Genomic DNA, 144179 nt, shown 5'->3' with positions numbered 1-144179 from the left:
TCCTGATTTAACTTAACTACATTCTATTATCCTCGTTCTGCTTCCGTTGATGTCCATCTCATATCCTTTCAAGACACAGTCCTCTCCGTTCAGTTGCTCTTCCAAGTATTTTGCTGTCTCTGGCAGAATTACAATTTCTTCAGCAAGCCTCAAAGTATTTAATTCTTCTCCCTGGACCTTAATTCCTACTTAAAAGATCTTTTGTTTCCTTTATTGCTTGCTCAATATACAGATTGAATAACCTCGGGGATAGCCTACAACCCTGTCTCACTCCCTTTCCAATCATTGATTCCCTTTCATGTCCCCCTACTCGTATAACTGCCACCTTGTGTCTGTACCTTCAGAATTTGAAAGAGAGTATTCCACTGAGCATTGTCAAAAGCTTTCTCTAAATCTACAAATGCTTGAAACGTAGGTTTGCCTTTCCTTAATCTACCTTCTAAGATAAGACGCAGGGTCAGTATTGCCTCACGTGTTCCAACATTTCTACGGAATCCAAACTGATCTTCCCCGAGGTCGGCTTCTACCAGTTTTTCATTCTTCTGTAAAGGATTACTGTCACAATTCTGCAACCGTGACTTATGAAACTGATGGTGTGGTAATTTTCAAACCTGTCAGCACCTTCTTTGTTTGGAACTGGAATTTTTATGTTCTTCTTGGAGTCTGAGGGTATTTCGCCTATCTCAGACATCTTGCTCACCAGATGGAAGACTTTTGTCATGGCTGAATCTCCCAAGGCTATAAGTAGCTCTAACGGAATGTTGTCTACTCACGGGGCATTATTTCAACTTAAGTCTTTCAGTGCTTAGACAAATTCTTCACGCAGTATCATATTTCACTTCTTATCTTCATCTAAGTCCTCTTCCATTACCATATCCTCTGACGTACTTCTCCGTTGTGTAGACACTCTATATACTCCTTCCATCTTCCTGCTTTCAATTCTTTGCTTAGGACTGGTTTTCCATCTGAGCTCTTGATATTCAAGCACGTGGTTCTATTTTCTCAAAAGGTCTCTTTAATTTTCATATGGGCAGCGTCAGTATTACTCCTTTTGAAATATCTACATCCTTATATTTGTTATCCAGCCATTTCTGCTTAGCCATTTAGCACTTCCTGTCGATCACATCTTTTAGAAGTTCTATCCCCTTTCGCCTGATTCAGTTATTCCATTTTTATATTTTCTCTTTTTATCGACTAAATGGAATATCTCTTTGCGTCACCCAGGAATTTCTACCAGCCCTCGTCTCTCGTCTGTTTACCTCCTTGATCCTATGCTGACTTCACTGTTTAATCTCTCAAAGCTACCCATTCTTCTTTTACTGTATTCCTTTCTCTTGTTTCTGTCAATCATTCCCTGACGCTCCCTCTTAAACTCTCTACTACTTCTGATTCAGATTATCCAGGCCACATCTCCTTAAATTCCTGTTTTTTTTTTTAGTTTCTTCAGTTTTAATCTGCAGTTCACAACCAATAAGTAGTGGTCAGTCCACATGGGCGAATGGAAATGTCTTACAATTTAAATCCTGGTTCCGAAATCTATCTTACCATTATAAGGGGTGTAATTTTTAAGTTTACAAACCAGAATAACTCGTAAAATAAACTTCACACGAAAAAAATATGTAGAATCCAAAGTTGATTATTTTCGAAGGGGACACCTGCTGGTGCTAAAATAATCCCGCCACCCAGCCCCGTGTGGTTGGGGTGGGAGGGAACCTTAATGTTGCAGGTGGGAACCCCCATTTTTTATTTAAGAATCAGATTATACATACAAAACTACGTAAATTTTAAACAATTGTTTTGATTCTTGGTAGTTGTCCCTGTAATTCAAGAAAATCAATGTTCTCATATTTGCGTGGAAAGTGGTTACGATTAAATAAAAAATACTTATTTACTTCTTAAATTTTGATTCTCTAAAACTAAAACTCTCCCTCTCTCCCCATAGGGTGGGGTTTGAGAGAGAGAGGAATTAGAGTTTTACAAATATTTACCCACGAAACAAACCAAATTTATTTTAAACTGTGGGTAAAAATTTGTAAAACTCTAATTCCTCCCTCTCAAACCCCACACTATGGAGACAGAAGGAGAGTTTTAGTTTTAGCAAATCAAAATTTACGAATTAAATAAGTACTTTTTATTTATCCATAACCATTTTCCAAGCAAAAATGCGATCATGGATTTTCTTAAATGACAGCTCCAACTACCAAGAATGAAAAAAAAGGTGTTTAAGACAAAATGTACGTAGTTGTGTTCGTAGAATCTGATTCTGCAATAACAATGGGGGTTCCCATTTGAAATTTTGGAGTTGCCTCCCGTCCCACCCCCATGGTTGCGGGCTACTTTTAACACCAGCAGATGTCCCCCTCGAAAATAATTAACTTTACATTCTACACATTTTTTCGTGTGAAACTTATTTTTCGAGTTATTCTGATTTTTCAACTTAAAATTTACATCCAGTATAATCAATCGGAAATCTTCCGGTGTCTCCAGGTCTCTTCGCTCACACAACCTTCCTTCATGATTCGTAAATCAAGTATTAGCCATGATAAAATTGTGCTCTCAGCAAATTTCTACCACGTGGTTTCGTCTTTTATCCCTTTCCCCCCAGTCCGTATTCACTTCCTACTTTTCCTTTTCATACTGTTGAATTTCAGTCCCCGATGACTATCGAATTTTAATCTCCCTTAACTGTGTAAATATTTTCTTTCATCTCATCATACATTTTCTCAATCTCCTCCTCAACTGCGGAGCTAGTTGGCATTTAAACTTGTACTGCAGTTGTGGGCGTGGGCTTCGTGTTTATCTTGGCTACATTAATGTGGTCACTATGCTGTTCTTAGTAGCTTATCCTCATTTCAAATTTTTGATGCATTATTAATCTTCCTCCTGCATTACCGCTATTTGATTTTGTATGTGTAACTTATTTTATGTGGGTACTATCTGCAAAATGCTTGAGAATAAAACTAGTAGAAAAGAAGTAATTCATTTAAACATCACAATGCTGCAGTTTTTCATGAGTGTCAGTGGATATACGTCATATATTCTGAACGATGTTAGATAAGTAGTTGTTACCTTCACAGCGATTGTTGCTTGACAACAAAGGATACAGTGGTCTAGACACACACACACACACACACACACACACACACACACACACACACACATACACTTACAGTCCTTTTTATAGTAGTATCGGAGAGACACATTGTTGCTGAGGTATTTATTCGTAGCCCTGCGTCCATGCCAAAGCTACACAGAGTCTCGGCTTTTGCCTAATGTTTGTAAAGTCATATCTCCTAAACTATGTGTCACAAAACAATATAATTCTCTAGGTACATTCTGTAACATGTGTAGATACTGTCTGTAAAACGTGTTGCGATTGGAATTAGTAGCAACGAAGTAATAAACTTAATCGTTATGCACGAAGTGGCAGCTTTTCATGCATCTCATTGCTTAAGTCGTCATATCGCTTGAACATGTGTCGTACAATAATATAATCTGCTACTTTTATTCGATATTGTATGTGCACGCTGTCTGTAAAGTGTGTCACGAATAATGTTATGTTAGTATTACGGAAGAAATAAATTGTAAAGTCTTGCCTCATGCGGTTATTTTAAAGCAATAGTTATACCTGATAAACATTTTTCGTTTAATCATTTTGTAGGGGGTGTCAACGAGAAAAAATTTCGTGTATTTTTCAAATTATGTACAAAGCTTGGTGCATGTCGGTAAGTGTTCCTGTTTCAGATACTGGATAAATAAAGTCTGCGAATTCTCACAACGCTGGCAGCACTTCTTTTTCATCCCCCCCCCCACTCCCACACCCCTTTGATAGTTAGGAGATTCTTAAATCCACAGTAATTGTTTCCTGTCAATAAGTTATATGTGTACCACGTTTGGTTGAAATCGGTCCAGTAGTTTAAGAGGAGATGTGCTACATACAAATACCCCCCCACCACACACACACATATATTTTTGTTGCAGTACGTATGGATCTATAAATTTCCTCAATTTAAAACAACCAGCAAATCTTCTCACTCTCTGGCCATCGACATTAAGGCTTTCGAAGACTTCCATTAACAGATAAATGTGAATGGGAGACTGTCCTTTTGAAACGGCATGGCCGATTTCCATCCTCAGTCTGTGCATATGCTTCGTCTCTAATGACCTCGTCATTGACGGTACATTAAACTCTAATCTTATTTCGCTTAGTAGTGACCGTTAACGTGGAAAAACTATAGCAGTTATGTGATAGGAGAGAAGCGAGAAGAAGTGCTGCGAGGAGGATAGTATTAAAGTGCCTCTTACTCGCTGGGCCTGAAACCGAACTAGGGAACAAAGTAAACAGACCGGCCAGAGCAGAGCGCTGGTTAGACTGGGGGCGGGGACGGCTGCCCGGTGGGCCATGCGCGCAGAGACCGGCCGCCGCCGCCCTCTGGGGTATACAAAGCGTGGGCGGCGGACGCCTGTTGCCGTGATTACAGCCCGCAGCGCCTGCCGCCCCCAACCGCCGCCCAGCCCCCGCCGCCCCCGACTGCCCCCGGCGTCCGCGGGGACTCGGCTGGGCCCAGCCCAGCCCAGCCCAGGCGGGGTAACTCTGTTACCCTGCACAAAGCTCTCGCCTGGCGCCCTTGCCAGCAATGAAGCGGAAAATTGCCTATTAAGGGAAAGCACTAATTTCAGTCCGCGTAGTTTCCAAGTGTAATAGGCTTGCTCCTCGACGCGCCGCTGTTTTGACGCATTTCGCCGAGTGCGTGCGTAACGAAATCTCTGACGCGTTGTGCCGCACTGTATTTCGTTTTGCTAGCAATCACCGCGGCCATTTTCGGCTTTTAAAGTGGTTGTGTGACGCGGGAGCCTTGTCGCCTCCCTGCCGCCTTGCTCGGATCCTCCCCTAAAGGCTACTCTTATCGTGTCGCTTGTTCATTACGCAGAAGTTTTTATTGGGGTATTACTGGCCACAGCTTTTATTACACTGCGCTCTGCAGAGGTAATATGGAGATTATCACTCGACCTCAGAAAAAGGCAGAGCCTCTGTGTTACCTTGGTTGTGATTACCTCTTCAAGCAGCAGCAATGAAGCATTTTAATTTTGAGGCTCTCAGGACATGTACCCAAAATGATGCTTCAATAAAACGTGTATCGGTCCATCTTTTCAGTTGTACAGTCTGAAGAGTAATCGCTAATTGACAATTGCTAATTCATGCTGAATGCTGGAAAATAAAACCAATTTATAAGTTTCCAGTGATAAGTGACGAAGAAGGAGCTTCAGTTGTTTCACTGCGCCCTTTGTACGTCACATTGGTCGCTTTCCGATCAGTAGCACTCGACATGGATTGAGAATTCATCACGGTTTAGATTAAAACTATATATATCCTGGGCTTTGACCTAGCTGAGCTAATAAGGTACACTTCACGGTCTTGTTCGTATAATCCGTAAGTCATTGTGGTCCTACTATACCTAAGTCCACTCTGTGATACTCAAATTATGGTATCTGTATAGGGATTTTTCAAGGAAAAGTGTCAGCCTTCCTTCGATTCCATATACTTCAATTAGCTGTAATACACTACTAGTTTATTACTCCAACCACACAATGTCTTTGCTAATATATCACAGTCATACGGTGTCTATGGACCACTTCTCACAACCCTATCAATCTCTCCCACGTTGTTGAAAATGGTGAAATAATTGTAAAAACAATTCTTAAAGTCATACCACGTTACGTCAATGATTGTAACTATGAAACCTGCCGATTTTCCTATTTCTTTCATGAATATAGGCATGTATGAGCGGACAGAAGGGCGATTTCACTTCTTTTACAAAACATCAAGTCGTACTCACCGTTGCCGTTAGTATTGTTTACAGCACTACGAAAACTGCTTGCAGCTTGTGCCTTTAGGTACAATTTTGTTCTTTTTATCGTATCTAACTTCGCAGGCTTTATAAGTTCTATAAGCATTCTTTGTTTATTTTCTTTCATCTGCTGACGCCCTGCAGATATTCACTAGCCTTTCGAAACCGGTTACAGCATTCTGAAAGGCTCGTGTGAGTGTCTCGTAAACAAATATAACGAATAAAGGAACGTGGTTGAACACCGGTCGTCATTTCAGTAACTAACTATAGTTACAATCCAGAGTGCCAGTTTATATATCTCTCATCTTGAAAAATGCAATATTTTATGATATTATCTTAATACGAACTAAACCTTAACACTCACTTCTACACACAACTAAAGCAAAGTCTCCTTCGGCGAGTTCGATAAAGTCAGTAACGGTGGTTGTCAGTAACATCCTAGAGAGTTATCCTCCGTACTTTTTTCTACGAGAGAAGCACTGAAGTATAAAAAACAAATCCGAGTAAAATGCCACCCACTGGCAGAACTCGTCGGGTCTCAGAGTTTATCAGTATTTTCATAATCGTCCGTAAAGCGATAGAGGCTTCCAGCATGTGACCTAGTACTGGAAACAATCAGTATCCCGACTTCAACGATAAACATGACCCACGTATTCATTTTATATCAATACTTCATTATTCGTATCAGCTAAGTTGGTCTGCTGGACTCATGGTACTCTATCTGGGATAAGGTACCGTTAGATCAACATGTTTTGGAGCAGGCTTACATAATCACAACTTGAAATTACCAAGTATTTCCTCAAAGTTTACACTATTTCCCATCAGTGGCTACATAATTCTTATTTCATCCCTTTTATATAGTCTTACTTTCAAAATAGACATTTCCCGGAATTTCTATCAATCACAACTTTATAATTTATTTTACTGAATTATTTACTTTTCTATATGGTATAATGTGCAAAAGAAACACAGTCCATCATTTATTAAGTAATTTTGATTTTTTCGATCTGTTTCATTAATCAAGTATCGAAATGGTACCTTTGAGACAGACACAGCTGGTTTCCTTACCGATTTACTTAAATTGCTCTTATTGTGATGGTACAAACCCTACGTAGTGTGGCTGTGACGTGTGTGTGAAAGACCAAGAGTAGCTGTACCGTGCTGCTGCAATTATGAATCAAACAGCGCAGGTAGGTAACGTGGGGAGACTGACTGACAGCAGTTAGAAGGTACGGCTACGCCATGTATCTCCCAAGGACGTGACTGGGACGAGAAAATAGGCATATAACAGTCAAGTGATGCCAGAGGTAATAACGTCTCCATCTAGTTGAACGCTCGTAGTCAATTTCCATAGTTCGAGTGTAATAATGTCTTAATAAACTGTCACAATAAATTGAAACAATTAGCAAGACTACGGTCTGAAGGAGAATTACAATCCCAAAGTAATAAGATAAATGATGTTTCTCGCAAAACTGTAAGGTTTACCCAAATCCTTCGCTCTGGTGCCGTTGTACCTAATTCCCGTGGGTGAATGCGTCTACTGGTTGGTTAGTTGATTCTGGGGAGGGGACCAAATAGCAAGGCCATCGGTCTTATAAGAATAGGCAAGGATGGTGAAGGAAGTCGGCGATGCCCTTTCAAAGGGAACCACCTTGGCATAGGCTTGAAGCGATTTAGGGAAATCATGGAAAACTTAAATCAGGATGGCCGGACGCGGATTTGAACCGTCGTCCTCCCGAACGCGAGTCCAGTGTTCTAACCAACGCGCCACTTCCATCGGTGAATGTGTCTGTTGAGAGATGGTACAGTGTTACCTCCAGTTGTAAAAGTGGATTTAATGGCATCGAATCAATTTCTTCACTTGTAGGGAGTTGTTTCGGGTTTCCGATTCCATCACGCAGAAGGGGAGCGTGTTTCACAGTCTTATCGTAAGGTGAACGATGTGTACAGTGAGCAGTATCTTGCACTGTGCACAGTAATCCGGCGTCGTCTCCATTACGACGCCGGATGTGTGGCCAAGGCCCTCGAGCTCCTTCGAAATTTCGATGAAAGGTCCTGAAATGTCTTCCTTACAGCCCCCCATATCACTATTTGTGACTCGCATATCATCGGCTACTTAAACACGTATCTGAAAGGTCACAAGTTCACCTGCGACAAAGACGTGAAGGGCATGGTGGAAAACTTAATATTCATCAACCCAGGAGTTTCTACACTGAAATCATCCACTAGTTTTCTCGCAATAGGATTGATGTATGAACGTCTGTGGCAATTATGTTTAGTTCTACTGTTCCACAATAAACTGTTCCTTTCCAAGAGTTCAGGAGATAGTGAACGCCCACTTCCGGGTTCGAACTCAGACACTGCTTAAATTCTGAATAATAATCATAAGAAATGGCAGCTGAAGATTTCCATCATCAGTAGTCATCTCATTCTACTAACGGCCTTCTCAAGGAGGGCGAAGGATCGGACAGACTTTCAGGGCATGGTCTTGCCATTGGGGTATTAAACTGCCCCTAAAGGCGTAAGAATCAGCTGTGATCAACGGCATGAAGATGCAGAAGTCTACGGAAACTACTGCATTAAAGGAGGAAGGCTAACTGAGGTCTACAATAAATCTCAGCCAGTAATAGCGAATACTCCGTTCATGAATCACAAAAGGAGGTGCTACACCAAGAAAAGACCAGTAAATACGGGGAGAATTAAGTTAGATTACATCACTGCCAGGCAGATATTCCGAAATCAGATACTGGATTCTAAGCCATACCCGAAGTAGATAGAGACTCAGTCCCCAGTGTTGTAGTGCTGCAGATTAGGCTGAGGTTCAAAGGACTAGTCAGGAAGAATCAATGCGCAAAGAAGTGCTGTACGGAAGTACTAAGGAATGAAGAGATACACTTGGTGTTCACTAAGGCTACAGAGACGGCGTTAATTAATACCTCATTAGGCAGTTCGGTTGACGAGGAATGGACATCTGTAAAAAGTGCAATCACTGATTTTGGAAAGAAAAACATAGGTACAAAGAAGATTACTGCGAAGAAATCATGGATAACAAAAAACGACTTCGATTTGATCAACGAAAGAAGGAAGTACAAAAGTGTTCAGAGATATTCATGAATTCAGAAATACAAATAAGTTAGGCCAAAAATAAATGGAAAGTGCATGGCAGCTAAGTCCGAATGGCTGCATGAAAAATGTGAAGAAATTGAAAAAGAAATGATTGTTGGATGGATAGACTCAGCATATAGAAAAGTCAGAACAATCTTTGGTGAAATTGAAAGCATGGGTGGTAAGATTAGGGGACTAAAGGGAAAGCCATTGGTATATGCAGAGGAGAGAGCGGGTAAGTGGAAAGAGTGCATTGAAGGCCTTTATAAGAGTAGACTTCTCTGTTGGCGTGGTAGAAGAGGAAATAGAGGTCGCTTCGGAAGAGCTAAGGGATCAAGTATTAGAATCAAAATTCAGAACAACTTTCTAAGAATTAATATCTCCCAAGCCAGTAGGAAGGATAACATTTCATCAGAATTTCTAGATTAATTGGGGATAGTAGCAAAAAAAAAAAAAAAAAAAAAAAGACTTGTCAGTTGGTGTGTAGAACGTATGAACCTGGCTACATACCACCTGACTTACGGAGAAACGTCATACAAAAATTCTGAAGATTGCAAGAGCCGACAAGTGAGAGAATTAATTCACAATCAGTTTAACAGTTCATGAATCCAAGTTGCTGTCAATGATAGTACACAGAAGAATGGAAAAGGAAACTGAGAATGTGTTAGGTGACGATCTGTTAGACCTTGATAAACTAAGCAGGACTAAAGAAAAATCAAGGCACGTTGCTAGATTTATCGATCCGCAAAAAGCGTTCGACGATGTAAAATGGTGCAAGATGTTCGAAATCGTGAGGAAAATAAGGGTAAGCTTTAGGGAAAAACGGATACAACATGTACAAGTACAAAGAGGGGACGGTAAGATTGGAATACCAAGAACGAAGTGCTCGGATTAAAATGGGTGCAAGATCGCGAATAGTCTTTCGCCCTATGTTCAATTCGTACAACGAAGAAACACTAACGGAAATGAAGGAAAGGCTGAAGAATGGAAATAAAGTTCAAGGTGAAAGAAGCCCAGTGATTAAATTCACTTATATAGCTACCCTGAGTGAAAACAAAGAAGAACTGCATGATATGTTGAACGGAATGAACAATCTAATGAGTACAGAATATGGATTGAGAGGAAATCGATGAAAGGCGGGTATAATGAGAAGTAGTAGAAACGAGATCTGTGGGACACTTAACACCACGGTTGGTGACCATAAAGTAGATGAAGTTAAGGAATTCTTCTACCTGCGCAGCAACAACCCATTAAGGATGGTGCACGGATGACATAAAAGGCAGACTAGCGGTGGCAACAAGGATACCCCTGGCCAAGATAAGTCTGTGAGTCTCAGTTTAAGGAAGAAATATCTGAGAATGCATGTTTGGTGAACAGCATATGTGTGGGTACATGGACCTACACATATGACAACTGAATCATTTGAGGTGTTGTGCCATACACAGGGAATAATTTCCATGGTACTACAGGGAGCTGTAGAGGGTAAAACCTGCAGAGGAAAACAGAGACTCTTATACATCCAGAGAGTAACAGGAAATTGTGATGGGGCGCGTCAAACCAGTTATAAGAATGACGATTAGAAAGCAAAAAAACAGCTGAATATAGTTTACCTTGTTTAATGACACCCTCTGTTACCTGAAACAAGACAAGCAGTATCTTCAAGCACTGTGCTGGGTATATGAGCTGAAGACGTTGGTCGTACCGAAACACAGCTCTAAGAAACGAATTGAAACCCTATCTGAACAAGCGAGATATCTATCCCACAACTGTTTCTTCTTGTGTCCGACGATTGTCCGAAGACTCATGTGATTTAGTTTTCCATATTAGCATGTCCTGAACCAAGTTCTTGATTTTGCAAAACTAGTACAAACGCTATCTACTTTATCCTGCTTATTGTTTTCAAAACTCGGCCTCTACAGTTTTCAAACCAAACGTTTCCTTTTATTACCAAATGGACAATTTCTTCATATCTCAAGATGTGTGTTATTAATTGATCGCCTTTCTTAGTCAATTCGTTCAATTACTTTTTCTCCTCCGTTCGATTCGGTGCCTCATTTGTTATTATGCCTATCCATTAAATCTTCAGCATTTCTTTGTAGTGCCACGTTTTAAAAGTTTCCATTATCTTCTTGTCTGCACTGTTTATCATCCAAATTTCGGATCAATAAAGGCTACACTCAATGATCTTCAGGAAACACTGAAACTGATATTATATGTTAATAAGTTTCTCGATTTTGGAAATTATTTTCTTGCTTTATATGTCCTCTCTACTATGGTCATCAGTTGTTTTGTTGCCCGTATACAAAAACTCAATTATTGCATTATGATTCTGAACTCCTCAACTGATTCTCTGAGTGTCGCCTGATTTAATTCGACAACGCTTAATTACTGTTGTGTACATAGTTCCACGTAGTCAGCGCGTACACAACTTTCCCACTAGAGCGCACACCACTAAGCACAACAGAGCAGGCGCAGCGCTCGTCCATCTGTGCACTACGAGATGGCGCTGCCATAGAGAAGGACCAAATTCTGCTTCCGCCGATCCGCGTATTAATATGTAACGCAGCCAACGAGATTGCTGCTAACGTAGAACCTTTTCTCCTTGCGGATCACACTCGCGCTGTGATACATGAACGCGCGAGGTATTATAACAAGTGTACAGACCTCCGATGACCAGTCTGCATTTGTCTCCACCAGTCTGTACGAGTTTTACATTTGTCTCTGCCAGTCTATAGTCAAGTTTCAGTCTGTGCCTAATAAGTTTACCATACTCCTGTACATAGCCATGAAGATAAATGTATAGACACTTTTGTCAAGTATCAGAGATATATGTGAGAATAAGATTAACGTACCAGTACCAAAGGAACTTCAGATTGTCAATTGTAAATAGCATCCAGAACCAAGTTAAGTAATTTTTATGCATGTTATTATTTTAATAAACGTGTATGAAAATTAATCAAGTTCTGTTTAAAGTTGGTCACTGTCAATCTGCTACTCTAAGCGTGCCAGTGGCACTTCTATCTTCTGACCTAACGGCAGAAGATACACACGCTACGATCAGACTACGAGACATATTGCTGACACTCGCCTACTTCATTAGAGCGACAGGTCAAATAATCTGATGGTGTGTGTACTGAAGGTCTTACAGTACACACACCACAATTACCCTTGTTTGGCTTTTATGACGATCATTTTATACGTTATTTTCAAGAAACTTTCCATTCCATTCAAGACTTCTCTCATGTCCTTCGCCTATCTGACCAAATTACAAAATGGTTCAAATTGCTCTGAGCACTATGGGACTTCACTGCTGATGTCATCAGTCCCTAGAACTCAGAACTACTTAAACCTAACTAACCTAAGGACATCACACACATCCATGCCCTAGGGAGAAAATTACATTGTCTTTGGCAAACACTAAAGGTTTTAAGGGAATGTTAATACCCTTTCCAAATTTTTCCTTTGCTTTATCGCAGTTTGCACAGAGTACAGATTGAGAAACATTGGGGACAAGCTACAGTCATGTCTGACTCCCTCCTTAGCTACAGCTTTCCTTTGAGTTCATTCGAAAATTATAGTTGCAGCCTGGTTTCTGTACTAATTGTACATGACCATTCGCTTCTCATATTGTGTACCTGGTAGCTTTAAAAAATTAAACAGTGTAATCCAGTGACTATTTTCAAAAGCCTTTCCTGTATCCAGAATTTCTGTAAACGTAGGTTGCCTTTTCTCAATCTATCTTCTAAGATAAGTTGGTTGTAGGGTCAGCACAGTTACACATACCTCTGCATTTGTCCAGAACCTAAACTAATGTTCCTTGATTTCTTCTTATACCACATTTCCGATTGTTCTCTAAATAATTTGTCCCAGTATTTTGCCACAGTTACTTAATAAACTGATGGTTCGGTACTATTCACACCTCACAAGACCTACGTACTTTCGAATTGAATTATTACTTCCTTTCTGAAATCTGCACCTACTTCGCCTGTCCCACATATCTTGCACACCATGTGGAATAATTTATCTTTATCGTTCTTCTACTTTTCATCTTTCCCTCCTTTGTTTATTACTGGTCTACTCTTGATAGTATACACTAATTTAACCCTTCTTCGAAGATCTGTTTAATTTTCCTGTAGGCGGCCACTATCTTCACTGTAGATACGTGTGCTGCTACCGCCTTATATTTGGTCCCATCCATTTCTGCTATAGATCTCATTTTTATGTAGCTGTGTTCGTATTTGCCTGCTACATTTTCTGCACGTTTATATTTTACCCTTCCGTCGTTTAAATTCATTATCTCCCGTGTTACACACGAATTTCTACTACGCGTTGGTTTCGTACTTGCGTCATCATTTGCCGCCCTCCCTGTTCCAATTATCAAAATTTTCAGTTCATATTATGCCTTATTTCTTTCCCCAGTTTTTATCCAAAGTTGCCCGTTGGTCAAATCATTATCAGTTCCTTTAATTCATCCAGGTCCCATCGCCTTCATTTTCTATGTGTTTGCCATTTCGTCGGTTTAATCTGCGATTCATAGCCAATCTATTACTGTCAAAGTCCACACATCCGCTGGAAATGTCTTACAGTACAGACCCTGAAACCGAACTCACATCATACCATAATAAATTCAGTCTGAAACGTTGGAGTGTCCCCAAGTCTCTTCCATATATACAAACGTGTTTCACGGTATTTAAACCAAGTGTTGTAATGATACTGCAAAGGCTAGTGTAGGATACTGGACTTGTGGAAGAATAAGAACTGTAGTCGGACGAAAATTGAGTAACTGGAGTATAATTCGTCATGAACAGGAATGTTGGATAGTGAGAGTCTTACTTTGAAAAGCATTGCAAAAGGATTAACAGCACAAAAATCGAGAACAATTTAACTTCTGCAAACATTTTTCAGGTAAACACGTCAGCAGCAGAATATGGGACAGACGAAGTACTTGATGATATCGAACGCGTAATTCAGCATGTAAAGAGTGAAGAAAATGCGATAATCCTCTGTGATCGGAGCGTTGTATTGGTAATGGAATAGAAGACAGACTTACATAACAACACGTACAAAAGTATTTAATTTATATTACTGTGTTCATCATGTGAACGACTATTTTATTAAAATGATGTGGAGCGAGCCAATTTACAAGATATGAATACGTAATTAGCGTTAACATATATGAACACATCAGTTTTCATTACTACACATGCAGCTATACTTGAAAGTAAGTTCTTGTCAGGCAATCAGTTTTTAACTAGAAACATGTCGATGAAATAGAAGCAGTTGAGCAGAAGAATTGATTTTAAGTTAGAATTAAAACTTGGTTCGCTACTTGTAAGAAATTTTATGTTTTACGCTAAATGGTTAAAATTTTTGTTGCTTTATATTGGACTCCTTTCGGAAGCACTGACAACTGTAACAAATGACGAGGATCGTTGCTTCATATAGTGTTGTAGGTACAGACTTCACTATTCTTTTCAAATTGTGACGGATTGTTAACGACGAATTGGGTTTAGAGAATATATGTATTGAGACACGGGATATAAAGTTTCTAAATAGTTCAGGTGATTGCCACATAATATTCTTACTGCTTCCATTACTGCAAACAGTACTTTCGATGTGATGAGTTACCCCACAATATTATTCTATATGAATTTATTGAGTGAAACTATGCAAAATATTTCAGAAGAGCAATTTCTTTAATCAAAATATCCACGGATGTGCTGCCGGTCTATAGTGTCCAACGGGCACAATATTTCGGCGATTATACATGTCGCCATCATCAGGTGAACTGACGGACTGAGCTCCTGTGAACGTGCCGGCACGGAGATCCGTACGCTATGGCTGCTCAGAGGGAACTGGGTTCGGTCGCGGCGGCGGCCGATTTAAATACCGTCCGCCCGCGGCGCGCTCCCTCTGCCGTCCGCGCCACGGTCGCGCGATGGAACAGATTGCGACGGCGTCTGAGATGACGTCGGTGTGATGGCTCTGTCCGCCGTGGTCGTCACAACTATACGTTTGCTCGATTTACTCTTGATTAACCCAATCGCTGGTTCCCAAGCCTTGCTAAGATTATAGCCACAGTCACGGTTTATGAGGTCGTCATTGGTGCGAATTTCTATGGCCTCTCTAACAACGCTGTCCCAGTATCTCGACGTCTGTACCAGAATCCTCGTGCGGTCATACTCCATAGCGTGGTTTTCCGACAAACAATGTTCAGCGACCGCCGACTTGCTCGGATACATCAGTCGAGTGTGCCTCTGGTGTTCACGGCATCGATCCTCGGCGGTACGCATCGTCTGACCAATATACGACTTGCCACATTGACACGGTATCAGGTACACGCCGGCCTTCCTCAAACCGAGGTCATCTTTGGCGATCCCCACCAGTGCACGGGTTTTATTCGGAGGATAAAACACAGTTCCGACCCGGAGTTTCTTCAGAATGCGGGCGATTTTCGCCGAGAGTGCGCGTGTGTATGGAATAAATGCAGTGCCCACCTCCTCCCTCGTGACTTCATCCATCTCAACAGTTTGTGCTGCAGTGGTTGGGAGGAGAGCACGTTGAATCTGCCACTCTGAGTACCCATTTTTTCGAAATACAGTTCTCAGATGTTCCAATTCCTGGGGTAGACTCTCTGCGTCAGAGATAGTGCGCGCCCTATGTACTAGAGTTTTAAGTACCCCATTCCTCTGTGAAGGGTGGTGGCAGCTGTCTGCGTGCAAATACAGATCAGGGTGTGTTGTCTTCCGATACACCCCATGACCTAGGGTGCCGTCAGCCCTTCTCTTGACCCAGACGTCAAGGAAAGGTAATTTACCCTCCTTTTCAGTCTCCATAGTGAATTTGATGTTGGGGTGTATGGAGTTTAGATGTGTAAGGAGGTCAAGGAGTTTATCCATACCATGTGACCAGATGACGAACGTGTCGTCAACGTAACGGTAAAAGCAAGTAGGTTTCCATACGGATGACGACAGGGCTTCCTCCTCGAAGTTCTCCATGTACAAATTCACTACCACCGGTGAGAGTGGGCTACCCATGGCGACTCCCTCCGTTTGTTCGTAGTATTCTCCATTAAAAAGAAAGTACGTGGAAGTCAAGACATACCTAAAAAGTTCAGTGGTCTTCTCTTCAAACTTCTGACTAATCAATTCTATTGACTCTCGCAGGGGTACCCTCGTAGACAAGGAAACGACGTCAGAACTCACTATGATATCTGACTCATCCAACCTGAAGCTATCAAGGCGTTTAACAAAATCCACGGAATTACGGATGTGATGAGGGCATTTGCCCACATAAGGACATAATATTCCCGTCAGGTATTTGGCCAACAAACATGTAGGTGCCCTGATGTTGCTGACAATGGGGCCTAATCGTACCTCCCCTATGTTAACCTTCGGGAGTCCATATACTCTAGGCGGTACCGGACCATGGGGTAACAATTTCTTAGCGTCACCCTCCGGTAAATCTGCGTCCTTCAGAAGCGCCCTCGTCTTATTCTCCACCTTCTTTGTAAGGTCAACGCTGATCTTCTGGTAGGAATCGTCATTTAGCAGGCTCTGCATCTTATCAGTGTAGTCCTTATGGGAGACAACAACTGTAGCATTGACTGTTCAGCCGGTAAGGCAACAATTTCAGAGCGCTCCCTCAGATCACGAATGGCCGCCCTCTCTTTACTGCTGATATTTGACTTCATCGGCTTGGATTTCGTCAACGCACGACAGGTTTCACGACGTACTTCCTCGTCTGATTCTGGCGGTAGTCGAGCTGCAACCTGTTCAACAGCAATAACAATTTCTGCGACCGTAGTGAACTTGGGGGTGGGAGCGAAGTTGAGACCTTTCTGCAAAACCGAGACCGCATCATCACTCAACACCATGCCACTAAAATTGATGACAGTCTTGCACGGAATCTGCAGAGATGGTTTGTCAAGGAGACGTGAGAACATAGCTGCTTGCTTTTTCCGTTACGTGGAAGACACGATCGTCATCTGGCCACATGCTATGGATAAACTCCTTGACTTCCTTGCACATCTAAACTCCATACACCCCAACATCAAATTCACTATGGAGACTGAAACGGAGGGTAAATTACCTTACCTTGACGTCTGGGTCAAGAGAAGGGCTGACGGCACCCTAGGTCATGGGGTGTATCGGAAGACAACGCACACTGATCTGTATTAGCACGCAGACAGCTGCCACCACTCTTCACAGAGGAATGGGTACTTAAAACTCTACTACATAGGGCGCGCACTATCTCTGACGCAGAGAGTCTACCCCAGGAATTGGAACATCTGAGAACTGTATTTCGAAAAAATGGGTACTCAGAGTGGCAGATTCAACGTGCTCTCCGCCCAACCACTGCAGCACAAACGTGAGATGGATGAAGTCACGAGGGAGGAGGTAGGCACTGCATTTATTCCATACACACGCGCACTCTCGGGGAAAATCGCCCGCATTCTGAAGAAACTCCGGGTCGGAACTGTGTTTTGTCCTCCGGATAAAACCCGTGCACTGGTGGGGAGCGCCAAAGATGACCTCGGTTTGAGGAAGGCCGGCGTGTACCAGATTCCGTGTCAATGTGGCAAGTCGTATATTGGTCAGACGATGCGTACCGCCGAGGATCGATGCCGTGAACACCAGAGGCACACTCGACTGATGTATCCGAGCAAGTCGGCGGTCACTGAACATTGTTTGTCGGAAAACCACGCTATGGAGTATGACCGCAAGAGGATTCTGGTACAGACGTTGAGATACTGGGACAGTGTTGTTAGAGAGCCATCGAAATTCGCACCAATGACGACCTCATAAACCGTGACTGTGGCTATAATCTTAGCAAGGCTTGGGAATCAGCGATTGGGTTAATCAAGAGTAAATCGAGCAAACGCACGAGGATTCTGGTACAGACGTGGAGATACTGGGACAGCGTTGTTAGAGACGCCATAGAAATTCGCACCAATGACGACCTCATAAACCGTGACTGTGGCTATAATCTTAACAAGGCTTGGGAACCAGCGATTGGGTTAATCAAGAGTAAATCGAGCAAACGTATAGTTGTGACGACCACGGCGGACAGAGCCATCACACCGACGTCATCTCAGACGCCGTCGAAATCTGTTCCACAGCGCGACCGTGGCGCGGACGTCGGAGGGAGCGCGCCGCGGGCGGAGAGTAATTAAATCGTCCGCCGCCGCGACCAAACCCAGTTCCCTCAGAGCAGCCATAGCGTACGGATCTCCGTGCCGGCACGTCCACAGGAGCTCAGTCCGTCAGTTCACCTGATGATGGCGACATGTATGATCGCCGAAATATTGTGCCCGTTGGACACTATAGACCGGCAGCACACCCGTGGATATTTTGATTATCAAATACGCCGGGAGAAACTCAAGAATCACATCAATTTCTTTGTTTCCAAAATTATGAATTATATGAAGAGCAACGGTAGTTGAAGTTTTTTGAGGATCTCAGATCGACTTTCCTTGAAACGTCCCCTTTTGAACAATGACTGTGCTTAAACTGACACACAGTATTTTTAGCGCAACGCAACCTGACTTTCAAAAATCCCTACAAAAGAATGGCCCTGACTAACATTAACCTATACCTTTCACAAATCACTTACCTCACGAAAAATCTTCGTTACTCGAACTACTGCAATATAGCGAGTGCCACTACTGCCAGCTAAATAAAGGATTCAAACTACGGAAGGCACTAACTACTGATAGGCATAGTTAGCAAATGAAAGATTTCAATAGAGAACAAACCATGTATTTACCTTAATAGTCATAATATATATAGCAGTTCATGTCATCCAGTCTTACAAATTTCAAAACTCCGCCATCTCTCTCGCCACTTCCACCACTGCTGGCGGCTCACCTCCAACTGCGCAACGCTACGCGCTGTTGACAGCCAAGTGCCCAACGCTACAATGGCGAGTATTACAACAATGCAAAGCAGCCACAGACTGCACACACCACAGCCAGTGATTTCCATACAGGGTGCTACGTGGCGTTACCAATAAGAAAACATAAAGAGCCTACTTACATAGCCCCCATGCTCCCCACAAAAAATTTTACAAATTGTTTTGGGCAGTGGCCAATACAGATTTGAAAAAAAATTTTCATAATTACAATAACAAAGATATCAAATGCACACACATATTGATACCATGTTGGTCAAAAGCTAAAATTTTCTCACAGTCCATAAAGACAGTCCTGATCATTCATCACAGTAAAATTGCAATGTTTTTTTTTCTCAAAGTCTGAGCAGTAAAAGAGATGGCACACGGAAGTAGTGGATTTCCATGCAGTATTTAAGAAGTAGCGTTGTCCTTCCTACGGAAAGACAGTGCTGACTCTTGACATGCAGACAGGTAATGGGCCACAACAGAGCAAACCCACCGCAGAGTCAGTCGAAATTTTTAAGATTCTTGGTAGGTAGGTCATCAAAGAGCAGATAGTCTTGGTAGAGAGTATGGTATTGGTGGGCCACCAGAGGTGCAGACCCACTGCAGTCCTTGTAGAAATAATGGTATTGGTGGGCCATCAAAGATGCAGACCTTGTAGAGACGGCCAGCAGCCATCTGTTGCAACTGTGCAGTTGCACAATCATCATCAAATAGTCTTGCGGACAATATAGCATGTCCATAAACCACCACTTGTGTGCTCACAAAGTTTTTTTCTAATTGTCCTTAGAACCAGCAATGCTGTTATCCAGTCCCTTGCTGAATTATCAACATACGTGCAAACACTAACAGTCCCTACTTCTCACATATTGCGCGTGTACTATGACCAACAAAAACGTGTGCAGTGAAATGGTACTTACAAGTTAATAATATGATGAACTGGTGTCAATTACAACTTTATAACATAAGAATACAATTACAAAGGTACAAAATACATCATTAAAGAACAAATAGATAACATTTGTAGTAATATGGGCTTTACAAAAGAATAGAAATAACATATACATCAGTGGTACAGGAATTGTGACAGAAGTAAATACATAAAAGATCAGAATAACTTTTGAAACATCAACTTCACACAAGAGCAATAAAACAAAACAGAATAAATAATGTCTAAACATCTTTACAAAGTAAATACCATATTATTAGAAAAATTCTACAACATAACTCCTATTAGCTAAACACATAAAGACAGGAAAAACACAAATATACAAGAGTACACAAACACATAGGGGGATAACAAAATGGAAAGGACAGGGTTCGTTTTCAGTGTAACATTTGGTACTGCAGTCCAACCCAAAACTTCATTCCATAGATCCTTCGTCTTATTTCAACATTCGTTTTCACCAAAACATCCTATCCAAGCATGCTTTCTGTATTTATATGTTCACATATTTCTTACCTCATTATTTATTTTCCATTATCTTGCATCATTTATTTTCCAGAAAATCCTACCTAAACTAGTTGTCTCTAAACACTACTTTTTTGTTCATATTCTCTTTCAAAATACTTTTTTGGCCAAACCATATTCTTATAGCTTCTCAATGCATTTCTTCCAATTCATCATAGTTAGTTTCTTATATAGTCTACCCCCTCTTAAGCTAACTTAAATCTACTAAGCTCAGATGCATATACTAAGGGACAGGGCAATGCAGCAACACAAAACAATTAACACAAACAGCAATGACAAAAAAATGGAAATTGGCAAAGCAAGCTACAGTAAATCTAAATTACCAAGCAATGCAACATTACAACTAATATGAGCCAAAGTGCAGCAACAAGAAAAATAAATCAGTTGTAAAACTGGCTTAACAGAGTAATACAAAGTGAAATTCAGTAGCACTATGCCTGGCAAACATCAGCAGCAAATGCAATAACTAATATCTAAACATGACAAAGCTCAAGCAGACAAAATAGTACACTAAAGACAACAATGCAGATAAGGGAGATGTCTATTCACATCTTAATGTGTATATAATTAAAGTGGTGCACCACAAAAACTAATTCTACAAAAAATTACCAAATACTTGAAAAGAAATTTATAATGCAGTTACTGTTATTAGTACCTTCTTATTGTTCTTTCCTTTCCAAGTGCTCCTTTTTCGAAGAACGTGGATCATAAAAATTTAATAGATCTGTTGACAGAATGTTTTCACATTAGCAAATGCATTTAATTTTATTTTATAAAACCAATGCTGCAACACAGCTGGAAAACAGATATCAAATAAAATAAACCACTATGTACAAAGCATAAAAATATCATTCAATAGTCATGTGGCATTTCATAAGTTAGTAGAAATTCTCTCAATTCTCGTAGAAAGGCGTTTGTCATAATCAGGTGTGCAGATATAAGTATCTTTCCAAGTAATGAGCGTGTCGTATTTGCGATGCTTTCTACAAAGGAATGTCAATAGCGAGGATTATGGCCTCTTTTTTTTCTCCACCTGTGCCTCTGAAAGGTACTCACTAATGACTTCTTTCCAGGCGACTGTCGCCTATCTGGCTGCCCACGACGCATTACGTGAAGGTCACTTAACTTTCTTACCGAAATATTTACGACACCAGTTTGCACAACAGTGACAGTCTCACATAAAAAATTTCACAGGTCAAGAATTTGCGTTGCAAATGTGTAGAAACGAAATCCTATGAATATAAAAGTGTCCAAAAAATTTTCAGTGGCATTGTGATACATTCACACATGTACACACATTTCATAATTCTAAAGTACGATTCTTGGTTTCCAACATCCTTTTCCACAAATCAGAGTCCCTAACCACTACTCATTATTCCTCACCTCATTATAAATATACATACTCGTCGACACTTGTTCAATATTTCATCATGAGAAATACGTAGCATAATCAAATTCCTCATATATGGTAGCATCATCTTATTGATCATAAACATACCTCAGCAGCATAATACACATCGTCGTCATAATAATAACATCATAACACCTCAGTCAAATCCTGAAAATGTTGTAGCTTTCTGCAATAATTTCAAAACCTAAAGAAAATTCTCTGCTCATTTCAATAGTGTCATCTACCTCAAACATACTATAAAAATCTTGATCCCATATCAAATATATCATTCAAAGCTCTCATAGTATCACAGTGGTTCCAAAAAAATATGAACAGTTCACAAAGCACAGACAAAATACAATTTGATAAGTGTGAAGTTACCCAACTGTGTAATTGCGTAAACATCTGTCACTGTTGTGGTATAATAAATGTTTGTCTCTCTCAGTTAAATGATCAGATAGCTGTGTTATTTATGTGTTAGAGAAATATGGTAACGATGTGTAAAGTTGTATAAGCAAATACCATATTAGCTAGGGCTCATTGTGCTTGCCACACACATGGTACAAAATGTAAGCGTGTACCCCCCTGAGGATTAATGTAATTATACCCTCAGGTGTTACAGATTACAGCAATGGAATGAAATGTATCACGGAATACTTTCTTTGTAATTCAAAAATCTTTAAAAGTACATGTCTTAAGTACAAAATTAATCACTCAAATGCGTGTCCTGTAGCGCTAAACTGTGCTCTTGTTGTAAGATAATCTCTATGGAATTGTTGTAGTTATCGTCCTCCGAAAGCTAAGTTCTGCAGAAGTCAATGTACTTACGTCATCATAAACAAAAGTGAAATTCTTTTCGTATAGATGTCGTAGTTATTACGTACCTTACCGTGATCAAGAAAGTATTATAATGTAACGTATTGTTGTGCTACGGAAAAGGCTGTCTCATTGTAGCTATACCACAAAAGTTACTACTAAAACATGTTTTACTATTTAGAATAATACAGAAAAACTGTGCAGATATAAAACAGAAACACTGAAGAAGCAACATTGTAAATTGTCACTCATTAGTAGCGTCATGATAAAATCGTGTAGCTGTCAAATAAACTAACCACTATATCATCTGATATCTCTCAGAAAGTACTTTAAATCCAGAATGTATTTTCAAGTAAACCAAAATGTTGCATTAAAATCTCATTAGCAGTACTGGTAAATGTTCTAAGAACGTGAGCCTTATAGACGTTACATAATCGTGCAACTAACAAGCAAGAATGTACACACACAATAACACTGTGTCAGCTGTTCACAATAACAATGCATTCGTAATTTCTGTTTAAAAATGTTCCCTAGGTTCTAGGGTGGATAGTTAACTTCAAAACATTGTTGCATGTTAACAATTTCTCAGTGTGACAAATTGTACTAGTAGTGTGAAGTGAAAAGTTTTATGGCAAAGACTAAGTTAAAAAGCAGATTATCTATCAATAAAAGGTTTTATATGTGAAATGTGGTGCAATCCTTTACCCTTTCTAGTGCGCAGATTTCAGCTTCAAAGTAATTATCATTTTGTATACGTCGGTAAGGAATGCTAAAATTTTTCTCAAGGTTAGCGTCTATGTAATTTTTCCCTGACCCAGCCGGCGCACGCGGCTGCCTGCGGTGTGAGTCATTGTCTGTTTCTTTGTTGGCGCGTGTCGTTATTGGGGTTTGGAGACCTAACTTCTACAAATTCACCTTGTCGAGAGGGCCCTGCTCTGTTTGAATCCCGCCAGTTCTGATGCAATTCAGGTCTGTCGTTACGATCATATCGTCTGTCGTCATGTCGGTAGATTCCATAGTTACTTTCTTGTCGGTCACGTGGTGGGGAACTTCTCCCTGAATCGTAACTGCGCGCTGGTCCGTTGCGTCTAAAGTTATTCTGTCTCCCTTGATAATATTTATTTTGGTTCCCATATTGTTTGTGTCTCTGATTGTCTCTGTCATATTCATCACTAAGGAAGTGCGATCTTTCTCTGTAACTATTATTCTGCCAACGGTTGTCATAAGGGTGGTGTCTGTTTTGGTCACGATTTGTGTTATGAGAATAGCGTTGTCGTGTCAAGTTATTATTTCTTTCATCGCGGAATTGCGACGGATGTGACCTGTAATTGTTGTGTTCCTGTTTTCGCGCTCCGCGATTGTCAGTGTCAATTTCTAACTCTTGTAAGAGTCCCTGAAAAGCTTCAATGTCGTCTTTGCAACATCCTGCCAAAATAATGTGTCGTAAATGTTCAGGTAATTTGATTAAGCAAATGCGAATGAGTTCTGAGGGGCTGTATGGGTTTGACAGGTACTGATTCTTGTGCAACATGTCTTCAAAATATTTCACAAGACTGGAAAATTCAGATTGTTCAAAGTGTTTAATCATCATGATGCTACGTTTTACTCGGTCTTGTGTATCTTGAGACCAATATGCTGAGAGGAAGGCATGGTAAAATTCTCCTTCACTATGGCAATCGTGAATGACTGATCGCATTCTTACAGCTGGTTCATTCTCTAAGTAGCCACACATAAATTCTAATCTGTGCTCTAATGACCAGTTGGGACTAAAAAAATTAGAGAATTGATGGAGCCACACTTGTGGATGAATGTCGTTGCCAGAATTATTAAATGTTTTGAACTTACGTGTAGTAATGAACAGCTTATAGTCAATATCATTGTGTCGGCGAGTCGCACATCGCTCATTGTTACTTCGTTTCGGCGGTTCCATCTCAAAATTCAATGCGCTTTGCCAATTTCTTTCGTAATGTCCAAAGTTTCCTGTGTTATTATTTTGTGGTTGATCGGTATTTCTATGTCCCTTTTCCCGTACTGGAGCGCGAGTGTCCTCTGAAATATGTAATTCTTGTATTACTTGTGAAAAATGATCTTGCACTTCCCGGATTTCTCTTTTTTGTTGTGTATTGATTTTATTTTGATTTTGTTTGAATTTTCTAATTTGTTCATACTCTTCAGTGTCAGTGAAGGCTACAGGTCTTGTGTCATTCAGATCATCATCTACCTTTGTAGATAAGTTAGTGAACTGATCTGAAAGTTCGGCTACTTTATCCGATAGTGAAATTATTTCCTCTGTGTGTTTTTCTGAACCAAGTTTGAGAGTGTCCATTTGTGTTGAAATCGTATCTACTGTGTCCTTTAAGTTTTCCTGAGTTTTTGCAAGTTGCGTAACCATATCGGTAGATGCAACTGAGTCAATTTTAGCTTGCAAGGTCTCATGATTTTCATGAACAATAATTTGCAGTTCTTGTATGGCTGCTTCGTGATTCTGTAAAGAATTTTCATGCCGCGAAAAAATAGGTTGAATATGCTCACAAATTTGTGCTTTTACGTCATTACAGGCTTTTTGACATTTCGATTCAATGTTATGTAACTCAATAGTTAAATCTTCATGTGTTTGTTCAAGAGTTTGTTCCAGTGAGTCTAACTTTCGAAGCTGTTGCTATGTTTGTCTCTGATTTTGTTCCATCGTGTCTAACTGTTGCTGTGTTTGTCTCTGATTTTGTTTTATTTGCTGCATTAATAGCAATAATAATGTATTAGTGTCTGGAACCTGTTCCTCTATGCTTTTCGGCAGTGCATTTGCACCGGCAACATTTACATTTTGACGAGCAGAAAATGTGTCTTGACTTATTTGAGAAAACGGTGAGGACCCAAAACCTGTGTCTACAGTATTTGCAATATTGTGTTCTGTCATTTCGGATTCCTGAGGCGAGCTGTTGCCGACCGATCGATCGATAATGCTTCCCTGTTCACTACTTGTTTCACTGTCTACACCATTATTTGCCGCCCGCTCCATTTTCCTATGCACTATTACCCAATTACTACTTTGAATGTCTGTTACTTCATTACACAGTGGTGCTGATAAGCTACGCTCGTCGTCACTATTATTTCTCAGTTTACTTTGGAGCCTAGTGCTACGTTTTTCACACGCCATTATTGCCATAATATTTCACACTATAACACGGAAAAACACAATTTGAAGAGCAAAAACAAGAGAACACATTAACATAGCACTGAAAATAATATCTAGTTAATTGCAGCTGTGAAATACTTGGTGCAAATCTACATGCATGCCACAACTGTTTTACTGTACAACAATGAAAGACTGCAACTACAAAGGAGATTCTCTCTACAATTACGCGCTAGCAATAAACAAAAGCTACACGAATTACACAAACTACAAGGAAAAATCAGAAGATTCCAGTGAGGTATCCTCGGCTAAGGGTCGACATAAGAAACGTCCCCTTTTGAACAATTATACGTGACTGTGCTTAAACTGACACACAGTATTTTTAGCGCAACGCAAACTGACTTTCAAAAATCCCTACAAAAGAATGGCCCTAACTAACATTATCCTATACCTTTCACAAATCACTTACCTCACGGAAAATCTTCGTTACTCGAACTACTGCAATACAGCGAGCGCCACTACTGCCAGCTAAATAAAAGATTCAAACTACGGAAGGCACTCACTACTGATAGGCATAGTTAGCAAATGAAAGATTTTAATAGAGAACAAACAATGTATTTACCTTAATAGTCATAATATATATAGCAGTTCATGACATCCAGTCTTACAAATTTCAAAACTCCGCCATCTCTCTCCCCACATCCACCACTGCTGGCGGCTCACATCCAACTGCGCAACGCTACGCGCTGTTAACAGCCAACTGCCCAACGCTACAATGGCGAGTATTACAACATTGCAAAGCAGCCACAGACTGCACACAGCACAGCCAGTGATTTCCATACAGAGTGCTACGTGGCGTTACCAATAAGAAAATATAAACAGCCCACTTACATCCTTCCACGCATATCCAAAAACATGGAGCATTCTACCACATTCACTAACTTCGGTTCATGTGCTACATGAGTTGTCCGTATGCTTCTGCTTGTTGTACAGAATATACTGTGATTTTTTTCAACATTAAACGACACTCTATTTTCAAAGACCCACTTAATGTTTCTTTGAATATCATCATTAACAGTTTCTTGTGTGACTTTCTCTCTAATGACACATACGCACTAGTATCGCTGCCAAACATATCCTCTCTGCTGTCTCAGTCGTTCAGTTACATAGCGAATAGGAGTGAACAGAAAATTGAGTCCACTGGGACTTCTTTCTCATTTCTCCCAAGTCACGAAAATATTTTATCCTTCTAACGTTCAGTTAGTTATTCACCATAACGTTTTGCATTCTGTTTGTTAATTGAGATTCAAATCAGCTTTGTGTAAAACCGTCAATTCCATAAGACTTTATTATTTTAACAAATACTGAATCCGTCCTTTTTTATGGAATCTTATTTAAACCAATACGTGTGTCGAGGTTTCATCCATCTTCGTTTAGCATAATACGAATTTAAATCTTCAGCAAGTACATCGTTAAAGCGTTGATACCAAATTGGATGCTGCAGCTTCCTCTCTACCCTGTGTGTTCTTATTCCGATTTTCGCGTTTACAGATGTAGCATAAACACCTTCCACTTCTGTCTTGCTATTCAGCCGGCAACAAGGCGAATACTGCTCAGTTTTTGTCCATAACACAAGTGCAAAATTGTTTGTGTCATATCTATGAAAGCCGGCCGCAGTGGCCGTGCGGTTAAAGGCGCTGCTGTCTGGAACCGCAAGACTGCTACGGTCGCAGGTTCGAATCCTGCCTCGGGCATGGATGTTTGTGATGTCCTTAGGTTAGTTAGGTTTAACTAGTTCTAAGTTCTAGGGGACTAATGACCTCAGCAGTTGAGTCCCATAGTGCTCAGAGCCATTTGAACCATTTGAACCATATCTATGAAAGCGAAAATCGGACTAACAACACGTAGAGTATAAAGGCAGCTGCAATATCCAATTTTCTGACGGTGTATTAACGATGTACTTACTGAAAATTCAAATATGTAACTGAAAGTGGATGTAGGCCTAAAACGCCTGTTGGATTAAATAAAACTACATAAATGATTGTCTGGTTGATGTACTTCTTAAGCTGAAGAACCAGTATACGGTAGAAATTATTACAAAAAACTTTAGTTTTAGTAATAGTGCCAAATGAGCTACAGAGTCGAACGCCTCGGAGAGATCACGGAAGTATTATACAGAATGTTCTATTATTTAAGGTGGTAATGTTTGAAGAGTTACTGTATTACTTTTGCGAATAGTTCTGAAAAAGGTGTCAGTAAACATACTGAACGATAACTAATTACGCGTTTCTTGCCACCTTTCTTGTGAACAGTGAGCCGCGCACTGCTCGCGTTTATCCCATTTATTGTTTGTCATCTTCTATTACGGTACTGCCGCCTCGTTTTCTTATTCCATTTACTGGCGTCACTAACTACTTGCCTTACTTGCCCGTGAGCGGCAGCAGCAGCGCGTATTGCTAAGTGCACTGTCGTACCAGCTCTGGAGTGACCGCTAGTATTTCTGGGTCGTCGTGGGTCTGGCAGTCAGCTCGGGACGGACCAGCAGCGCAGTTCGGGATGGACCAGCACTGAAGTCGGGGGACGGAGCGCCGGTGAGGCGCCGACAGCCAGTGCTCGCCGACCGCTGGCGACACAAATGAACTGTCCGACCGAGGGAGATTGGAGCGGGACGACCGTTGGTTGGTCATTCGGTTGGTCGTCTCATCGGCCAACGTAGTTTCGTCCTTTCACCCTTTCCGGGCCTGGCAGTTGATCGGTTGGCGTGGAGAAGCGTGGAATCTCCGAGGCGCGTAGTTTGGCCGAGGCCGCTGGCGGAGTCCACGCGTTGTCGGAGTGTGTTGTGCTGAATAGCATTGCTACGAGGTCCGTGGCTCACCGATCCTGGTCACGAAATTTTTTAGTTTTGACTTCATCTACCAGCAGGTCACGACTGTTAACTTTGTGTCGTTTGGATTTCGTTGTCGGCTGTTGGGACATTCCCGCGGGCAACAACGTGTGTTTTCAAGTTGGCAAAATTTAGCCACCCTCCGATAGACTTTAGCTGTGCTTGGTTACTTTGAACTGAACTGCACCAGCGGAATCTTCTGCCTTGTGGCCGTTAGCGTTCCGGTTACCTGCCCTGGGCGTTGACGTAAATTCAGGCAGTGTATTGTCCTCATCGTGTTGTCGCTGTCCAGCACGGTGTGTATTTTGACAGCTCAATGTATAGTTGGTTGTGGACGCCAATACCTTCTACGTTGTTCCATTGAAGTCGCTGATGTGTGCTGGTCGGGTGGAGCGGAAGTTATCTTGTTGGTGAGTGACTTGACTGTCTGTCGGTTGGGTTGTCGTCGGATCGAGAATGGTTGGGCCGTCTGTCTGTCTCACCTGAGCAAGCGTTAGTGTTTGAATTCCAGGCCAACCCTCGGAAACTTCTGAGCGCCCGTGGGTGTGCTGCCTTTTCTTATTTGTTCTTGTTGCTTGTATTTGTATGGCTTCTAAACGATTTTTAAATTAGGCTAGTTTTACACTTGAGGCGTAAGATTGTTTGGGCCTTCAGCCTAATTTAAAGAATTCTTTTAACGTAAGGCCTTGGCCTTTTAAAAATTTATTTTCGTTTGAGTCGCAAGTGATAGACCTTAAGCCGATTTTTAAATTAAATGAAAGTTGTTTTGCTCTTAAGGCGTCAGATTGGTTAGGCCTTCTGCCTAATTGAAATAACTGATTTAAGATAAGGCCTCCTGCCTTTTACATTTCTGACTTTAGTTTGAGTCTTAAGTTATTGGCGTTTAGCCGATTTTAAATTAAAGTGGTCCTACCCTTAAGGTATGAGGTTGTATGGCGTTTTCTGCTAGTAATTACGTTCCAAAAATAATGCTGTGTTTGTTTTTTTTAATTATCTTGGATCTTGTAATGTTTGCTCAAGTAAATAAGGTTGTATGTTCAAGTGTAACTGACAGCCACTTATTTGGCACCTTTCCACAATTTAAACTACCTGTCCTGTCCTGCGGGCTTAGCATGGCGTCTCACACAGGTTCAACAATTGCATATTTAATGTGTCTGGAAACATTTCTTGTGCGAGCAATGCTTTGCATACATTATTAAGGATATTACTTATTAAGCCATAAACTTACCAACACCATATTAGCTTTTGTTTTCTTAGAGATTTTGTAATTATGTTAATTTCGATGAAGGATGTTGGTGTTACTTGTAGTCACTTAAGGTTTTGTGGAATGACACACAGTTTCTTACTTCTTATGCAGAACCATATAACCCTATTTTTGCTGCTACATTTGGAAAGTGATTGTTAAAAGTCCTCGCAACTTGTCAATTATCAGTCACAATACTGACATTTAGTTTAATAGTGATGGTATCTTGCACAATGACTGGCGTTTCCGTCTCCAGGTGTACAATAACCCATATAGTCTTAATTTTATTGTCTGCGTTATGAACTACACTCAGAAACATACATACTTCTAGATTTTTTAATGAGTTCATTTAAAGTAATACACTACTTTCTGTAGCAGGAAGGTGATGTAGGACTTTGGCTTAGTCTGGCCTTTATATAAATTCCCTTTTCCTCTTACATGACATTTTCATTCTCTTCCTTGCGTAATGGATTTTCTGGATAACTTTTTAGGAAAATTACTTTCAGATACTGACACAAATTTACTATGGAATAAACTGAATATAACATCTCTTGCCATACTCACTCTTATAACTTGCTCTTATGAAATTGTGTCCTGTTCTTATTAACAAGCCTCCCTGCTGTATATTACCCTTTCTCAGGGCTGTAAGTTGCCATGTAATATAACCTCATTAATTGTACATCAAGATCAAGTAGTTCATCAAGGACTGGTTGTATATAAACTTTTTCAGCCTAAGCATTTCCATCAAAATTATATATATCAGTGCCCTATTGTCTTGCCGCACACGTGCTGGAAAATTCGCTATTGAGATTAGACTGAAGTGCTGTAACCCTTTAACTGCTCTGGACGTGTTAATGCCCGCGCTTTTGTACCTGTCCCTGTGTGCTCTGAACGTGTTTACGCGCGCCACCAGTCCTTCTACCTGGTACTCTGAATGTGTTACGCGTAGATACGTAAATGGTTTATAATAATTCCAGTTCATTTTTCCTGTTCGTATCTTCTAAGGAATTTACATTGAAATACCCGAGAACTACTAACCATTTATTATAGTCTGACACGTAGATTTATCACAAGTAACTGAAAGTTTCATACAGGCAATCAGCAGTGACACAATTACAAGACTAGTAATCTTCAGTAAAAACTGACAAACACATGCTTCTATCTTGTCATCTACTCAAAAACTGCTTATATCAATATTTTTGACTTTGTGTCCAACTTACACATTAGATACTACTTCTCCTCTTCCCATGTTAAGTCTACACCAAAATAATGCGAGTCTATAATCCCTGATACTTTTCTCCAGCCCTGTTGTTACCTGGCGTTCAGACAAAGAACATTTATCACTTCATAATTTTCCATGGGTCCTAGGCGTACAGGAAACTCATCTCCCTTGTTTTTTTAACACCCATTGTTGTAATGAACCAAATTAAATTTCTTTTCTGGGTACTCTGATATATGTTACAATATTGACCTCGTCAAAATTATTTGGATACTGTCAGTAACCTGCCTCTGACCTTGTTCTGCAGAAAGAATTTATTTTATGGCGTGGCATAATAAATACGTATTCTTACTTATGATAGAAGGATATCTTGTTCAGAAAATATTTGCAAATAATTTTAATTTTTTATTAACGGTGTAAAATCATTTTTATTCTTCCTGCTGCACTGAAAATGGAAACGAAGTTTTCAAAAGAGATCTGCACATAAATTTCAAATAAACCTTGCAGCGTCGGTGGATTTCTTTCCGTTGCAGAGAGCTTCGTAATACTTTCCTAGAGAACCCAAACCTTCCGCTTGTCTCGTGGACTCTACGCCCTCATACGTTTGGCTTCATCTCCTGGGGATACGCGACTCCGCACGTCACGAGAAGCTGTCGTCCTCTTCCATTCTCGCCGAACGCGCACGCCTATGACGTCACAGATAATGTACGCGCAGCTGAGATGCGTTGCTCCCAGCGAGTTACGAGTCGGAACGCTGCCTCGGGACAGATTACTGAACAGCAGATCTTCCCCTAGCAAGGGAGCCAGGGACAAGAGGGGGGTGCGCGCTCTCTGCACCCCGCCTGCAGCGCACGGGGGTGGCACGGACGCCAGGGTTGCGGGGGCGGCAAGGAGGCGCCGGGTGTGACGGAGGTCGCCGCCGCTTGGGTCGCGCGCCGGTATAATAAAAAAGGGGAAAAAAGGAAGAGCGAAAGGCGGAATGCAAACGCAATGGAGCGGCCCATCCAGCTTTAATGGGAGTGCCTTTTGAAACTTTACTCCTGCAGCCGTCTCCACACTGTGCCTTATCCAAACAAACGCTCCGCCTTTTAATACCCTGCCGGCACCGGAGCCGCACGAGAATACCGCTCGCCGCTTATTGCGACGCTAAAATATCAGCAGTTTTCGGCACGCGGGGATTTCCGTTGGCACGTCGAGAAACGGTCCGGGGCCAGTTCCTTCCCGTATTTGCTCGGAATGTAATAACAGCCGCGTATCTGCCAATTTTTCTGTATTCGTTCCTTTGGTATTCTTTCTTTTCTCTCTATTACTACACATTTACGGAGAAAATATAAAGGCCGGTACAGCAGCGCCTGGAATTCGGTACCAGCAGTAATATTTGGAACTTACGGTGATCAATCTCCGCAGCACAAAACAACATCAGCATCTTGAGCCTTCTTGGCGGGAGCGACCATCTCTCGTGATAAGTCTATTTTATCTATCTACTGTATTATCTATGTCTATCATATTATCTAATATGCATATCACATATAGCAGAAGGGTACGTAATGTATACGCCTCTGACGCTGATTCTAAAGTTACGCGAATTAGTCTCACGTTATATATATATATATATATATATATATATATATATATATATATATATATATATATATATATATATAGTGAGTCACCTAACATTACCGCTGGATATATTTCGTAAACCACATCAAATACTGACGAATTGATTCCACAGACTGAACGTGAGGAGAGGGGCTAGTGTAATTGGTTAATAAAAACGTTAATAAATACGTTGTTTCATATCCTCTGGGGTTGTAGGCACATCACGGTACACACGGTACATGATGGCCACCACATTGAACATCTATTGGACTGACATGTCGGGACACACTCTATTCCACTCCGTAATTGAAAACGGAAACCACGTGTGTACGTGCACCTCACCCCACATGGTAATGTACATGTGCGTCAGTGAAAAAGACCAATAAAAAGGTGTTAGCATGTGGACGTAATGTGCTGTTCCAGTCTCTTCTGTACCTAAGGTCCATCACAGTTCCCTTTGGATCCCTACGTAATTCGGTGCTCTTCGATACACACGATCGAACAGCGGAGGAGTGGTACTCAAGCGTCAACTTTAGGTTACAATATCTCCGGATGTAATTAACATTTTACAATGCAACAAACGGCACTTATTACGTATTTGTTTATATGTTCAGATGTGCTAACAAAACTAACGCGGTTCCATTTAAAAAAAAACGTAGGCTTGTGTTAAAAAACATACTTCCGTGCATTTTTGTATGGTTTGTATTAAACAATTACACTAGCCCCTCTCCTCACGTTCGGTCTGTGGAATCGGTTCGTCAGTATTTGATGTGGTTTACGAAATATATCCAGCGGTAGCGTTAGGTGATTCACCCTGTATATATATATATATATATATATATATATATATATATATATATATATATGTGTGTGTGTTTGTGTGTGTGTGTAGGCTGCAGCAGTTAAGGCGACTGCTCGAGTTAAGTTGGAGATCCAGGTTCGAGTCCTAGTATGGCACAAATTTTCATCTTCTGGAGCCCATTTATTTCATTTCCCAAATACGACTAATGTCATTGAAGACCATTGATTAGTCACAAGTATCAGCCAGTATTTTCCACACATATTTTCCCAAGAATGATTTTATTCTGGAGAAGGTCGGAAGCAATGGTAAGACCCTACAATCAGAACTTATTAAACTGACATAGAGATCAGTTTATACAATTTTGTCCATTTCAAAGGCACCAGAAAAAATCTTTTACAACCCGATCTTTTATATTCATTTCTGTTAATATAATACAATCAGATAAATGATTAACAATACACTAATGACCTGACAACATCGTAGGCACTTAACTAGATGGGCCTTTACAAACGTCTCTGGGACGACTTTCAAGGGAACTAGGGTTAAAATCCCCATTTAATCATTCCGACTTTTCGGTGATTTCCCTACATCTGCTATCCTTTGATTATTTCAAAGTTAACGGAAACACTACTTCGGACTTTTTCGAATAATTGGGGCCTTCTGAATGTCATTAACTCGTGATATAAATCTATTTAAAAATCGTTAAGCTCTTATAACAATAAGGTATATGTCTTCTAGTTATCAATGATTAAATAATTTTTTATGTTAACGTAGCTGTACGATTCATAAGAACAACTAAAGTTCATGTGAAACTCGTTCCTCGTTCGCAATGAAAGACAAACGTTTCTCAAGTTACTCGCCATATACACTTTAAAAATGTGATGTTCGTGTACACTTACAGACAAACAAATGGTTACAATATCAGAAAATACTGGTTGGTCTTTTCAAGACAAAAACCTTCACAAACTGAGCACGTTAATAACGAGTTGGTCCACCTCTAGCATTAATGGAACGGTTATTCGGCTTAACATCGATTGACAGTACTAGTAGTGCCAAATTCTATCCAGTAAGCGCATAAATCGTCCAAATCCTGAGCTCTTCCTAAAATAATCCTAACGTTCACAACTGGGGAGAGTTTAGTCGACCTTGCTGGCCAAGGTAGGTTTCACAGCCACGAAGACGAGCAGTGGGAACCCTCTCCTTGCGCAGGAGAGTATTAGCGTGCTGAAATGTAAGCCCACGATGTCTTGCGATGAAGGAAAACTAAAGGAGGCGTAGAACATCGCCGACGTAGCGCTGTGCTGTAAGAGTGACCCGTATGACGGCCAAAGGGGTCCTGCTGGCCAAGGCAGGTTTCACAGCCACGAAGACGAGCAGTGGGAACCCTCTCCTTGCGCAGGAGAGTATTAGCGTGCTGAAATGTAAGCCCACGATGTCTTGCGATGAAGGAAAACTAAAGGAGGCGTAGAACATCGCCGACGTAGCGCTGTGCTGTAAGAGTGACCCGTATGACGGCCACAGGGGTCCTGCTGCGAAAAGAAATGGTGCCCTCGGTCATCACCCCTCGTCGGACCGTACAGTGGCCGACTGTCATGTTTGTAGCCCACCGCTGTCTAGGAGGCCATGTATGAAATTTGCCCACAGTGCGAATGTAATCTAATAGATCACAAGTGAGTCGCATTTGCAGTAACTAAAACACTATTTCACTCTGAAGTCTATTTCAGCACAAAACTGCACTTTCTCAATTGCGACACATACGGCTAGAGGGTCTAGGTTTAGAGGAACTTGTTTGTATCTTTTATCATATGCTTCCGACCAAGATAGTTTTCACTACTGAACAATATACAACCTGTACATGCACAAGAATTCAGCTGGGCAGAGTGTAAGTAGTTTTTTTTTTTTTTATCAAAAGTGGTCTAATAGCAGGAACGTATCAGCGAAGCAACAAGAGAAAGCAACAAGAGATACTCATTTGATACCTGCCGATGGAAACGATACTGCGGAGACATGGCTTTGCCACAGCCTGGGGGATGTTTCCAGAATGAGATTTTCACTCTGCAGCGGAGTGTACGCTGATATGAAACTTCCTGGCAGATTAAAACTGTGTGCCATGTCTCCGCAATACCCTTTCTTTCAGGAGTGCTAGTTCTGCAAAGCTCGCAGAAGAGCTTCCGGTAAAGTTTGGAATGTAGGAGACGAGATACTGGCAGAAGTAAAGTTGTGAGGACGGGGCGTGAGTAGTGCTTGGGTAGCTCAGATGGTATAGCAGTTGCACGCGAAAGGTAAAGGTCCCGAGTTCGAGTCTCTGTCCGGCACTCAGTTTTAATCTGCCGGGAAGTTTCACTGACTTTCCGTACTCTACTCACTAAACATTCTAAGGATTCACTGTGTCTTGGTAACACAATATTTAATTACTCCCAATAATACCTATAACTCTTCTGCCTCCTATACCAGTGCAATAAACTTTTCTTCATCGATTAGAATGTTTGAGCATTTCTTAACTCTGCACGATACTCACGTTTTCGTATCTCCTGGTAAATGTAATTCAACGATATGTAGTAACTCTACTCCTGACCGACTCAACTTTGCGTCTGTCAACAGGTTACTGACGTATGCTACGACGTCCTCTCATGCTTTATCCGAAAAATGAAAACTAACGTAGTGGCACTAGCATCTACGATGAGAACTGGAAAACTGGTCGAGGATTTGTCATCTTTAAAAAAAAAATTTCAAATGTGTGTGAAATCTTATGGGGTCCCTAAGCTTACATACTACTTAACCTAAGTTATCCTAAGGACAAACACACACACCCATGCCCGAGGGAGGACTCGAACCTCCGCAGGGATCAGCCGCACAGTCCATGACTGTCATCTTTCAGCGCAGCCAACTGAGAGTCTGTGTTATTTACCTTCAGTGGAGCAACGTTTTCTAGAGAATAATGATCCAGCCCTGTTTCCCTAGTTATCTGTTTGTGGTCTATAGCAATAGAGAAAAATCTAATAGGAAAATTACAGGGAAAGCTGATAATACAGTCACGTCATATTCTCGCCCACTAACTGTCCTTACTCTTTACCCACCAGAGTCAAACGTGCACACTGACGTCATACCAAGGCGCCCTGCAAATGAAACGGATCAGTGGCGAGTATTGAGGGTACAGCCACCTTACTCCAGCAAATAATACTTTTAACACGTAACTCAGCAAAAAAAAAAAAAAAAAAGTTCAAATGGCTCTGAGCACTATGGGACTTAACTGCTGAGGTCATCAGTCCCCTAGAACTTAGAACTACTTAAACCTAACTAACCTAAGCACATCACACACATCCATGCCCGAGGCAGGAGTCGAACCTGCGACCGTAGATGTCTCGCGGTTCCAGAGTGTAGCGTCTAGAACCGCTCGGCCACAACGGTCGGCTCGTAACTCAGCACTTACTAGCATATGCCACCTTCACGTTATCCCTAAATTCGCTGAAATAAATGACATTGTCCACTTGCACGAATAGAACTTTGAAATAAACTCACCGTTCTCTGTGTTCCACCACTGAAAAACACACGACTGGAAGGCAGTAAAAAACAGTTTGTCTGTACTCACCATGCAGCGGTGACCGTACCAAACATTGCTCGATGTCTCTGGCTTACTCCTGACACCAGCCGCAATAATGCCAGGGAGCGGATACTACTATATTTCATAATATTCGTCTCAAGATGATGTGTGGGGCACTATGTGTGTACCACTAGGTGCCTGGCGGACCTAGAATCCAGAATGCATCGCAACAATATTGTTTACTAACAAGATGCTCGTATACTATCTGACAGCGATGTGTCGACAGCAAGCGTTCACAACCCAGAGGGAGTGGATGCGTCTGTAAAGCACTCGTTCACATGCTCAGCTCACAGCTGGTAAGCTGCACCGAAAGGCGTGCCCTTGCTGACATAAGGCCTGCTGACATTAGGCGGTTGCTACAGCAGGCACGTCTGTATCACTGCCATGCTGTACCAGTGCCGGGTTAGGCACGATGCTAGCGTAACTAAACCAAAGTTTGAAGACTTTCAAGACGCCCCGAAGACCGTTGAAGGCATCCCATAGCTGTCTCCGCTGTAGATGGCTATACAGACCTTGGAAGGATAAGGTCTAGCAGTAGCCTGTACATCAGCAGAGAACAGTTAATGCATCTAGACTTACAGGATGCCACACGAAATGACCCAACATATGTTCATGAAGAAATATTTATTTTAGTCGAAATAAATTAATATAAAATACAATGTATTAACAGTACACCTGAAGATTATCTTCCGATTATGACATGTTCAGAACGATTACCATCACGTCCACGAGTTTTTCAACTCGAACTCCTACTCTTTGAATTATTCGCCGACACATATCCTACGTTATCTCGTCAGTTATCAGCTTTCACAGTTCCTCTACTGTACGAGGGATTTAAAGGAAAAATCTTTTCATTCAAAAATCTTCAAAGAAAATTAAATCACCCAGGTTGAAATCAAGTCTGTTCAAGGACCAGTTTTGTCCACACGCCAAACGATTAGCAAATCTATGTGCAATGTCAAAAAATGGTTCAAATTGCTCTGAGCACTATGGGACTTAACTTCTGTGGTCATCAGTCCCCTAGAACTTAGAACTACTTAAACCTAATTAACCTAAGGACATCACACACATCCATGCCCGAGGCAGGATTCGAACCTGCGACCGTAGCAGTCGCGCGGTGCCGGACTGAGCGCCCAGAACCGCTCGGCCACCGCGGCCGGCCTGTGCAGTGTCATTTGTCTTAATAGTTTCATACAGAAAGTCTAAGATATCAATAGCTATGTGTGGTTTGTCTCGATCGAGTATGAAACGCTGCTCTTTCACTTGCAATCATTTTGTACGAAAATGAGGAACAAAATCACTACGCAGCATGTTTAGATGACATTCACTGTTCGCTGTGTGTACAGAAAAGAATGGCCATTTACCCCATGACTTGAGATAGCGGTGGTTAGAGCAATTATTGGGACGTAAATCACATTTACATTCTCGGAAACCTAAAACTGCACATTTTATTTACTAACAACGCAATCAAAGTGAACATGTGCCTCACATGAAAACCGAATGTTGTTGAAAAATACGCCATGATTCACGGCCCGTGCAACGAATTTTATACTTCTATGTTTGTTGTCCATTTGTAAATTAGATTACACCGTTATTTTGTACTGATACACATGGAAATCAATTTTTTAAAATTCATTGTACATGTCGTCTAGAAATCTCAAGCTCTAATGCTGTTTTCCTTGTTAATTTGCTTCGGGTTCTCCATAACGCTGCTTTGACAGCTTCCATGTTCTTTGGAGAACTCGCGCGTCCTCTCAAGCACTAAGCCATCAGTAGTAAAATGTTCGTAAAGTCTATGTATCGTTTTAATTCAGGGCGACTACCCAGTTTCAAAATGTATGCGAAGCCGTGTTTGTGAGAGCAGCCAGCATACTTTCCGTTTCATGAGAATGACACAGTTTTAAAGCGATGTTCAACAGTCTTCCTTTTGTCAGCCATCTTGGAACGATATATGCCGGCCGAAGTGGCCGTGCGGTTAAAGGCGCTGCAGTCTGGAACCGCAAGACCGCTACGGGCGCAGGTTCGAATCCTGCCTCGGGCATGGATGTTTGTGGTGTCCTTAGGTTAGTTAGGTTTAACTAGTTCTAAGTTCTAGGGGACTAATGACCTCAGCAGTTGAGTCCCATAGTGCTCAGAGCCATTTGAACCATTTTTTTTTTTTTGGAACGATATACATATAGTGCACACGGAAATAAAAGAAACTAATCTCTATGAGCAACTCTTACGTCGGCCAATATATCACACAACAACAACTGATAAGCTAAAAATGCCAAAATAAATGTTGGATTATGTGTTGCACCACCATGTAAATGAAACTGAGAGGCTTATATGAGACCGTTGGCTGGCGTAGAATAGGTCTCGACAAAGAAAGGCCCCTGGAATGAGTGCTTATAGTCACTCGGCCCAGTTTTATTATGATGCCATTGCTTTTTGTCACACAGTCGACCAAATTCTTTGTAAGTTTCTTGATGGGGCTTTGAATCAGTTGGCAACGGTCCGTTGTCCACATTGATGTCATTTTCTGTTACATATTCACAGGCGGCATTATTATTATTATTATTATTATTATTATTACCACAACTGGGAGTCGCATATGTAACCATCTGTTGCCTGAGACCTAGAGCTTGTCTCTTGTCGTAACCTTGAATGTTCTTCTTACTGACGGAATGCTTTCTTTCGAATGATAATGGTCCATACATAGTGTATCTAGAAAGCAAACAAGCTAATGCAGGAAGGATACACCCTACGGCGTTAGGAAAAAATATTCGCTGTCGCACTCCACAGATCCGTGTTCACATTGTCAGTGTCTCATAGGCAAGTAGAAACTCGTAGAAACTCAAACCAAATCTCCAGCAGCTCTGTCTCCTATTGTACCTGTCTGCTTACTGTGTGCCTTAATTTGCATCACCAACCATTTGTTTTTATACTTCCACAAATTTCCGGCATTTTACAATTTAAAAAGTCACCGTTTTTATAGCCTGTTTTTATTGTATATTACCTTCTTATTATGGTTTTAAATATTCTGTAAGCTGAAGATCGGCTTACTAAGCTTCTGCGAGCCCGCCCCTCCCGGGGACATCGCAACCCAACAAAGAAACAAAAACAAAGCCTCCAGCAGCTGGTAATTACTTAGTATCGGCAGAAATGCTATCTGACCGGGGGACCGCTTCTACTTATCATCACCGATATCCTCCAATATTACGCTATGTCCACGGATAGGAGAGAAATGAAAGCGACGGAACTGGGGCACCTGATACCAAAGCGTTTACAAAATATAGCCTTTTTGCAGCACATATGGAGGTGTGATGTACAAGCAGCTTGTAGCGCAGTGGAATGACTACATAACGGTGATCTGAGGGACCTGGGATTGAATCCCCACCGAAAACATTTTATTTTCAATATTTACGCTACTTACATTACAATAAACCGAAAAAATGATCGATATATTTCTAATTTTTTTCATAAATGCCGTGAAAAGGCTGTCAACGTTAAATTTGAGATTGCAGATAAATTTGCAAGAAGGGATTGTAAGGCATACAGGGAAAGTTGATACACTCCGGGAAATTGAAATAAGAACACCGTGAATTCATTGTCCCAGGAAGGGGAAACTTTATTGACACATTCCTGGGGTCAGATACATCACATGATCACACTGACAGAACCACAGGCACATAGACACAGGCAACAGACCATGCACAATGTCGGCACTAGTACAGTGTATATCCACCTTTCGCAGCAATGCAGGCTGCTATTCTCCCATGGAGACGATCGTAGAGATGCTGGATGTAGTCCTGTGGAACGGCTTGCCATGCCATTTCCACCTGGCGCCTCGGTTGGACCAGCGTTCGTGCTGGACGTGCAGACCGCGTGAGACGACGCTTCATCCAGTCCCAAACATGCTCAATGAGGGACAGATCCGGAGATCTTGCTGGCCAGGGTAGTTGACTTACACCTTCTAGAGCACGTTGGGTGGCACGGGATACATGCGGACGTGCATTGTCCTGTTGGAACAGCAAGTTCCCTTGCCGGTCTAGGAATGGTAGAACGATGGGTTCGATGGTTTGGATGTACCGTGCACTATTCAGTGTCCCCTCGACGATCACCAGTGGTGTACGGCCAGTGTAGGAGATCGCTCCCCACAACATGATGCCGGGTGTTGGCCCTGTGTGCCTCGGTCGTATGCAGTCCTGATTGTGGCGCTCACCTGCACGGCGCCAAACACGCATACGACCATCATTGGCACCAAGGCAGAAGCGACTCTCATCGCTGAAGACGACACGTCTCCATTCGTCCCTCCATTCACGCCTGTCGCGCCACCACTGGAGGCGGGCTGCACGATGTTGGGGCGTGAGCGGAAGACGGCCTAACGGTGTGCGGGACCGTAGCCCAGCTTCATGGAGACGGTTGCGAATGGTCCTCGCCGATACCCCAGGAGCAACAGTGTCCCTAATTTGCTGGGAAGTGGCGGTGCGGTCCCCTACGGCACTGCGTAGGATCCTACGGTCTTGGCGTGCATCCGTGCGTCGCTGCGGTCCGGTCCCAGGTCGACGGGCACGTGCACCTTCCGCCGACCACTGGCGACAACATCGATGTACTGTGGAGACCTCACGTCCCACGTGTTGAGCAATTCGGCGGTACGTCCAACCGGCCTCCCGCATGCCCACTATACGCCCTCGCTCAAAGTCCGTCAACTGCACATACGGTTCACGTCCACGCTGTCGCGGCATGCTACCAGTGTTAAAGACTGCGATGGAGCTCCGTATGCCACGGCAAACTGGCTGACACTGACGGCGGCGGTGCACAAATGCTGCGCAGCTAGCGCCATTCGACGGCCAACACCGCGGTTCCTGGTGTGTCCGCTGTGCCGTGCGTGTGATCATTGCTTGTACAGCCCTCTCGCAGTGTCCGGAGCAAGTATGGTGGGTCTGACACACCGGTGTCAATGTGTTCTTTTTTCCATTTCCAGGAGTGTATATAAAATTAGATGTTTTTATTTCTTCTCAAGATGAGAAATTATTATTATCGTGAAGTATTAAAGTAATTGCCTCCAGATGCTTTCCGCTATAGCAACACTGCGATATCTGTTTTTATTGTGAGGTAGGCAATAAGATCACAAAGCTTCAAAACAGCTCTCATCTAGAGAAAAACAAAATTTTAAGCCGAAGAGACTGCATCCAAATCCATTCCATATTGCATCACCGGTAATCCTGTCGAATTTTGGTCAAATTGTGCACTACGCTTGGTTTACTACCTAAATTTGCGATGGAAAAGAACCTTTTATGAATGTGAAGCAAGTTTGTTTTTGTGCAGAACCTTTAAAAGAATCTTTTTATTTTAAAAAAGCGGCGTTTATAAGAGGCGATAAATGAGGAGAAAATGATTGATTCCCCTGTTTTTACAATGACTGCCAGCCCTGCACCTGTAAACGATCAACTACAAAGTGGAAGTTCTCTGTTTTCCTTGCAATTTTATCCTGGAGATTTATTTCCGCCTCGAATATAACTTTATCTTTCTTTTCAGCCATTTATGAAGTATCAATATGTGGTGTCACCGCCAGACACCACACTTGCTAGGTGGTAGCTTAAATCGGCCGCGGTCCATTTGTACATGTCGGACCCGCGTGTCGCCACTGTCAGGATCGCAGACCGAGCGCCACCACAAGGCAGGTCTCGAGAGACGTACTAGCACTCGCCCCAGTTGTACGACGACATTGCTAGCGACTACACATACGAAGCCTTTCTCTCATTTGCCGAGAGACGGAATAGCCTTCAGCTAAGTCCATGGCTACGACCTAGCAAGGCGCCATTTGTACCATTGCATGTATCTCAAGATAGTCTCACTTGTATCATCAAGAATGCTGTATACCAAAGGACGATATAAAAGTTAAGTGTTCTAGTAGCTACGTTCTTTTCTTTATCACATTCATCACGTATCCTGTTCCAGACTTCGCGCCAGTCGGCGTGTGTGTACGTGTGCCCTTTCGGCTACCCGTCTCTGTGGACTGGCTGCCTTGTCCGTCCACTACACAATAAATACAATATAATGAGTGTTACTGTTTATCTGTGGTTCAAGTAACGTAAAAACTGAAAATAAAGAAATTTTAGCTTCGTGAGACGACTCCAGGACCATCGAACTACCGCTGTGTACTCGCTCTGCTGCTCCATCCGCTGCCTAGAAACTACGCTATGTTAAATGGCTTATGTCTCGCCCGACCAGCGCCATCACCGCTATTTTTTTCTAAACGATTGGGCATAAGGAGCTCTGTCACCCCGGTTCTGACCAGTCACCACATAGATCATAAATTTGGGCGAAATCGGTGACTACGAATAGCTGCAGTCCCCTTGTAAGCCGAATTTCGTGTCCTATAGTCCAAATCATATGTCGTTGGACCTAGGAGTATTTCTAGGTGTCTATAAAGAACTGCCTTGCCGCAGTGTACGGTTCCCGTGATATCACCGAAGTTAAGCGCTGTCGGGCGTGGTCGGCAATTGGGTGACCATCCAGGCCGCCATGCGCTGTTTCCATTTTTCGGGGTGCATTCAGCCTCGTGATGCCAATTGAGGAGCTACTCGACCGAATAGTGGCGGCTGCGGTCCTAGTATACCGTCATAACGACCGGGAGAGCGGTGTGCTGGCCCCACGCCTCTCCTATCCGCATCCTCCACTGAGGATGACACGGCGGTCGGATGGTCCCGGAAGGCCACTCGTGTCCTGACGACGGAGTGCTATACAGAACTACCTGAAGCCGAATCTATGGTATCAATAACATCCAATGTTTATGTCTTGAAAGTAACGTGAAAGACGATACGTATCACCCTGAACGACTGTCATGCTATTATTTGGAGACCTGTACCCTTAAATTTGACGCCCAGAACCGTCTGAAGTAAGTATATATCTATAATTCGCGCTTTGAAGCTACACCTTAGGTACTAATAGTGAAACAAGGTTTCCACCGTTTGCGTTTTGGGCACATAGCAGGACAATAATGCATTCAATATCGTTGCTGTCGATATGGCGGTGAACATACTAGGAAACCGTGCCACAACCCCAGTACGTCTTGCGTACATTGCTGGGAAAAATGCAGAGAGTTTTTGGAAACGAGTTAATGAAACAATTGGCGGTTTATGTACGCAATGCAAAATATTCTCAGGCTGCTTAGCCTTTCACTGTGTATGCAAATGTTAATGTATATTAAATTCAACCGCAGTGACTTACAAAAATCACAAAAGAACCAGATATCCCATTCCCCACTTCCTCCACCAAGCTCTCCACGGGAAATAAAAGTAATTTCAGAGGCTCCCACAACCATACAGTACAAAATGAATAACGTGTATCAACAAACAGCTAATCCACCCATTGATATTGCGGAGTTACAGGCAGGAAACACATGAATCGGAGAGCCCATAATTATCCCACGCCACATGTTAGAGGACACCACAGGAAGTTGTAGAAACACGATTCTAAGTAACACGCCCAGACGTTAGAGATACGTACTGAACCTGTTCGGAGTTTTAGTGATATTCTGTCTGAACAGAAAATTACCCAACTTAGTACTTAATTAGATAGAACAAACAGGAAGTGAACGAAATATCCAGCAGTCATTAATAAAATCGTCGACTGTTAACCTGTTGATGCCAAATTATGGGATGTAACATTTTATTGTGAAACAATCGTTTTATACTTTAAATACAGAAAGTTTAGTGCGACGTACAGCAAAGTTGCGCAGCGGCTGCAGCAATATTGGAAACATAGTTCCAGCCGAATAAATAATTTTTAATCCAGTGCTATACTTCATATGGAGCTGATCGAGAGTGTGGAAGAAGTGGAGGAGTAGCAAGAGTGATCGACGACAACACAATTCATCAAAAAATTGCTTTAGATTTGCTTAATTTGCCATTCCAAGCTGTGGCTACTAGGACTGAATTCGGCAATTGATAATATCTTCGGTATAGTTGTACGTTTCACTAAAAACTCTGGTAAATGGAGTTTTGTGGGAAGCTTCGCTTTAACAAACGGAAAAACCGCATGTATGCAGAGACTATTATGCTCACTTGAGGCTGAAAGCGCAAATCTGCCCTCGCATTGATCGATAATAAACCACTATTATGAATGACGCCTCCCCATCGATGGTTACGGGTCCCAAAAGAGGCAAATCTGCGTTACACCTAACACAACGCTCCTCTTACATAGCAGTAATGTTTACGTTGCAACTACTCTATAGGATCGGATCATTATCGTATATTTATGAAGATCGGGTGTGAATATAGTCGCTATCAGTATACAAATCCCACTGCTGGATGGAATGTTAGAAACGGAAGCTGTGAATCATATCAAGAAATAATAAAGATAGAAATAAAAGACAATTTCAATATTCCCAAGGAAAGCGAGGAGTGTGGGAAGTTCGTCTCACTTATCTGCAGAGCACCTAATGTAAAGAAGCACCCCCGCCACCTCCTAAGAGGGCAACAACAGAGACAAACGTACAGCAGTTGTCTGGTGAAACATAGACTGTTTCAGGTCCGTAGCAAGGAAAAGATTTGCTCTGTCTAAATATACAAAGATACCTAAGTCAGAAAATTTTTCTCGTACAAGAAAGCAGCAGCAACAACAACAAAACCTTTTTTCTTGAAGATGAGCTACAGCGAATGTTGGACTGAATACTGTAAGTCGATATGAAAAGATACCAGCATGTAAGATGTCTGGCTAAAGATTTTGTGTTTTAGAAATTGGAAAACAAATGGAAAATTGATCGACAGACAATCGATTTGGTCAGAGACTTTCTTGAACAGAATTGCATCAGCTTCAACCCGTAAAGAAGATATGTACCTTGTATAATGAAGAATAATTGACTAATGTTTTACAGAATTCAGTCACTACAGAAATCATCGATGAAATACACGATACCATGATCCGAAACTTGCCATCTGAAGACCTTTCGATACTACAAAGGTAGAGCAATGAAATGTGGATGTGTGGTCCAGTACTTCAGCAATCGACGACGCAAACTTTAATTCCTACTGTGAAACAAAACGAAGACATTGTAAGCACGTCGTCTTACAGACCGACAGCACTATCTTCATGTTTATCAAATAGTGGTAAAAGAGTTGCTAAACATGTTGTAATGGTGGATAGAGAGGAATAATGTTCTTTCCGAAGCCCAGTTTGTTGTTATTCATACAAAGATTAAACGTGCGTGCTTAAATAGTGACAGATTCCCAACGCAGCTTTGCCGGATACAATTGTAAAGAAGTAGACGTGAATGATCTACCCAGATGCAGGACACAACTAGAATCCTTTATCGATGCACTGGTTAACACAAAGATTCCTATTCAAACATCGGATTTGAAATCTTGTTGTGAACTCAAGAAAGTTCACTAGTATTACATGTGATGTTCAGTGTAATATCCATGCCTATACTTTATTTAAAATAATATTCACGACAGCATTGTATGTGTAATGTGACTGAACTTTGATCGTATTCTCGTGATACGGATAAAAGGCATTTCATCATTAATAAATAACAAATAATTAATGTCAACGACATAACTTAATATTTTGTAAGAAATTACATCTCAGACTATACCCATGTGAGAACACGATGAAAATCTGAATCGTTTCTTATCTATGACTTTGTATAAAAATGCTTCTTCTTGTTCGAACTGTTGTGCTGATAGGATATGGTTGAGTCTCGTAACACAGAGGTCAGTAAAATATTGTGCTTCAGTACTATTATGGGGGTGTCGCGGTTCTAGGCGCGCAGTCCGGAACCGTGGGACTGCTACGGTCGCAGGTTCGAATCCTGCCTCGGGCATGGATGTGTGTGATGTCCTTAGGTTAGTTAGGTTTAAGTAGTTCTAAGTTCTAGGGGACTGATAACCACAGCAGTTGAGTCCCATAGTGCTCAGAGCCATTTGAACCATTTTTTAGTACTATTATGTTGCTAACTGATATTTGAAAATGTGTTATTGAAATGAATCTTCTTTGTTTGAGGTATTATTTCATTGTAATTCTCATCCTATATAAATGTTAAGTTTCGGCTCAGCTGCCAAAGAGGGCAGCCATTAGTGCCGTTGATCCATAGTGCAGATTATTGGTATATAGTTAATATTAATACGTCACGAAACATTGAGATATATTATCGAATGTTATTGCATGTGATGAAGGTGAGAAAAGATGTAATATATATTATATAATATATATTTTCTATACAGACTTAAATGTTGTTGGTTATAATAGCAATAATAATTGTGTACTAGTGGCGGAGGACTCACTCTGAGAAACCAAATTCCAGTTACACTGTGAACGTATCGAACTTCTATGATTGCAAACAGCACCTTATGTGACATAAATTCTTATCTGCTGATGTATGAAGTCTGGTAATTTCGTAAGAACTTTTCTGAAATATTTCGACAAGAAAATACGCTAATATTGTGTACTGTAGTGTCGGGGAATAGTAAAGAGTTGGAAACGAGGAATATTGTCAAAGTTTCGTTGCCTATGCCGAGAGCCAGAGGTAGTACGTTACTCGAGAGCTAAGAGGGTTGCACATATATCAGAATGTGTCGTCACGCAGGGGCAATGGCCTGGTTACGCACAATAGGCGAGAGAGAACGGGATTGTGTTAGACGGAGACTTTCGTAGAGTGCAAGACAGAGGTATAGCGTCAGCTGTACTGCATTTCACAACTTCGCGTAAGTCTGCCGCAACAACACGTAACTCGGTCGCAAGAACACCTAAGGAGCGAGTGCGACAAATGAATCAGCAGTATAAGTGGAACGAATGCGGTCATTATAAACGAGCATGACGTCTGGACGTCGCTCGAGCTTCCTTTAAATACGCCAGCTTTGATAGCAACAAGGCACTCGAACTCGCAGTTAGACTTGCAGTTACATGTGTACTGGGTCGCTGCGTAGCGCTCAGCTCGGAGATCGACATGTTAATCTTTATGAAGGAGATGTTGCAGTAAGGGCGGCCCATCCAGCAGCAGATGTGAGGGGACAGTACCAGCTCTGGTCATCTCTGCTGCCGCTGTCAATCATTAACCCAGGATTAGCAGACATCGCGGCAGACTCGCTCGCCTCCAATGCTGATCACATCAGTGAGCCGTCGTCGAGATCGTGCAGGGCCTAGGCCCTGTGCATCCGCCGTCACAACCAGGTGAGCCGACGACGCTGGGAGACTGCAGCCCGTCCCGCCCGTCCACCGCAGACGAGCCACCAGGATGAGCAGGAAAGAAGATGGGGTGGGATAGAGTACACTCCACACTACGAGAACGCCTCTCGTGCCGACAGCAGCGGGACTCCAACCCGGAGCCACCTGCTGTCCACCGTCGAGCCGGCCGGCCTGCCGGACGCCGCCAGCCACGCGCAGCCCAAGTAAGGACATACCTCCGCTACGTCACAGCACGCGGCGCTGCGCTAGCAAGACTGCGCGGCCCGGATCTGGTGTCATCGCTACGAGTCAGCGAGGACTCGGGGAAGATCGTTGATATCACCAAGCCACATTGTACTCGGCAGGAATATAGATGTTATGAGTTAATAATGTTTCTTTGGCGTCACTGGCGCGCCCACAGTCATTTCCTAGCATCCTGACAACTGGAGAGGTCACCGCTCAACCATCCGGTCCACCGTAGGCTACCGGGACCACCGGGGCGCCTACAGATTTGGTGTCAGAAGTGGTCGCGCCCACTGCCTACAGATTTGGTGTAGTGGTAAGCGCACGAGGCGATTTTTGTTAATAACTATGGATGCACGTTGTTTGTTGAGAGTGCACTTTGTGAGACCTGCGGAAACAGCAGATTTATCTGAGTTTTAGGGAAACAGTTGGGAAACGTACTTGGTACCAGTCAGATGTACTGTTTGTAATTTAACGGGGCCTAGGGAGCCATGCACGAAGTTTGTACCAGTAGTATATTCATTTCGTAGACGGTTGAACACGCAGCACACAATTGTAGAGAGTGTCGCTGGGCAATAACAAGGCGGGAGGATTAGTTTTGTTTCGTTGTGCATTGTGAGTATTGTTTGTCTTCTTGTGTGTAGTGCTCAACTATGACAAAGGAGTTGAGTAGCTAGAGTAAATTCAGTATTGAGTAAGTTGTTGGTAATTTGCACAAATTATGCCGGAAAAAAAGATCCGTTAGTACGGAAGTGAGTATAGCTGCTCTGATGGAGCAAGTCTCAAATTTGTTAGAAGAGAATGCTCAGCATAAGTTACGTCATTTAGAATTAATGACGCAAATGGAGACCTTGCGTTCGGCTCAAGAGTCGCAAACGGGTTCAAGTGAGTGCAAGTCAGTAGCAATGTCCAACCTTGCAATATATCCTTCAGTAGCTAACCTGATGACGCCTTTCTCGGGTAAAGCGACAGAGTATGTCACAGCGTTCATTAACGATGTTTTGGCAACAGCTGCAATGAGCAATTGGTCGGACGTATCTACGTTACATATGGCCAATTTGCGACTTGTAGGGGAAGCCAAGACGTTAGTGATGTACCATGAGACGCTTAGTAAGGCGAGCACGTTTGAAGAATTTGCAGATGGGTTACGACAAAGATATCGTAAGCAGAATAGTTCAAGATTTTTTAGGGAGAAGTTAGCTAATTTGACACAGAAGGCAATGAGACAGTGAAGTCTTTTTCAGATATGATACGGAAAATTAATTTACAGACCTATGAATTATCGGGTAATCCTGACGCGGATCGTGTGTTACTACAAGAGGTAGAAAACAGAGCCCTCGATGTATTCCTCAGGGGAATTCCTGCATAATTTTCTCGTAGGGTTAGGATGGAGAATCCTGGGGATTTAGCTGAGCACTACGTATTGCAACGCATCTGCAGGAGATAGACATTGCTACAAGGGTTTGCAACGATAAACGCATCTTTGCGTCGGAGAGGAATTGTTACCGTTGTGGAAGGGAAGGTCACGTGAAGGCTCAATGCAGACAGCCGCAGTGCTATGCTTGTAAACGCTACGGTCACAAGGCGAATGAGTGTCGTACTAAGCAGAATGGTAACGGGAAAAGACAGGAAAAAGCGTTAAACGGGAACGGGAGTGTTTCGTCCGTCGGAAGACATTCCCGATAAGCAGAAGTACGGTGGAAACTAGTACAGAAACGGATTGTTGCTTGATGGGTGTTGTAAGGAATAACAGATGTAAGTTTTTGATTGATACAGGGGCGCATGTATCTGTTGCTGGTCTAGACCTCGTAGGTAGGAGAAGACTAGGTACTACTAGGTATAGATTACGTGGAGTATGGAATAATGAGTTCCAATCATTGGGTACAACACAGCTCGTTTTTAAGATTTGAACTGTAGAATTCGGAGAGCAAATGGAAGTGTTGACAACTGTGGGACAAGGGTATTGTGTGACTCTCGGACTGAACTTCCTCGATAAACACCATGCCAAAATTAATCTTTCACAGCGTACAGTTGAACTTAGTGGAAACTTGTTTTCAATGGGTAAATGATTCAAATGGCTCTGAGCACTATGGGACTCAACATCTTAGGTCATAAGTCCCCTAGAACTTAGAACTACTTAAACCTAACTAACCTAAGGACATCACACACACCCATGCCCGAGGCAGGATTCGAACCTGCGACCGTAGCTGTCCCGCGGTTCCGGACTGCAGCGCCAGAACCGCTAGACCATTCAATGGGTACAACAGCTGTAAATGTTTCTACGTCGCGAGGTGCATCCGTTGCTAAGATGTCACCAATTGAACCGCGTACAAGTGCATTAAAGATGATTACGCATGTCAAAGTGCCTTCGGGTACAGGGAAGTTAGTTTGGTTGTCAGTAGGTACCGATGTTCCACAACAGAGACTATGTGTGGTAGAGCCACTGCAGAGCAATGAAGCATTGGATGAAATGCATTGTTTTATTAGGAGGAGCGTTGCGCGCGTAACGGATATAAATTGGGAACTGAAGATTCCGGACAGTGTAGATAAATTTGGTGCAGATGAAGTGGATCTCCCAAAGGGTTTAGTGGTAGCGAGTTTGGAAATACTCGACGACGAGGATATAGGTGAATCCCAAGGTAATTATAACGTCAAGCAAACCGTCAAGGCATCTGTACTACGTGATAAGATTCGTTATTTGGAGAATGGTGATCGGAAAGCTATGGAAGCTTTGTTATAAGGGTATTTAGATTTGTTTAATACAGAAGGTCCATTACCAGCAACTCCTATTACACAGCACCGTATACAGACTGGCGATAGTCTGTCGGTCTATAGAAAACCATACGGGATAGCGAAACATCTACAACCACTAGTGGAAGAATTTATTAATCAACAGCTAAGGGACGGTATTATAGAGAACAGTGAAAGCCCATGGTCTGCCAACATAGTGGTAGTTCCTAAGGAGTCATTGGACGGTACTAATAAGTATAGGTTTTGTTGTGACTATCGTTTTCTGAACGTACAAACTGTAACAGATGTGTATCCAATACCGAACATCACGGAAACATTGGATAACCTAGGTCGGTGTAAATATTTTTCGACACTAGATTTAAAGAGTGGGTACCATCAGATAGAAGTAAGTCCCGAAGATAGAGCGAAGACGGCCTTTTTCAACAAGCTTTGGTCACTTTCAATATCGCAGAATGCCATTTGGGTGGAAGAACGCTCCTGCTACCTTCCAGCGTCTGTTAGATGGTGTTCTTCGGGGACTGAAACCGAAGATTGCTATCGTATACCTCGATGATATTGTTACTTTTTCGCGTAATATAGAAGAGCATGTGGAACGACTGAACGAATTATTTAGTAGGCTAAGAGCAGCAAACCTTACGCTTAATGTCGAGAAATGTCAGTTTGCTCAGACGCAAGTGACTTATCTTGGGCATATTATCAGTCAGGATGGGGTAAGAACTAATCCACGTCTAACGTCGGCTGTGCGTGATTTTCCAGTACCACAGACCACTAAACTAATTCAGCAATATATCGGTTTATGTAATTACTATAGACGATATGTAAAGGGGTTCGCGGAAATTGCACATCCATTAACGAGATTGTTAAAGAAAGGTGTTAAGTTTGAATGGACAGCACAGTGTCAGGAGGCATTCGAGAAGCTCAAACAGATACTAACATCAGACCCAGTGTTGATACTTCCTGATTTCGAACAAGAGTTCATACTATCTTGTGATGCTAGTAATGTTGCTGTAGGTTGTATTCTTTCTTAGAGGGTTAATGGACAGGAACATCCAGTGGCGCCGGCCTGTGTGGCCGAGCGGTTCAAGGCGCTACAGTCTAGAACCGCGCGACCACTACGGTCGCAGGTTCCAAATCTGCCTCGGGCATGGATGTGTGTGATGTCCTTAGGTTAGTTAGGTTTAAGTAGTTCTAAGTACTAGGGGACTGATGACCTTTGAAGTTAAGTCGCATAGTGCTCAGAGCCATTTGAAACATTTGAACCATTCATTGGCTTATGCTTCCAGGCAACTGAATAAGGCAGAGTAGGATTATTCAACTACAGAGAAAGAAATGTTAGCAATGATTTACGGTATCCCGTATTTTCGCTGTTATTTATATGGGCGTAAGTTCAAGGTGATTACAGATCACGCAGCATTGAAGTGGTTGTTGGGGTTGAAAGATCCTTCGAGTCGTTTAACGAGATTGGCACTGAAACTAAGTGAATTTGACTATGAGGTAATTCACAAACCAGGGGTAAAACATACGAATGCAGATGCGCTTAGTAGAAAAATAGCAGCTGTACAAATTGTGGGCATAAGTGAGAAGGAGTGGATAAAGGCGCAAGTCACTGACAGAGAGTGTCAATTGTTCCGAACGCAACCGCAGTTTGAAATGCAGGGTGGGTTGCTTTGCAGGAAGAAGAAGTGCGGACTACGCGTCGTAGTATCTGAGTCTCTGAGGGAAGAAGAGCTGAAACAAGCACACGGCCATGTATTGTCGGGTCATGGTGGTAAAAGAACGACTGATAGACGGGTAGCTGAAAGGTTTTGGTGGAAGACACGTCGCAATAATGTAGAGCAGTATGTGCAAAATTGTATGCCGTGTGCGCAGAGAGCAGATGTAAGTCATCAGAATCAGTTACAGAGACTACCTGAAGCGGATCGTCCGTTTGCATTCATAGGATTAGACGTAATCGGGGCATTTAACAAGACCCAAGCGGGTAATCGATAGGTATTAAAAATATTAGATCATTTTTCTCGATACCTGGTAATGGTAGCTATTCCAGATCAGAAGGCAAGCACTGTTGCGCAAGCCTTAGTAAATAACTGGTTGCTGAAGTATGGTGTACCTGATACTACAATTACAGATCAGGGTAGTAACTTTATGTCGGAGATGAAGCAGTTATGCCATTTAATGAAAGTTAAGAAATTGCGGAAAAGCCCATTTCATCCTCAGTCGAATGGACGAACAGAACGGGTTCATAGGACGTTAGTTAAGGTGATTAGTCATTACGTAAATTCAGAACACACGGATTGGGACGTGTATTTAAGTCTGTTGACAAGCGCATATAACGCGAAAGTTCATACAGGAACGGGGCTCTCTCCGTATGAGGTAATTTATGGTCGGAAAATGCCATCACCATTTGATGTGCTCAAACCTCAGGTAGGATCAAAGGATGAGTCAGTGAAGAATTTCGCAAAGAAAGGGAGAGACATTTGGCAAAGAGTACGGCGTGCTAATACTAAAGCTTTGGAGAAATAAGAGAGTACTGGGCAAAGAACAGGTAAACTGCCGCAATACAGAATTGGTCAATGGGTACTGTTGGCTAATCCTTATGTTCCGAAGGGTAAAACGAAGAAGTTTTTGACGAAATATTCTGGACCGTATCAGGTAAATGAAATAGTGTCTCCAGTGAACGTAAAGTTGCAGTTACCAACCAAGTCGTCAGTAGTTCATGTGAGTAGGTTTAAGCCGTTTAAGGGCGCAGTGGATGCGTTACCACAGATTCCTCCAGCAGTAACAAAGGGTGCCAGGGTACCGAAGCTAAAAGAACAGCAGGGGAACGTTCCTTACACACTTAGGTCTAGGGATAAGTAGATTAAGTGTTCTCGGGGAGGAACATGTCGTATTTATTGTTATTAGGTAATAGGGTATCCGTAGTTTTACTTGTCATTTGTGTGTTTTAGAGGTGGTAAGGAAAGGAGCGATTGACATGGCTTCCTTTTCCATCAGGTGCCGTGCCAGGATGTGGTCTGGGAAGCTTTTCGTCAGTCTGGTACTGTTACACTGTTGCAGAGGGGAAGAGGGTGCAAGTGCAAACTCGGGAAGTGTTGTTAGTGATCATGGGGTAATGTCTACAGAAGATTTGACAGACTGTTTCATGGGAAGTGTATTTATTTGTCCAGCAAAGTAGGTGGCAACCCACAATCATTTGTGTGAGATTCAGTTGTTCTTGGGGAATATGGAAACCTTAGAATGCGAAAAGAAGGTGTTACTTCCGAGACCGAAATTTCAGAAAGTTGGGGAACATAGGATTTACTCTGTGTTCGAACTACAGACCGTAGTTCCCACTTGTTACAGAAATGGTAGATTGACTGATATATCAAAGCTTGAATTGCAGGGCAGTGGTTTATTGATTAATGGCACTGGATGTGAAATGGTGGGTAAACATTTTCACCTACCGGCTACTTTCACGGGTACAACAATGATTAACGTGACACTGCTTATCTTGTATTATCCAGAGGAACCACCAAACATATTGCCTTGCAGAAATTAATGTTTATTAACGAGTTCTTGGATCCCACACTGCTACAATCTTTAGATAGCCTGATTATCTCAGAAAAAGGGCAGATCTCAGTTAATCAACTACTGCAGCACGTGCACCAATATCGGGACAAACGTAAGCAAGACACAATTATATTTTGTGTGTCAATGACTAGCATAATCTTAGTTCTAGTGTTTATTTGTGCAACTTACTTTTGTATATGGAAAAAGATGTCTCGTTCTGAAATAACAACCATACATCAAAAACCTATGGGATGGATCACGAATAGTGGAACGTAATATAAATAGATAACCAATGATAAGATAGGAATCAGTATTAAGTGCAAATAGATTATTAGCGGCTAAGAAAAGTTTGACAGTGTTGAAGGAGTAGTTGTAAGATACCTGTAGAGTATAAGGAAGTATGGTGTGCACAACCAGTAAGTCCAGAATTATAAAATTCGGGACGAATTTCTTGAAGGAGGGGGATGTGTAGTGTCGTGGAATAGTAAAGAGTTGGAAACGCGGAATATTCTCAAAATTTCGTTGCCTGTGCCGAGAGCCAGAGGCAGTAAGTTAGCTAAGAGCTAAGAGGATTGCACATATATCGGTATGTGTCGTCACGCAGAGGCAATGGCCTGGTTAGCACAACAGGCGAGAGAGAACTGCTTAACACGCGGGATTGTGTTAGACGGAGACTTTCGTAGAGTGCAAGACAGAGGTATAGCGTCAGCTGTACTGCATTTCACAACTTCGCGTAAGTCTGCCGCAACAACATGTAACTCTGTCGCAAGAACACCTAAGGAGCGAGTACGACAGATGAACCAGCAGTATAAGTGGAACGAAAGCGGTCATTATAAACGAGCATGAAGTCAGGACGTCGCTCGAGCTTCCTTTAAATACGCCAGCTTTGATATCAACAAGGCACTCGAACTCGCAGTTAGACTTGCAGTTAGATGTGTACTGGGCCGCTGCGTAGCGCTCGGTGATCGACATGTTAATCTTTATTAAGGAGATGTTGCAGTAAGGGCGGCCCATCCAGCAGCAGATGTGAGGGGACAGTACCAGCTCTGGTTCTCTCTGTTGAGCCGTCAATCATCAACCCAGGATTAGCAGACATCACGGCAGACTCGCTCGCCTCCAATGCTGATCACATCAGTGAGCCGTCGTCGAGATCGTGCAGGGCCTAGGCCCTGTGCATCCGCCGTCACAACCAGGTGAGCCGACGACGCTGGGGGACTGCAGCCCGTCCCACCCGTCCACCACGGAGGAGCCACCAGGAGGAGCAGGAAAGAAGATGGGGTGGGATAGAGTACACTCCGCACTACGAGATCGCCTCTCGTGCCGACAGCAGTGGGACTCCAACCCGGAGCCACCTGCTGTCCACCGTCGAGCCGGCCGGCCCGGCGGACGCCGCCAGCCACGCGAGGCCGAAGTAAGGACATTCCTCCGCTACGTCACAGCACGCGGCACTTCGCTAGCAAGACTACGCGACTCGGATTTGGTGTCATCGCTAAGAGTCAGCGAGCACTCGGGGAAGGTCGTTGATATCACCAAGCCACATTGTACTCGGCAGGAATAAAGATGTTATGAGTTAATAATGTTTCTTTGGCGTCTCTGGCGCGCCCACAGTCATTTCCTAGCATCCTGACAACTGGAGAGGTCACCGCTCGGCCATCCAGTCCCCCATAGGCTACCGGGACCACCGGGGCGCTACAGTACATATGGTGCTGTGTGAGAAAAGTTTTCATTTTGCTTAAAGAAAAGTGCTGCCACCCCGAAATAATAGTAACGTTATTTCAGATATACCATCTGCAACTAGCAAAAAAGAGTCTTTAAAAAAACAGCACTGAAATTACTAAAAACTATTACTCTTGTTCAGTTAAGATTACTTATCATACATTTAGCTTGTTTGTTGGTTATAAATGATTACTTTTGTCAATGATCTTAGTGACATCCACACCGCTTGACAGACAACATTGCTACCTGTTATCATGTGGAGCTTTGTTCAACAATATAACGTTCATTAGCCAGGAAAAGTAGTGATTAAGTCAAAACTCAGTTTACATTAATAATGAGTAACTATTTTTATTATAATCTTGCTGAAATAGTACAACACAACACGCGCAATTACACCACACACCCCATCAGCCAATTACGTATTTGTAACATAGCTGTAGAGGCAGTGTGTACATTATGTATTGATATTTGTACACTGTTCTGTTTTCTTTTGTTATTATTACGGTATAATCAATCTGAGTTGTTTATAGTGGTGACATGTACTAATCGTTTATTAATACCCTCTTTTTGGAAATAGCAATTCACGAATGGTATAGTGGAATAATGACTAAGAAATATACCTTACAAATCTGAAGGATGGCTATATGGCCACGGCTAAATGCCAAAAATGTAATATTAATAATAGTCGACCAAGGAGACGAAGCGCTGGGTCCCGGAATGTGGCGATGCAGATTACCACTCAGCCACCAGGCAGCGTGCCGCATCGACAATATTCAGTTTGCATCGTCCTCTAAGTACCTAACTGGCCTGACTGGCCACAGATTGATAAGTCAGGATGGAGTCTAGTTGGTATAACAATATTTTGGATTCTAGGTAATAGAATTGTTCGAAGCAGGATGGAATTTTTTGCTGGGCGTATTCCATCCTCTGTCTTCCCCTACAATTTCTACCATCTAGTGTTCCCTCTAGTACCATGGAGGTTATTCCCTGATGTCGTAACAAAGTCCGAACGTCCTATCCCGTCAGCGTTCCCATACGTTCCTTTCTTCACCAATTCTGAGGAGAACGTCCTCATTGTTTATCTTTCGGGTCCACTTAATTTTGAAAATTATTCTGTAGCAGCGCATCCCAAAAGATTCTCTTTTTTTCCTGTTTTCACGCAGTCTTTGATTCAGTACAAAACAATACTGTTCTCCAAATGTACATTCACAGAAATTTCTTGTTCAAATTAGGCCCCAAGTATGACAATAGTAGGCTTCTCCTCGCCAGGAATGCCCTCTTCGTCGACATGGCTTATTTTGCTGCCAAATGAGCGGAATTCCTGAACTTGTCTACGCCGCGATCAGCAATTTTGATGTGTTTCTAGCTACTTCTCTCATGTTTATGATTACATTAGTCTTTGCCGATTTACTCTCAATCCATATTCCGTGCTTATTCACCCTGGATTTCAATCCCCTGCTTGAACCTTTCTTTTATTTCTGTCATTGTTTCTCGATGTATAGATTGAACAATACCGTATATGACCCGTCTTTTCCTTCAACCGACTCCTTTTTTTCTCAGAATTCCGAACTTTTACTCCATTTTATATTATCGAAGGCCTTTTCCATATCGACGAATCCTACAAACATGTCTCGATTTTTCTTCATTCTTGCTGCCGTTATCAAACTCATCGTGAGAACTGCCTCTCTGGAGCTGTTACCTTTCTTACAGCCAAACTTATCGTCATATAACAAGCATCACTTTCCTATTCAATTCTTTTCGATGTTATTCTTGTGAGACGTTTGGATGCATTACCTTGCAAGCTGATTGTACGATAATTCTCGTACGTAGCGGCTCTTACTGTCTTCAGAATTGTATGGATGATATTTTTTCTGAAAGTCTGATGGTACTTCGCTAGTCTCAAATATTATACACAACAACTTGAACATTCCACATACGTAATTGTTTGCGCATAAGGCTTCAAGTGACTGTACGTTGCCCTTTCCTTTTACATAATGCGACCACGTGGAACCTAAATAATACACCGTAATTACTTAAATTTGCTGAGCTTTACAACAACCGTGCTAGACAAAGTATCCACCACGTAGAATTAGCAGCCGTTTGTTATGATGTATCGTTAATACAGATCTGAAAATTGTGACTGGCGAGAACATGTGTTGATCAGGAAGCATTTTATTGGTTTTCCGTCGAAAATACTCTGCTTGTATTTCAGATATGTCTTTCGCGTTGCGCAACTATTGCACTTGGAGCCTTCACTTGTGTACGCTATAAAAAGCGTTATTCCGGATTCGCTGCATTTGTTTGGTTTTGGCAATATCACAGAGCCTGTGCCGTATTCCAGTTAATGGAAACGCTGACGTGTCTTTGGCAGACATGGACCAGCCTGCGCACACCGATGTCCGCCGGTATCTGAAAGGAAATAAGCCTGTCAGGTCCAGTCTGACCGCCTGCCGCAGACCAGCAGCTGCCCTCCGAATCCAACTTCTGTCGACGTCATCTCCGACGGACGTGGTTTACAACATCGCTGTGACATGCTGTGCATTAGTGAATTTTTTTATTGCTTCCACTCATATAGCGGGAATAAGGCAATATTTTGTCTCATTTTAATTGCAGAATACCCTAATCAGAAATTCCGAGTATGTTTCAAGTAAGCATATACTTCTATGTTATGGGACGAATACATTTTAATAAATAAGAGGAGGTTGTTATTTCATAATCTTGACTTATACAGATAAAAACAATGAACTGAATCACTGTAGAGGGCAAAACTCAGGAGAGGTAACGATCGACTGACATATCAGTAAAGCTGTTTTTCACACAATGTTGGTAACTCCTTGGCAGTATATATATTGTACCCTGTTTTCTCCTTCTCTTGTAACGACATCTATATCTCTGTCCGCTGAAAGAGGCCACATTTCAACTTTTGGTTACAGCACATGCCAAGTGACTGTAAATGACTGTGAACCTCATTTCACAAGATCGTGTATGGTATTACGTAGTAATTGTTAAAATGTTCCGACTGAAATCTTTGAGTAGTGGTTAATTTTTCGTACATAAAAGTCCCAAATTTTGGAAACGGTGTGTATTTACAGTCCTTGATGACCTCTTACTCACTCGAATGAGAGTAAATACTACTAGCCCTCATTGTCAGTGCACAAATATCCGTGAACCACAGGACTCTGTCCCTAATATCGTTTGCTCTGCCATCTGAAAGCTGCTGTAGGATACTCCACAGTGTCGCATGCTATGCAGATGAAGCGCTAAACCTGTACTGGGCTGGCAAGTTTCGTATTGGCATTATCAATGCTACTGATAATGGTCCAGGAATTTACTTCTAAACACTGATCTTATTTATTTAGCTACGTGCAGCATCAAAGACATTCCGCCTTCGATTTTGGATGATATTGCACAAATCGTTCCTGGAGTATACCACATGGACGTTTAACAAAAAAAAAAATGTTCAAATGTGTATGAAATCTTAAGGCACCAAACAGCTGAGGTCATCGGTCCCTAGACTTACACACTTAAACTAGCTTATGCTAAGAACAACACACCCACCCATACCCGAGGGAGGACTCTAACCTCCGGCGGGAAGGGCCACGGAATCTGTAACATGGCGCCTCAGACCCCACGGCCCCTCCGCGCGGCGGCGTTAAACAACCCAAAGAATTTGCATTATTGTGAAATTTTCCAGAGAATCGTCTAATACAATGCTACGCATTGGCAGACTCACAGCTGACAACTCCTCATGCTCCCTCCGAATTTTATCAGTATACTAGCTATGTACTCGTGCTTGGCAACGAAAGTTAAAGACGGACCTTCACGTACCATTGCTTTATAATGTTTTGTGCCTCAGTCGGTAGAAACGGAATCGTTATAGGGTCACTTTACCAATTATTTCGTTTTCCCTCGTTAAGCTATTAAATACAAGCGAAACCTGTCATAAAAAGCAAAGTAAGTTCGTAAAATCTTTGACATAACGCAAAATAAATCAATTGTTAAATCCTAGCTAAGTTCATTCAATTAGTTAGGATTTGTAAAGGTAAAGTTGCCCGGCTAAATTCTCTCATTCACGTAAATTTACGACAATACTTTTATAACTAAGATAAAAGAATTAACAGGTTCTTTGGAATGTTATGAAAGTAATAGCGTCATCTATTGGGCACAATTACTAAGCTGAACGGATTCCCGAAACTCTCTGTTAGGATATATTTTTTTCGCGATCCGATTTTGATGAAATAAAACCAATTTGTTGCCCCCAGCAAAGCCCAAATTACCTGTGAAAATCTTACGATCCTCTACTAATTTCAGAGGTTATCGTCTTCTAACAGACAACCAGAGGGGCATGACGGTTTTATATAATACTTAAAAATAGACTACATTTTTTTCTGAACCCTGATTTTGATTACGTATGCCAACACGTTACCCCAAGCTGCTCCCAAGTTCTCTGAAAACGTCATGAAGATTCGTGCAGTAGTATTGGAGATAAGCGTGTACAAACAGAGAGACAGTAGTGACAGTTTTATTATTAATATACATTTGCTCTCAATGGAAAGGTCTCATCGGGGTAAATGAGATACAGATCGCCTACCGTCTAATTTTCTGCTACTGTTTCAGTGCTTCCTCACAATACTGTGGGCTGCATTACCTATATATGCAGTCGGCCGGAGTGGCCAAGCGGTTCCAGGCGCTACATCTGGAGCTGCGCGACCGCTACGGTCGCAGGTTCGAATCTTGCTTCGGGCATGGATGTGTGTGATGTCCTTAGGTTAGTTAGGTTTAAGTAGTTCTAAGTCCTAGGGGACTGATGACCTCAGCAGTTAAGTCCCATAGTGCTCAGAGTCATTTGAACTATATATGAAATGAACTTTATATGAAATTAACATTATACAATTTCCTTTATTTAGTCAGTTAGTTAAAACAACGGCACTATAAAGGATACTAACACATAATAGCGTATACTCAAGAATAAAGCCACCAAGGATAAGTTGAAGTTTACGGCTGATGCTAACAGTGAAGTCTAATAACATTGCAAACCAAAGATGCCAAGTCACCATTTCGGTGTGAGGCTCGAGCTAATTAGAATGTAGTGATAACTTCAAGTTACACAGCAAATTTGTGGTACACTGTCTACGTAAAACTTCTAATTGCAAATTATAGTGCGTTATATTTATTAATAGCGTTCACTTCACACAGTTTGTTCTAAATGAAAGGTATCAAATCTATTAGGGAACAAGTACTTAAATCTGCAATGTATGTAAGTGGAAAAAAGCAGAGGAAGAGCAACTGCACTCCCGACAAGTGTAGAAGAGAAAGTCAGTAGATACTGTAAGCAATAACTCACCATAAGAACGCGTTTGTTACCTTCATGTTGCTCGAGTAAAATTGCAAATGCGATAAAGTCGAATCAAATTTCCTTTCGTAACTTCAGGCAGAATAGAAAACATTCTTATGCAGTTTTGTGGTTTTCACATATCAAGGTTTTGGTGATGTCGTTAATGATTTGCTCAACAATTGTACTGTCGTACGAGATTTTACACGGGACTTCTTGCAACTTTTGTATACCTTGCTGTTGTCATATTGTAATTATAGTTTTGAATGATAGCCGGCTAATCAAGTTTTAAGTAAGTGTTACAACATCCTCTTAATGCATCTGAATAACCACTGCTTGTGTATGCAGTTCCTGTAATATTTGGTTTTGTACTATAGATTGCTCCATGATGGTCCAACATATACTGAAATAATAGGAGCGATACAAAATTTTCCACTTTGAGGACGGGCTGTAGCGTACGAGGTGCATTCAAGTTCTAAGGCCTCCTATTTTTTTTCTAATTAACTACCCACCCGAAATCGATGAAACTGGCATTACTTCTCGACGTAATCGCCCTGCAGACGTACACATTTTTCACAACGCTGACGCCATGATTCCATGGCAGCGGCGAAGGCTTCCTTAGGGGTCTGTTTTGACCACTGGAAAATCGCTGAGGCAATAGCAGCACGGCTGGTGAATGTGCGGCCACGGAGAGTGTCTTTCATTGTTGGAAAAAGCCAAAAGTCACTAGGAGCCAGGTCAGGTGAGTAGGGAGCATGAGGAATCACTTCAAAGTTGTTATCACGAAGAAACTGTTGCGTAACGTTAGCTCGAAGTGCGGGTGCGTTGTCTTGGTGAAACAGCACACGCGCAGCCCTTCCCGGACGTTTTTGTTGCAGTGCAGGAAGGAATTTGTTCTTCAAAACATTTTCGTAGGATGCACCTGTTACCGTAGTGCCCTTTGGAACGCAATGGGTAAGGATTACGCCCTCGCTGTCCCAGAACATGGACACCATCATTTTCTTCAGCACTGGCGGTTACCCGAAATTTTTTTGGTGCCGGTGAATCTGTGTGCTTCCATTGAGCTGACGGGCGCTTTGTTTCTGGATTGAAAAATGGCATCCACATCTCATCCATTGCCACATTCATGCTGTCGTTGCGCGTCAACATTGCTTGGCAACATGCCACACGGGCAGCCATGTGGTCGTCCGTCAGCATTCGTGGCACCCACCTGGATGACACTTTTCGCATTTTCAGGTCGTCATGCAGGATTGTGTGCACAGAACCCACAGAAATGCCACCTCTGGAGGCGATCTGTTCAACAGTCATTCGGTGATCCCCCAAAACAATTCTCTACACTTTCTCGATCATGTCGTCAGACCAGCTTATGCGAGCCTGAGGTTGTTTCGGTTTGTTGTCACACGATGTTCTGCCTTCATTAAACTGTCGCACCCACGAACGCACTTTTGACACATCCATAACTCCATCACCACATGTCTCCTTCAACTGTCGATGAATTTCAATTGGTTTCACACCACGCAAATTCAGAAAACGAATGATCGCACGCTTTTCAGGTAAGGAAAACGTCGCCATTTTAAGTATTTAAAACAGTTCTCATTCTCGCCGCTGGCGGTAAAATTCCATCTGCCATACGGTGCTGCCGTCTCTGGGACGTATTGACAATGAACGCGGCCTCATTTTAAAACAATGCGCATGTTTCTATCTCTTTCCAGTCCAGAGAAAAAAAAACGGAGGCCTTAGAACTTGAATGCACCTCGTATATGCAACCCAGCGCGTCGCTCTTCCGGTATATAAGAAACGCAAAAGTTTAGCATGCCATCGAAAGGAGATTTTTTGATCGGCCCTTATAAAAACAAAGTAACTGCAGCTGCAGTACAAAGAATGGAATTCCCCACATAATATACTAGTACAGTTATTAATTGCTTTAGTTTTTTCCTCGGCGATCAGTGGATATTAAATCGATACCCGGCCGGAGTGGGCGAGTAGTTCTACGCGCTACAGTCTGTAACCGCGCGACCGCTACAGTCGCAGGTTGGAATCCTGCCTCGGGCATGGATGTGTGTGATGTCCTTAGGTTAGTTAAGTTTAAGTAGTTCTAAGTTCTAGGGGACTGATAATCTCAGATGTTAAGTCCCATAGTGCTTAGAGGCATTTGAACCATTTTTGGAAATAAATAGTGGGTATCCCAGGAGGATTGTCAGTTTTCAGGAATACGATAGGATCTACCTGTCGAAACAAAGAACATCCCATAAACATAGTCTCTTAAATCCATATTTGAGAGGTGATACTATTGATCAAAACAAGAAAACAAAGTCCAGCATACATGGGCTCTTGAGTGGGTACCTTAAGAGCTATCGTCACTTACTTGTCTCTACTGATATGAAGCACATTTTGCCGCGTTTTCCGAACAAGATACAGCCAGGGAATAAACCACCATAGGCGCAAAGATGCGAGCTGTTACAGTGCCATAGAGACTCGCCACTTGCGCGAGTTCCACCAGCGCCACGGGCGGCGTGGTGGATGGAAGGTATCGACTTTGGGATGAAGGTATCGACTTTAGCTCGACCAATTGCCACCCCAGTACAATCCTCCAATGACTGGACGTCGACGGACAGAAGCTTACTCTGGAGACAGAAGTGCAGGTCACGCTCACTTGGCTACAGATCATCGTCCAGTGCTGATTCAGACAGGGACCTCTTAGTAGTGAACAGACGGTTATTAATTGCATTTGCTATCTACTGTGAAGTTTACGTACGATTATTTGCACTTAGCCATTGAGGGCCTTTTTGTGTTATATTACAAGTACTGTTGCAGACTTCGTTATTCAACAAGTCACAAAGACAAGTAGACCTTTTCAACTCATTTGGGAGACGTTGTTACTAATTTGTAGGAATGTTTTAGAACATTCGTTCTCCTATCCTGTTACCTGAGCATGAGACCCAACTGTGTAATAGTGGCAGGGAGACATTGTCTTATCATTGTACTGCACCAGAATCTGTTTCACGAACTCACAAACTAGACCAACTGTAACAACAGTGGAAACTCGGCCTCCACTGCAGTAGCGACGAGGCCTCTACAGAACTGGCGACTAGGGTGTACAGAACATTTCTACTTAACAAGTAGCGGTAGCAGACAACATATGAACTTCGGAGCCCATTTTTACTAGATTTAATTGCTTCGAATCATTCCTGTCATATCGCTGAGTATTGATGTTTTCTCCTGGCACATTCTGTATACTTGTATGAACCATTTCGGAAACATTAAACTTGAAATACAGGAAGTTGTGTAACATGTACTTATCAGGGCAACCATTTCAAATATTTAGTAAGTTATAAAATAAATATTACACATTGTCGCAGAGAAGAATCGTTTGTCCTAAATTGGCTTAAGACTGGAAATTATCTGCGAGAAATTTTGTCTCGTGTGAGACCCCATTTGTCTACTTTCGCTTTATCTAAACATGTTTCAGCACTTCAAATGCCATCTTTAGTGGGTTCTTGTACTCTCTCTTCCAGGACACTGTCACTTGTTTGCGATGATACTTTTAATTATTCCCCGAATTCTGTAGCTTGTTACGGGTTTTGATGCCGTAGTCTTAATTCCCATTGATTTTGAACTGTTGAGACATTTTCTTTAATGTCATTTTTAATTTCTAAATACCCATTTTACTTACTTTATCACAAAAATGCGATGTGTCTGGTTTCAGCTCACACGTTCTTATGGTTGTACTGCAGTTTTTCTTCACCGTTTAACACTGAGACGACAAAGTTCTTCCTTCTGATTTAGAACTACTTTACGGCATTCGAAAGACAGTTAAGAGTGTGAGTCACATTGTCCACATGCAATACGAAACGTATCTGACGGACACAATGCGAAAGTACAGAAAACACCATCGGTACCCAGACGTCCAGCTGTTTACAGAAAACATCTAATATATCACTAACGACCCAAAGGTTCGGCACCATATGTTGTAGCAGGAAAGCAACATCGAGCGCTTACGTGTAGAACGTTGGGTACCGGTCTGCTGACGTCGCAGTGAGTTTGTGGCGCGGATTGCATAAGCAGTGGGCGCTGGCGTTCTCGTCGCTTGCTGGTCCACTCATTACACGCGACCTGCGCGGACAGCCCGGCTGGCTGGTCTGTGGTGATGGCGCAGGACGGCGGACGGGCGCGGGCGCTGGCTGCGCCCGTAACGAGGTTACACCGCGCGCCCTCCCCCTGCGGGCTGACACGAATACTGATGCCCTGCTCGCCTGTCAAATACGACCTACGGCCACTGGCCGTAGCTTCCTAGCTGTGTGCCTGCCGTGTTTTTGCCCCCTGCGCGCTTGTTTGCAATTCTGCAGGCTCGTCACGTAGCGGTCGTCTCCGTGTCCCGCGCCCAGGCCACCCATTAATATATTTCGCTGTCTCTTCTTAGCGCACCAGTAACGAGCATAGAACCGTATTGACATTACATGTGGTGCATGTATCAAATTCAGTTACATCTCCTCATATATGACAATTTTATTTCGAAATTATTACAAAAATAATTGGTAACAAAGGGAAACTCGAAATTATCCTTTACGTTCCCAGTTGTTTCACAGCCTGTCTGGAGGTCTTCAGCAATGTGTTTTCCTATAATTATTTAATAATTGTTGATAAATCCATATTTCACTTTCAGTCAATATCAAAACGTACATATAAGTTAAAACAAGAATGAGATATAAAGAATGACGTGCTCTCATGAGAAAGATTATAAGACAGGGATGTTGTCTCTTGCCCTTAATATTCCATCTATATATCGAACAATCAGAGAAGGAAATAAAAGGAAGAGACTGGAGTGAGATTAAAAATTAGGCTATAGACAGCTGATGCAGGTGAGTTTGAATTTCAGCACCCATTGAATGGAATGAACACACTAACTAGAAAATTTTATGGAACCTGAGTAAACCGAAGAAAGACGAAGACAATGGAAAATAGCAGAAATGAGATATGAGAGAAAATTTCAATCAAAAATTTGCCCACGAAGTAGATGAAATGATGGCTACTGCCACCTCGAATAAAAAAAAAAAAAAAAAAAAATGGCTCTAAGCACAATGGGACTTAACATCTGAGATCATCGATGCCCTAGACTTAGAACTACTTAAACCTAACTAACCTGAGGACATCACACACATCCAAGCCCGAGGCAGGATTCGAATCTGCGACCATAGCAGCCGCGCGCTTCCGGACGGAATCGCCTAGAACCACTCGACCAAAGCGGCCGGCTCGGAAGCATAAGAACACATGATCGATGAAGCAAGGAGGAGGACATAAAAGGCAGAAAAAGAAGGCAAAGGAGCATTCCTGTCCCAAAGAAGGCTACTGGTAGCAAAAACTCACCTTCGTTTCATGAAAAAATTATATAGAGACAGAAGAAATGTTAGACAAAGTTCTCAAAAGCAACGTTGACTGGATTTTTGCGAATGGCCTCACACTCTCCATTGTAAAAATTCACTACATATTCAGTGCAGCATATCTATGTGTATCACACCAGTGATATGTCCAACATATGGTGAGCAAACAATAAGTGGGTGGAAACTTCAAATTACTTAGGTATTCATGTTGATTAGAATTTAAATAGGATAAAAGGCATTTTGGAACTCCTAAACCAGTTTAATTCTTCCATATTTGCAGTTACAATCTTCGAAAATCTTTGGGAGAGCAAGTCAGTAAGCTGACATTTTTTCGGATTTTCACTCAGTAATGTCATATAGAATACTGTTCCGGGTTAAATCATCTTTAAGAAAGAAAGTCTTCACTGCGCAGTAACGTAAGAATTATACATGGTACTCATCCACGATCCTCATGCAGAGATCTGTTTAAGGAGTTGGGCATACTGACTACAGCTTCACAATATATTTATTCCCGCGCGAAATTTGTTGTAAATAATCCATACAGTTCAAATGGAACAATTATCTGCATAATTACAATACCAGAAGGAAAAAGTAGCACTCATTACTCCACATGAATGTCGTCTTTAGCACAAGAAGTAGTGCACCACGCTGCAAGATAAACTGTTGTGATGACTTACCCAAGTGCTATAAAAATACGAGAGACAGTAAAGTAAAATTTGAAACAGGGAAATTTCCTCATTGACAACTCCTTTTATTCTGTAGAGGAATTTCTATCACTGTTACGTGCAAAATGTGATGCGTAGGAATTACTCGTATCTGGATACATTTTTTTCTTTTCGCAAGAAAAGGAAATTTAGAAATGTTCAGAATGTAACCACACATACAAATTATTTTGCTATGTAAATATACAATGAATCGTTCCACATAATTACGATGTATCTTGCTAAATGATTCATGAGACATGTTACTAACTAACTAACTAACTAATAAATGGTTGGAAAACCGGAAAAGATAAAAATCGAAGCTTTTGAGTTGTGATACTATATAAGGCTTTTGAAAATTTGGTTGATTGATAAGGTAGAAAAGAAGATTCTTCAGAAAATCGAAGATGGGAGAGACATTGGCAGTAAGCTGGGGCAGTATGACAGGACATGCGTTAAAACTTAAAGGCACCGCTTCCGTGGTACTTGATGGATATGTATAGGCTGAGAACTGTAGAAGAACACACGATTGGAATATATCCAACAAATAACTGAGGACATGCTGTGCAAGTGCTATCCTTACATGAAGAGGTTGTCACAGGAGAGGAGTGCGTGATGGCCTGCATCAAGCGTTACTGATGACTCGTAAAAAAAGGACCTAGCACATAATGTAGGAAACTCTGCTGTATAGAGAAAAGCCACAAAGTACGAAAATAGTAACCGAATGTGGGATCACCTGCGTAGGTTGGACACCAGGTATAGGTGAGCGTTTGTCTTCTTAAAAGGAACCGAGCGAGGTGGCGCAGTGGTTAGCACACTGGACTCGCATTCGGAAGGACGACGGTTCAATCCCGTCTCCGGCCATCCTGATTTAGGTTTTCCGTGATTTCCCTAAATCGCTCAGGGAAATGCCGGGATGGTTCCTTTGAAAGGGCACGGCCGATTTCCTACCCCATCCTTCCCTCACCCGAGCTTGCGCTCCGTCTCTAATGACCTCGTTGTCGACGGGACGTTAAACACTAATCTCCTCCTCCTCCTCTTAAAAGGAGACGAAGTTCCTGCCATGACACACTGCTACATCTATGACACTAACTACTCAGGTTGTCGTTTAGAAAAATTAATATGTGGAGGGCTACGTTGAATGAACTGCAAAGATAAATTCTTACGAATTTCTCATGATTCTTTCGCAGATTGGCTAGGAGAGACCTGCTTACCTCATGTCTTCTACTGCTGTCTCTATGTCCCCACCGAATTTCTTCGCCGTGGGCTGCAGCTCTTAAAATATAAATTTAAAGACAGCACATTTTGAAGTGACTTTCGGTAATACCTCTAAAAAGCTAAAATATAGTTTCGATTGATGGGATGCAAGCTCATTTATTAATTCAGATCAAAATATGGAAAACTTCACCGTGACCTGCTGCGACGCTCTTGCCTTCGAGGAGTTTTCACTATCCAAACGATACATTTTGCGGCGCGCTGATTAGCGAGCGACCCATTGATATGCGGGACCCCGGCGTTCTGCAGTGTCACGGAGCACGGAGCGAGTCTGCAAAAGGCATCGCAGGGGATCAGTTTGCGCATGGTGTATTGCTGTGCCGCACTGGTGTTATCGTTGAAGCTCAGATGGTTATTGACGAACGGGAGTGTGGGTGTGGTTGCAGTGACTAGTATACAGAGTCTCCGTTCAAGAACCGTTCCGCCTTTGTGCTGCGACGACGCCCCCAAAGTTTGATCTGTCTTGTACATCTACGGCAGCTCTCTGGATTAATTTTCAAATTGTGAGCTCTCTATCTGGTGGATCGTTTTCAAACTGTGATTTCTCAATGTGGCCACTCTGTCTGTTCGAAGGGTGTTCTTATAAGCCGCTTGAGTGTTCAGTTTACATTACTGTTTGACGCGAGTGGAATTAACTGACTTGTGCCCTGGTTGATTTGGCTGTCTGTTCCTGATTGCTGTCAGCTGTGGCCGATATTCGGGAAATTTGTCTCTTATTTAAGTGAACTGCTACTTTCACCATTTGTCAATGAATTCCTCGCCTGGGTGCTAAACTTTCAGCTTAAGTTTGATTCTGCCGTGCCACTTTCTGCCTGTGGCAATTATTAGTTAAAGCTGTGTGCAGGTTTTGGTTCCTTTCAATGTCCAAATCCCGAGTGACGCCACAGATTATCTTTTATGAATGTTAATTTGATTGAATCTGTCTTAATAGCATAATTAACATCAACTATATCTGTAATTTATTGCGCAATACCAAATTTAAGAAAACACGTCCGAATCTTCTCTCTTTTGTTTTCTACCTTGACGATCCTGTATTTTACGAGTATGGTGATTTGTTTTACTGAATTGTATATTATTATTGGTTCTGCGTAATTCATAGAAACTGTTGCCAAGCCTGTGCTGATTAGTGTTTCTGGTCCAGTCTCGAGCATGAAATTCGGATGCGCGGCTCATTTTCAACGCTAACGGTCAGTAATGTGCTAACTTGTCCTTACTCGTTTGAGACTACTGCTTTACATAATGAACACCCAATATTTGCTGTTATGGTTTCCTCTATAAGCTGCAAATCTTTTGGTAATCATTCAGCTTACTCAGTTGAAACACACTTTTGCTGTTAAGTCAGTTAACGTTCGAATATTCTGAAAGCTTGTTTGCTATAAACTGTTACCGTATTGGTTTTAGTAAGGCACTACCATTTGCCTGGGTCAAAATTTGTTCTTTCACCTTCCAACCGTAATTATTTTTATTGTAATGTTAAGTTAATTCTGTGTCACAGTAATACTATTTTTAATAAAGTTTTGAGCTCTTTATCCTCCACACTTGAACAATCATTTGCTTAAACCAGCTCGGTTTAAGGAAACAGCTGTCAAGCGAGACACAAAAAAAAATGGCTCTGAGCACTATGGGACTCAACTGCTGTGGTCATCAGTGCCTTAGAACTTAGAACTACTTAAACCTAAATAACCTAAGGACATCACACACAGCCATGCCCGAGGCAGGATTCGAACCTGCGACCGTAGCAGTCGCACGGTTCCGGACTGCGCGCCTAGAACCGCGAGACCAGCGAGACACAGCTGCCCCTCTTTGTGCATGATCTACAACAGTTCTAGATACCGACTCTCAGGTTAATGCAATATTCTTTGACTTTCGAATGGCGTTCGACTTAGTTCCGCAGTGTCACTTGCTCCAAAATGTGCGAGCTTGCGGTTTATCCGATTACATATGCGGTTGGATAGTTTTCTAACAGGAAGAGAGCAGTATGTCGTCCTGAATTAGGAGATTTCAACAGAAACAAGCGTAGCATCAGGTGTGCCCCAGGGCAGCGTAATAGGTCTGCTGCCTTTTACGATTTGCATAAACGATATGGTTGATAGTACTTACAGCTGCATTAGACTGTTTGCCGATGTTGCTGTAGTCTACAGGAAAGCTGTGGAAAAACCAATGAGAATTTGCAGAAAATAAATGCGTTGTGTGATTACTGGCAGTTATCTCTCAATATTAGTAAGTCCAACTTACGGCTTATAAGAAAGGCCAATCCCCATTAATGTAAGAGTACAAAATAAATGCCTAGTCTTTGGAAGCGGTAACATCCGTCAAGTATCTGGGTGCGACTATTTGAAATGATCTCAAATGGAACGATCAGACTACACAAGTAACGGGTAAGGCGAACTCTAGGTTGCGGTTTATTGGTAGAATCCTGAAGCGATGCAAACCTTCAACAAAAGTCTTAGAGTATGTTTCGCCTGTATGAGACCTTTAACAATTGGGTCTGATCGAAGAGTTGAGGAGGTCCAAAGAAGAGCGGTAAGATTCGTAACTAGTACATTTAACCATCGCGAGAGCGTTACAAATCTCATAGAAAGTTTGAAGTGGGACACACTTGCGGATAGATGACGCGCTAAACGGAAGGGGCTGCTCATAAATTCTAAAATCCGATATTTGCCGAGGATGTAGAACATATATTATAACCACCAATTTTCATATCGCGCGATGATCACCATTCAAAGATAATGGGAATTAGAGCTCGTACTGAGGCGTTCAGATAGCCGTTTTTCCCTCGCGCGATCCACAAGTGGAACAGTGACGGGAAATATGACTTTGGCGACGGGAAATATGACTTTGGCGCAAATATGCCCTCCGCCACACACCGCTTGATGCCTATCAGATTATATGTGTAGATGTAGATGTAAATATGGTTGGAAATTTCTTTATAAATTTTGTTTTAAATTAATTATGTAACCATGAATACATCACGGGCTGCTATGTATTATTCTGTAACTGTTTGTTACCAGTGTTTGCACATCGGTTTCGTCAAATAAGTCTCCTGTTTTACTGTATCCTCATATTGTGGCTCAGCATTCCACTCCAGGAGTCTTGTGCCCTGCTCCCTACCTCATCAAAGACGCATTTTTAGATTTAACCCTAAATGAGAGACAGTCCCCGATTAACCACGGTAACGGTCGCAGAATCTGACTCCAAGCCTTCGAGGACCATAATATTTATAAAACAGTGCACTGAATGTGTTTCCACGTCTCTTCTTATATTCGCGGTATTGGGAACTAAACTTTACGTTGTTTTCTTAAGTGTAATGTAGCACTTGTGATCTATGCGTGTTCACAACATCGATGACAGCATTAGAAAGTGGTTTGCAATCCTAACTATCTCCCACTTGCACACGCAAGAGTACATTGGACATTGGTCGGTCAAAACCGCCAGTAAATCGTTACGTTAAATTACATCTTTCGCTAATTTTTTTAGGTCTGTTTTTCATAACTAAAACTGTTCATGCGGACGTCAGTGTGGGTAAATCTTTCAGCACTGTCATACTTATACATTAAATATTAACACATCTTGGCACAAAATTTGATATGGTATTTTCTGCTCTTTGTCGTCGCTCAAGGCCAACGCAGCCTATTCTTAATGCAATTCAATACTCCAGGTCCACATGGCATGACCATTTGTCACGTGCGGAGTGGCAAACCTATCTTTTTCACCGGCTCGCGCAGCAACCACTGCGTAGATACGATATAATGAATCATGACGCACAATGTCAGAAAAAAAAGTCACACAGAGGAAGGCAACTGACCTCCAAAATAAATAAAATTATCTAATTGCGTGTAAATCGGTAGGGAGATCCGTCATTGTTTCCTTACACCATCAATGAAAAATCAGTTGAAGCAGGCACGCCCATAAAATCAGTTGAAGCAGGCACGCCCATATAATGCCTAGGATTTAAAGTTGAGCAACCGTTAAACTAAGTATAGGAAACCGAGACGAAGCTTTGCTTTTCAGTTCTAATCCTTTACCATATAAGACTTACAGAATAAATATATTAATCTGAGGAAATGCAGCACGTTGCTGTTTAGCAAATGTAGAAGCGTCAAGGAAATTTTCAAACAACTCCAGTGGCAGATGCTACAAAAGAGGCCTTTTCATTCACGGTGTGGTTACTGTTAAATTTACATTGTCGCACGGTCGTTGAAGCGTCAACCAATCCAATACGACCTCTTATCTATTTTTCTTCCTAAAAGACATTTAAGGCAAATAAAAAGAGATACAATCCCACACGTCCGCTTACTAACAGTGTGTTATTCTCACTCACCATACACGACTCGAAACTAAAAGTGGGCAAGTGAAAGATTTAGAGTGATTAACTTCTGCCGTGTGCCGCAGAGTGATGTCCAGAATATAGGAATATAGATAAATGGTGTAATACATTTCTCCTAAACGGGCACCTTGCATCGCTACTGCACGATTTGTCGTGACTTTTTGGTGCGCTGTATTTTCAACTTCCGACTATGTCTTCACAGTGTGATATCTTTCGCCTAAATTGACAGGAAGTTCTGTATAAGAGTTCGGGTGCGCTGCACGGGAGGCATCAGCAGTTGAGGTCAAATAAAGCTATGTGTAAATATCACAGTTTATGTCGCTAACAAAATATGTAAGGCGTTCGCATGTTAATACACCAAGAGCGATACTTTTCTTTCAGTATGAACGATTTTGTTTCATTCTGTCAGAAGACAGGAATCATTTCATTAAAACGACAAACCATTCTTTTCTTTTCTTATAAATTGATTTATTTTAATCTCTTTACACTGCTTCAATACTGTCACTGACCGAGGTAAGACGTGTAGTAACTTATAGCATTTCAGCCAAAATCTCTATTAAGGCTAGGAAACGTCGGCGGAGAATTGTTTTAGAGAGAAAAGACAACGTCCATACTTGAGTGCTCTGCACTTGCCAAATAAGTCAAACACTTATGGCTTTCAATCGGGGCTGTATGGGCGCTGAGATAAAAATTTTCAACCGTGCTCCCATAGCTTTTGATCCACTGCTATGGATAATGTGTGCAACATTTTGTGCCAACGGAGCTCGGATTTTGCTAGATATTCTATCATCTTTCACGTTCTCCACGATTTAATTGCCTTGGTGCCTCCAGGTAGCTCATATTCGACGTTTTCAACCTATTTATAAATGTTTACATCATTCGTAAATCCTCATTTCACTCATATCAGACTCAGCGGAAGTAATAAACAACATTTCTAAATATTTGCTAAATATTATTCATTTTCTTTGCAACATTTCATATAAATTGTATGTTGTATTGGCGTGCTGATGTTGGTGTCGCTATAGAGATACTGAGGACACATTGGATGAAAGAAAAGCATCCGCATCTACCTTCAACTTCAACGTCTCCAGTTTTCATGCTTAAAGCTTCATACAGTGGCTATTGCTGCAAAAATTTGAATACATACGAAATGAGTCTTGTTATACGAGACACTCTGGTACTCCAGTAGCTTGTAGAGATGATACAATTATTCCACCGCTCGTCAGCAGTTAACTGTCTGATCTTCACCTTCAGCGACATGCTACGGCTCCGCCGTAGTTGATACTGCTTTCAATCACAATACATTTGATAGGAGGAAGGAAGAATATTACGAAGTTCAAACCACCAGTAATAGAATATCATTCCAACCGGCCAAGTGAAGAGCTACACTTAGCATACATTTATTACGAAAAACACTTCCCTGGAGTCATTCGTAATGACTTAAGGACTCGGGGGGAAACATAAATCAAGAGAAATGGACGAGAATTTGAATTCCGATCCTCCATAAAAGAAATGAACTCTCTCAACCACTATATCACCTAGTTCTATCTTAGGTGACAGCATCATAAACAGTTAGTGTAACTATTATGCGCAACTGAATTAAATGGTTAATTTTTCTGAACCCCCTAACTGTCTCTCTTTGTGACTCGGAAGTTTGAAATTTGTCCCAAAATGCTTACAACCTTCCTCTGTAACGATCCCAAAGCCGCTGATGGCATTCTCAGCCTCGACATCGCATTAGACAGCAAAGTGTCGACACTTACGAAACAGAGGCCAGAGTTCGGAAGTTCATGTAAGGTGCAGTGTGGGTTAATGATGTCACATTAGCACCAAATTCCACAACAGTTCTGCGCAAAGACACAGTGGACGTGTAGCACGATGGTAAGGTACTTACAACCTTCTTATCTACAATTCACTACTTCTTTGGAACCTCTACGGTGGAGGTTAGAATGGCGACACCCAGCGCTGGCGTCACGCGGTTTTCATATGTTTGGCCGAGGAAAACATTTCAGAAACACCGCGGCTCAGGAGCGACAAGGAAAGGCCTTTGCGGGTGGCATAAAGGGTGCCACTGAAACCATTCCTTCCCTTTGCACATTGAAACCCAGAAGACTAGCAATCTAAAACGACAGTTAGCAGAGTGATGAGCAATTGGATGACACTGCTGCCTCCCAATCTCCACTCCGCAACCCCTTCGGTTGATTGAAATCTTCTCTAAGATCATCGTGGGGGTAAAAACCCCTTTGAACGCGATGACATTCCTTTTGATTGTAGTGCGACACCAACTTTTGCTTTTGTGTACAGAACCAATAGCCATCATGGAGCAACACTGACATGAGCGTGAATTGTAGGACAGATGATCCTTCCAAGCTCCCCCATTTCGACAACTCCAACGATATAAACCGCACATCTTTGTTGGACATTCTAAAAATGTACAGCGACAACATTTTTGACACTTTAAATAAATGCCAGTAGTAATACTATCCGACGGATTCATGCGCCTGCCCTCCGGCCACACCCTAACTACGCTCCAATTTCGCATTTCTGATAACAGAGGCTAGAGCAGCAGCGTAGTCTGCCTAGAAGTGCCTGACTCCGCCACGGATCGTTTCTGTACATTTTCAGTTTGTTACCGACCGTTCTACCACGCTACGACAGAAAAATTGAAAGCCACATGCTGAGGTTACTGAATCCCATGTAAGCTACATCATTTATGCTACGTTCCATGTCTTCCATAAATAACGCACTAGTGTCGGCTATAAGGAGAAAAATCTAGGAGCCATCTCACATGTTTAATGGCACATCGTGCACCTAGAACTGAACATTGCAGCACCCGGCACTGTATGTGACCCCTGTAGAGTTCCGACTTCTTCTCTTGTTCTTATTAGCGGTGGAGGATTACATTCGGCTTCCTACTTTCCTCATACATTAGTGATATTTTCTCATAAACCTATATAATGTTGCAACTTAGGAAAAAGTATTGCATGGTCCTCACAATATTGTTATTTTTATTGTATTTTATGGTTTTGTAGACAAGATTGGCGTGTATTCTGGGTTTTAAAATGGTATATTGGAATGAGCATTTAAACTGAACTCGCCTTGCGTGTGTTTTGTTGTTTGGTTATATGTCTCTTAAAGAGCAGTTTCGGATTTCTCTTGAGAGCGTTGAAAACCACCGTGTTTATTTGCAGGTTCGTTCGCCATTCTCCCCAGCGTCTGTCCAACTCCGCGTCATGGTAGTATGGCTGAATCTTTCTGCAGTAATTAGAATGACTACAAAAAGTAATATTTACGTTAGAGTCTCACACAATTATTCATCGGAGATGAGCACTCCTTTATTTCTTCCTTTGATACAACTTTTATTCTTACTATAGATTAGTAATACGTTATATTCAGAGTTACAAATTCCCTTGTCTTTATCAGAGCAAGAACAAAATCGATGTCATTGACATTGCATTCAACAACAAAGATGACAAAAGTCAGAGATAATGCAACAATAATGTTCACTTTTCTTATGCAAGGTGTGTTCCATACACAGCCCAGCATCTGGCACAGTTATTTCCGTAATAAAGTGTGATACTACAGCACCACCAAAGTCTTTCGTTAATTATCTCCAACGTACAGTTTAGCCCTTCTTTAAAGACTACATTGAATTTTTGTGAATAATCATTTTCCGAAATCATGCAGCGAGTATGACAGCAAATTATGGTTCCCAGGATTTACCACAACTCCCCAATACACAGTTTTCTTAAAAATATTTGAAATTCACTGGTAACACACAAACTGCTCTGTCATTGTCCAAATTATCTCCTTCAAGAAATTTGTAACTGAAAACAGCTGTCAAATGTGGGAATGAAGGTTTGCAAAAATGTGTTATATTTGTCCAAGTTTTCTGTGCAATAGAATTCTTACAGAGTTTATATTTAGAGATTGGCTTTCAATATCAGCATTTCCACTGACTCATATCTCTGATTCTTTTGTCCACTACTGTAGCATGTGTCACTTGCCTTGGTTCCTTTCAATAGCTATTTGAGCATCGCAATCCGATCGGTCATTACTAAGTTATTTTTTTACTGTGTCCTCATCAGATATGAAATATTTTCTGTGATCGCGTTGCCATTTTCCCGAAACATAGTTGTTAGGCATACTGTCTGTACCGGGTTGTAAGATCCTCAACTACATCTATGTAGACTCTTTTTTCGGGAGAATGAGTGAGAAAGTCCGTCTATATGGAAATCCTCTTACAAAGTCAGCTTCACAACCGAGCCGGTTACAGCGTCACTTCTGGATAGAAAAACCCTTAAGTCCGAACTGAGGGATTTGTAGATGCGTATTATGAAATGTTTTTATCTCGAAAATTCCATCTTGCACAGCCTTCACATATTTGGTTTTTTTTTCAATGTTTTGAAATGTCAGCTCTTTTGAATAAAACATTACGTTTGACATAAATAGCTAGTCCTGCCTTCCACAAGGAACTTCTGTGTTACCAGCGGCCGGCCGCGGTGGTCTCGCGGTTCTAGGCACGCAGTCCGGAACCGTGCGACTGCTACGGTCGCAGGTTCGAATCCTGCCTCGGGCATGGATGTGTGTGATGTCCTTAGGTTAGTTAGGTTTAAGTAGTTCTAAGTTCTAGGGGACTGATAACCACAGCAGTTGAGTCCCATAGTGCTCAGAGCCATTTGAACCATTTTTGTTACCAGCGTGAGGTTTTGAGCGGACAATTAAATCGTTATACGTTTTTAAACTCCCTCTTCTGGAAAACCAGAAATAATTCCCTTTCTATTTCTTTTGTATAAGACAGAGTTTAAAAATCCTAATTTAAATTGCAATCGCGGGAGAAATGACAACATGAACTTCAAGGCCAGAAGATGATTATAAAATCTTATGACAACGCCTGGTATTTGATTATCCCTCTTTTTCTTCCTTTTGAAGCACATAAATTGATGGTGACAAGCTAAGCAGTCAAAGGCAGTAGTTGTACTATTTATTCAATTCAAGAAGTGCTCTGTTGCCTCCTTACGCAGTTTGCACAGCCTTTGAAATTCTCTTTAGCTGCCCGCTACTCATCATGTAGTTGTGTTCTTAATATGAATAAAAAACGAGTAGACAACGTTAACCCAGTAAATATTTACTCCCCCTATTGTGTTCGACTTACTGTAGAAGCCGTACAGCCGTAACCGTACAGTCGTAACTCTGTCTGGATATGTACAAACACAGGCTTCCGAATACGTCTCATATATCAACTAAAACGCTCAGACTGTTGTAAAATTGTTTTGTCGGGAAATACCAGTTACTATTAAGGGTGCTTCGGAAAGTGAAGTGGGTATGATTAGCTTAATTTAAAATTGTGCAACTACCAAACCTTCTCCGAGGAGGTATTGGAGGATCGTAGCCGGAAATATATTGGGTTTCAATAGCAGCACCTTTAGGAGATGCAAGCTTTCAGTTTGGAAACGGAACACCAGCTTCCAGCTCTGTAAGGTGGCGTTATGAACATAAATGAAAATGAGGGTAATAATTAATCTGTTTCAGTATACAAACCAATTATTTTCAGTTTTATTTTAACATGATAGATTTTTGAGCTTCCCTCATGAACCATGGACCTTGCCGTTGGTGGGGAGGCTTGCGTGCCTCAGCGATACAGATGGCCGTACCGCAGGTGCAACCACAACGGAGGGGTATCTGTTGAGAGGCCAGACAAACATGTGGTTCCTGAAGAGGGGCAGCAGCCTTTTCAGTAGTTGCAGGGGCAACAGTCTGGATGATTGACTGATCTGGCCTTGTAACATTAACCAAAACGGCCTTGCTGTGCTGGTACTGCGAACGGCTGAAAGCAAGGGGAAACTACAGCCGTAATTTTTCCCGAGGACATGCAGCTTTACTGTATGATTAAATGATGATGGCGTCCTCTTGGGTAAAATATTCCGGAGGTAAAATAGTCCCCCATTCGGATCTCCGGGCGGGGACTAATCAAGAGGACGTCGTTATCAGGAGAAAGAAAACTGGCATTCTACGGATCGGAGCGTGGAATGTCAGATCCCTTAATCGGGCAGGTAGGTTAGAAAATTTAAAAAGAGAAATGGATAGGTTAAAGTTAGATATAGTGGGAATTAGTGAAGTTCGGTGGCAGGAGGAACAAGACTTTTGGTCAGGTGATTACAGGGTTATAAATACAAAATCAAATAGGGGTAATGCAGGAGTAGGTTTAATAATGAATAAAAAAATAGGAGTGCGGGTTAGCTACTACAAACAGCATAGTGAACGCATTATTGTGGCCAAGATAGAAACAAAGCCCATGCCTACTACAGTAGTACAAGTTTATATGCCAACTAGCTCTGCAGATGATGAAGAAATTGATGAAATGTATGACGAGATAAAAGAAATTATTCAGGTAGTGAAGGGAGACGAAAATTTAATAGTCATGGGTGACTGGAATTCGTCAGTAGGAAAAGGGAGAGAAGGAAACATAGTAGGTGAATATGGATTGGGGGGAAGAAATGAAAGAGGAAGCCGCCTTGTAGAATTTTGCACAGAGCATAACTTAATCATAGCTAACACTTGGTTCAAGAATCATAAAAGAAGGTTGTATACCTGGAAGAATCCTGGAGATACTAATAGGTATCAGATAGATTATATAATGGTAAGACAGAGATTTAGGAACCAGGTTTTAAATTGTAAGACATTTCCAGGGGCAGATGTGGGTTCTGACCACAATCTATTGGTTATGAACTGCAGATTGAAACTGAAGAAACTGCAAAAAGGTGGGAATTTAAGGAGATGGGACCTGGATAAACTGAAAGAACCTGAGGTTGTACAGAGTTTCAGGGAGAGCATAAGGGAACAATTGACAGGAATGGGGGAAAGAAATACAGTAGAAGAAGAATGGGTAGCTCTGAGGGATGAAGTAGTGAAGGCAGCAGAGGATCAAGTAGGTAAAAAGACGAGGGCTAATAGAAATCCTTGGGTAACAGAAGAAATATTGAATTTAATTGATGAAAGTAGAAAATATAAACATGCAGTAAATGAAGCAGGCCAAAGGGAATACAAACGTCTCAAAAATGAGATCGACAGAAAGTGCAAAATGGCTAAGCAGGGATGGCTAGAGGATAAATGTAAGGATGTAGAGGCTTGTCTCACTAGGGGTAAGATAGATACTGCCTACAGGAAAATTAAAGAGACCTTTGGAGAGAAGAGAACCACTTGTATGAATATCAAGAGCTCAGATGGCAACCCAGTTCTAAGCAAAGAAGGGAAGGCAGAAAGGTGGAAGGAGTATATAGAGGGTTTATACAAGGGCGATGTACTTGAGGACAGTATTATGGAAGTGGAAGAGGATGTAGATGAAGATGAAATGGGAAATAAGATACTGCGTGAAGAGTTTGACAGAGCACTGAAAGACCTGAGTCGAAACAAGGCCCCGGGAGTAGACAACATTCCATTAGAACTACTGATGGCCTTGGGAGACCCAGTCATGACAAAACTCTACCATCTGGTGAGCAAGATGTATGAGACTGGCGAAATACCCACAGACTTCAGGAAGAATATAATAATTCCAATACCAAAGGAAGCAGGTGTTGACAGATGTGAAAATTACCGAACTATCAGTTTAATAAGTCACAGCTGCAAAATACTAACGCGAATTCTTTACAGACGAATGGAAAAACTGGTAGAAGCGGACCTCGGGGAAGATCAGTTTGGATTCCGTAGAAATGTTGGAACACGTGAGGCAATACGAACCTTACGACTTATCTTAGAAGAAAGATTAAGAAAAGGCAAACCTACGTTTCTAGCATTTGTAGACTTAGAGAAAGCTTTTGACAACGTTAACTGGGATACTCTCTTTCAAATTCTGAAGGTGGCAGGGGTAAAATACAGGGAGCGAAAGGCTATTTACAATTTGTACAGAAACCAGATGGCAGTTATAAGAGTCGAGGGGCATGAAAGGGAAGCAGTGGTTGGGAAAGGAGTGAGACAGGGTTGTAGCCTCTCCCCGATGTTATTCAATCTGTATATTGAGCAAGCAGTAAAGGAAACAAAAGAAAAATTCGGAGTAGGTATTAAAATTCATGGAGAAGAAGTAAAAACTTTGAGGTTCGCCGATGACATTGTAATTCTGTCAGAGACAGCAAAGGACTTGGAAGAGCAGTTGAACGGAATGGACAGTGTCTTGAAAGGAGGATATAAGATGAACATCAACAAAAGCAAAACGAGGATAATGGAATGTAGTCAAATTAAATCGGGTGATGCTGAGGGGATTAGATTAGGAAATGAGACACTTAAAGTAGTAAAAGAGTTTTGCTATTTAGGGAGTAAAATAACTGATGATGGTCGAAGTAGAGAGGATATAAAATGTAGACTGGCAATGGCAAGGAAATCGTTTCTGAAGAAGAGAAATTTGTTAACATCGAGTATAGATTTAAGTGTCAGGAAGTCGTTTCTGAAAGTATTTGTATGGAGTGTAGCCATGTATGGAAGTGAAACATGGACGATAACCAGTTTGGACAAGAAGAGAATAGAAGCTTTCGAAATGTGGTGTTCCAGAAGAATGCTCAAGATAAGGTGGGGAGATCACGTAACTAATGAGGAGGTATTGAATTGGATTGGGGAGAAGAGGAGTTTGTGGCACAACTTGACTAGAAGAAGGGATCGGTTGGTAGGACATGTTTTGAGGCATCAAGGGATCACAAATTTAGCATTGGAGGGCAGCGTGGAGGGTAAAAATCGTAGAGGGAGACCAAGAGATCAATACACTGAGCAGATTCAGATGGATGTAGGTTGCAGTAGGTACTGGGAGATGAAGAAGCTTGCACAGGATAGAGTAGCATGGAGAGCTGCATCAAACCAGTCTCAGAACTGAAGACCACAACAACAACAACAACAACAGATTTTTGAGGCTTCTGGTTTCATCTTCAGACGTCCACGCTACATGTACAGCAAATCGATGTTTAGTACCCTTATTTGCTTTAGTACCGACTACTGAGATTACAACTTGGTGCTTAGATACGGCGTTTGAAAGTACACCTTACTGCAGGCCATGTTAAAAATAGAAGCAAAGAAGACTGTGTGTATCTTCCAGTTGAACATGAGTTAACTAGAGATAGAGTTCATGTGCGAATCATAGGAATGAAATCTGCCCAACATGTTTTATAACAACCATCCCGGCATTATCTGGAAGTGGTTAAAGGGAACTGCTGATATCATAATTCTCGTTCGTCGAACAGCTATGAAATACCGTCCCCCAGAAAAAAAATCGAGTGTGATGAAAACATGTCCTAATACACGGTTGGTTTGGTTTGGTTTTGTTGTTTTCGGGAAGAGACCAAACTGCGAGGTCATAGGTCTCATAGGTTTAGGGAAGGACGGTGAAGGAAGTCGGCCGTGCCCTTTCAAAGGAACCATCCCGGCATTTGCCTGGGGCCATTTAGGGAAATCACGGAAAACCTAAATCAGGATGGCCGGACGCGGGATTGAGCCGTCGTCCTCCCGAATGCGAGTCCAGTGTGCTAACCAGTGCGCCACCCCGCTCGGTCTTATACTCGGTGATTCAGCTGTCCCTACCGTTGTTTTTTATGCAATCTGCAGTGTTATAGCTTGTCTTCATAAACCGTGTGTGAGGTTTTTGGATTCTCTCGCTCGCTATTCGCAAAATTTCGTCCTACAGAGAAATGAGTCGGGCCTTTTTTTTTCTTATAGGAAATTTAATCTTGAATTTCATACTGCGATACGTCTTCACTAGAGGTCGCAGTTTTCGAATTATTCAAGGAAGACGTACAAAAGTGACCTCCAAACGAGTCCGCTTTCCAGTACTCAGCCGTCACCGGACAGGGTTTCTAGTATGTAGTACATGGCACTCCCTCCTACCACTGCGCAATACTTTGCGGCTGTTCGAATTATTTGCAAAATTTGACTTTTCTTGGTCCTTATTGAGTGACCTTATTTCGCCAGTCCATATACTAACACTTGCTAACAGTAGGACTGACGTTTCTGTAAATTCTACTTAACAGTTCTGTGAATTTTAAGAGTAAAAAAAAAGAAACAATTACGTCGTTGTGTTCATCAGAGCTTCTGACTAAAATACTACTTGCCTGTAAGGGTTAAGTTTAGATGGAATTGTTAACATAATTAGTTTACGTTAAAAATTTCGAATATCGGGAGCAGTTGTCTCAGTCGGAAATTGTTTTACAGTACCATTGACAACATGTAGAGATCCTGACTAGCTAAGGACGAGTGTGTGGTGGGGATGCGTTTCAAGGTCAATTTTATATGATTGTCTTGAATAACAGGAATACCGTGCCATCCAACGAAAACGCATCCCAGTACAAAATTTAACTACATTAAATTTCCTAAAAAACGGTCCTGCTCATTGTTTCTGTTGGACTAATAGTTCGCACGTAGCGACCGATAGAATGTGGATGTTTCATGAGTGGGTTTTCAAGGCCAGCTAGAACATAGCGGGTGGCATAAAACGACAACGGTAGGGCAGGAGAATTTCAATGTATGTTCTCGTAACTGTTGCATCAAATAATTTAAAGAAATGCAGTAATGTGTCACATTTTCACCAAGAGCTGATTTGTATCTGTTCCACTTGTTGATTAATTACTATGTTATTTGGTGAGGGATTACGATTTTATACTCGGACTGAAGCAACTTTTTAAGACGTTGCAGTAATACTTAACGATGTATCACGCTTTTAAGCACACTTGGGGGATAATGAATGCAGCGAACCTCACGGTTGAGACACAGAGGTAACTTAGCTCCTCGAGATTCATTCATTATTATGAAGGCTTCTTGTGTTTACCGAAACGCCCAGTTTCAAAACCGCTGTCAGGTCAGCCTTGCAGCAGCTGTTATTTACTTGGCAGACGCTGTACCTCAGTCTGTAACACACAGCTTCTGAAGCTAGTTCTGGTTCATCTTTGCGGGAGTTCATAGGTCATATTTAAAAGGTTGAGTGCTGTGAAACCGCGTAATATTTCTCCACAACGATAGGGCTCGCTCTGCCATTTCAAGCAGGTCCCACAAACAGCCTCACAACGATGGCCGTCTCGCCCAGTCTCTCTGCCCAGCCCTTATTTTATTGCTTTCTGCGAAAATACGGCCCATTTTCTTCGTGAAGAAGAATCTAATAAAAGTTGCTCGGCGATAAACAACGCGTCAAAGATATGGAGATATTACCAGAGAGTATACACCGCCGTATAAAGGGGCCGAAGAAAAGCGCCGTAAATAAGGGTCAGTGGCGAACGTCAGGCAGCGACGGTGGCGATTATTTGTGGGTGGCGGCAGGAGGGGATGGCGATAAATCCTGGCCTCAAGGGGGAGGGGGGAGAGCGGGGGTAGCGCGTTGCAGGTAGCAGGGGCGCCTTCAGTCACGTGTCATCGATGCCGTCAAAGCTGACGGCAAGGGCTTTATGGTTGTCACAGAGGGAAGATAAAGCTCCGTAATGATAGACGCTGATACTCGTAGTTCTCCTCTTGCACAAAAGCTACTAGGTTACGGCCTTACGTCATGGAATAGCATCATACGTCTACTTTGCGTCACCCGTGTTGACTCCGTATTGTAGGCCTATAACATAGTTAAAAAGTAGTAGTTATTGACGGAAAATTATTGTACTTAAGGCAGTACGACCTTACGAAACATCATATGAGACGCACTTCATAATTCCTCTATTTCTTCCTACCCTCTATTAATTTTAGTGTACTTGTTTATTATTTGCTTAATATTTAACCTGTGTGTTTGTATGTAATTCTTCTCGCTTAAAGAGGAACCTGAAATATAACAAATCTGACCACTTCTGCGGCCGAGATCGCCTGTCCGTTTGCAGTACTTCATATTTATTTTCTCTCTCACTGCTTTCGTTTAAACGAATAACTTGCTTGAAATTACTCATTGAGTATACAATTAACGTAAGTAAAGCTTACACTTGCTCTAGATTTAAACTGATTAATCTTATCAATCTCTCAACGTTAATAAATTCTCGAATTGTTATTAGGTATAGTTTTAGTTAAGTGTAATTACGAGCCTCGAAATTTATGTAAAACTACAAAAAATACAGAATTGCGGTGGTTTCATTTTAAAGTGTTAAAATACACTTTATTCTGTTTATTTTCTTCAAATAAGGAAGTCAGATGATCACAATAATAAATTTTTGCAACATACGAGGCAGAGACACATTTAGAAAAGAAGTGAATATTATTACTACGGCATAAGAAGTAAACACAGTTTAGTGGTCATTGAAACAACTGCTGAAGAATATTTGAATGCTTACGGTAGACTCTTTCATTACATTCACTTCCTTCTTGACGTAAACTGTTATACTGAAAGCAAACTCCAATGAGAGTTGAGAAACATTCACACACGAGTTGTAAAAGTACTCATAAGGTAATTTATGTATGCACATTTATAGTCCGCAACTCTTTGTAGTCATCGTGCTTGAAGGTACATTATGCCAGTAGCAACTATTTAATATTCTAATCCATTCGCAAACTGACTAAGGAGAAAAAGGAATATCTATATTTCTCTTTTCGTGCTGTAAACGCTCATAGTAGCAAAATTTTCATCGCAGAGTTTTCATCGAATGTACCCAGTCATTGTTGCAAAATACTGACAAGAATTATTTACAGATGAATGGAAAAACTGGTAGACGCCGACCTCGGGAAGATGAGGTTGTGTTCAGGAGTAATGTGGGAACACCAATAGCAATACTGGTTCTACGACCTATTGTAGAAGGAGAGTCTGGTAAGGCAAATCTGCACTCACAGCATTTATAGATTTGGAGAAAGCTGTTGACATTGTAATTCATGCATAGAAATTCTGAACGTATTGTTGACATAATAAAGACATCGGAAAGTTGTCTACAGCTCTACAGAAACTGAATAGGACTAGTAAGAATCGAGGGGCACGAAGGCAGGCATTAATTGAGTGTCGAGGGAGACAGGGTTTCTAGTCTATCCCCAATATCATTCAACATGTACGTTGAGCGAGCAGTAAAGAAAACTGAGCGGAATTTTTGAAAGTGAAAGAATTTGAGGTTTGTCGACAGCAATGTAATTCTGTCACAGATGGCAAAAGACTTGGAAGATCAGCAGACCGAAATTTATAATCTTCTATAGTTGTAAGATGATCATCCACGAAATTAAGATAAAGATAATGAAATGTAGTCTAATTAAGCAAGTGACGCTGAGGGATTAAATTATGAAGTGGGACGCTAAAAGGGACGTGGTAATGACAGTTCACCTGAGCTGCTTTTTATTACATTTATTTCTGTTTATTGTTGTTTTGGGCATGGTTCGTTTTCAACAAATAGTTAACTATAATTAGCACATCTAAATAACACTATGTAAAGACAGGGCTTTATTTAACGTTTTTACCAAAAATATCGAAAAGCATTTGACCGCTTTACTTTAAATTTATACACGGAAGTCTAATGAACGTCCGAACAGACGTAGGCTACATATTTTAATATATAGGAGGAAAGTGTACTACAGACCCTTCTGATAGAGGAATCTTTTCTAAACCTAATCTAACTACTGATGACAAATTTGGAATGGGATATAGTGCAATCGCTCATGAACAACACAGGAAGGAAAAGGGTACCACATAATATTTAATACAAAAAACAGTGATTAAGGAAAAAGGGATAGTTAAACGGTCACTAGATCACAAGGGCAACGAATATCTAGAATCCTAAGAGAGGTAGTGGCAAAGAAAATGAATCATTGGCGTGCCAACAGGAGGTCATCACGCTTTTCACAACACAACAGTTCACGAGAAAATAAGTTAATCAGAAAGCATTGATGTTGGTGTTACTAATTGTGAAATACTAAATTTAGAAAATAAACGTAAATGAATTCATTGGTTAAATTAATAACTGACTGCAATTTAAACTTTGTAATGTAAAACAAGACTTTCGATAACGTAGTACTAAATTTAGAAGAAAAATGTTTACTTTTGATTATTGAAAGACTGAATTGAATTTACTTTAACCCTGCGGCAGGCGCGCTGAATATAATTATGCCAGCGGGCGCGTGCGGCACTCAATGCCGCCTACCAAATACCATTTAACTGATAATTTTTTTTTAGTTTTCTAGTGCCATTTGTAGAGGGTGTTTTGAGCCACAAGTAAGATCGCTATGACCACAGATTTCAGCGCTATTACAGGCATTTAAAGCTAGTCTTGGAAAAATGTAAAGTGGATTGAAGCGGATATGCTGTATTGTCATAATAAAGAACAAGACATCCAATTAAGAAAAAAAGAACATTTACAAAAAGTCACAAACTTTATTCCTCTGGAGGAGCTCTGCAGTCAATACAAGTCACAATGTAATGGCTGTGTTTTTGTAAACAAATCTTTCGCAACTGTTGCAAGAAACAGTAATTTTGATGTTTTTTTACCACCACAAAGACAGCACCTTCCACAACTTCTACCAGCCTCTTCGTTACGTACGGGCATTGATTGATACAGTGACAGAAATTCCCTGATGTCGTTTGGTAAAGTAAAGAGTTGAGCCATTTCTTCCAGCTGGCTCTCCATTAGACCCAAGGCCAGGTTTGTGAGGTATGTTCTTCTTCTGAACATTTTATCTGGATTATTTGCGAAAAACAGCAATTGGGAATTAGTTTACTCATACTGAGTATGAAGGGGCGATCTGTATGTACTTTCCTAGGAGAAGAAAAACTTCTTAGCCAAGATCGCAATGAATCATTGTATCGTGGATGATCGGTTTCGGTAAAACTATGTTAGCATCATCAGATCTTCGTCCTTGGTCAGAAGCCACAGTAGGCACCCTAGTATTCATGACGTGCAATCATATGGATGCAATGTTGTGGCGATCTGTGTACATAGTACTTTTAACTTTTACTTTAGACGTGCCAACATATCAGTCATGACATATGTTTGCATCTGGAGATTTAATGGAAAGATTTTGTTAGCATCTCGCACAAGATGTTTATAATAACCATTACGAAGATCTGATGATGGTAACGTAGTTTAATCGAAACCGGTCATCTACAATATAGTGTTCTATTGTGATCTAGGCTAAGAAGCTTTTCTTTTCCTAAGAATTGCGAATTAATTCCAGTAATATCCAGATACCGGAAGAAGAAGGCCAAAGACCATTTTCTTATTGTCCTTTGAGTGGAGCAGGTGTACACATGTAATCAACAGTATCCACCCCACATTTGGATGCACTGTAGTCCAGATTTACAAATGGTTCAAATGGCTCTGAGCACTATGGGACTTAACATCTGAGGTCATAATTTCCGTAGAACTTAGAACTACTTAAACCTAACTAACCTAAGGACATGCCACACATTCATGCCCGAGGCAGAATTCGAACCTGCAACAACAGCGGTTGTGCCGTTCAAGACTGAAGCGCCAGAACCGCTCCGTCACAGCGGCCGCCCCAGATCTACAACCGACTTTCCTGTAGAAGTATCTATTTCATCAGCTTCATGCACTGTCGATAGAAAAGGCACAGCCTTCTTTCTTTTCGTTTAGCACGAAACAAGACAGAAGTCACCTTGAAATCCGAAAAGACAGTTTCCAGATTCACGCGACCTGTTTGGCAAAAATTCCGCAGGAATTTCCTTCTTGCTCTTTTTCAATGCCCCTATGAAGGTTAGCCCATTTTCTATCTGGTAACTCCTATAGTAATTGTCCGCAGTTACATTCCTGTGAGAGCCCTTGATTGGTTCACCCAATCTCTTCACAATATCTACAGGTTGATTAGATGTAAGGCATAGTCTAGAATTCTGTCTGCTCCAGTATACTTCAAAAGTTACAAGTCTAAAATTTCTTGCTATCTCACAATACGAACGACTTCAAACTTTACTTGACAGGCTTATTGGGCTTCCACTGCACAAAACCACAATGTCCGTGAAAACGAAAAAGGATTTCGTCTATGATTCTGAACTCCCGTGGGCTATAGTTACTTTTGCAGTTGTTCAGAAATGCGGATCGGAGTTCGCATATGGCAGCAATGTTGTCAACTGCAAGTCGCTCTTTTCTCGTTGAAGTACACTACTGGCCATTAAAATTGCTACACCACGAAGATGACGTGCTACAGACGCGAAGACAGGAAGAAGATGCTGTGATATACGAATGATTAGCTTTCCAGAGCATTCACACAAGGTTGGCGACCGTGGCAACACCTACAACGTGCAGACATGAGGAACGTTTCCTACCGATTTCTATAACACAAACAGCAGTCGACCGGAGCTGCCTGGTGAAACGTTGTTCTGATGCCTCGTGTAAGGAGAAGAAATGCGTACCATCACGTTTCCGACTTTGATAAAGGTCGGATTTTGGCCTATCGCGATTGCGGTTTATCGTATCGCGACATTGCTGCTCGCGTTGGTCGAGAGCCTATGACTGTTAGCAGAATATGGAATCGGTGGGTTCAGGAGGGTAATACGGAACGCTGTGCTGGATCCCAACGGCCTCATATCACTAGCAGTCGAGATGACAGGCATCTTATCCGCATGGCTGTAATGGATAGTGCAGCCACGTCTCGATCCCTGCGTCAGCAGTTGGGGACGTTTGCAAGACAACAACCATCTGCACGAGCAGTTCGACGACGTTTGCAGCAGCATGGACTATCAGCTCGGAGACCATGGCTGCGGTTACCCTTGACGCTGCATCATAGACAGGAGCGCCTGCGATGGTGTACTCAAAGACGAACTTGGGTGCACGAATGGCAAAACGTCATTTTTTCGGATGAATCCAGGTTCTGTTTACAGCATCATGATGGTCGCATCCGTGTTTGGGGACATCGTGATGAACGCACATTGGAAGCGTGTATTCGTCATCGCCATTCTGGCGTATCACACGGCGTGATGATATGGGGTGCCATTGGTTACACGTCTCGGTCACACGTTGTTCGCATTGACAGCTTTGAACAGTGGACGTTACATCTCAGATGTGTTACAACCCGTGGCTCTACCATTCATTCTATCCCTGCGAAACCCTACATTTCAGCAGAATAATGCAGAACCGCATGTTGCAGGTCCTGTACGGGCCTTTCTGGATACATAAAATGTTCGACTGCTGCCCTGGCCAGCACATTGTCCAGGTCTCTCACCAACTGAAAACGTCTGGTCAATGGTAGCCGAGCAACTGACTCCTCACAATACGCCAGTCGCTACTCTTGATGAACTGTGGTATCCTGTTGATGCCGAATGAACAACTGTACCTGTACACGCCATCCAAGGTCTGTTTGACTCAATGCCCAGGCGTATCAAGGACGTTATTACGGCCAGAGGTGGTTGTTCTGGTTACTGATTTCTCAGAATCTATGCACCCAAACTCGAAGAAATACAATCACACGTCAGTTCTAGTATAATATATTTGTCCAATGAATAACCGTTTATCATCTGCATTTATTCTTGGTGTAGCAATTTTAATGGCCAGTAGTGTATCATGAAGCATCCGTGACCGGATCAAAAACAGAAAGCACTTGTAGTTAAATTGTACCCTGAGAATAACCATTCCTGAGCCATTTCACGCCCACAATTACAATACATTTGTGAGTCTTCCATTTTGCACAGCAACGTGGAACGGTGCTACTAGGAGAGCCATTATATCAGAAGCAAAAGTATTTCTGCTGTCTCTGTCCCTCGCGTAAATCACACATGATCTCCTGTTATTTATATATCTATTAGTGTTCGCAACGACACACTCGATTATCTAAGGATCAAAAAATTTGGGGAACTTTCAAATTCAGTTTTAGTTGCTGTAGCATTGAGTTTCGAGCCAGGTAAGACCTTCATTAAATTCTTACTTTTGTTTTACCCAGCACCACTAACGAGTTATTTATCTATAAAGTTTCAGTATCATTAACAGTATAAAAATGGCACTAATCACTTGGTAGTTGATTCATTTCATTCCCGCCATCGTAAGACTATTCAGATTTACTGGAATAACCTGCAGCCTCGATTATTTCTGCTTCATCATCGCTGTCAAAGAAATAAGCAGTTTCAACTATTGTAGGCAGTTTTTCAGACTAGTCACGCTTGGTGCAAGAAATGTCACTTGGAAATGCCTCTACAATAAGAGTTACATTTTTTCACGTAAAAGTCTTGAAATGCTGTAGCTAAGCGGGCTGCAAGAATGTAGCCTACAACAATGGTAAGTTGCTATTGTTGCTGCTTCTACAGACAACCATCAGGCGTTTCCAGAGCCACGGATACTTGTGGGTCATGCAATAATTATAACTGCAGTTTTCTGCTCCTGTCCACTCCTACTCGCGGTTTAACGTATTAGGACCACCTACATTGGAGCGATCATAGCTGCACACCGCATCTGTGGGAGCACCCAACAAACACTAAGCACTCTTTCATGACACAAAGTGCTCTGTTTTCTCTCTGCTCGCAGCGCGACAGAGACTCTCCATAGCCGGCCGCGGTGGTCTAGCGGTTCTAGGGGCTCAGTCCGGAACCGCGCGACTGCTATGGTCGCAGGTTCGAATCCTGCCTCGGGCATGGATGTGTGTGATTTCCTTAGGTTAGTTAGGTTTAAGTAGTTCTAAGTTCTAGGGGACTGATGACCACAGCTGTTAAGTCCCATAGTGCTCAGAGCCATTTGAGCCATTTTTAGACTCTCCATAAACAAAGAAAAACAATGGCACACTACCGCCCTCTTGTAGTTGCTATCGATACACTTAAATAAATTTCCCTTGGCTATTACCTTGTAATTTATAATATTAACATTATAATTACAATCAGTTACATGCAGCCAGAAATGAATACACTATTACATCAATTACATAGTTTCTGTAATAAAGCCTACTGATACAGAATTAGAAGCATAGTACAAGTTATCAACGGATATTAAGCGTCAAGAAGTTATTTTATCTGCATTTTCCGTGTTACGAGGAGCGTGAACGTTAGTTATCTTTGAGACTGAACGTGGTGAGTTGATGTTAGTCAAGAACGCATGTAGGACGACAAAGATGCCTTTATCAACACCTCATGGAGTTTCAACGAGGTCGTGTGATAAGGCAACGAGAAGCTGGATTTTTCTGCGATATGAAGAAAGAAGAAAAATGAACAGAAACAGTCTCGACCGAACAAAACATTTATTTTGTGGTAACCGGTTACGGTCAGCTTTTGACCATCTTCAGACCTCACACCATGATCGTAGGCGGTGGCGGTGAATGGAGCGACTGTTTTAATTCCACGAATGTCAGCTTTTTTTTTATTTCAGTCCGATCTTCTCTACGGGAAATGTTCTCAAAAATTATAGCTGAAAGAGTTCACAGGAATGTTATCACTGGACATGATTCGTGGTAGCGCCGGTCACGGTAATGTACAGTCGCATTAATACTGAGCTCCGGACGGGCACTTGGCATTACCGAGAGTGTCGACCGTCGTGATCGGCGTATGACTCGGGCGCATCGTACTGCACGTGCAGCAGCAATCTGATCATCATTTGGCACCACAGTGACTCAACGAACTCTTCAAATCGATTACTCTTGACCAGCTACGATCCAGACGCGTTGTAGCTCATATTCCACCGAGCACAAACCACAGCTATTTGAAATTTCAGTGGTGTCAATCAAGAGCTCTTTGGAGGGTAGGCTGGAGGTCAGTCGTGTTTTTTGACGAAACGTGGTTCTGCCTCGCTGCCAGTGATAGCCGTGTGTAGGCTAGATTGATCCAGTTGAGGTCCTGCAGCCCACCCATCTGCATGGTAGACACACTCGACCTACATCTGGATTTGGTCTGTGGTGCGATTTTGTATTACAGCAGGAACACTTCCGTGGTTTCCCAATCACCCTGATAGCATGTTTTAATCAATCTATCGTGCTACCATTCATGAACAGCATTCTACGGGGTGTTTCACAACTGGATAACCCTCCCCACGTACCGCTGTTGTAACCAAAGATACTCTACAAAGTGTCGACATGTTGACTTGGCCTGCTCGATCACCAGATCTGTCTGCAAGCACTTATGAGACATCATGGGACGACATCTCCTGTGTCATCTACAAAAAGCATCAACTGTCCTTGTATTGTGCCACGAGTTGCAGCAGGTGTGGATCTGCATCCCACAAACTGACATCCGTCACCTGTACAACACAAGGAATGCATGTTTGCATGCTTGCATTCAATGATATGGTGGTTAGACTTGATATTAATGTGTCAGCATTTCAAATTTGCAGTGGCTTATCACTCGCTTACATTGATCTGTGATCTTGTAGTATTAACCACTTAAATATGCTAGCTAGACAAATTTATTCTCAAAATTTTATTATTCGACAATAATAATTTTTTGGTGTTCAGAATTATATTTTTTCGTGAGTATAAGATGTGGCTATCCGAAATTTTGAAAAGTTATTAACTGACCTATTTCAGGGTTTTGCAAACTACGATGTATCTTAAGAGGCAGTACACTGTGACCAGAGCTCACTTATAGTGCAGACGAAGGATTAGCAATTCTGAAGCATTGCTGAGTGTAAAAATCTCAGATATGTCCCTTAAGAAGTTTTCGAGATTTTTGCTAACAACACTATATATATATATATATATATATATATATATATATATATATATATATATATATATATATATATATATATGCTGTCTATCACTTACTCTTTTCAAACTCTTCTTGGAAAATATGATTAACCAATGCTCATTAGATGACAAAGAAGTAGAAATTGAAGGAGGAAGAGGGTATTTGAGGTTTGCTGATGACATGGTCCTTCTAGCCAGAGGGGAAAAAGAACGTCAGGATTTGGTGTACACCACTGAAGCTAACGGAAAAAATTATCGAATGAAAATTAACACAAAAAAATACAAAAGTATTAGCACTGGGAGGAAATAAAGAAATAAAAATTATGCTAAACGGAGAAATAGTAGAACAGGTGCTGAATGTTAAGTATCTTGGAAGCAGGATAGACACTGACTGGAAGTGCACTACAGAAATTAAAACTAGGATAGCAATGACAAAAGAGGCGTTTCATAAGCAAAGGAGAATTTTCTGCAGCGGTCTGGACAGAGAACTGAGGAAGAGATTCATAAAATGTATTGATGGAGTGTTCTTCTACATGGCGCTGAAACACGGACTTTGAGAAAGAAAGACAGAGAAAGGCTGGAGGCTTTTGAGATGTGGACATGGTGGAGGATGGAAACAATATGTTGGATGGACAGAGTAAAAAATGAAGAAGTACTGAGAAGAGTGGGAGAGAAAAGACAGTTATTAGATGTAATAAAAAAAGAAAAAGAAATTGAACTGGGCATATATTAAAAAAAATGACGGACCGATAAAAACAGTTTTAGAAGGTTATCTAGAAGGGAAAAGGAAGCGAGGAAGGAAGAGATTCCAGGTACTGGATGACATGATGGCGGTAGTCTCAAACATGGCGATTTCAGGTGCGGAGTTAGCTTTCTGTGTGTTGGATTTCAAGAAATTGCCTCGCCGATCACCAGATCTCACTCTGTGTGACATTTTTCTTTGGGGACACATCAAAGATCTGGTGAATGCCTCTACCACGTGATGTAACAATACTCTGGGAAAGAATACGGGAAGAAACTGCCACAGTGGACGATGACATGCTGGGACGGGTAAGGGAAGAATTCGATTACCATATTGACGTCTGCCGGGTCACTCATGGTTCCCATATCGAATGTTTGTAAAAAAAACTTTCAGAGTTTCTCTTCCAATTGCAGGATGCATAACATCTGTCCAATTTATAGTTCATGTGCAATAAAAAATTGTAAGTATTCCCGGACTTATCCAATAAGTCTGAAGATGATAATAAGTACTACACGAGTAATAAGGCAGCCAGAGAAGCGAGGAATTTGCGGGCATAATAGGAATCATTTCATGGTCCGCATATTCTATATATTTTGCGATATTAAGTGGAAGTGAGAGCACAATGATCTAAGGCTTTTTGGTGCTAGTCTTGAGCAGAGGAAGTAATTGAGTAATTTTCTAGTACTTAAGGAGTATCTGTACTTAACTGATTTGGTACGATGGATAATGGAATATATACAGGGTGAGTCACCTAACGTTACCGCTGGATATATTTCGTAAACCACATCAAATACTGACGAACCGATTCCACAGACTGAACGTGAGGAGAGGGGCTAGTGTAATTGTTTAATACAAACCATACAAAAATGCACGGTAGTATATTTTTTAACACAAACCTACGATTTTTTTTAAAATGGAACCACGTTAGCTTTATTAGCTCATCTGAACATATAAACAAACACGTAATCAGTGCCAATTGTTGCATTGCGAAATGTTAATTATATCCGGAGATATTGTAACCTAAAGTTGACGCTTGAGTACCACTCCTACGCTGTTCGATCGTGTGTATCGGAGAGCACTGCAACATACATCGCGTTTCTACAGAATGATCTGCCAACGTTGCTCGAAAATCTACCACTGGAAACGCGTTGACGTATGTGGTATCAGCATGGTGGTGCACCTGCACATTCCGCAATTAACACTAGGCTGACCCTTGACAGGATGTTCGACGGGCGTTTCATAGGACGTGGAGGACGCATAAATTGGCCAGCCCGTTCTCCTGATCTTACACCGCTGGACTTCTTTCTGTGGGGTACGTTAAAGGAGAATGTGTGCCTACAACCCCAGAGGATGTGAAACAACGTATTGTGGCAGCCTGCGGCGACATTACACCAGATGTACTGCGGCGTGTACGACATTCATTACGCCAGAGATTGCAATTGTGTGCAGCAAATGATGGCCACCACATTGAACATCTATTGGCCTGACATGTCGGGACACACTCTATTCCACTCCGTAATTGAAAACGGAAACCACGTGTGTACGTGTACCGCACCCCTCATGGTAATGTACATGTGCGTCAGTGAAAAAGACCAGTAAAAAGGTGTTAGCATGTGGACGTAATGTGCTGTTCCAGTCTCTTCCGTACCTAAGGTCCATCACCGTTCCCTTTGGATCCCTACGTAATTCGGTGCTCTCCGATACACACGATCGAAGAGCGGAGGAGTGGTACTCAAAAGTCAACTTTAGGTTACAATATCTCCGGATGTAATTAACATTTTACAATGCAACAAACGGCACTGATTACGTATTTGTTTATATGTTCAGATGTGCTAACAAAATTAACGGGGTTCCATTTAAAAAAACCTAGGTTTGTGTTAAAAAACATACTTCCGTGCATTTTTTTATGGTTTGTATTAATCAATTACACTAGCCTCTCTCCTCACGTTCGGTCTGTGGAATCGGTTCGTCAGTATTTGATGTGGTTTACGAAATATATCCAGCGGTAACGTTAGGTGACTCACCCTGTATATGATAGAGAGAGTGAGAGAGAGAGAGAGAGACAGAGGCCATTTGTCGCAAAAGTCTCGGAAACTTCTAACGTGATTTATTTGAAATTTCTACACAACACTCTAATAAACTTCGGATGGATATAGGCTATATATTTTTAACATGTATGTTATATGAATATATATTTACGTCTATATATAATAACACGTGAAAAAGGAACACTGTTAACAAGAAACTCGAGAAAACCTTGAGCGATGTACTCTACATTTTTACATGAAACTCTAATAAACATTCATATGACATATGCTATACAATATTTTAGACAGCAATGTATAGCTGCTGTGCTATGCTGTGCTGTAAAAAAGTGCGGTTTAGATTTCCTTCTCGGAGTGAGTTATAACTAAGATAGCAGGGCATTTAAATCATGAGACGTTTCTCTTATATAATACTCTTTCTCCTTACGTATATAATTTCTTAGAAAAGTTGTGTGTGCCATTTTGTGCTGTTTTGTTTTCTTCCTCACAATTGGTTTTAACAGAAATCTGAATAATGTTTTTACGGCTTATCAGCTTACGATTAGAATGGATGTAAGTATGTATTAAACCGGGGACCTAGAAACGACGGAGAGGCTTCGTCCCACAGTAGCCCGCAGTTGCTCAATATCACATAAGGGGCCACAGCAGTCCTCACACCACACCACCGCCCCACGCCGAGCCCAGGGTTATTGTGCGGTTGGGCCCGCAGTGAACGCCCTCGGGTACTTCTCGTACCAGACGAGTGTAACCCTAAATGTTTACGTGGTAGAATAATTATGATTTACGCTTACGTGGAAATGGCGTTTCCGCAGCACTCGCCGACACAGTGTACTGAGGCGGAACAAGGGGGACCAGCCTACATCTGCCGACGTAGAAGGGAAACCACCTTAAAAATCATCCACAGTCTGGCCGGCACACCGGACCTCGACACAAATCGGCCCTGCGGATTCGTGCCGGGGCCAGACACGCCTTCGCGCTCGGGAAGCAGCGCGAGAGACCGTGTGGCTATCCCGAGCGGGCTATGTGACCAGAATACTCACATGTAATCTGAAGTGTCCAAAAGTTTGCAATTCCACACGTTTGCAGATTGAATCTATGCGAAATACCGTCACTGGAGCTACTGTCATCAAGGATGCTGCACCAGGTCTCTCATAAAGGTGCAGGACTGAGGGAAGCGGAGGCGCAGGAGGAGGAGCAGGAGGAGACGGAGGAGATGAACAAAGACTGGAGAGAAAGGGAGATACAGAGACGGGGGCGGGGAGCGGCAAATTATTAGGACACATGCCCATTTCCCTGACTTAATTAGCAATTACTGTATTAATCATTTCTGGATTCGCTACTATTTATATATACAAATTTTAATGTGTAACGTTTTGTTGTTTTATTTTCTACTTAAACAATAAGACCGTAAAAGCTATTTTTCAGGTATGAAACACCCCTGTTTCGTTATGTTTATGTAAGATTGCTACTGTATAGATATATGTAGGGGAGATACGGTTTGCATTTAAATTTTTGTTTTTGATGAAAATCAGTTTATATCACAATAAAATTTAGGATTGGTTTTGATTCTCTATCACTGATAGGAAATTTACTGAAGATCGCAAATATTACACACACACATATTATTTGGGATAAATAAACACCACAACGGCGTATTACTTTATCGTAATTTTAAAGGCCTCCCTATTTCATAAATAATCTACAAACTACAACAGTTACTATGTGCTTTCACTTAAATACACTGTTATTATGTTCTTTCACTGAACAATACAGCAAACTAACTCGTTTCAAGATTAGGAATTGATTGGAACGACTCACAAACAGTTGCCAACAATGATATAAAGGTTTCTACATTCTTAATGAAAGTAAAAAAAAAATATTTGTATTATGATCTTTGCTTCTATGGATGTTCTGCAGACACACGTCTGGGACATATTTTATTAGATTCAACAGATCAATATATAGTCCGACTTCTTTATTTCAGAGGGAGGCCTTCAATCATACCACACTCGACCCCCATCCAAGCCCATGCGGGGGTGCTGTGGGGCAACTTTGAAATCTTCAATGGGAACCCCTGTTTTTATTGCAGATTACAATTCTACGGCAAAATCTACGTATTTTTGTCTAAAGCATTTTCTTCTTCTAGTCAAAAGTGCTCCTGTAATCGGAGGAATATAAATGGGCCAATAATCTTTATTTACGACGCGCTACTCAATGGCCCCTGAGAATGCAATGGCACGTGGGACCCTACCTCCAAGTAGCGAGGTTAGGACAGGGCAATATTTCATAATTTCCAAATCTAAACCTCATTCGCAACGCTTTATTCCTCCGACATGTCGAATAGGGGACTACCCGAAGCTACGCTGTGATCATGTAGCGAACTACGAAGTACCTTCAATACACTGCGACAGGGCTCACGTATAGTACAGTCATAGAACAGAGAGCTGCTCTAAACATTATAATTAGGTACTGCTCGAAATTGAGCCATGATCGAAGTAAGTAGTAATAAAGAAATATATATGTTAAAAGGCAGACTTGGTGCACTAAAATTCGCAACTGTAGAGCAGCATGCAAAAGAAATATTCAGCCAAGGAAAAAAACTTCTGAGAAAGACACATATGTTAACATTGACTACATATTTAAATAGTAAAAGTTCTTTTCTCAAGTAATTTGTATGGAGAGTATTTGTAGGGATTATACTCTTGTAGGAAAATATCATAAGAAGAGAACAGAAGATTTATAAATTAGGTGCTACAGAATAATATTGAACTGGGTGGATCTAATAATTAAGAGGCATTGAATAGGAAGTACTGTGAATTGGACAAAATAATATATCGCACAGTTTAACTATAGGAGGGCATCAGTTCATACACACATTCCAGACTTCAAGTTACAGTCAGGTTTGCAGTGGAAGGGGACTAGTATTTGTAGTGAGAGACCAAGAGTAAGCAGGTTGCAAATGTACGTCCATTTACTCAACAGGTGCTCGTTACAACCCTGTAGTGTGCCATCTTTGTATTCCTATTTCAGTTTGGCTAGTATTTCTGCTAGACTTGCTTATGGGCTATATCGACCTGTTACAATCCCAGAAGCTTGTATCTGGATTCGTTCAGTTACCGTTGCGTGCTTACTTAGTAAGGACTCCCCCTCCCCAAAAAAAATGGGAAGAATACTCTTTAATTGGGCATACTTATATGTTGCATATGATTTCATTTATAGAAGCATTGCTTTATCCCTTCCAAAAAATTTAAATCCTCGTTTCGCTATGCCTGGCCCTGATTTCACAAGGTCGTCCAATTTCATAATGCTTTTTTCATATGCATTAAACACTTGTACGAAGTGACGTGCCCAAGGTTTTGGCCACTATTTTTGTAATCCAGTGGCGCGATGATCATTCTGTTTGTGACGGCAATATCTTAGGTTTATGTACATTCTTTTGCCCATCGGGAAGTTTTGTCCAAGGCTTCCTGCAACGCCTTACAACCGTCCAACACCGATACTTCTAGTAATAAACAGCATAGTCAGCAAACAATCTTAAAGTCCTGCTGATTCTATATAAAGAATCGTTTGTACAGGGACGGACTAGAGGGTCGCAATAGCCTTGAACTTTGAGTGTTCTGCGTTCAAAAATTTACAAGTCATTTCTCTGATGCAACTTACGCCTTCCCACAGCGGAACACTTCAACGGCGGAATCGAAGATTTGCGGTAGTGTACCTGGGTGCATTATGTGTTACCACATCACCCAGATGGTCCGCCGTCCGGGGTGGCCGAGCGGTTCTAGGCGCTACAGTCTGGAACCGCGCGAGCGCTACGGTCGCAGGTTCGAATCCTGCCTCGGGCATTGATGTGTGTGTTGTCCTTTGGTTAGTTAGGTTTAAGTAGTTCTAAGTTCTAGGGGACTGATGACCTCAGAATTTAAGTCCCATAGTGCTCAGAGCAATTTGAACCATTTTTGAACCACATGGTCCAGCATTGTCGACCATGATCGTCTCGATGGATCAGGCTACATCTACATCTACATTTATACTCCGCAAGCCACCCAACGGTGTGTGGCGGAGGGCACTTTACGTGCCACTGTCATTACCTCCCTTTCCTGTTCCAGTCGCGTATGGTTCGCGGGAAGAACGACTGTCTGAAAGCCTCCGTGCGCGCTCTAATCTCTCTAATTTTACATTCGTGATCTCCTCGGGAGGTATAAGTAGGGGGAAGCAATATATTCGATACCTCATCCAGAAACGCACCCCCTCGAAACCTGGCGAGCAAGCTACACCGCGATGCAGAGCGCCTCTCTTGCAGAGTCTGCCACTTGAGTTTATTAAACATCTCCGTAACGCTATCACGGTTACCAAATAACCCTGTGACGAAACGCGCCGCTCTTCTTTGGATCTTCTCTATCTCCTCCGTCAACCCGATCTGGTACGGATCCCACACTGATGAGCAATACTCAAGTATAGGTCGAACGAGTGTTTTGTAAGCCACCTCCTTTGTTGATGGACTACATTTTCTAAGCACTTTCCCAATGAATCTCAACCTGGTAACCGCCTTACCAACAATTAATTTTATATGATCATTCCACTTCAAATCGTTCCGCACACATACTCCCAGATATTTTACAGAAGTAACTGCTACCAGTGTTTGTTCCGTTTCATATGATCATACAATAAAGGATCCTTCTTTCTATGTATTCGCAATACATTACATTTGTCTATGTTAAGGGACAGTTGCCACTCCCTGCACCAAGTGCCTATCCGCTGCAGATCTTCCTGCATTTCGCTACAATTTTCTAATGCTGCAACTTCTCTGTATACTACAGCATCATCCGCGAAAAGCCGCATGGACCTTCCGACACTATCTACTAGGTCATTTATATATATTGTGAAAAGCAATGGTCCCATAACACTCCCCTGTGGCACGCCAGAGGTTACTTTAACGTCTGTAGACGTCTCTCCATTGATAACAACATGCTGTGTTCTGTTTGCTAAAAACTCTTCAATCCAGCCACACAGCTGGTCTGATATTCCGTAGGCTCGTACTTTGTTTATCAGGCGACAGTGCGGAACTGTATCGAACGCCTTCCGGAGGTCAAGAAAAATAGCATCTACCTGGGAGCCTGTATCTAATATTTTCTGGATCTCATGAACAAATAAAGCGAGTTGGGTCTCACACGATCGCTGTTTGCGGAATCCATGTTGATTCCTACATAGTAGATTCTGGGTTTCCAAAAATGACATGATACTCGAGCAAAAAACATGTTCTAAAATTCTACGTCAGAGATATAGGTCTATATTTTTCCGCATCTGCTCGACGACCCTTCTTGAAGACTGGGACTACCTGTGCTCTTTTCCAATCATTTGGAACACTCCGTTCCTCTAGAGACTTGCGGTACACGGCTGTTAGAAGGGGGGCAAGTTCTTTCGAGTACTCCGTGTAGACTCGAATTGGTATCCCGTCAGGTCCAGTGGACTTTCCTCTGTTGAGTGATTCCAGTTGCTTTTCTATTCCTTGGACACTTATTTCGATGTCAGCCATTTTTTCGTTTGTGCGAGGATTTAGAGAAGGAACTGCAGTGCGGTCTTCCTCTGTGAAACAGCTTTAGAAAAAGGTGTTTAGTATTTCAGCTCTACGCGTGTCATCCTCTGTTTCAATGCCATCATCATCCCGGAGTGTCTGGATATGCTGTTTCGAGCCACTTACTGATTTAACGTAAGACCAGAACTTCCTAGGATTTTCTGTAAAGTCGGTACATAGAATTTTACTTTCGAATTCACTGAACGCTTCACGCGTAGCCCTCCTTACGCTAACTTTGACATAGTTTAGCATCTGTTTGTCTGAGAGGATTTGGCTGCGTTTAAACTTGGAGTGAAGCTCTCTTTGCTTTCGCAGTAGTTTCCTAACTTTGTTGTTGTACCACGGTGGGTTTTTCCCGTCTCTCACAGTTTTACTCGGCATGTACCTGTCAAAAACGCATTTTACGATTGCCTTGAACTTTTTCCATAAACACTCAACATTGTCAGTGTCGGAACAGAAATTTTCGTTTTGATTTGTTAGGTAGTCTGAAATCTGCCTTCTATTACTCTTGCTAAACAGATAAACCTTACTCCCTTTTTTTATATCCCTATTAACTTCCATATTCAGGGATGCTGCAACGGCCTTATGATCACTGATTCTCTGTTCTGCACATACAGAGTCGAAAAGTTCGGGTCTGTTTGTTATCGGTAGGTCCAAGATGTTATCTCCACGAGTCGGTTCTCTGTTTAATTGCTCGAGGTAATTTTCGGATAGTGCACTCAGTATATTGTCACTCGACGCTCTGTCCCTACCACCCATCCTAAACATCTGAGTGTCCCAGTCTATATCTGGTAAACTGAAATATCCACCTAAGACTATAACATGGTGAGAAAATTTATGTGAAATGTATTCCAAATTTTCTCTCAGTTGTTCTGCCACTAATGCTGCTGAGTCGGGAGGTCGGTAAAAGGAGCCAATTATTAACCTAGCTCGGTTGTTGAGTGTAACCTCCACCCATAATAATTCACAGGAACTATCCACTTCTACTTCACTACAGGATAAACTACTACTAACAGCAACGAACACTCCACCACTGGTTGCATGCAATCTATCCTTTCTAAACACCGTCTATACCTTTGTAAAAATTTCGGCAGAATTTATCTCTGGCTTCAGCCAGCTTTCTGTACCTATAACGATTTCAACTTCGGTGCTTTCCATCAGCACTACTGTGTTTGGAAGTGTAGTTTCGCATGAGCGAACTGACCACCCAACCTTTGAACATGTTACACACAGCAGTCAACGTTAGTGTGAGAATGTACCACTTTCCCGTCACCGTGTATTCAGTGGTGCATTCAACCCTTACTTCATTCTTAGGGATGACCATGCGCGACCTCATCGAACTGTGCAGGTGAAAAAGCTCTTGAAACGAGATGTTATTCGGCGAGAGTCGATTCACCTGACCGTTCCCCCGACTTTAATCCCATTGGGATGGTGTGGAATGTGTTATTGAGACTTGCTACAGCTCCTTAACGTGCACCAATGACCATTCAGCAGTTGCCACAGGCACTGGTGGACGAATGGAACGCCACAGCACAAGAAGTCCGTGCCCCCATTGTGGTCAGTATTGGGTCACACTGAATAGAATGAATTTCCATCACTGGTTATCACACACTTTACAAATAACTATGACCATCAAGAATCGAGACAACTTTTTTGTAATTATTGTTTTTGAAAAAAAGTGTCATTTCTGTTTGTTTTATTGGGTATTTCTTTCAGTTAACCCCTGTTCTAGACTAGAACACTTCTATCGTACAACTGTCATCGAGCTATGTTATTTGGCATTGACACCTCATGCGAAAGTTACTGTGGCTCTTAAGTTTTCCGCACCACTGTATATTGTGCGACGTTTCGTTAAACGCTTGGGAACTTTCAGTGCGACCAGTAAATTCTTTGGCTCGTCTTCGTTGTAGGAGTCGTGGTCGCTCCGTTTGCTGTGTGACGCTGTCGGTAAAATTTTGTTAAATATCACTGATACGAACAATAGGAAAAATAGGTGTGTTAAGTTGGATATATGGCTTATAAATACGTAATATCACGTGGTAACATGATTAGTAATTAGAAAGTGACACTATTCATTCACCCAATTTCACACACTGATGATCACTGACGTAATACTGTCGTAGTAGTGACCTAGATATGACTATAGCCCCTATAAAGTATATCAAAATGTCAGTTTGGTTCAGCATTTAAAGTTCAAAATATGCTTGACTGTGTAGATTTTACAATATAAAGTCCAAAGCTTTTCATAACTGAGACAAAGTCCCAAAGACATAGACTGCAAAATAGTTCATATTGCAGACCGGTTCTAAACATGAAAAACCACGCTTGCAACCAACCAACAAGTACCGGTAATTCACAGTCCTGCCACAGTTAAGGCCCGACTCAGTGCAAGTGTCCACAGACGAGAAAAAATTTGAGTCCGAAGCCTAGGCGGATAAATCATCACCCAGAGCTGCATATTCGATGGCTTCCACAACCCCTTTTTTTTTACGTCTGTCATCTCCGCCGTATGGTGACAGGTGGACAATTGGCGAGCCTATTGCTCTTTTGTTCTTTGCATTATGTTGTGCAAATCTGATGAATTTTGTTTTTTGAATGGAGTTTCCTTATGCTTTTCTTAGTATCTACTCTTTAGTCATTGCGTCTTCTCCCGCCGGAAGGAGGCTCCTTACCAAAAGTACGGCCCTAGTGCTCAGGGAAACCTCTCCAAAACATAAGAAATTACATCTTGTTTCTTTCTTACTTTGGTTTCTCCATCTTGTGTTTCTTTTTCTAGTCGGTGTTTCATTTCGTCCGCCTATATGTCTGTGGAATTTAGCGTGACTTGTCTATCAGTTGTTGTAATGTTGCTTCTGATGATTTTCGTCGGATAAATTTATTTGGTTTTAGCGTATCTAAATTCTGTGCATTTTTTATCGAGCTATTTTCCTTGGTATCTCTTGGCACACGTTTTCACTGTTAGTTCTAGTGGTCCACTTTTTTTTATTTTGGTGTCCAGAACAGTTCGCTGGTAATTGCAGTGAATGTGAAAATAATTTTCTCATTATGAGTACTCTATTTAGTTTTTCTGCAGTGTGCCTAGAACATTAATTCCTTTCCTACAGGGTGTTACAAAAAGGTACGGCCAATCTAACAGGAAACATTCCTCACACACAAGGAAAGAAAAGATGTTACATGGAAATGTGTCCGGAAACGCTTAATATTCATGTTGGAGCTCATTTTAGTTTCGTCCACCTACGCTCAATGGAGCACGTTATCATGATTTCATACGGGATACTCTACCTGTGCTGCTAGAACATGTGCCTTTACAAGTACGATACAACATGTGGTTCATGCACGATGGAGCTCCTGCACATTTCAATCGTTCGTACGCTTCTCAACAACAGATTCGGTGACCGATGGATTGGTAGAGGCGGAACAATTCCATGGCCTCCACGCTCTCCTAACCTTAACCCTCTTACTTTCATTTATGGGGGCATTTGAAAGCTCTTGTCTACGCAACCCCGGTACCAAATGTACTGACGCTTCGTGCTCGTATTGTGGACGGCTGTGATACAATACGCCATTCTCCAGGGCTGCATCAACACATCAGCGATTCCATGCGACGGAGGGTGGATGCATGCATCCTCGCTAACGCAGGACATTTTGAACATTTCCTGTAACAAAGTGATTTGAAGAGAAGTAATAAAATGAGCTCTAACATGGAAAGTAAGCGTTTTCGGACACATGTCCACATAACATAGTTTCTTTCTTTGTGTGTGAGGAATGTTTCCTGAAAGTTTGGTCATACCTTTTTGTAACACCCTGTATAAGTGGGGCAACAGTGTTTTAGGAAAGGAGATGCTCTTTCTTCTGCTGTTATTCATATTTTGGACATCAGATAGTTGTAATTATGAGTAAAATTAAGGAAAAGTGTAATTACTTATGCAGAAAGGACAGTTAAATATCGGAAACTTACAATCTAATGGTCTTTCATAGTAACTGGTTAAATTTTCCGAAATGTCCTAAAGTGAAATTTGTGTATCTCTCCTGTATAATTGTTTTATGCTGATTTTAGCTACAATTGATTAGTTGCGAGTGGGACTCGTGCACTGAGGGTTTCGTGCAAACTTAATTACATAACTACGAGCTTATCGACACCGGGAATCGAGAATTTCTAAGACTTTGGCCTGTTATCGGCATCGATACAGGAAAGATATCGGTTACAGGGATTCCAAGACTTTCGAAAATGTTTTAATATCAAGTTTGACGACTCAGACACAGCCGGATAAAAAATGGCAAAAAATTCTTCTTTTCGTGTGATGTAATCGCAAGTTGACGATGTCTCAATTTTCCCTTTATTTTGACTGTGAAACCATACTTCTTGTCAAATTCCATGATTCTAAATCAACGGGGAGTACAATGTAGGTTTTGATGAGTGAGTTTCTGAGTATCAAAATATGTGACATCAATAGCGGTATCTTTTGATTGCCTTGAATTGAAAGCTGTAATTTTTTACATAACCTAGAGACTGTAGACTTTAGTATGCGACGTGAATTTCAAATTGATATGTCTTCCGATTCCTGAGAAAAATTGATTTTAGCAAGCGGAAAAAACAACGGGCACGGAGACTAACGCTCAACGAAGTCATCCTATGAGGCTTCCGTTTTTACTCATGAAACCCCAGGAGTGATATTAAATCTTCGGAAGTGAAATGCGAGAGTTTTATACACATAAAGTAAAAATTTGTTAGAATAAAGGAAAGATAGATAGAATCTGACGTCCATTGAAGGATGCGTTGCGTATGCAGCACTACATGAGGCTCAGAAACGTAATCTGCCGTGTCGTTTATGTATGTTTCCTGTAATCTGCTTTCTACGATTTTGCAAAACTACGGAATATCTAAATTTAGAACTCAGGAATAGGAGTTTAACTTTTGTGCTCCTGAATCCAAGTTCAGTCTCACAATCACTTAAATATATTTTTTTGTAATAATTGAGTGGAACAAAAGGGGAAGAGACGTAGATACGCGCAATGCCTAAGAGGAATTGGGATACTGTTCTCAAGGGCAACTAATTTCAAATTTTGGAGGTGTGTGAATCAGACGAAGCTTTGAACTGTTACAGGAAGAACAATTCTACATACAGAATACTAGAGCTATAAACATTGTAAATGCGTGCCAGAAGAAGAGAAATGTATGTTTCTTAATATTTTAAGTTACTGGATAAACACCTTCACAGGTATTGACTGCTACGGAAAAGAATAATTTACAATCATAAAGCTGTAACAGATTGATTAATAGTAAACACATTAAATACAATAACAGAAATTGTAGCAGTACAATAAAAGAGTTAAAAAATTCTTTTTCGAAAGAAATGTAAAGGTTTACAATCCAAGATACAAGTGTAAGCACCATATAAGAAACTTACCATACCGTCGGACAGCGGAGTTGCGCTAGCGCCACAAGAGAAATAATCAGACAAAATGTATGTCAAATATTACGTCCTGAATGATACCAATAATCAGTGAGAACTTTCGTGAATTTAACAAATCTTAAATTTATTAGTGTTTGGCTAGTTCAAAAAACAACACTACATATAAGCAGTAATACTGGTAACCATTCAGTTGGCCGAGCCACATATATAAGTAAGTAAATCACGGAATTACGCAACTGGTAAATTACCCGGTTAACGTATCAACAATTTACAGAAGCTGGAAAGAATTTATTTTTTTTTAAATAGAAAGAAAGCTGCAGTAGTGGCGTAATGATTAAGACACAGATAAATACATCGACGTGCTATACAATCCTGTCATGGCAAGTCGTAGTGGGCTCGGGAAGAGTTAAGTGGTGCAGGACCACCTGCATGCGGCTGACCGTTTGGTCTGGCGCGGACTTGGCTTCGCTTTCGGACACTGCTCCTGCTGTAACAACCAGGCAGGTTTCACCTAAGTCCCACCAACAGAAATAAATGGTAGCCTAATTAACAGAGCAATACAAAATTTAGTACAGGAACAGGACCAGGCCTCTACCACAGACAGACTGCCGACAAGCGACAGTAAAAATTATAGCAAGAAGCAAAATAAATAAGTTTTCAGGGAGTTAACAGAGTCAAACCAATTAAACCTTTAAGGTCCCCAAAACCTAAAAATAGACAAATGAAATGAACCCACTTAATATACAAAGGCGCGCCGCCATAAATTCGACGCCTCGCAGCAAATAACAGCTTAGGGCATTAAATAAAGGAACAAGTTCGGTAGATTTTAGGAGTGCACACACAACTTCGCTGCCTGAAGACAGAAGCTGGATCAGTAGCCATAACTCTGACATGGAACCGGGTGTGAACCTTGTAGAAATGACCAGATGATTACCGAATCAAACAGTCACAGTACTGGTACTGGAATTTTCAGTTATAGCTATGGTTACTACCGATGCTCCGCTCACTCGCATCCGATAAACCAAACTGAAATCTCAGCAAACGTATCCACACAATGATCCAAGGACAGCGTGGAGTAGACATACAACTTCAACACATCGGCGGTTCCCCGTCCGTCTCCAGGTCCGGTCAGTCGCTGAAGCACACAACACACCTCAAAGTACGCGGCCGCAACCGAAGTAATAATGGTTCGCAAAGTAGGAAAGGTTCAGGAGTGGGATTAAAATTCATGGTAGAAAGGATATCAATGATACGATTGGCTGATGACATTGGTATCCTGAGTGAATGTGGAGAAGAAGTACATGATCTGCTGAATGGAATGAACAATCTAATAAGTACAGAATATGGATTGAGGGTATATCGAAGAAAGACGAAAGTAATACTAAGTAGCAGAAATAACATCAGAGAGAAAGTTAAAATCGGGATTGATTGTCACGAAGTACATGAAGTTAAGGAAGTCAGCTACCTAGGCAGCAAAATAATCAGTGTCGGACGGACCAAGAGGACATAAAAAGCAAACTAGTACTGGCAAAAAGAGTATCCCTGGCCAAGGGAAGTCTACTAATATCAAACATATCCCTTGATTTGAGGAAGAAATTTCAGAGAATGTAATTCTGGACCACAGCACTTTATATTACTGAAAAATAGACTGTGGGAAAGCCGGAACCGAAGAGAATCGAAGCATTTGAGATGTGGTGCTACAGACGAATCTTGAAAATTAGGTGGACTGATAAGGTAAGGGATCAGGAAGTTCTGCGCAGAATCGGAGAGGTGGGAAATATGTAGAAGACACTGACAAGGAGAAGGGAAAGGATCAGAGGACATCTGTTAAGCCATCATGGAATGACTTCCATGGTACTAGAGGGAGCTGTAGAGGGCAAAAATTGTAGAGGGAAACAGAGATTTTGAATACATTCAGCAAATACTTGAGGAGGTAGGTTGCAAGTGTTAGTCTGAGATGAAGAGGTTGGCACAGGTGAGGAATTCGTGGCGGGCTGCGTTAAACCATTCAGAAGACCGATGACCCAAAAAAGAAAAATCTAGGAGCGCTTCTGAGTGTCTCTTCTGGTATCGCTGCTTTGCTCAGTGCCGGTTACTGTTTACTGACGACCTTGTACCAGCCATCAACTCCCGGTAAACCGGAAATAAGTCTAGCCCCTACTTTTAAAACTTCATGGGTAGAAAAACCTTCCATCAGCACACTAGTCACCCCTACCGCCAGGTTCCAAATCGGCCGCCTCATCCCAAGCGAACAGTTTCCACTTTCCCGCTCTCACTGTCACTGCCCCGGCGCCTTCGATCTCCGCACGAAGCGCGACCTCCTAAGGCAAACATGTTCTGCTAGAGACCGTGGTGCGACCTATCGATTGCGCAACGGTTCACAAGATAGAAATGAAGTATGAACATGATAAGATAGAAATTGTAAATAATACCGTATCCTAACCTTTTGGAACACGAAATATGGTTTTGAGGACACTGTAATGTTTGGATTCACTTTTGTTATGAGACAGATTTAAGAAAAAAGTATCACGTTTAATAAGAAGACACTGTGATGTCCCACAAACAGGGTGTAGACTAAGAAAAAAAAATGGTTCAAATGGCTCTGAGCACTATGGGACTCAACTGCTGAGGTCATTAGTCCCCTAGAACTTAGAACTAGTTAAACCTAACTAACCTAAGGACATCACAAACATCCATGCCCGAGGTAGGATTCGAACCTGCGACCGCAGCGGTCTTGCGGTTCCAGACTGCAGCGCCTTTAACCGCACGGCCACTTCGGCCGGCTGTAGACTAAGATATGTGCGTTTAACGAGCCATGAAACCGATGACGAAGACATTGGCCATCTAATCTTCATCTAAGACAGTCTCTGTTCTCTCCCAAAAACACCAGGGACAATGACTTCTACTGGCTTATGTACGAGGTGCTAAATTTCCAACACTTATTCTACTTATACAAAGCCTTTTCAAATGGGAAACAAGAGCATTCCTCTTAATTTTATTAAATGTTTTTCGTTTCATTATACAATGATGGATTTTGAGGTTCCAGTCTCCACTTCAGATGTATCCGGTGTATATGTATGCACTTAATAGATGTGTAGTATTTCCATATCGCACGTCAGCCTCTCCTCTCATTTTAAAATTACATTTGCTAAAACTACATTGATTACTGGCAAGCCTAACTGCTGAAGTGTACTTTATGAATGATTATAGTTTCCCCTCACTTTTCTTCTTCTTGTGGACTTCTGTATGAGACCTACAGCTTTCCAGAAGTTCACATCATGCCGAAAGGCACTCAAAAGCACGCTCCGTATGTTTCTTTAACACACTCACTATTTACTCTGAGCGTTACAATATCTGAAGGTCATTGTACTGTCTAGTATGGATTGACGAAGGATTATTGACATTGAACCAAACTGACAGATGTAAAGGTAATTTCAGGATATCTCCAACGAACTGTGAAAGAACACTTATGTTTACAATACCTATAAATTCGGAAACAATATGAAGCTGTTTGCATTTGACGCAGTTGTCTATAAGAAGGCAGCACTGCCAGAAGATATAGCGAGCTGCGGGAAGAGTGATAGTGGTTCAGTGTAGGGGCTGGCAGTTGAGCCTCAACGTAAATAATTGTAACGTATCGCACTGTTATAGGCGAGAAGTCCACAACTGTACAGTTACACTGTTGGTGACAAATCGTTAGAAGATGTCACTACTATAAAACACCTAATAGTGATAATCCAGAGCGGCGTCAAGGTGGGATGACCACTTGAGACAAACTACAAGGGAAGCAGTTGCCGGACAGTGATACATCAGAAGAGTATTAAGGAAATTTAGTTCATCCGTCAAACAAATGTGTTCGATCAATTCGTGCGCAATGCTTAACTTTACGTACTGGATTAATACATTTGTTTGTGGTAAGATCTTATGGGACCTGTCTGCTGAGTTCCCTAGGCTTACACACTACTTAATCTAACTTAAAGCAACTTACGCTAAGGACAACACGCACAAACACCCATAGCCGAGGGAGGACTCAACCTCCGACGGAGGGAGCCACGTGAACTGTGACAAGGTGACCTCGACCGCGCGGGTACCCTGCGCGGCTTAATAGAAGCGATAGAGAAGATCCAACGACTAGTTGCGTCCGATGTCACGAAGTCGTTTCCTTGTTAAATTCGCAAATGGCGCCTGAGAAGGATTTTTATTAGTAAACCGTGTTAGCTCCAATTTTACGAATTTTCTCGCTTTGCTCTTATATCGGAGGAAGTAATATGTTGCCACACTTTTTCTAGGATGTACTCTGTTCTGACGCGTTGTCACAAATCAATTGGGCTCGAAACAGGTGATATTACACGTGTAAAATGTAACAATTCTTCTATGCCAAGGTGTGTTCCAGTCAACACACGGTACACATTAAGCAGCAAGAAAAGTACTCTGTCCAGCGCAACAGAGCTAGAGAGTATAATTTGAAACCAGGGCTTCACAACATACGTGCTCGCGGAGCAAGCTGTGAGCAGCAAGGCGCAAGCATGGAGCAGCGCGAGCACGCTACCCCCACTACCGGATCAGAGCGGAGAGTGGGGAGTCATTTCGGGTACACAACAGCTGCCGCCAGTCAATGTAAATCCGCGGCTACCTGCAGGAATATCACTCACGAATTATTACTGCGACAAATGAAACAAATAAAGGAGAATGTACACGTGCCACATAATTTTATTAGCTTAGTGTATGCCTCTACCATCTGTAGACACTGAAACTAAAGAATTCCACGACAATCCTGTATTTTAAACACTTTCTTCAACACTACTTAAAATATCACCTCCGGTTGTAGTGTTCTTCATGGCTACTACATCGAGGAGCTCCTCCCTCACCTGAAGATCTCTATTAACACCTCTAATAAATATGGCAAGCTGCGCTGTTCCAGTGATATCAGCACTTTCGTCCAGAGCTAGAGAATACGCCATAAAATCTTTACAGATATTTGCAAGCTGGCTCTGGACGTCGTCTGCCATGTCCTGTATGCGACGCATAATGGTCATGTTAGATAATGGCACAATCCGAAACTGTTCAACTTGAGCTGGTCGCAAATGTTCCGCTGCAACTACCAAACATTCTTTTATTAAATCGCCATCAGTAAAGGGGCGCAGGGATTTTGCTAAAAGCAAAGCAATTTTGTAACTCACTGTGAGGGCTGCCTCAGTTGATCTTTCTTCGTCGTCCAGATCTTCTTCGGATAGCTTCCTTTTAAGTTTAATAACTTCCTGTGCACGATCTGGTCCATCACATTTTCCACGTCCGTAGCCTTTCACGTGGTACAACATATAACGTGGCTGCAATTTAAATTTCGTAAAAGAATTCAGCGTTTTGTGACATACTGAACATTTTGCAACACCATCTTTTTCTGTAAACAGATAAAATTCCTCCCAATGGGGGTTGAACTGCGAAAGCATGGTTGGGGTTACACAACGGCGACTTGACATGATTCTTAACCAGCGAAGTGACTGTTACAGCTGATCGTAGTACTTTAAACGTTACACAGTCAGCGCGAATTCAATAGGCATGCAGCGGCCCTATTCAAACGTGCGCGCGTATTTCCCCTCCCTCTGTACTCCGCGCCCTTGTACCTGCTCGCGAGCACGTGCCTGAGCAGACGCGAGTACTCGCGCTCAAAACCGGCCAGTTGTTAAGCCCTGATTTAGACTATACAAGACCTTGTGTAAGTTCGTAAACAGTGCTATAAGAAAGAGTTTCTATTGAACAGTACTTTGAGATGCATTATCAAGGACACTTCATTGCAGCACACGTGTTTGACTGGTCCTAAATATATGTTTTGTGGAGAGACCCTGAGAGAGTGAAATGAGACTTCAACAAAAGTGTATCTGTTAAGTTAATTTCTTTACTTTAGCCCTTGGCCGTAGTACATCAGGAATAGCGTGATAGAGCCGTCCAGTTGCCTCTCGTGTGAAACAAAAGACTTCCGGCATTGCTGACAGCATAAAGAGCGGGGCCAAGACTGGCGTCACACGAATGCCGCTGTCAGCGGTGTCTCCTGCAGCGACCATGATGACTGCATGGCGGCGCAGCGTACAGTGGCCGTGAACATCCTCCAGCGAACCGGCGGCTCCCTAGTTACTCAGGGCAGGCTGCTCTCTTTCGTGGTCGAACAGCGGACCATGTACTGAATTGCGGTATGTCGCTACAGGTGTCACATGCTCTTGGTGCTGGTGTGATACCGAGATGAGAATGATTTAGTAGGCAGATGGCTGAGGACTTATTCACTCCAAAATATGTTCATTTAGGGCTTACGGCATATACTCTAAACATTACCACGGTAGCGGTTAAGGAAAGGCTTCCATTCTTCAGCTAGAGTATTGCAAAGTCGGGTGTTGCTATACTGTGCCTAGTTGTCTGCACTTCCTATATCAAGTCGACTGTGTTTTGCTTTGCAACACACAACACTCTCATCTGCCGGTGACTGGCTTTCTTGCAACTCACTTCTGCTCTGGTGTATTTTTTGACCAAATACGGTCGATACACTACAGTATAAATGTACCTACACTCTGACCCAACAAGCAAGAAATATTATGACAGTTGTACAGCCGACGTTGCTAGGAATGGTTCACTGACAATCACGCTCTCATTTGCCGAGACGATAGTTAGCATAGCCTTCAGCTACGTCATTTGCTACGACCTAGCAAGGTGCCGTATTCCATTAATATTGAAATTATAGAACATGTACCGTCAAGAGCGCTGTACACCAAATATGGATTACAGTTAAGTATTCCAAGAACTATGTTCTTTTCTTATTAGACTCAACTCCTTTAATTGTTTCAGACCTCACGCCAGTCTGCGTGTAATTAAACGCGTTCATTTCGGCCTCCTCTAGCAATACGGTGTTGGCTCTTCTGTCAACACTTCATATGGCGACGAAGATTTAACGGTCGTATTGCTCTAATTTACATGTGTCATGGCTTCGCCACAATCTCCAGATGTACTGTCCGAATTTTATCGCTTGCAGAATCAGCAGACGCAGGCGTTATTGGATGCCCTTGGACAGCTCGTCCAGGGTCAATGTGCGATGCAAAACTATGCGGCCACCGCCGCTCCACCGCTACCGCAGCCACAACATGCAGTTGCACCACCTTTTCGTCCTTTTGATGCGGCACTGGAAAGCTGGGCGGAGTGGTCACGCCAATTTGGATTCCATCTCGCCGCCTACAGAATTCAAGGTAACGAGCGACAGCCTTTTTTGTTAGCATCCGTTGGGGTGCACATGTCCCAAGTGATAGTGAAATTATTTCCCCGACGCGACGTAGCAACTCTGTCCCACGACGAAATTTTGTCTGCATTAGATACATATTTCAAAGAATCTGTCAATGTAGTTGCAAAAAGGTATACTTTCTTTCGTACCAAACTTACGGCCGGTCAGACTAATCGGGAGTGGGTTGCAACTTTGCAAGGCCTTACTAGGGATTGTGCTTTTGAGTGTGACTGTGGACTCCCTTATTCAGATACTATGGTGCGTGATGCAATTGCACAGAACGTTTCTGATGTTCGTATAAGGGAACAGATTTTGAAACTAGTCAATCCCTCCCTTCAACAAGTGATCGACATATTGGATCGGCAAGACACACTTCACTTTGCTCAGGAATCATTTGAAACTTCGCCAGCTGTGTGTCACATTAACCGGCTCGCCGAGCGAGCTGCACGGAACAGTAAACAGCCCTCGCGCTCGTCTGCGCAGCTGCCGCCAAGCTCTCCGCTACGTTTGCCGCGCCAGGAAGCAAATGCAGTGCTAAAGTCATGCCCGCGGTGTGCAACTAGACATTCGCGTGACAATTGCCCGTCACGCCAAGCTATTTGCTTTTTCTGTAATAAAAAAGGACATTTTCAAAGTGTTTGCCAGCGAAAGCTTAGATCGGACACTAACAACCATTCCAGGCCCTTTGCTTCGCGCCGGAATCGAACCAAGAATACGCGGGCTCGTGAGCCTTCGCCCATGGACATTCATGTAGTTCAATCCACTCCGCCCAGTGCCACTCTCGCTAACAGTGACTGTGTTCGTCCCACAAATAGTGTGCGTCGACGTCGCCGGAAATCACGTCAATTAGCAAGTGATTCTGTACCAGTGTCTGTTCACGTTGCACGAGACAGTCGCTCTTGTCGTCAGCAGGACAATAAACTTTTTGTAGACTTGGACATTCATGGCAAGGTCATACCATTCCAGCTCGATACCGGAGCTGCAGTTTCATTGGTCAATAAAGACACGTACAAACAACTGGGCACACCTCCATTGCGTGTCGCAAATGTTAACTAGTTATTCAGGACAAGCTATCCCTGTGTTAGGACAGTGCAGCCTTCTTGCAACATACATGGGACAAACGAAACTTGTGTCATTTTACGTACTTCGTTCTTCTTCTGCAGTGAACTTGTTTGGTTTAGATTTATTTCAGTTGTTTAACTTGTCTATAGTCAATCAGGTCCTATCAGTGAACCAGACTGTGCCTTCAGCCAGTGTTTCTCGTCTATGTGAAGAATTTGCTGACATTTTTGCACCGGGCTTTGGTTGCGCTGAGAACTATGCAGCACATTTGGAACTGAAAGTAAACGCGCAACCGAAATTTTTCCGAGCGCGCAATGTTCCCCACGCATTGCATGATGAGGTCGCAAGAACATTACACGATTTGGAATCACAAGGTGTGATTGAACGTGTGCAGGCTTCTCTCTGGGCTTCACCCTTAGTAATTTTGCCAAAACCTTCCGGAAAATTGAGACTTTGTGTGGACTTCAAGGCAACAGTGAATCCACAACTAGTGATTGCAACTTATCCTTTACCCCGCCCGGAAGATCTTTTTGACAAACTGTGCCTGGGTAAATATTTTTCGAAGTTGGACCTAGCAGATGCGTCCTTGCAAATACCGGTGGACGAAGAATCCCAGCGCGTTTTGGTGGTTAACACGCATCTTGGTTTATATCACTTCAAAAGACTGCCATTCGGGTGTGCATCCGCCCCGGCATTGTTTCAGCAATATCTGCAAACTGTTTGTGCGTCGGTCCCTACTGCAGCAAACTATCTGGACGATGTTGTGATCTCCGGAAAGACGGAAGAAGAACATTTAGCCAATCTCAGAACATTATTTCAGGTCTTGCGACAAAATGGTCTTCGCTTGCGGAAGGACAAATGTGTGTTTTTTGCTCGTGATTTACCATATCTGGGACATGTAATCAATGCCCAAGGCACACATCCCAGTCCAGAGCACCTCCGTGCCATACAAGACTTGCCTTCGCCGCAGAATGTGAAGCAGCTACGGAGTGTGCTGGGAAAAATGAATTACTATAAGAAATATGTGCGCAAAGCCTCTTCCATTTCGGCTCCGCTTCATCGCTTACGCCGTAAAGGTGTTCCGTTCGTCTGGACGACGGAATGCGAACGCGCCTTTCGCCAGTTGAAATCGGCGTTGCTTTCCAATACTTGCCCTACGCCATTCGATCCCCAGAAACCCCTTTTGTTGATGGTCGATGCATCGGATTTCGGGATCGGTGCTGTGCTTGCGCACAAAGATGGATCGCATGATCGCCCTATTGCCTTTGCGTCCAAATTGCTCTCGTCTGCGCAAAGGAATTATTCACAGATAGAGAAAGAAGCTTTGGCTGTCGTATTTGGTGTTACTAAGTTTCATGATTTCTTGTATGGTCGTCACTTTACCATCATCACAGACCACAAACCTTTGACATCGCTTTTTCATCCGAACAAGCCTGTACCTCCACGTACAGCGAAGAAATTCATTCGTTGGTCTACTTTCCTCTCGCAGTACCGCTACGATATCTTGTATCGGTCCACTGCTAAGCACGGAAACGCCGATGCGTTGTGCCGTTTGCCTGTTGCTGAGGATAGGGCATTCGATTCTTCCGAACTTGCTTGTATGTTTATTGATGCGGAAACCGATGACGTGGTCGAATCGTTTCCGATTGGTTTTCGTCGTGTAGCTACAGCCACAGCTGCAGACCCTGTCCTTGATACCGTTCTGCGTTTTGTTGCTACGCAATGGCGCTTGTCAAAGTCCCGGATCGAGGATCCGTTGGTTCGCCGATTTTTTGCACACAAGGAGAGACTTTTTGTACGACGTGGTGTTTTGCTGTAGCGTTCTGATAATGATCAGTCCAGGGTCGTGGTCCCATGTTCGTTACAGTCCTCTGTCTTACGGCTTCTCCACCAAGGACATTGGGGTAAAGTGCGAACGAAACAACTTGCTCGTCAGCACTGTACTTGGTTCGGAATCGATGCTGCGATTACGAATATGTGCTCTTCTTGTATGGTGTGTGCCGAACAACAATCCGCACCACCGCGGAAATTCTTTGCATGGCCGAAAGCCACTTCCCCTTGGCAACGCTTGCACATCGATTTTGCTGGTCCATTCTGGAATGCTAGATGGTTGGTTCTGGTCGATTCCTTCAGTAATTTTCCTTTTGTTGTCAAGATGCCTTCCACGACGTCATCTGCCACCATACAAGCGTTATCCGCTATCTTTTGGATTGAAGGTCTTCCACAGACTATTGTTTCCGACAATGGCCCACAATGCATGTCCGCAGAATTTCAGTCATTCTGCAAGGCCAATGGTATTCAACGTCTGACATCCGCGCCGTTTTCGCCTCACTCAAACGGTGCCGCTGAACGATTGGTCGGGACTTTCAAGTCACAGATGTTGAAATTGAAAGAGTCGCATTCTCGGGAGGACGCGTTGTTGCTCTTCTTGTCCTCGTATCGCTCTCAGCCCCGAGATGGTCGTTCGCCAGCTGAGTTGCTCCACGGTCGTCCTCATCGAACCTTGATGTCTTTGCTACATCCGCCGCATCAGGTTCCTGTGCAGCGGCAGCCACCGGCTTTTGCTCCAGGCGACGTTGTCTATTATCGCAACTATCGAGGTTCACGGCGTTGGCTCGCAGGGCGCATTCTTCGCTGCCTCGGCCGCGCTGTGTATCTGGTTTTGGGGGCCTCTGGTGAGGTGCGTCGGCATCTCAATCAGCTGCGCCTCTGTCGTCGCACGGGTTCTGCCGCTCCCCGTCTGCTTTCAGCGATGGTGCCGTTGGGTCAGCGCCCTGGGGACCCATCTACTGGCTCGCCTCATCTCCTGGTGTTACCGACGCTGCCTTCCATTTTGCCCCATGCCGCCGCCGTCGCCGCCGCCGCCGCCGCCACCTGTTCTCCCACCGGCGCCGCCCGCAGTGGACCGCAGTGGACACGTCGCTGCAGGCGCCGGGCGCCTCCCTGGGTCACGCGCCGCCGATCGCTTCCCGTGACCAGCTGTCCTCCGACATGGAACTCTTGCCCGCTCCGGACCAGATGCCGTCTTCGCCCGTCGGGTACCCGACGCGATGGAGGTCGACCCTTCGGCCCCTCCTGTCTATCTACGGGCGCATACACCGCATGTTGGCGTGCACCCTGGACTAGGTTTTCAGGCGTTTCCTAGCTCCCCTCGGACCGAATGGCCGGGTGCGGGTGGCACAGCCTCGCCTGTTGTTAGGCTCCCCACCTCGTCGCATACGTCAACATGGGATCCTCCCCACGGCGGGCGGATGCCTTATAACACAACCGTTCGCCGATTTGCTGGGGAGGAATGTAGTGTCACCGCCAGACACCGCACTTGCTAGGTGGTAGCCTTTAAATCGGCCGCGGTCCATTAGTATACGTCGGACCCGCGTGTCGCCACTGTCAGTGATCGCAGACCGTGCGCCGCCACACGGCAGGTCTAGAGAGACTTACTAGCACTCGCCCCAGTTGTACAGCCGACGTTGCTAGGAATGGTTCACTGACAATCACGCTCTCATTTGCCGAGACGATAGTTAGCATAGCCTTCAGCTATGTCGTTTGCTGCGACCTAGCGAGGCGCCGTATTCCATTAATATTGAAATTATAGAACATGTACCGTCAAGAGCGCTGTACATCAAATATGGATTAAAGTTAAGTATTCCAAGAATTATGTTCTTTTCTTATTAGACTCAACTCCTTTAATTGTTCCAGACCTCACGCCAGTCTGCGCGTAATTAAACGCGTTCATTTCGGCCTCCTCTAGCAACACGGTGTTGGCTCTTCTGCCAACACTTCACCTTCCATATAAGAGCACAGCCAGAAAATTCGTGAAATTGTAGCTAAAACAATTTCCTGATAATAATCTTGCCCAGGCGCCATTCGCGATTTCAACAAGGAATAGAGGAGCGATGGTGAAGTTAGTGGTTACAGAAGTACCCTCTACCTCACACCATAAGATGGTTTGCTGAGTAGAGACATAGATGTACAAATTTTCCTACACCATGACCTACGTCATTTATGCAAAAAATCCATACGACCCAGCGCATTCTGTATTGAACTTCTATTTTCCTCCAAACCAGCAAATTATACTTCTAGAACTGTGTAGTAGCAATTCAGTATAATTCACCGTAGATGGCCAAGTTCCCAGTCACTTTCTTCATCACGACAAAGCAACTGCAGTACCTGAAACTGAATAAGACATTTGGATATTTCCGAAGATTTACTAGCACTCCAATATTTTTGGTTACAACAAATCTATTTTTCGTTATAAATATTTTTCCATACAACCACTAATATCAGGAACATAATCCATAACAACGCGTATCAGATGTTGATTATATGACGGACTAAGCTATTCCTACATAAAATGCATTTCAAAAGCACTCAGTTGTAAATCCTTCTTTAAAATCCAATAAAATTATTCGAACATGAAGTTGTCGTCTTGCTTTACAAACAGCAACACTTGATTCCTCGTTCCGCTTACGCAATTACTCCGCACCCTATAAAGAGTTGCCGGCCGTTGTGGACGAGTGGTTCTAGGCGCTTCAGTCTGGAACCGCGCGACCGCTACTGTCGAAGGTTCGAATCTTGCCTCCGTCATGGATGTGTGTGATGTCCTTAGGTTAGTTAGGTTTAAGTAGTTCTAATTTCTAGGGGACTGATGACCTCAGATGTTAAGTCCCATAGTGCTCAGAGCCATTTGAACCTATAAAGTGTTGTTTACCTAAGGCGGTATTCTCTACTGTCGTATGAGCATATTTTGACCTTGAGTGATTTTGTGGTGCATGTTATTTATGATTAGTTAGATAGTCAAATGGTGGAAGCCTGTCTCCCGAAACCCGTTGTTGTAGATTATGTTCCTCATATTAGAGTAGGATGCTACAGTATTTATAACGATTATCATATTAACCATTACCTTCAGTCCTTAAGACAAACAATATATGAAATCTATGTGTTACAAAACGCCTCTTGGAGTGCGCAGAAGCACCAACTAGAACCTTTCTGGTTACAGTTAGCATTTTTCATCACTGCGTTACCTCAGACGCCAACGCAGAGACATAAGTAACTGGAATCGCTGCGAGAACCAGTTCTAGTCAATAATCCGAAACAAAGTGAAGAGCGGCCACGAATAATTCTTGCAAAAGACACGTCCCTGACGGGAACATATAGTCTGGAATGAGTATTCAAGTGACGTTTAAGATTTGGTGCGTCGAGGTTTCCGATATCACTCCGTTTTGTTGCTACTACTGGACTCTAAGCAGCTACCTAGAGGTTTTCACCACTTCTACTCTTCAAAATTTCGTCCTTGCTTCCTTAAAATCATCAAAATTTTGTCCTTGTTTCCTTATTAATTAATTCGTGGTCGGAAGCACACCATTAAAATACATATACATTCAAAAATAAATGAACCGGTGGCTGAAAATGGAAACTGATTCAAAGGATCGTGGTGTGGTTCCTGCAGAATGCATGGCCCCTGTTAGAGCGCGAAGGTTACAAAGTCTGTGGTGGAAGGACACGGTTGCACACTCAAGTGACGTCAGAGCGAGCAAGCACACACGTCGACCGTCCACTGCACTCAGCAGTGCTCAAAATCTGTGATCTTCAAATGAAGACTAAAGGCGAGAAGTGCGTTTTGGGTGGTAGCTACCCTGCATGCATCCACCGCAGACTTTGTCTTGTTAACTCGAGCTCGAAGTGGTGGCAATGTGTCTGGCCGCCAGCGGCCACTCGTGAAAAGAATTCATTCACTTTCTTGCGCTGCAGTTATTCATGGAAGAGTCGCATCTGACAAGCGAGCTGTGCTGGTTAAAGATTGTGTGCCACCGATTGGGTCAATCTGGCCACAGTAATGGCGTGAACAGTTGCGACGCCCAATCCAACCTCTGCAGCAACGGCTGCTACCGTTACTCGCCGTTCTTGAATAATGAGGCCATCCACCTACTGGGCAACGGTTTCAGTGATGTCGTGTTCCTAACCTTGTGTCATCGGCCGACGAGAACCGCCTTGACCCTTGAAAAGGACGTGCTATGTGTCCGTCATTTTTCGATTAATTTCAGTTACCTGCGCTCCTTCCGCTGTCAGGAAACTCAATACACTTCAGTCGTCTTCTTTTGATGTACATATTTCATTATTTCACCAGGACTGAGCGCAGTGCATCATCGTCGCATGCCCGTGCTCTCTCTGTCGTCATGTCAGTGTGCACCCGTGTCTCTCTAGGACAAGTTTTCCCGAGCAGTCTTACTCGGAACGCTGGTGTTATGTGGGTAGTGAATACGTGATCCGCGAAAAACTGTTAATGACACGGCGTTTCTATTTTCTACATTTTGACATACTAATAACTATTAAAAGTTTTTTAATGTGATTTCTATGTTATTTCTTGTGAACTAAAATTTAGTAGTCAACGAATAAAAACAAATTTTCTCGTTTTATGGATTTCATTAACCTCTAAAATATGTGTTCCGTCAGAGTGCCAGGATTCTGATAGTGTTCCACTAGAAGGAAAGTTTGGTAACCGCTGCTCTAGGGGCTAGCTTGGTTCCTTAACGCTCTTACACTGATCGCACCTTCGTCCGACGGCAGTGATATTCAGATCCTTCCAGTGGTTTTCAGTTTACAGCCTCCACTTCGTTTCGTTATGAATGCACCTTATGCAACAAAAAGCCGATCCATGTCATGTGGAGAAACCATTCAAAGAAACTTTTTGTCAAAGTGTTGGCATTGTCACTTAATATAGAGTCATTCCTGTAGCACCGTAAAAATCACTTTTATGAGTTTAAAGTTTTCGGTTGTTTTAGGCTTCTTGTACTATAGAAGAGGTAGCTTAAATATAATTTACTGGTTAAATAAAAATTATCCAAGTGCAAGTAGGACTCGCGCACTGTGGGTTCTGTACAAACTTCATTATGTATGTAGATAGTTCATCCATCACGGGAATTCCAAGACGACATCGAAATCTGTAGACATGTCGTTCAGACTGGCCCGGGCATACAGAAAGAACCGAGCAGGACGCTCAGTTTATATAGTAGAGAGATAAGATTTAATTAAATACGTTTCATCCTCACTAAAGCATTACTTCAATTTATATTTTGTGTCCCCATGCAGTAGCATATTTCTTACTAACCTTTAGACAGAAGATGACGGCAATGTAAGTTGTAATGGCAAAAAAATATTTTTATGTGACATAATTACCGTTTAACAATTTTCCTACTTCTTCTAGTGTGAAATCTTGCTTCTTGCCAAATTCCATGATCCTAGGTCACGGGACATACCCACAAGGTGGTAATCAGTGAGTTTGCGACTATCCATACAAGTGACATAAATTGCCGTATCATTTAACTAAACTGACTTAGGAGCTCACATTTCGTACAGTGGACTATGCATGTTAGTATGCGAGACAGATTCCAATTTAATGCGTCTACCTGTTCCTGAGGAAAAGGGTCTTAACAGACTGATAGGGAGATGGATGAAAACTATACTCTTTTATTAAATTACAAATTAACAATTTTTGGAATTTTTCTTTTATCTGTATTATGAATCTTTGCTTCCTACCAAATTTCGTCACTCTTAGCTAACGGGAAGTATCCTATAGTTTTGTGAGTATTATAACACACTATGTGACATAACGGGCGTACCTTTCTCTTATGATGCTTGTTGTCACTTGTTATGATGACAGGGTGGCCAATGTTAAATAGAAACATATATTGCAGGTTTGGCAGTGAAGTCGGTAAGGAGCTGCCTTCATAGTCTGTATCTGCAACGACTGAAATAATTAGTCGTGGGTAAAAAATAATATATAGTACATAACTTGTGTTACAGGCCTCTTCGTATGCTGCATACATATAATTACGAACATATCTGGAGAAGCATTACTTATGCCATACATGACTAAGCGCCTTGTTAGAGGTTGCTTCAGCTGAAGGCTTTGGTACATTCCTAGTTGACGTCCCGAGCAAGAGTGGACGAGAACCGCGTAGCGGCGCTAGTCGCGACTCGCGGGTACAGCGATGTCTGATATCTGCAACCCCTAACTAGTGTGGTTTCAAACGTTGATAACACACTTTTGATAGCACCGATTTAGAAGCTTAAGTATATTCGACCGCCAGGGATTGTAGAACCAAGTGTGACGAAATAACGTTTCTTGTGTAATATAATTACAAATTAACAATTTAGTGATTATTTCCCTTATTTGTACTGTGAAACGCTACTTCTTGCGGAATTTCGTGATTCTATGTAGGTGAAAGGAAAAGTAACCAATAGGTTTTTATCAGTGTGGCTACTAGTAACAAAATTTGTGATACGAATAGTCATATCTTTCGATTAGATTGACTTTACACCGCCTAGGGACCATAAGCCTTGGTGTGTGATGTAATTTTAAACTTGGTACGTCTACTTGTTCCTAAGAAAAAGGGCTCTTGACAGTGGGACGGACATACAGGCAACCAGACAGACTGACAACAAAATGATCCTATAAGGGTAGTCACCTTCGCATCTACAAAAGTGCTTGTGTTAATATTAAACGAGAAAGGGAAATGAAAGGCAAAGCCTCTCTGAAACCTTACCAGGAAAGCACCTATGACGCCAGTTGTAGCATGGCGTCTGGATGGTGCTTAACTCCAGTACCCGACTACGTGTTTTGGTAATGTTGTGAGATGATTATCAGGGCGCCAGGTTTCTGAAGCTACGGGCAGGTCCGCTGACAAATCAATAGAATGTAAGAAACATTCCTTGATTTATTGCACTAGATAAAGCATTAGTGTTGTAGTCAGCGGCCAGGGTCAGGCATCAATCCTGGAGTATGGAGAAGGTGGTGGATCTGTAAGCAGCCTTCGCAGATAGCTTACAGCGCTAGTAAGCCGTGGTAAGGCAAAGTAGTGGCGTCAGTGCCTCGGCAGGTGGAGAAATGCAAAGGCATATCCTTGAGGTGAACGCAGGCTTCTCTGGCGGCTTCCACCGAAGCCGGTCGCGTTGGGGTTGGCTGGCACGGCTCAACACACGGTGTTCAATCAGCGACTCCAGAATGGGCAACAGTGACGTTGGCCTGCAGACGTAAAGTGTGCCCTCACTAGACAGGGAGCAAAAGTAAAGTGCGCCCGCGCTTGGCAAGTGGCGACCCAGCAGCTGCTCAGCCCCATGTAAGATCCCCGGAGTCCCGCGTAGGCGTCCGGGAATAGGAAGCGGTCAGCCGGTAGCTGGCTCCTGGATGAAAGCTACCACTTCGATTCCCTGGAGCATCAAGCCTAGGCGCAGACTGTTGCAGCTAGTGAAGATGGCACCTGGTACAGGTGGATTGCAGACTTATTTCTGGACGAGGCCCAGCGTGGGGTACTTCCTCTAGCAGGTTACTGGACAACACGAGCGGTTTTAATGACAGTTTGGCCTGACGCTGTCTTGAAAGGGCGTAATTTTTCATTAGGTGGACGAAAACAGAGCTACAGTGTGAGGCCTGTTCGAGTGGCAATTAGGTCATCACCACCGCCGTCTAGCCGGCCGCGGTGGTCTAGCGGTTCAGGCGCTCAGTCCGGAACCGCGGGACTGCTACGGTCGCAGGTTCGAATCCTGCCTCGGGCATGGATGTGTGTGATGTCCATAGGTTAGTTAGGTTTAAATAGCTCTAAGTTCTAGGGGACTGATGACCTCAGATGTTAAGTCCCATAGTGCTCAGAGCCATTTTTGAGCCACCGCCGTCTGGCTTCTGTTTTACGCTGGGCCGCGCGGGATTAGCCGAGCGGTCTCAGGCGCTGCAGTCATGGACTGTGCGGCTGGTCCCGGCGGAGGTTCGAGTCCTCCCTCGGGCATGGGTGTGTGTGTTTGTCCTTAGGGTAATTTAGGTTCAGTAGAGCGTAAGCTTAGGGACTGATGACCTTAGCAGTTAAGTCTTATAAAATTTCACACACATTTGAACATTTTACGCTGGGTCAGTGGTTCTACAATCCTGGCTGCTGCGTCGTAGCTTGACTGAGTGGTACCCTCATCTACCGCACACCATGGTGGCGATACCTGTGATTTTAGCGTAGTTCGTATGTAGTTTCTTGTGAAATAATTCTTATTTCACTCAGAGATGCTTCTTACGTCAGGCTACATTGACGATTTCTGGCAGCGATCTCAGATCTCCACTGAAAAACATGAAAGGCTATGGCGCAGTAGAACGAAATATTACTTCACTGCGAAATCAAAAACAAAAGAATAAACGTAATATACACAGTTTGAAAATTCCCAGATTTTCGCGTCTGTGAAATCAAACTCTGCTTCTGGGTAATGGCTTGTTGCTCCTCGCCATGTATTGGAAGATGCTCCAGTCCCGTTAACAGGCTCAAGCTTATCTTGTCTTCAACAGCTAGAGCGATGCACTGCTAATTTCACCTGGTCTCAAGCACACCCAATACTGACAAGCTTCAAATTATCCTAGACGGCGATGAGAGGCATCTGACATCCATAGAAAATACCGCACAAAAACGTAACTAAGCATCTGCTACTTAATATTTATTTTTACACGTCTACTTCTGTGGAACCAAACTGTGTAGCTAACTCTGACCTTGTAGCAATTAAGTAGATGTAATTAACATTAAAAAAGTAATAATAGATCAAATAAAGTGTCACTGAATCCCACTCTGACGACAAGCTGAAAGTACTCGTACACGCTACCATAACCAACAATATACCACAGAAACAATTAATTGTTTCCCCAGGTACTTTCCAACAGAATACTACGGGTTAAATATTGGAAAATTATTTAATTTGGACTTGAAAGTGTGGGTAGTACCGTTATGATGTGAATATCAGAATTACCAGACTTTTGAACAAGGGTCGATAAGAGTTTCGCAAGCTTACAGCACATGTTCCTCAAATTGTCAGTTTCTAACTGAAAATACAGTTTTTAAATCATAAGATTTATAACAGAATAAAATAATTGATGTCATAAGCGAATAAAAATGTGCAAAGGAGTCTAATTTTCGTGTTGGGTGATCACTTTTTGTTGCTACTGTTCTAAAGGCAAATATGGAAGTATTCAGGCTGCTGAACGAGGTCCTGACATGTTGTTTTCATGAGAGGTTACCATCTTTTTTAGCAGCTTGGAATTTCTATAGTTCAGACTCATGAATCATATGCCCATTGAGTAAAATCAAAATGACTTTTTTAGTTGAAAGCTCGTAAATCTGAGACTTAATGTGTTTTGGTATCAGTCTACAAGCCATGAACTTACGTGTGATACAATGCTTACGTTACGTTCAACATTCTTCACTACAAAGCCATTTTCATCTGCTAACAGAAATATTTTTGGACCACCGGTTGTACGAGGGAGGATCATTCAACAGTGGTTAGTTGTCACCTGACCGGCAGCTCTCTCCACTATGACGATCATCAGACTCCAAACAAACCCTGCACTTCTGAGTCAAAATAAAACGACTCAGCTGGTCAGGATTCCATTTCTGGTGACCACTGACAAATTTTTCGCGCACCACAGTGCTGGAGGGTTGGTATTGTTGCATGTAATGGACCTATAGAGGATAAGTTGGAAATTATAATACTTTTTTGGTATATCTTGTTGGACACAGCCGTCCAGTTGAATCCAAAAAAGCAGCGCGCACGTTTTTGTTTTCATCCGGGTATATAGTGAACCATAATTTGTTGGCAGTAGCCGGGGAGCATCAAGAGGTGTTCATTATTTTTTTTCTCTTATGATAGTGGCCAAATGATGTACTGCAATTCCGCAGGCAAGTTAGAGTACTGACCAACCTTCTTGCCGTAAAGTACCAAGGCATGCACTGTCTAAACGACCCACGGAAACTTCGTGACCGATTTAGCAGTCTACACAAGCCCCATGGTCCCGGCCGAGGAAAAAGACACAGGACTCTCTATTGGACTGTTATTTAGATTGTCGGTCTATTTATTAGATCCATTTGCGGACTATACATAAATCCTGGGGCAGGAAAATTGTTGAGAAGATGTTTCTTAAAATAAAGTGATGCAAAACGTGTTTTGGGATGTGCAGATCCCTGGTAATCGCGTGACATACTTTAGTGTGGTTTGGTCACAAGAGTAGAAAGGCGGCAACCAGTCGGCATCTCATTCAAAATCGTAAATAATTCCAACGAAAGAATAATGAGAAGACATGATCGGACAATAATAGCATTGGAGGGTAAATATGGCTGAAGTGACTGTATGTGCTGACTTCTTACTACCTTCTTGTTGTAATTGGCGTTTACACAATTAACCTGCTGTGGATGTGTTGTGTGCTGTTCTGAGAGAGTTTGGGGCTTGCACGCTCGAGGGACTGAAGACAGGTAATGTTGAATCGGCAGAAAAAGAAGGGCCTCATATGCAGCAGTTACTCTGCTTTTGACGCCAAGAGTGGTGCCGCTACGCGACCAGACATCTCCGAGCGCCTGGCTTCGTCGCTCGCCCAACAGACACCCATGGCCGACCTGGCCCTCCCCAGTGCCAGGTCACCACTGACACAGCGAGGCAGGGGGCTCTCACAGCCCAAACTGAAGCACACCGTGCTGCAGCACGTCACGGACTGATCTCTTATGACCAACATACGGTATGACATGGTATCCGCTTGCATGATAACATCTTCTAACTTAACCCATCCTTGCATGACCGATCACAGTCAGCAAAAACATCCGCTACTGCTCTTACTACCAGACCTAATTATCGCAGAGTTTTTTTTCTTCCCTTGGCGCTTGCTTTGGCACTTTTTTCCCTCTGCCCTTCAAACCGCTACCCTTCGTTCAACTTTCGACACAATCTATCTCCAAATGATCGTTATAAACGGTTAACCGTAACCAGACGTACGCAAACATCGCAGTACCCACATCCTGCGACTCCTCACTTTAGTGAACACTAATCCTTGTGCTGAGATGGCAGTAGACGACCTTTTGAGTTGACCATCATGCCGGTGTGGGCGTGAAAGAAAAAAAAAAAAAAAACGGTGACGCGTCTTCTTTGCGGGACTTCTGCTGAATAAGGATTACGGCATTGGTGGACAAAAAGGGCTTTAAGGACGATTAGTGATCGTGTTGTGCTGCCGGGAAGGAAAGAGCAGGCTGCGCACTTTTGATAGGCTAGAGTAGTCTTCAATGTGGGTCATGGTGTTCCGCGCGTCTCTCTAGGTTGCAGTCTCTTATGCAGCAGCTGATTGGCGTTCAGTTTCTGGACCTGCAGAAACGCGATCCTAGCGTCGCACTTTAAAGGTACAAATATGGATCCAACACTCTGTTCGTCTACCACTGATAATTCATGGTGAAAAAAATAACGACACCTGCATGTTAGGATAATAGATGGTCAGAAATCAGTTTGAGCACTGCAGTTACGTGTTCTATCACCATCAACGTGTTTTTAGAGGCATTCGTCCTTTCAGTATAACATTCGGTCAGACCGTCACTGTAATCAGCGATAGGTAAATCAGTGTCATTTATAGCTTCCCTTTTCAACTTTTGGAGTAACTTTGCCAACATGAGGGCTCATTTTTGTGATATCGTCCAGAGACTGCGGTGCCACATCAAAGTCACCAGCACGAATCTATGCCACAGACATTAGCGAGGGTTCGCTGCAGTCTGCAGCGACGTGTTGGAGCAGCTGCAGAAGATCACAGCTCCCTCTGAGCAATAGCAGTGCCACCGCACTGAGGTTACCATATAGGGTGTTCGAAAATTCCCGTATCTAACGTCAAGGGCTTTTGGAGGGAAGTGAGTACATAATAATTTGAACAGAAACCCATGTCCGTAAACGTCATCCAATGACTCTACAGGCGCCGGTGCCTGTAGATGTATATACATTCAGGGTAATTCCCTGTGATGTTACATCCAAGAACGATGTATAAATTTGTCAACTCTAGGAAAGACTCCCTAGCCTGGAAACGAACGACAGTCGGACATTATAAGATGAGACGATTCTGATAACTCTATCAGTGGAATAAATTTACCGGTACTGTTGTTGTTAAGATTTTAGGTTAGGCAGCTTTGAGAGGTGGAAGTGTGGACCCAGAGAAGAAAAAACTTGGGCTCTAAAATGCATACCTCAAGAGCTGTGAGCACTTGCTAAGTAGGGGAGATGTGTTTCACGCTAACGAAGATGAACAAGTGCTCATAACACCTCAGGTATGCATTTTAAGGCCCGTGTTTACTGGGAATTTTTTCTTGCTTTGGTCCATACTTCTGGAAGTTGCATACCCTAGGTTCTTAGCAACACAATACCGGCACATGTATTCCACTGTCAGAGGTATCAAAACGGTTGTCGCTTATAACTCGTTCGTTTCCGGTGCAGGAACCATTAACTAAAACTGATGGATTTATCCATCAACCTTGAAAGTTACTAACGTCACCGCAGAATGACGCTACTTGTACATATATTTACAGACGCCGGCACCTACAACTTTGACGCTATATAGTATCGTTGGATGGAGGAGTTTCTGGACATGAGTTCCTATTCAAAATATTGATAACTCATTCCTCTCCACAAGTCCTAGAAGTTTGTAAAATGAATTTCCGGACACCCTCTATATTGAGCAAGCAAGGGCTCTGGCCAGTTCAATACCTCAGCTACAGCAATCAACACCATTCTATATAACCAAGGAATCATTACATATTCAGATGAAATTGTATTGTTGTTAATGATGGACATTGTGCCTTTTGTTAGTTAGAGTATCAAGTGATGCTTTTCTTGTCCACGGCAGTTGTACATTATCTAGTAAACTTATCGTAAAGAAGTTTGTCAGAGCTAAGTGAATCTTTTATTCTTTGAGGTAATAAGGTGAACTTATATTTCACGTGTTCTAGTTTGATGTAGCACCTCACCAAGCAATCAAAGAACACAGTTGTGGCTAGACTGAAGTTGTTTCACCTGATCACAACAATTTTGTTTGGAGTTTGTTGTAGATTTTATATTTTACCTTGGTTCGTTCTCAGATAGTAGAAGCATTTCTATACGTGTACGTTCCTTGAATTAATATGTTTATTTAGGTTATGTTTTTCTTAACTTGTTAGATGCTTATATTTTTAATTACAAAATTCCCTTTCTCCCCCCCCCCTCCACACATACACACCAAATAGTAACATCCACAGCTAGAGCCTTAGCTCTACATTGCGTTTATTAATACGTTTGCGATCAGTAATTTAACTTGCATAGCATGTATAATAATTAATTTTCTGATACAGGTTTTTACATTTTACCCTGGATTTTGTGGAGTAACGAGATAATCCTTCATACCCTTTTCATTATATGTTTTGTTACATTATACACGTAATATGCACTAGCACTCCATGTCTGTTATTAGGGGCTGTTGGCATAGAATGCAGCCAGATACAATACTTTTCACTTGCGTCGTTTCACTGCCACTACCGGTTTCGATATAATATGGTTATGATCAGATGGCTACACGTTTTTAACGATTGCTGCAGGAGAATGCGAACAGCCACAATAATTTCGGAAAGAAACACTTTACTACCACGGCAAGTTTCGAGCCATTAGGTCCGTCTGCAGATGCGTAGCAGCTTGAACGAACGGCCACGTAGAGTCATTGTTCGTGAGTTCTGGGAAAGCTGCTACATCTATTGCGAACTAGTGCCCCCTGAATACGGGCAATTGGGCGTCACACAGCGGTCGGCGTGGGAAGGCGGCCATTTCGTTTATTCACCTGACTGTGGCGGCGGTCTGCGCCTGTGTATAATGCAGCGGCCCAGCCCCTGGGACACGGCTTCCGTCTCAGCGGGATCCATTATGGACGGCACCGCGATCCTCGCTCGCACCCTGCCGACGCACTGCTCGTGTTGCACTCCCCGCTAACAGAGGCTGCCTGTGTGTCCGTCAGCGGCTGCCGACGCACACCCACGCGACGTCTGGCTTCTATCAATAGGTCGATACTTGGCCACTGCTAACTCTGATAATCAGCAGAAACGTGCTGCCCTAACGCGGAGAGTTTTGCAGTACGAAGTCCCTATTAGCGGACTTGCGGCTGTAAACATATGAGTATTCTGTAAAGTATGCTGCAACATTAACTGAGGAGTGAAGGCAAACAAGGCAATAATGTTAGGTAGGTGCATGAGTTCGCAGCGTTTTTCTTATGCATGTTGGTATTCCGGTTGCTATGGATTTATTTATCAACTGTCATTTTTTATTTGTAGATCACTGTCACTATTTAAGTTAGCATATTATCATTTTGTCATTTGTAGATAGTTAGTGGATACAATTGAGTGACAAATGGAGAAAATGAAACATCTTCGACATATTCTCCTGTTGCGTTCAATAGAAGGGTGACACCAGAGGAGACAAACAGAAACATTTGCACCATGTGTAGTGGTAATGCCACTGGACAGAGAAAGGCAAGAGAACGGTGTTCTCATTTTGAGGAGGATCGTTGTGATGTTAGTGACACTCCACATGTGGGGAGACCATGGTGTTCGATGAAGGTCGTTTAAATTCGGTAACTCACATTGGTCCTAGTCAGTGTACTTGAGAACTAGCAGATGTGATGTACTGTGACCATTCCGCCTTTCTGCGAGATCGGCATGCAATGGAGAAGGTTCAGAAATCCTGAAACTTCCCCTTAGAAAAATTATACATGACTGTGCTTAAACTGACTCACAGTATTTTTTTGCGCAACGCAATCTGACTTTCAAAAATCTCTACAAAAGAATGGCCCTGACTAACATTAACGTATACCTTTCGCAAATCACATACCTCGCCAAAATCTTCGTTACTCGAACTACTGCAATACAGCGAGCGCCACTACTGCCAGCTAAATAAAAGATTCAAACTACGGAAGGCACTAACTACTGATAGGCATAGTTAGCAAATGAAAGATTTTAATAGAGAACAAACGATGTATTTACCTTAATAGTCATAATATATATAGCAGTTCATGACATCCAGTCTTACAAATTTCAAAACTCCGCCATCTCTCTCCCCACATCCAATACTGCTGGCGGCTCACCTCCAACTGCGCAACGCTACGCGCTGTTAACAGCCAACTGCCCAACGCTACAATGGCGAGTATTACAACAATGCAAAGCAGCCACAGACTGCACACAGCACAGCCAGTGATTTCCATACAGAGTACTACGTGGCGTTACCAATAAGAAAACATAAACAGCCTACTTACATAGCCCCCATGCTCCCCACAAAAAATTTTACAAATTGTTTTGGGCAGTGGCCAAGAATGATTTGATAAAATTTTTCATAATTACAATAACAAAGATATCAAATGCACACACTTATTGATACAATGTTGGTCAAAAGCTAAAATTTTCTCACAGTCCATAAAGACAGTCCTGATCATTCATCACAGTAAAAATGCAGTTTGTTTTTCTCAAAGTCTGAGCAATAAAAGAAAATGCACACGGAAGTAGTGGATTTCCATGCTGTCTTGAAGAAGTAGTGTTGTCCTGCCAACGGAAAGACAGTGCTGACTCTTGAAGCATATTGGTAGGTAGGTCATCACAGAGCAGACCCACTGTAGTCCTGGTAGAGATTACGGTATTGGTGAGCCACCACAGGTGCAGACCCACTGTAGTCCTGGTAGAGATTGTGGTATTGGTGGGCCACCAGAGGTGCAGACCCACTGCAGTCCTTGTAGAAATAATGGTAGTGGTGAGTCAGCAAAGGTGTAGACTCACTGTAGTCCTTGTAGAGATGGCCAGCAGCCATCTGTTGTGACTGTGCAGGTGCACAGAGACCCATCGAAGAGTCTTGTGGACAATATAGCAAGTCCATAAACCACCACTTGTGTACTCACAAAACTTTTTGGAATGTCCTTAGAACCAGCAATGCTGTTATCCAGTCCCTTGCTGAATTATCAACACACGTGCAAACACTAACAGTCCCTACTTCTCACATATTATCCATATACTATGACCAACAGAAACGTGTGCAGTGAAATGTAACTTACAAGTTACTTAATTTGATGAACTGGTGTCAATTACAAAGGTACAAAATACATCGTTAAAGAACATAACAATACAGATAACATTTGTAGTACAGGCTTTACAAAAGAAATGAAATAACATATACAACAGTGTTACAGGAATTACGACAAAAGTAAATACATAAAAGATCAGAATAACTTTTGAAACATCAACTTTACACATGAGCATTGAAACAAAACAGAATAAATAATGTCTAAGCATATTTACAAGGTAAATAATATATTATTAATGCAAATTATATTTGAGCATAGCAGTATTCCTCATCATAGTTCATTTAGCTGAGTATTAGAAAAATTTTACAACATAAGTAGTATCAGATAAACATATAAAGACAGGAAGAACATAAATACACAAGGGTACACAAACACATACTGGGATAACACAAGGAAAGGAAAGGATTTGTTTTGCTGCAGTATTTTGCAAACAAAACTTTGTTTACTTCTCGGTGATCTCCCTTCGTTCTTCATTATTTCCCAAAAGTCCTATCTATACCTGATTTCTGTACTTTTCTCGTATAACCTCTCAGTGCATTTCTTCAACTTCATCGCAACTCATTCTCTTATAGGCTACCCCCTCTTAAGCTAACTTAAATCTACTGAGCTCAGATGCATAAACTAAGGGACGAGGCAATGCAGCAGCACAAAACAATTAACACAAACAGCAATGACAAAAAAAAATGGAAATTGGAACGCAAGCTACAGTAAATCTAAGTTACCAGGCATTGCAACATTACAACTAATACGAGCCAATGTGCAGCAACAAGAAAAATACAGCAGTAGTAAAACTACCTTAACAGAATAATACAAAGTGAAATTTAGTAGCACTATGCCTGGCAAACAGCCGCAGCAAATGCAATAATTTATATTTAAACATGAGAAAGCTCAAGCAGAAAAAATATTACAGTAAAAATGGCCATGTTTAATACCTATGTCACATCTTAACACTAGAGTGATCCATCACAATTTATTCTACAAAAGAAATTACCAAGTACTTGAAAAGAAAATTATATATGCAGTTACTGTTATTAGTCCCTTCTTATTGTTCTTTCCATTCCAAGAGCTCCTTTCTCGAAGAATGTGGATCATAAAGTAATTATTTAATAGATCTGTGGACAGAAAGTGTTCACATTAGCAAATGCTTTTAATTTTATTTTATAAAACCAATGCTGCAACACAGCTGGAAAACAGGTATCAAATGAAATAAGCATCTATGTACAAAGCATAAAAATATCGTTCAATAGTCATGTGACATTTCATAAGTTAGTAGAAATTGGCTCAACTCTCATAGAAAGACACTTGTCATAATCAGGTGTGCAGATGTAAGCATCTTTCCAAGTAATGAGCGTGTCGTATTTGCGATGTTTTCCACAAAGGAATGTCAATAGCGAGGATAATGGCCTCTTTTTTTCTCCACCTAATGGCTCTCAGCAGGGCGCCCAAAACGCATTACATCAAGGTCGCTTACCTTTCTTACTGAAATATTTATGACAGCAGTTTCCGCTACAGTGACAGTCTCGTATAAAAATATTTTCGCAGGTTGAGAATTTGTGTTACAAATGTGTAGAAACAAAATCCTATAAATATAACAGTGTTCAAAAAGTTTGTTTCAGCATTATGATACATTCGCGCATTTCCACACATTTCATAACTCTTAAAGTTTCATTCTTGGTTTCCAACATCCTTTTCCACAAATCAGAGTCCCTAACCGCTACTCATTATTCATATACGTATTCGTCGACACTTCTTCAATATTTCATCAAAATAAATACGTAGCATAATCAATTCCTCATTTACGGTAGCGTCATCTTATTGATCATAAACATACCTCAACAGCATAATACACATCGTCATCATAAAAGTAACATCATAACAGATCAATCACATCTCAGAATCGTCAAAGCTTCTTTCAATAATTTCAAGACCTTCAATAAAGTCATCTACCTCAAACGCACTTCAAAAATCATGATCCCTTACCAAATACATCATTCTAAGCTCTCGTATTATCACAATGGTTCCGAAAATATATGAACAGTTCACAAAGTACAGACAAAATACAATTTCATAAGTGTGAAATTATCCAACTGTGTAATTGCGTAAACATGTGTCACTGACATAAAAAAAATTTTGTTTCTCTGTTAAATAATCAGATAGCTGTGTAATTCTGTGTTGGAGAAATATGGTACCAATGTGTAAAGTTGTATAAGCAAATACCATATTAGCTAGGGCTCCTTGTGCTTGCCACACACATGGTATGCAAAGTAAGCGTGTACCCCCCTGAGGATTAATGTAATTATACCCTCAGGTGTTACAGATTACAGCAATGGAATGAAATGTATCATGGAAAACTTTCTTTGTAATTCAAAAATCTTTAAAAATAAATGTTTTAAGTATAAAATTAATCACTCAAATACGTGTACTGTAGCGCTAAACTGTGCGTCTTGTTGCAACATAATCTCTGTGGAAATGTCGTAGTTATCGTCCTACGAAAGCTAAGTTCTGCAGAAGTCAATGTACTTACCTCATGATAAACAAAAGTGAAATGCTTTGCGTATAGATATCGTAGTTATTATGCTTATTGGCGTGATGAAGAAAGTACTGTACAGTAATGTATTGTTGTGCCACAAAAAAGGCCGTCTCATTGTTGCTATACCAAAAAAGTTACTACTAAAACATGTTTTACTTTCCAGAATAATGCAGAAAAACTGTGCAGATATAAAACAGAAACACCACAAAAGCAACACTGTAAATTGTCACTCATTAGTAGCGTCGTGATAAAATCGTGTGGTTGTCACATAAACTAACCACTGTGTCATCTGATTTCTCACAGAAAGTACTTTAAATCCAGAATGTATTCTCAAGTAAATAAAATGTTCCCCTTAAAATCTCATTAGCAGTACTGGTAAATGTTCTAAGTATGTGAGCCTTATAGTCGTTACGTAATCGTGCAACTAACAAGCACGAATGTACACACACAATAATACTGTGTCATCTGTTCACAATAACAATGCATTCGCAATTTCTGTTTAAATACGTTCTCTTGGTTCTTGACTGGATATTTAACTTCAAATATTGTTGCATATTAATAGATTCTAAGTCTAACAAAGCATACTAGTAATGTAAAGTGAAAAGTTATATGGCAAAACAAAGTTAAAAATCAGATTATCTTTCAATAAACCGTTTTACATGTGAAATGTGGTGTAAACCTTTACTCTTCACAGTACTCAGAGTTTCAACTTGAACATAATTATCATGCGGTATACGTCGGTAAAGAATACTGGAATTTTTCTCAAGGTTAGTTATGTTATTTTTCTCCCAGCCAGCCGGCGCACGTGGCTGCCTGCGGTGCGAGTCATTGTCTGTCTCTTTGTTGGCGCGCGTCGTTATTGGGATTAGGAGGCCTAACTTCTACAAATTCACCTTGACGAGAGGGCCCTGCCCTGTTTGAAGCTCGCCAGTTCTGATGCAGTTCAAGTCTTTCGTTACGATTATATCGTCTGTCGTCATGTCGGTAGATTCCATAGTTTCTCTTCACAGTACTCAGAGTTTCAACTTGAACGTAATTATCATGCGGTATACATCGGTAAAGAATACTGGAATTTTTCTCAAGGTTAGCTATGTTATTTTTCTCCCAGCCAGCCGGCGGACGTGGCTGCCTGCGGTGCGAGTCATTGTCTGTCTCTTTGTTGGTGCGCGTCGTTATTGGGATTAGGAGGCCTAACTTCTACAAATTCACATTGACGAGAGGGCCCTGCCCTGTTTGAAGCTCGACAGTTCTGATGCAATTCAAGTCTTTCGTTACGATTATATCGTCTGTCGTCATGTCGGTAGATTCCATAGTTTCTTTCTTGTCGGTCATGTGGTGGAGAATTTCTCCCTGAATCGTAACTGCGTGCTGGACCGTTGCATCTAAAGTTATTCTGTGTCCCTTGATAATAATTATTTTGGTTCCCATATTGTTTGTGTCTCTTATTGTCTCTGTCATATTCATTACTACGGAAATTCGATCTTTGTCTGTAACTATTATTCTGCCAACGGTTGTCATACGGGTTGTGTCTGTTTTGGTCACGATTTACGTTGTAAGAATAGCCTTGTCGTGTCCAGTTATTATTTCTGTCATCGCAGAATTGTGACGGATGTGACCTGTAATTGTTGTGTTCCCGTTTTCGCGTACCGCGATTGTCAGTGTCAATTTCCAATTCTTGTAAGAGTCCCTGAAAAGCTTCAATGTCGTCTTTGCAACGTCCTGCCAAAACAATATTTATTAAATGTTCAGGCAATTTCATTAAGCAAATGCGGATGAGTTCTGAAGGGTTGTATGGTTTTGACAGGTACTGATTCATGTGCAACATGTCTTCAAAATATTTCACAAGACTGGAAAATTCAGATTGTTCAAAATGTTTCATCATTATGATGCTATGTTTTACTCGGTCTTGTGTAGCTTGAGACCAATATGCTGAGAGGAAGGCATGATAAAATTCTCCTTCACTGTGACAATCGTGAATGACTGACCGCATTCTTACAGCTGGTTCATTCTCTAAGTAGCCACACATAAATTCTAATCTGTGTTCTAAAGACCAGTTGGGAGGAAAACAATGAGAGAATTGATGGAGCCATGTTTGTGGATGAATGTCGTTGCCAGTATTCTTAAATGTTTTGAATTTGCGTGTAGTAATGAACAGCTTATAGTCAAAATCATCATTTCGGCAAGTCGCATGTTGGTCATTGTTACGCCGTTTCGACGGTTCCATGTCAAAATTCGGTGTGCCTTGCCAATTTCTTTCATAATTTCCGAAGTGTCCTGTGCTATTATTTTGTGGTTGTTCCGTATTTCTAAGTCCCTCTTCCCGTGTTGGAGCGCGAGTGTCCTCTGAAATATGTAATTTTTGTATTACTTGTGCCAACTGATCTTGTACTTCCCGGATTTCTCTTTTCTGTTGCGTATTAATTTGATTCACATTTTGTTTGAATTTCTTAATTGGTTCATACTCTTCTGTGTCAGTGATGGCTACAGGTCTTCTGTCATTCAGATCATCATCTACCTTTGTAGATAAGTTAGTGAACTGATCCGAAGGTTCGGCTACTTTCTCCGATAGTGTACTTATTTCCTCAGTGTGTTTTTCTGAACCAAGTTTCAGAGAATCTACTGTGTCCTTTAAGTTTTCCTGAGTTTTTGCAAGTTGCGTAACCGAATCGGTAGATGCAACTGAGTCAATTTTAGCTTGCAAGGGGTCGTGATTTTCATGAACAATGGTTTGCAGTTCTTTTATGGCTGCTTCGTGATTCTCTAATGCATTTTCATGCCGCGAAAAAATAGGTTGAAAATGATCACAAATTTGTGTTTTTACTTCATTACAGACTTTTTGACATGTCGCTTCAGTGTTATGTAACTCAGTAGTTAAATCTGCACGTGTTTGTTCAAGTGTGGTGTGTAACTTTTGATGCTTTTGCTGTGTTTGTCTCTGATTTTGTTCCATTGTGTCTAACTTTTGAAGCTTTTGCTGTGTTTGTCTCTGATTTTGTTCCATTGTGTCTAACTGATGCTGTGTTTGTCTCTGGTGTTGTTCCATTGTGTCTAACTTTTGAAGCTTTTGCTGTGTTTTTCTCTGATTTTCTTACACTGTGTCTAACTTTCGAAGATTTTGTTCCATTGTGTCTAACCTTTGAAGATTTTGCTGTGTTTGTCCCATTTCTTGTTTTAATTGTAATAACAATGCACTGGTGTCTGAAACATGTTCCTCAGTGCTTTTCGGCAGTGAATTTGCACCGGCAACATTCACATTTTGACAAGCAGAAAATGTGTCTTGACTTATTTGAGAAAACGGTGAGGACCAAAAACCTGAATCTACAGTATTTGCAAGATTGTGTCCTGTCATTTCGGATTCCTGAGGCGAGCTATTGCCGACCGATCGATCGATAATGCTTCCCTGTTCACTAATTGTTTCACTGTCTACGCCATTATTTGCCGCCCGGTCCATTTCCCTATGCACAATTACCAAATCACTAGTTTGAACATTAGTTAATTCACTACACGGTGGCACTAACACACTGCTTTCGTCTTCACTGTCATTTCTCAGTTTACTTTGGAGCCTAGTATTACGTTTTTCACACGCCATTATTGTCACAATATTTCATATGACAACAAAGAAAAGCACAATTTGAAGAGCAAAATAAGAAAACACATTAACATAGCACTGAAAATAATATTTAGTTAATTGCAAGTGCAGCTGTGAAATACTTGGTGCAAATCTACATGCATGCCACAACAACAATGAAAGACTGCTACTACAATGGAGATTCTCTCTACAATTACACACTAGCAATAAACAATAGCTACACTAATTACACAAACTACAAGAAAAAAATCAGAAGATTCCAGTGAGGTTTCCTGGCAGGGTCGCCATATTAAACTTCCTCTTGGAAAAATTATAGATGACTGTGCTTAAACTGACACACAATATTTTTTAGCGCAACGCAATCTGACTTTCAAAAATCTCTACAAAAGAATGGCCCTGACTAACATTAACCTATACCTTTCACAAATCACTTACGTCACCAAAATCTTCGTTACTCGAACTACTGCAATACAGCGAGCGCCACTAGTGCCAGCTAAATAAAAGATTCAAACTACTGAAGAGACTAACAACTGATAGGCATAGGTAGAAAATGAAAGACTTTGATAGAGAACAAACAATGTATTTACCTTAATAGTCATAATATATATAGCAGTTCATGACATCCAGTGTTACAAATTTCCAAACTCCGCCATCTCTCCCCCCACATCCACCACTGCTGGCGGCTCACCTCCAACTGCGCAACGCTACGTGCTGTTCGCATCCAGCTGCCCAACACTACAATGGCAGACAACAATGCAAACTAGCCACAGACTGCACACAGCACAGCCAGTGATTTTCATACAGCGCGCTATGTAATGTTGCCAATAAGAAAATGTAAACTACCTACTTACAATCCTTGTGTCGGTGCTGCATGCTCTAAGCAAAAACCACAGTAGTCAACTGGTGGCTATACATACATTTCAGCTTGGTCGTCGTCAATTGACTCGTGAAAAACGTCGAACTTTCCTTGAGTGTATTGGAACTTGTGGTCAGAAGTGGTGTGTTTGTGATGATGTAAGGAAAAGAAGGGAATGGTAGAGCCCGAACAGAGAAACAACTACCGACACAAAGACCTGCGCGCATCCAAAAAAAGATAATGTTTTGTGTCTGGTGGAACAACGATGGTTTGGTGCGTTACATTGCTTTCCCAATGTTTAGCCATCACTTCCGACATTCAGTTTCAGCAAGTAATACGTCTTGCAGGCGCAATCCAGAAACAACGACCAGGAAGACTGTATGAAGTGATGCTTCTCGACGATAATGCCCGCCCGCATTCTGCCAGACTGACAAAAAGCACTAAACTGGGGTTGGGTTGGGAAGTCACTTCCGCCAACTTATTGCTCTGACTTTGTGCCCTCACATTTTCACCTTTACCGCTCTCTATCGAACAACCATCAAGAGACCTTCTTTCCGGGTGAAAATGAGTTCAGAATATGCCTCGACGAATTCTCTACTTCAAAATCATGTGATTTCTACAGTCGTTATTCAAGCCTTGGCAGACTGTTGTAAACAGTGAAGGAGAAAATAATATTAATGATTAAAGTTTGTGTTATGTTTATCTGTTTTGTTTATTAAACGTACGGGAAAAACGTTAGCAACTTATGCACCAAAGCAATACTTATCTGCTCTTGAAAGTGTTTGAATGACTAATGTCAAGCACTATCTTTCTCCGACGTTTGACTTGCACTATCTGATTAAAAGTACCCGGACGCCACTATGTATTTCAGAATTGACCACCAGATGTCACGAGAGGCAGATCCGCCAGTGTAAAAAGGAGCGTGGAGTGTTGTGTTGTCAATGTAGAAACAGTAACTAGAGAATGATTCGGTCAGGAGGGTTCACTGACTTTTGGCATCATCGGACGTCACCTGAGTAGGACTGTCCACTGGGAGTTAAAACGAATGTGGTACAGTGGTGCAACTCCTGTAGGCCACACATTTCTGTAGTGTATGCTGAGAGACGTTTCAAATGGTGTAAAGAGCGACGTAATTGGACAGTGGATGCCTTGAAACAAGTGATGGCTCGCAGTATAACAGTGGCAAGCTAGTGGAAGGGTTTGCTTTCGGCGAATGTCTGGAGAACGCTATATGCCATCATGTCAGACCTACAGAGGAAAAAGTTAGGGGTGTAGGGTTGTTTTTCGTGGTTAGGGTGTGATTTGCTTAATGTGCTTAAGAAAACGTTAAATACAGATACCATTTACAGCATTGTGTACTGTAAACAAGAGACGAAAAGTTCTGAGATGGGATTGTTTGTATCTGCCAGAAAATGTACCGTATCATTAAGCACCATGGACACTAACATTCCCGAAGCGGCGTGACCCGCCTAGATCCCGACCTGAACCCAAATGTCCAGCACAGGTGAAGCCGTTATAATGGTGATTCGTGTACACACCTCATTTTAATGTCCACTAGTAACAATACGTATATTTGTGATCGTATTGTGTATTATACTTCTTCGTTTTGCGTCAGAAATAAATAGGCCTTTCTATAACAAATCTTAGCCAGAAAATTTGTCTTTTGTCAAGTCCTGACTTTGGTTAGCTCGTATCTCACTTTCGGTTCTCGGTAAGGTCCATTACGGTCAAACGTTACGTGACAGTGTGTTGGTAGCATTGTTTGTTTTTGCCTCTTATGCGCTAAAACAGTACATATTTGCAGCTTAGTATGACGAAAATTCCTGGGGTCTCAGGTTTTCTGTACCTGACTCCAGATACAAATTTACAAATTACATATACAGCTCCCCCCTGCCCCCCCCCCTCAACACACAAACAGTCATTCACTAATTATGAAGTTCATAACAGATACTTAAAACCTTATAGCTTTTCGAAAGCTATTACATTGAATTGGCGCGAACTGTGGCTGCAAAAGTCTATAACAATACAAAAGCACCGTCAGTCTGCTACAAGCACGAGCTTCATGAATAACAACTGCTAAGAATGTTGCAGCTAGTTAAAGAGTTAAAGCTGTTAAGCGAGGAACGTGGTCAGAGAGCGAGACAACACACACAGTGCTCTTAAATTGAGAGAGGGAAAGGTCCAGCAAAACGGAGAAATAGTTTACTGGAGGTTTCTTATCACCCTTGCCTTGGTCCCCAGACGTTTTACAAAAGCCGACATCTCCAGCGTGCCACGTGGGAAGATAATTGCGCTGGTTATATCGCCCAGGGTCTTTCTGTTGCTCAAGATCAGTATGATACTATGCACTTATCCAGTTTTACAGAATTATCTCGGGACTGATCTGTTCTAATACGGGATCATTACCGGACCATAACTTTGAGATAGCTCAATTACAGGAGAAAACAAACATCTGACTAGCCGAGTTGTCCTGTGGATCTCTTGAACTGAACTTAAGGCGAAATTAAACTAAGCTATGAACCTGCCTGAGCTTCAAAGTGATTTTGGAAAATAATGAGTGCAGATTAAAGATTACGGTTAAACTGATCTGAGAAAGAAGGCTGCTGGTAATAGGGAATTGTAGTAGTATGAGATAACGCATTTCCAAATCAGAACACTCTAAGCTGTCTACACAAAGAGGCACTGAGACATTATGAGGCCTAAAAGCAGAAAGAAATTAGCCAAATGTTTGATAGCTTTTCTGATTGTTACCGGGTATAAGTAGTGCAAAAGGAGGCAAAGTATCTGCTACAACTAATATGTATCTGATAGCATTTTTCCTATGAGGAAGGTGAGCAAATAACCCATAAAACATTATCCATGGGTTTTTCTTCTCGGGATAAGTGGAGAAGAACACAACAAGTATTGTAATTAGGCTTACAGATCGTACACAACTCACACTTATTGACCAGTTGAAGGCCAGGTGAAGTGTTCTTTTGTTTTCATCGTAGTTTATAAATACCTAAAGGTCCTCCAAACAAAAATATATGGAAATACTGAAAAACAGCAGAAACAAATTCCTTGGAGACACTAATTTTCAATTTACTATAATAACGGGTGCGATTACAAACAAACAATTTTTGTAGTTGGTAGCCCTGAATTTGTTCACAAGCGAGAAGTTCTTGTTTAATACCTCAGGTTAACTAAGCCTATATCTGGACCCCCATCCTGGTTTCCCCTTCAGTTGTCGAATAGCGAAGGTATTTTGGTTAATACTGCCGAAATCCACGCTC

Source organism: Schistocerca nitens, chromosome 8 (assembly GCF_023898315.1).
Source record: "Schistocerca nitens isolate TAMUIC-IGC-003100 chromosome 8, iqSchNite1.1, whole genome shotgun sequence".
Taxonomy (NCBI): Eukaryota; Metazoa; Arthropoda; class Insecta; order Orthoptera; family Acrididae; genus Schistocerca; species Schistocerca nitens.
The sequence above is the reverse complement of the archived record's forward strand: the minus strand, read 5'-3'. Positions refer to the sequence as shown.